This window comes from Eschrichtius robustus, chromosome 17, assembly GCF_028021215.1.
Source record: "Eschrichtius robustus isolate mEscRob2 chromosome 17, mEscRob2.pri, whole genome shotgun sequence".
In the NCBI taxonomy this organism is placed as follows: domain Eukaryota; kingdom Metazoa; phylum Chordata; class Mammalia; order Artiodactyla; family Eschrichtiidae; genus Eschrichtius; species Eschrichtius robustus.
The window spans coordinates 15,894,295-16,038,473 of record NC_090840.1 but is presented as its reverse complement, the minus strand read 5'-3'; the positions used below and the strand labels follow the sequence as shown (position 1 = coordinate 16,038,473).

General features: G+C 36.6%; 2 protein-coding genes across 2 annotated transcripts; one reads left to right on the top strand and one right to left on the bottom strand.

Moving 5' to 3' along the window:
- Window positions 1–83,897: 83,897 nt before the first annotated feature.
- On the bottom strand, window positions 83,898–102,462 carry XKR9 (XK related 9). Its single transcript, XM_068526234.1, has 3 exons — window positions 102,191–102,462; window positions 90,797–91,017; window positions 83,898–84,526 (listed from the first exon to the last, which is right to left on the bottom strand). The coding sequence occupies exons 1-3, from the start codon at window positions 102,460–102,462 to the stop codon at window positions 83,898–83,900; spliced, it is 1,122 nt and encodes a 373-aa protein (XP_068382335.1).
- Window positions 102,463–110,877: 8,415 nt separating this feature from the next.
- On the top strand, window positions 110,878–143,050 carry LACTB2 (lactamase beta 2). Its single transcript, XM_068525556.1, has 7 exons — window positions 110,878–111,097; window positions 117,268–117,431; window positions 122,280–122,406; window positions 135,810–135,988; window positions 137,930–138,078; window positions 141,705–141,786; window positions 142,446–143,050. The coding sequence occupies exons 1-7, from the start codon at window positions 110,976–110,978 to the stop codon at window positions 142,487–142,489; spliced, it is 867 nt and encodes a 288-aa protein (XP_068381657.1). The 5' UTR covers window positions 110,878–110,975; the 3' UTR covers window positions 142,490–143,050.
- Window positions 143,051–144,179: the final 1,129 nt, after the last annotated feature.

Here is a 144,179-nt window from a genome sequence, read left to right as displayed (position 1 = left end):
TATACCCTGCTGGTGGTGGTAGTTCTACAAATTACACATTTGTCAAGGCTCATAGACCTGTGCACCAAAAAAAGTGACTTTTACTGTATGTAAATTTTAAAATAAAAAAATGCTGCCTATTATTTACATGTAAATGTAATTATCATGGAAAAATGTTTCATTCATTCATTGGAGGAAAGACATATCACTTACATTGACATCAATGTGAAAAAGAATTTCCATTAAAAGGAACACATTTATTCTCCGCATATCTCTTAAGGCAACGAACACAGAAAGAACAGAGAAAGGATAGAAAACCCATTTCTATTTCTTTCCTCAATTCACTATTCAAGCTCAGTGGCAGATCATTTATGCAGATAAGTGTTTACCTTCTAAGCCAATGGCTTGTGTGGCCGGTATTCACTATAGCCATCAAGTAGATGCAGAAATCCCCTCAGGTCAGCAAATGAAGCAGAACAACTTGGCCTTGAGAATACATCCCACCAGTGCCCTTTCTTGTAGCCCTTCAGCCAAAAGGGCCACATACATGGACAGAAGCTAATGTGTTGTATATTTTTCTCTCCACTTTGTCAGCCTTCATAGGCTACCCTTAGTTTAACAATATTCAAAACTCAAGTCTGGAAATCAAAGAATCAAGTTCTTTCAATTACAAAATTTGACTTAGACCTGTAAGACATATATGAAAAATCTACCTAAGGGTACATGAGCCAACTTTGCTAAATGTTGGAGTTTCTTTTTAATTCACCATTTTGCATTGACTGCCAGTGGTAAAGAATGTAGACTGAATAAAATCATAAAGAAACCAGTGGAAGATTTGGTTGAATTTATTTAAAATCTGAGTGGGGTGGTGGTGGGTTTGTATTTCTAACTAAATACAAACCTTAAGCAATTATCAGAAAAAGGAACACAACGGTCAATAAGTTATGAAAAAATGCTCAGCCGTCCTTGACCACTATAGAAAGAAATGTAAATCAAAACAAGACGCCTTTTTCACTTATCAGACTGCAAACATTTTTAGGTTTCTAGTCAAGCATGGGTGTAGAGAAATGGGCATTCTTAGGCACTGTTTGTGGAGGTGTGTGTACATATCCTTTGAACTATTATTCCCTAGTTAGAAATTTACCTTACAGATACACATACAAAAAAATGCCAAGATATATGCATAAAACTTTGTCTCAGCTTTGTTTATAGCAAAAAAATATACATACAACTTATTGAGTAAACTATGATACATCCATAAAATGGAGTGCTCTGTCACTTTAAAAGGAACAAAGCAAATCTGCATGTGTTGATATGGAAGCATGTGCATGACGTATTATTTTTTTTAAAAAAATCAGAGATGATACTTTCAGACTTGCCATGTGCTCCAGTAGGAGCAAGCCTACTACCGCCCCTCTCTCCCACTGTTGCAGCTAAAAACTCTCAGCAAATTAAAAAGCAATTAGAAGGGAATCATGAAGAATTAATAATTGGAGCCAAATTGCACAAGGGATCCAAAGCTTAAAGAACGATCTATAATAAAAGTGAGTTTTGCTGTTTTATTGTCTCCAATATCATCCAGCTTGGACCCAAGTGTGACCCCAATGCAAAACTGAGCAGTGGATACAGGAAGCAAAACCTCTGAAAAACCCCTGGCTTTCTGGGGAGAGGACTGAGGAAAGAGATCCCAGTGAGCTAAAGAGAATGAAAGACACCCACTTTTTCTTGTTTGTTTCTCCTGTTGTTTTTTGTCATTGAAATCCCTGAAGGGTAGAAGAAAGACTGATGCAGAAAGAAATATTTGAAGAAATTTGTCATAAATTCAGAGATTCATGAAGCTCAGCAAACTCCAAACAGGATAAACTCAAAGAAAAGCATGCACAGGGCTTCCCCGGTGGCACAGTGGTTGAGAATCTGCCTGCCAATGCAGGGAACATGGGTTCGAGCCCTGGTCTGGGAAGATCCCACATGCCGCGGAGCAACTGGGCCCGTGAGCCACAACTACTGAGCCTGCGCATCTGGAGCCTGTGCTCCACAACGAGAGGCCGCGACAGTGAGAGGCCTGCGCACCGCAATGAAGAGTGGCCCCCGCTCACCGCAACTGGAGAAAGCCCTCGCACAGAAATGAAGACCCAACACAGCCAAAAATAAATAAATTAATTAATTAATTTAAAAAAAAAAAAAGAAAAGCATGCACAGACATATAACAACCAAATTGCTGTTCAACAAAGATAAATTTTTAAAATCTTGAAAGCAGCCACAGAAAAATAACATATTACATATAGGAGAACAAAATTTTGACTGCAGAATTCTCATTAGAAAACATGGAATCCAGCAGACTGGGACCTCTTTAAAGTGTTGAAAGAAAAGTACTGTTGAGTTCTACATCCAGTGAAAATATCCTTCATATATATATATATCTGGAAAATCCATCAAATATTTGAAATGTAGGCAACACACTTCTAAATGGGTCAAAGAGGAAGTCACAGGGAAAAGTAGAAAATATTTTGACTGAATGAAAATGAAAATACAAGATATCAAAATTTGCAGAATGCAGCTAAAAGAGTTCTTAAAGGGTAAATCATAGCAGTTAATGCTTATGTTCGAAAAGAAAGAAATAAGGAAAGAAAGTAGAAGAGGAAGAGCAAAGTACACCCAAACCAAACAGAAGAAAGGAAAAGACAAATCTAAGAAAAGAAATCAATAAAATTTTTAAAGAAATTTGGTGAAAGCAAAAGCTGGTTTTTTGAAAAGATCAATAATATTTCTAAACCTCTAGACAGACCGATCAAGAAAAAAGAGAAGATATAAATTACCTCTAGCAGGAATGAGAGATTACAGATGCTAAAAGGATTATAAGTAACTACTACAAATAATTATATGCCCATAAATTGAACAACTGAGATCAAATGGGCCAGTACTTTGAAAGACAGAAATTAACAAAATGTCTATGAAAGAAGTTGAAAACCTTCCCACAAAGAAAACTCCAGGCCCAGATGGTTCCACTAGAGATTTCTACCAAATATTTTAGGAAGAAATAATATCAATTCTACACCATCTCTTCCAGAAAATGAGTTGAAATAACACTTCTCAACTCATATTATGAGTTAGGATAACACTGATACCAAAAATAGAAATAAGACATTATAAGGAAACTACAAACCAGTGCTCTTATGACCACAGATGCATAAATCCTCAACAAAATATTAGCAACTTGTATCCAGCAACATAGAAGACAACACTATGAGCAAACTGGGGCTTATCCAAGGAATGTAAAGCTGGTTCAATATTTGAGAATAAATCAAATATTTGTATAATTTGCCATTAAGAAATTTTTTTAAATCATAGATTATGTCAATTGATGAAGGAAAAATGCCTTTGATAAATCTCAACATTCATGATAAAAATATCTCTGCAAAGTAAGAATAGAAGAGTACTTCCTTAACCTGATAAAGGGCATCTACAAAAAATCTGTAGCTAACATCAAAATGGTTAAATTACCTAAACCTTAGTCATCTAATCTGTAAAATGAGGATAGAACTATTCGCCTCTTGGACTTGCTATGAAAGATAAAGCTGTTAGCATTATGCCTAGCACATTAAAATGGTGAAAATGGTAACTCATTATATATGCAATAATAATAAAATTTGTGTTCATCACACATCAGTACTGCATTATTAGTTGGAATGTTGCATAATCCAGATCTCAAAATGCCTCCAGTATTTATTACAAAAAAAAAAGCACAAGTTGTAAAAAACATAAAGTGATTAAAAAAAAATCAAACAGAAAGGAAATGAAAATGGAAAAGGAAAATAATATCCTATAGTAACAAGTATTAGCAGTCACTTCCTAAAATCGACTCAAATGAAAAACAAAATGGAAACCATTGCAAAGGATTTGAGAAGAAACCTGCTCACACAGTTGTCCTTGTAAGAGAATCCAATGCACAACTCACAGTTAAGACTCAAAAAATCAGAATTTCCTAGTGAAGGTGTTACTCTTGTGGTTTTTCTCAAATCAGAGTTCTCATTCATGAAAGTTTCAACCAGTCTTCTGGAATTTGTGTCATTTATGGATTTATTTCCTTTAGGGAGTTTATGTAGTAAGATTGTCCAGATTTTTTCAAAGCAAGGATTTTTACTGATATAAACTAGGGACCATTTTTCATGCTGGAGAGATTAAACCAAGAGCCAAATCTATGTGAGAGTCGAGGAAGAAAAGGGGTGCTTGCCCACACACCCACTTGCTAAGAATAAATCTTCTGATAAATAAAAGTAAACTTTCTGAGGTTCCTACTCCTTTCATCCAAGACTTAATAGACTTCTCAGTGATTCTAAAAGTCCAGATAGCATGAACACTTCTGATACTTTATGCTTTATTTCAGAGTATGGAATTCATACAGCTCTAAGAGTATTATCTTTATACTGTGTTGTAATTATTTGTGTTGAATATTTTCGGGTATTTGTGTGCCTGTTTTGTTCTACTTAAGACCTTCTGAGTTTTTCTTCCCTTACATTTATGGTTTACTGATATACTAGAAATCTAGCTCAGTTTCGATCACCCCCCCAATAAGAGTTTTTAAGTTAAAATTAAATAATGAATTTTTTATCTTAATTATCTCAAACTATGACAAGGGCTAGTTTAGCCAAAGAGTTTTAGTCTTTGGGAATGCAGAATCTCATACAGAAATAAATTACTGAAGGGTGGGCAGCAATACAATGAAACTTTACTAAATAACCCCATAGATGTTTTTAATGGAGTATACTGATCTTGCATCCTCATGGAAAGTTATATTTAAAAGTTTCATACTTTTTCCGATTGTTATGATGTACTGATTCCCTTATGGGTTCATCGGCAGATGTTAACTGTTTTTGAATACTCAGAAATCCGTTAGATTAAGTATAACTATCCAGTTGGATGCAAAGTTTAATTTTCAAAGGAAAAAGGATTTCTAATATAATTTATGTAAATTCACGCTCCTTTTTCTTTGAGGAGACATGCAGTATTAAAAACTCCTATGAAGAGGACACAAAATACATATCCTGCTCTATAAAATTTGATTTTATTGTAATATCAAGAGATTTGATGACATAAGAATACGTGTCTTCACACCAAGGCAGGCCATATGGTCAAACAGCACAGAGCAATTCTTCTGCTATAAATGGAAACATTCTCCACTTAAGGATTTCACCGTCCTAAAAATTCCTGGTTGTGAACTGTGCGCTCATAAAGAGACTAATGAGCAAAACTAAATGTGTGAGATAGGGGAAAATATGTGTACTCTGGGGTAAGAGAGAGGAGGTCGAAATGGAGCCCTCCACTATGATATAAGCCAGAGGACAGACAGGACCTTTCTAGATATTAGATGTTGCTAAAAGTAATGTAATGGACAGCTGTATTCACACTCTCTCTTTCTAATAGAAGCCTGATCTTCCTCATTCCCAGTGCATGTGGTTTGGGTGAGACTGGCACCAGCACAGCTCCGAGACTGAGTATGTGATCCAAGGCACACCAACCAGAGTCAATGAAACTCAATTTTATATTTTGGTTGGAACTATTGGGAAAAAGGCATGCTCTTCCACTTGAATTCTTGGCAAAATAGGACATAATTTTAGAACTACTAACAGTCATTTTATCACCACGAGGTAAGAGCCTGCTCAAAAACTGGAGCCAATACAGAGAAAAGCAGAGCCAAGAGAGAGACTTAACCTTATTGATATAATTTGAGTCCCTGGATTAGACAATGCCTGAAGCCCTAGGCTTTTCAGATATGGAATCAATACATTCCTTTTTTTTTTTTCTTTCCTTAGGCCAGTTATCAAATAAAAGAAAATACTCTCTAAAGGATTAGTCTAAGATACACTCATGGTTCACACTTTTAAATATTTGAGAAGAGTCAGTACTACAGTCACATAGCTTCTGTTTCAATCTTAAAAATTCTTCTGTTTGCAATAGGGAGAGTCTCCTGCAAGCACCATGCTTTGTGTTAATATCTTATGTTTATTTCTTAATGTGTATATAGTTCTACTAGTTATAGATATATTAGAGTATTCAAGGCCTTCCCCATTCATAGAGATTTCTGGTAGAGAATAAACTTCTTCATAAATAAAGAGAAATGTACTTATTAATAGAAATATCAGAATAACCCATTATAAACCCTCCTAAGTTATTTACTGAAGTAAAGTTATAAATATTAATAAGGAAGAAATTAAATTTTAAAACATGAGACTAGTTATCTTTTTATCCTCATCACCCAGCTCAGTACCTGGAACTTAATAATATTGGTTGAATGAATAAGGAGATGAATAAATGAATAAAAAAAAATTAATGTAAACCATTACCCAACATCTGACTCTTGGATTTTTCCCATATAACACTATTTCTTTGTTGATTCAGTTCTCTATAAGTAAAGTGTAAGGTATAAATTGCTATTTGGAATCCCTATGTGTAATTAGTACGAATCTGGGACATATACTAACACTTTTTCAGATAGCCCCTTTTATGGCTGAAGAAAATATCATGATTTTGGGAGATTTTGCAAATGATACACTTCTCACTGCCAGTAAATAAACAGACTGTCTCCCCCTTATTTTCCTTGTCTTTTCTTTTGTTAGTAAGTCTTTTAGCAAAGGAAGGTGAGTGACAAAATCACAGGGCCCAAGTTCCACTTGGAATATTTTAGTAAATATGAGCTTCTAAATTATTTCGATCTTTTCACAGACTTGGAAAATAGGTAATATCCACATAGTTGTCATAGAAATAAAACTTTCTCAGATTATTCTACAGCCATTCATTATGAATCCACAATAAACTGATGGTGTAAATGCTACTATCAACTTTTCAGAAGTGGATTAACCGAGAACCAAGATGGATGATTAACCCACTCATGGCCTGGAGCACAAAGCAACTGGCTTCCATATTTTTTGAGACCACAAAATGGTGGCTACCATTCCAAACCACAAAGATAAAAAGCAGTGCAAAAGCCCCACTAATAGAACAGGCTTTTAGAGAACTCTCTACCCTCTGGCCATGTCTGGGCTCATGACAGTCTGATTCTTTCCTGTGCTACGATATCTGTGACCAGACTCTCTCAGACATTGGCATGCAGTCATTTCTAAGCTCAGTGACTAATACTAGCGCCTTGAAATGGTATTCAGATTATGAACTTGCTAAGAAGGTTCTATTTTCTCTATGGTACCTGACATAATTGTGGCATTTGATCAATGCAAAATATTTTTCTTATTTCTTTGCAAAATATGAATAAAAAGTGTAACTATTTGAAAGGAAAGAAGATGTGGTCTTGTTATCTTTTTCTGTAGGACCTGCATATCTTGGAAAATGTCATATTAGTTAATTCTCATGATAGCCTTGCCAGAGATATTGGCATGATTTTCCTCATTGAAAGAATAAAGAAACCAAAATTACTATGCCTGAATCACAGAATTTAGAACTGAAAAGAAATTCTAAAAATTAGAACTCTAAATTCTAATTCTAAAAATTAGCAATCCGAGCTTCCTCATTTATATCATATATCATTTTTATTCCTATTATCGGCCAAGCACTGCACTAGCACCTGAGGATAAAACAAGAAAAACATGAAAATTGGAGGCCAGTGAGGTTACATGACTCGTCTGAAACCACACAGCTACTTTGAGGCTATTTTATAAATAAAGTAAATCAACAATAGGATCTTGTTTTTTGAACAAGACAACCTCAACACTTTCTTTGACTTGACCGTACATGTAAAAAATACCCTAACTAGCATCACTGACTTCACAGAACTTCAACTGCAGCCAACATTTTCTCACGGTCAGTCTCAAGTGCTTACTTTCAGACTCTCATTTTTAGAAACAAATGGATGCACGTTGGGTAAAAGTTTACAGACAGCTCACTTTCAGAAGCATAGGCCAGGTTTCAAGATGAAGAATGCAAAGTGAATTTTTCTTCAGTTATCCTTTTTGACTGACACCATGAAATATTCCAACCACTACAGATAGGACATTAGATTTATCAACCACCACACGCTGCTCCACCACTTTAAACTCATTCAAATCGGATGAAGATTTTCCACATAAACTGCAGTGAACCACCTGTGCTCACCTTCTCACCCCATTACAATCACAACTGCTAATTTATTTCATTTTTCTACTTTTTAGTTTTGAGACAGTGAAATTCATAGCCTTACACTGAACTGTAAGCTCTAGCCTTATAGTACTAAGAAGTAATTTATTATTAACAATTTATTATTATTAATTTATTATTAGATTTATTAATCTAATTAAAATTAGATTTTAAAAGAACAAGCTTTATTAGGATGTAGACATCTTGAGTGGGACAGAATTTCAGGGTTGATCCCAGTTTGGGAGGGCATTTGACTTCCCTATTTCCTACAAACACACACACGTACACACACACTCACACACACACACAACAGATACACACACACACAAACACAGAAGGACTTTGATCAATACAAATGAAACATTCTTTCTGCTGTCAGCCCAAAAGACAAATTCTTCCTTGGGGAAAATTCTTCACTCCTTTAAGCAAACTCTTTCTACCAGCAAATAAACTAACAAAAGCACTCCTCCCTTTATTCCAGGTAATCAGTTTCAAAACCTAAACAAATACGAGGAGGGAGACACTTTGATACGTAACAGCTGTCTTGGGAAAAAACTACAGAAGAAGATGTCAGGATGTCCCGCTTTCTAATTAGAATTATTCACAGCGTTAAGTTTTCTTGACTGGATGAAGCCCACTTCAGACCAGAAGAGTTGAAATAAGTCTACTTGGATAGTTTTCAATGAATTTCTGTTGAATATCATTCTGTTGATAAAACATGGTGCTGGGGTTAAAGCTTTAAGATCTGGAAAGGTTATTCTGGAGATCATCCACCCTGGGTAATGTGGTATCTGGAGACCCGATAAGGTTAATCCAAATTATCCGGGAGATTACCCCTGAGACAGCAAATGGTTCCATAAACATCACCATTGCTATCCCAAGCAGAGGAATGATATGCTTCACTTTTGTTAGCATTTTCAAGGAGACTAAACCTGAAAATGTCGGTGAAATGAAGACTGGAGTTTATAGGCAAAGCTGTCACTGGACCTCTGAATTATGAGGCTAGACTTTCAGTAGCCGCCAAGTTATAGGTCAAGGCTTCTAGGTCAACTTTCACCTCTTTCACAAAACCCGTGATGAAATTTCAAAGGCTTTTATGTGAAGTTTTATTAACTTAGGTTAGTTGGAAAGAAAAGGTAGGCAAAGCAAAATGTGAAATTTCATTACCTTTGTCCATTGTTTTCTGCCTTTTTTGCTGCAATGCTTGTAGGATCACTCATGGATAATCAATTATTCTGGGCACACAGTGGGAAAGCGGGGTGAAAAGGCTACGAGGATTCTTAAAACAGGGCATTTTCCACACAATATTCAAGAACTAAAGAACTTAACTTCTTTTTCCTTTTACATTTTCATACTATTAACCTCCAAGCTATTTAAAACTAAGTTGAAATAGTTTAAAATTTTTTCGTAATTATCAAAATGTCATAAGAGTGTAGGGGAAAAATACAAATTTGCAGATCATAAACTAAAATCCTTTATTACCTGAAACATAGTAGGTGCTCAATAAGTGTTGGTTGGCAATTTCTGCATTAAAAACAAAGCCAAAGTGTAAGTATTAACATGGGCAAATTGTGTTATTTCCATACCCAAGTGACTGTTTATAGATGCAAATAGCTGTTTGGAAAGTGAAAAGTTTAAAGTACATCTAGATACGTGAACATGAAAAGACATTATTATGTGAAAAAAAAGAATCACTGTATTGGTGTAATTTAGACATTTCTGCTTAACTTTTACTCGTTACCTAATTCTAGCACCAATATGGGCACATTATTCTATAAAGTCCAAAATTATGGTTGTTCCATACATTTCAAACTAAACAAAGACTAAAACAATCCTTTTTTTTTTTTTCCAGCTCCACAGCTATCACCCTAGTACCTGCCTCTAGTATCTCCTGTCAGGACTCCTGCAGTAGTCTCCTAACTGATCTTTCCAAATTCTCACTGTCCCCTTTAAAATCTGCTCAGTTTACACTGAGTGTTGTTGTTTTTTTTTTCCAGTATGCAGGTCTGACTACATCACTTTCCCCTGCTTGCAACATTTCAATAGTTCCTTATTCAGACCATGTCTGAATAAAGGCAGGCCGCGCAGCCTCGTATTCATGAAAAGCCACGAACTTCAAGTTTGACCCTACCTCCAAATGAGGACATATGTATATACAGTCCAGAGACACACTGCCAGGGTTGGGAGAAGGTGCTCATCACACCACTTCAAAGTGGTGTCCCATTACCACCCTCTACCACCTACAGTATGCTTTCAACTGATCTTTTGTAAGTTCTGTAATTATCTTGCGAACAACCTACTTATACTAAATTGTATTTTCATATACTGAGAGTATTAAAATGAGATCCCTAATTATTAGCTTTTTTTTGCATTTCTTCTTTTTTTCATATACCATAAGCCCTGGCTTAAGCTTCTCTCAACAGCTGAGAGGTCCTTTCCAACAAACTTGGGATAACACAAGTGCTTAACATGGCCCATGAGACCCAACCACACTCCTCCTTGCCTCTGAATTCGGGCAACTCTGACCTTCCTTATGCTCTTCAGACAATCCATTCTCCCTCCTGCCACCTGCCTTTGCATCCTCTATGCCCCTGACTGGAATATTCACCTTCCTTCACTCCCCAATGCCCCTGCAGTGTTATCTCCTGCTCATCCTTCAGATCACAGCTCAAGTGCCACTGCCTCCAGGAAGGCTTCTGTGGCTTCTATTAGTAGATAGATTTCTCCTAATACACATTCTCTCAAGACCATGTTCTTACATCAGTTACAGTTATTCTTTTATTTACATGATTCTTAGATTAATATCTGTTTCCCCACCAGATGGAAGTTGTAAGAGAAGAAATATCTTTTCATCTGGTGAGTGGGGGAGGCAATGTGTGTGTGTACACATATTTTCTCTTCACCCAGCACAGCTGGCTGCCTTTATTTTTTTTTAACATATTTAATTTTACAGTTTTATTACTTCTTACACTGAACTTATTTGCTTTATCCTATAACATACACAAAACAGTTTCACAATACCAGTTAGTAGTTGACTGCATTTATTAGATGCTTAATGGATATTTGTTTAATGAATGAATGTCCTTTTTATCATATGCTGCCTTTAAGAAAAATCTAAACAGATATTAATCATAATCTATGTTTTAAAGAACAATCATATTCAAAGCCTAATCTGTACTGGTCCAATTTATGTGAAACAAATAAACCCAAAAAAAAAAAAACTTTTCAAAAAACAGGTATTATACCAAAATATTGCAATACCCCTTCAAAAAAAAAATCTCTTTTGCTAGTGACTTCAAGTCTAAAATACAAAACTTTAACCTCAGGTGCACTAATCAGCTAGGCAGGAAAAAAAGCACCAGGCATTTAAGAGATTTTATGGGGTTTTATGCCACAAACAAGATGGACTGAGCCAAAACATTCAGCTGACTCGGTTCTCCACGGCTCTTTAAGCAACTGAGTCTCATGGAAGAAAGGACAGGCATCCATCACTGCTTCTCAGCCATCCAGACATCCTCCAGTGAATCACATCACTGACGTGCTTTGCCTCCCTTCTCACTCCCGTCTCACTTGGTCATGTGGATAGGGGCTAAAGAGAAAATATCTCTCCCACACCACAATCAATCCATCATATCGTATCAGTAGAATGGATAAGTAAGAAAACTAAATTATATACCTAATATAGTTGTAATCTGTATGTAATTGTAATATATATGTACTATGATTACTACAAAAATTCAACTTCCTACATACAAAGGAAAACAACATCTAAACAATGGGAAATAAGAATGATTTGGTTTTGGTCCCAGGAAACCACCCATGCTCCTGGAAAGGCCATTACAGATCAGTAGTTGAATGGCTTACGTGTTTACAATGCTTACTAAGTGCTAGACACCAGTCTAAGTACTTTCATATATTTTCACTTGGCAAATTCTCACAACAGTCTTATGAATAAGTATTTTATTATCAACCCCGCTTTACAGGTGAAGAAACTGATGCACAGGGAAGTTAAGTAACTTGCCCAAGATGACCCAACTAGCGAGTGGAAGAACTCGGATTGAAACCCAGCACCTGGCTCCAGAGTCTATGCCCTTAAAATCATTATACTGGCTCTCAGTAGTTGTTCATCTTGGAGTCCACAATCCTAAATTCATCACATCACTCTAAAACATCCAAAATTTCAGGTTTTTTCAGACACAACTCACCAACAACTGTTTGAAGCTGCATATATCCATTTTTCTCAGCATTACAGCAAATATTTAAGATGTGGAAGAAAGGCATCCAAGAAAAGAGAAGAAAGCCAAAGTGGAGAAGGCCAGAATTAACTCCTCCAATTTAGTATCATAATCATAATCATAGCTAACATTTTTTGAGCACTGTGCTAAGTGCTTTATCAAATTGTTGCATTTAAACCACAGTAACACACATAGATCAATAGAACAGAATATTCAGCACAGAAATAAACTCACATACATATCGTCAATTAATTTATGACAAAGGAGCCAAGAATATATAATGGGGATATACCCCTGGTCCCTGGGGTAAGGACTAACTTAGCACAAGGTAATACGTGCCAATGTTATTTGTGAAATGTATGGTCTTTCTAAATGACTAATGGATTTGTTTGAGTTGTTGCTTAAGTTTTGAATCAAATCCTAGAGCCTACCCTAATAATCTGGCGGACAGAATAATGGCGTATCAATAAATGGAGGTTCCTCCTTATGACGTATGCTAGATTATGAAAGATGTAAAAACATTTGACATCCCCCCTCCCCTTTTTATGACTTTGTACTTTGCTGCATGTTTCATTCATTTCTAATCAATAAAGAATAATTTGTCAAAAAAAACAGGAATGTATATCTCTTCAATAAATGGCGTTGGGAAAACTAGACAGCCACATGCAAAAGAATGGAACTGGACGCTTATCTTACACCATACACAAAAAGTAACTCAAAATGGATTAAAGACTTGAATGTAAGATGTGAAACCATAAAATTCCTGGAAGAAAACATAGGCAGTAAGCTCCCTGACATTAGACTTAGCAATGATTTTTTGGATTTGACACCAAAAGTAAAGGCAACAAAAAACAAAAATTAATAAGTGAGACTACATCAAACTAAAAAGCTTATGCACAGCAAAGGAAACAATCAACAAATGAAAAGGCAACCTACTGAATGGGAGAAAATATGTGTAAATCATATATCTGATAAGTGGATAATATTCAAAGTATATAGAGAACTCATACAACTCAATAGCCAAAAGAAAAAATCCAATTAAAAAATGGGCAGAGAATCTGAGTAGACATTTTTGCAAAGAAGACATACAGATGGCCAACACGAAAAGTATTCAACAGCACTAATCATCAGAGAAGTGCAAATCAAAACCACAATGAGATATCACTTCACACCTGTTAGAATGGCTATTATCAAAAAGTCAAGAAATAGCAAGTGTTGGGAGAAAATCGAACCCTATGCACTGTTGGTGGGAATGTAAACTGTTGCAGCCACTACAGAAAACAGTACAGAGGTTCCTCAAAAAATTAAAAGTAGAACTACCATACAATCCAGCAGTTCCACTCCTGGTTACTTATCCAAAGAAAATGAAACACTAATTTGCAGCATTATTTATAATGTCCAAGATATGGAGCCAACCTAAATGTCCATTGATGGATGAATGCATAAAGCAAATGTGGTATATATTTTCATGGGATATTATTCAGCCATAAAAAAGAATGAAATATTACTATTGCAACAACATGGTTAGAAATGGAGGGCACTATGCCAAGTGAAATGAGTCAGACAGAGAAAGACAAATACCATATGATCTCTCTTACATGGAATCGAAAAACAAACAAACAAACAGAAACAGAACTCATGGACATAGAGAAAAGATAGCCAGAGGTGGGGATGGGGGGTGGGTGAAATAGGTGAAGGGGGTCAAAAGGTACAAACTTTCAGTTATAAAATAAATAAGTCACGGAGATGTAATGTACAGCATGGTGACTACAGTTAATAATACTGTATTGCACCTTTGAAAGTTGCTAAGAGAATAAGTCTTGAAAGTTTTTAACACAAGAAAAATCTTTGTAACAATGTATGGTGTGGATGTTAACTAGACTTATTGTAGTGATCATTTCACAGTATATACAATTATTGAACCATTATGTTTTATACCTGAAACTAATATAATGTTATATATCAATTGGATCTAATTTTTTAAATCAATCAATCAACCAACCAACCAACCATACAGTAGCCCAATGAGGCAAAACTGTGTAGTTTCATTTTATAGTTGAAGAAACCTGGAGCTCAGGATAGTTGAGCAACTTTCACAAGGTCACACAGCCAAGTCCAGGACCCACAACGGAAGAAAAATTTGATCTTCTAAAGTTCTGCAAAGCCCTCAGAACTTGGGTAAGGCATTTATTCACAAGCAGGAGGGAAAAAAAAGGTGAAAACAAAGCAGAGTTATAGAGGTGAGGAGGCTAGATTGAGTAACTGCCAAGAGAATGCCTATGCAGGAAGAGGAAAAGGAGGAGAAAATTTTGATCACCAGCTCATATGAAAAGGGAAATATTGTAAATAAAGTCTACAAAAGGTTAGTTAGGGCAACTTTTAAAGAAGTTAGAGATATGATAGTAAACACTCAAAGGACAAATATTTGTGGAAAAAAAGGGATATAGCAATACAAATAATGATAATAAAATAATAGCAGCGATGATTATGATACTGTTTACTAAGTATAAGATACTATTCTAAGGACTTTACATTTATCAACTCATTTAATCCTCAAAATCATTCTGAAAGATAAGTACTATTATGAGTCACATTTTACAGGTGAGGAAACTAAGGAACAAAATGTTTAAGTAACTTAACCAAAGTCATATATGAAGCAACTCAGGCAATTTAAGCCAGAACCCATGCTATACTTACTATAATTCCACTATATTCATAGTGGAAGCCTGAATTAATCTGTTGTATTAGGTGTGTGTATGACTTGTATTTGTGACACCATATGCCAAATTCAGGTTATATGCAATCATTTTCACTGTGCTTTTTTTAATAGTATTTTAAATCTGTATATTTCTTTTTGAAGAAGGGATTATGCTAATTTTCTGTTAAAGTACATTTTAACATGAAACTTTAAAAAACTACTGAAGAATAAATAGCAAACCATGGGCATAGATCCTAACTCTAATGATAGTTCAAATCCCTGTTATTTATTTTAACTCATAATTTCTTAGCTCTCCATTCTTCTTTCTTTCTTCCTTCCTTTTTGCTCTCCTTCTTCAGTCCAAAACTCATGGGGCAGACCCCATGAGGACAGTAATAGTGGCCTGTAGAAGGATGATATCAGAGCTGGGGAGAAAAGGCAGCCTGAGCAGCTCAGAAAAGGTACCCCTTGAAGACGGTGTTAGAACCAGGTGGCAGGGGCAGTCTGGCTACACTTGGCAATGACAGCCCATGTGAAGATGGTATTGGGGAAGAGAAGCAGGGATAGCCTTACAAGGTCAGTAGCTGGCTACATACAAAAGACTGAGCAAATGAGTAAATATATTCATGACAATGGGAGCCATTTTTCTCAATGATTGAGAAGAACCCTATGGTATTGGATTGGAATTGGTGTTATCAGTGTGAAAATATAGTTTCAGAATACATAAATATAGATGTAAAGGAATGCGTGTACTTGTGCATAATTTTTAGCTCTGGCCTAGGATCAGCAGTATCCCAATAGCAATGAGCACACCTAGCACCCAGTTCTTGGTTTCTAAATTCTACTGTATACGAAAAGGAGCTAGAGCTTCTTGAAGTAATGGCTGAATCCAGGGCTGGGCAAGGAAAGTACAAGATGGGCCTGAAACATATTTTGGCACCAAGAGATAAGGAAATGCTAAAACAGCAAAAAAGACACTTCAAAAAGACACAGAAGTTAGCTTGAAGGGACACCTTAGGCCAAATCTGGGCAATTTGAACATCAAAATAATTACAGGGACCTCTCTGGCAGTCTAGTGGTTAAGACTCCACGCTTACACTGCAGGGCGTGTGGGTTCCATCCCTGGTTGGGGAACTAAGATCCCACATGCCACGTGGTGTGGCCAAAAATAATAATAATAATAATAATGACAATAACAGATTATAAACCATTGAATAAAATAGGAATCAACGAGTCTACACTGACATAAGTAAATGAATAAATAAATGGGGAGAAAGGAAGCTCTGCTTATAGCATAACACTGACTAATAAATGTAGAAAAATGACGGAATAAGAAAAAACATCACTTAGAAACCATCATAGTAATAATTATATCAAGTATGATACATCAGTGCATGCTAAAACTAGTGAGTGAAGGTGAGGTGAGGAATGCGTATTTATATAGTTTCTTTTTTATTTATGTTTTATTGAAGCATAGTTGATTTACAATGTTGTGTTAGTTTCAGTTGTACAGCAGAGTGATCCAGTTATATACACATATATATCTCTTTTTTTTTCAGATTCTTTTCCCTTATAGGTTATTACAAAATATTGAGTATAGTTCCCTGTGCTATACAGCAGGTCCTGGTATTTATATAGTTTTGAAGTATTTTCACATAAAACACTTAATTGCAAAGATAACAAAACAACTTTACAGTGGAGATACTATGACAATCAAGTGATCAGAGTTTACACCACCAGCAAGGGGGCAAATCAGCATTGTGTGCCGTCCAATTGGAATGCAGTGATAAAACACATCATCACTTCTGTAACATTATTGCCAAAACTGCATAATCTGACCATGAGGAAACTTTTGAAAAACTGAAATTCAGGGACAGTCTAAGAAGTGACTGATCTGTGACCATAAAATAGTCAAGGATATGAAACTCAAAGGAAGACTGAGGAACTGTTCCAGACTGACAGAATCTAGAGAGAGGTGACCACTGGTTGCAGGGAGTGATCCTGGATCCTTATGCTATAAAGGACGTCAAGGGGACAGTTGGTGATACTTGAATGGGGTCTCTAGGTGAAGAGTATACAGGAGATTTTTGTGCTTTTCTTGCAATTTTTCTTTAAGCTTGAAATTATTACCAAATAAATTGTTTCTTAAAAATCTCAAATAGATGAAGAAATAATGTTGAATATGATACAGCGTAAAACCATATTGTGATTTGTACTTTAACCAGGAAGTTCATGGAAATCTGATGAAGTATTTCTTTATTAAAGTAAATGCTTAATAACCTATAATGGAAAAGAATCTGAAAAAGAATATACATATATTGAAATATTGCAAATCAACTATACTTCATTTTTTAAAAAAGTAAATGCTTCAATAAGCAAAAATATTTATTTTTAATTATATCCTTATTAAAAGTTGAAAAATTGAGGGAGTGAACTGATGAGGATGATTATAATTTTTGTGACTTTCTGTTTGAATAAAAAAAAATGTGATGTAAATTTATGTAAAAAGAACTTAATATAAAACAATGCCACTCTTCTCACATAAATAAATAAATAAATAAAAATTTGAAAAATCACCCAGTCCTTCCTTACACAGTTGGAAACTAAGGCCCAGAAAATAAAGATTGAATGATATGATTTTATCAGGCTTACAGATTATACATAGATAACATTTCCTTTTTAAAAAATCTGAGGTTGTTCTTTTATATCTTAAGATTATTAAAGTAAAAGCCTGCTTTTCACAGATCAAATAATACCTTGAGTAATTTTTGTAAAGGATAGACATAATGATACACATTTTTCAGTTACTGACCTGCCCAAAACTCTGTGAATTTACTCAAATTTTTTTTCTCATATAAAAGTCTTTAATTAATCTTTCATTAGAAATGACTGTTCTTTTAAGACTTTGTTCCTCAAATTTCACAGAGACTGAAAGAGCTTATAGATGAACTTAAAAACAGATTTGAGGTACAAATGGGTTCCATAGATACTGCAGTAAACATTGGGAATTTCTCCTTAACCTTCATTCCAGTCTAAATGATTCCAGTCAAGCATACTGATTCCTATCCCCTTGCCTGTAGTTGGGTCAAAGATGCATATAGGCCTCTCAGGGTTTGGGGTATAAAAGTGAGTCTTTTTTCAGTTTCATTAGGTCCCATTTGTTTATTTTTGTTTTTACTTCCATTTCTCTAGGAGGTGGGTCAAAAAAGATCTTGCTGTGATTTAGGTCAAAGAGCGTTTTTCCTATATTTTCCTCTAAGAGTTTTATAGTGTCCGGCCTTACATTTAGGTCTTTAATCCATTTTGAGTTTCTTTTTGTGTATGGTGTTAGGGTGTGTTCTAATTTCATTCTTTTACATGTAGCTGTCCAGTTTTCCCAGCACCACTTGTTGAAGAGGCTGTCTTTTCTTCATTGTATATCCTTGCCTCCTTTGTCATAGATGATACAGACACTATGGAGAACAGTATGGAGGTTCCTTAAAAAACTAAAAATAGAATTACCATATGATCCAGTAATCCCACTACTGGGCATATACCCAGACAAAACCACAACTCAAAAAGACACTTGCACCCCAATGTTCATTGCAGCACTGTTTACAATAGCCAGGTCATGGAAGCAACCTAAATGTCCATCAACAGATGAATGGATAAAGAAGATGTAGTACATATATAAAATGGAATATTACTCAGCCATAAAAAGGAATGAAATTGGGTCATTTTTGTAGAGATGTGGATGGACCTAGAGACTGTCATACAGAGTGAAATAACTCAGAAAGAGAAAAACAAATATCATATATTAGCACATATACGTGGAATCTAGAAAAATGGTACAGATGAATTGGTTTGCAAGGCAGAAATAGAGACACACATGTAGAGAACAAACTATAGATACCAAGAGGGGGAAGGAGGGGTGGGATGAATTGGGAGATTGGGATTGACATATATACACTAATACGTATAAAATAGGAAACTAATGAGAACCTGCTGTATAGCACAGGGAACTCTACATCACTGTACATTAGAAACTAACACAACATTGTAAAACAACTATACCCCAACAAAAAATAAAAATTTTAAAAAAAAGTGAGTCTTTTTCTCCTGGATGATGCTGAACTGCTAGAAACCATATTATGTTCATAAGAAGGAGCCTAAGGATGGAGCCAAAGCTAAGAATGACCAAGTGGAGATATAGAAGAATCTCGGTGTCCAATAACATTGTTTATCCACTGAATTAACCAACCCTGCAGACCGCTTTATCTCAGGATTTTCTATTATAGAAAATAACAAATATCCTTAATATTTAAACCAATTTAAGATGCGTTTTCTGTTGCAGCCAAAAACGTCTTCTTACATATACATCAATGAAAAGGTATAAGATCAGAGAAAATTTCCTGCAAATAGAATAAATCTTAAAATATGCATAAAAATAAAATAAAGTATCAGCCATAGGCTTCAAATTTCTTAAGAGTTTCCAGATCTCAACCAGTTTCTGGAAGGTTACAGTATGGTGCAGGTGGATTTTTGTAAGCAAAAGAGTGGGAAATTATTGTAGAAGCCCACCACCAGACCCAATCCACAGAGGAATGGAGGGGCATAGAAAGAGCTAAACCAACCAATCAAATTCAAAATCACAGCTTTTCTTGGGGGGAGCTGGGGGGGGGGGGAAGCTCCACATTTCTTATTTAAATAAAACGTAAACAACATTCTCTGCCTCAGGGTTTTTGCTCATAAGTTCCTGTATTTCAATGCTTAGCAACCCCAAACATGGGTTAGCCAAGCCCAGGAGATCACAGAAGTGAGTACAGCAAATAGCCCCATCAAGGTCGCAGTGGAGAGCACTCAACGTAACATGCCTATTAAAAATGTCTGCTCCAAGTATGAAACCCAGGGACCACGTTCAAAGCACCCATCCTAGTAGCCATGCTTGACCTTTGGGATGGTATACACAAAGTGCTGAGTCGGAGAACTGTCAGAAGGAAGGAAGAGATGAGATAATAGCTGAGAGAAAATTTTAAATGGCATGTGACTTCACTGGAGTATCAAATTACTTAGGTACTTGCCATTTGTCTGGAAGGAGATTCCATGTAGGGGGATTGCCATCTGCTGGTGGCTCTCTTCTTAGGGACAGAGACCCTTGAAATTTAGGGACTGTGCTTTACCCCCCACCCACACACAATTATTCAGCAAGTGGTAGTTTCTTTTTCATGATTAAAAATAGACTGTCTTCTCTGTTGATTAGACAGATATAAGATTCTCCAGAGGAAGCTGAACAGGGTATCTCAAAAAACAAATAGAAAGGAAACAAAATAGATGACAAACACATTTTGCAGGAATATCAGTTTTTGTCCAAGAGGTTACACTAAAATCCTACAGATAAAATAGTCTTCATGTTTAAGCAAGTACTAACACAATTTTATTAAAGGGATGATGACTCCTATCCCTGGGAAAAGCAGACATAAATATAGTACATTGGTTTATCTGAGCACATATTTAAAGCCTAAGTCCTAAAATCTCCTGAGAGTCCTAATCTCTCAGGGAATATATTTTCCATGTGGTATATAAAAAGAAAAGAGAAAGAAACACTAGCATCCAAGCACAAAGCTGTAAATTTAGCCTTCAAAACAGAGGTTAAAATTCCCTTTTTTAGTGAAATTCCTTGGAAGCATACTTCTTCATATTGTAGGTAGAGCTGTGCAGGTAAAATTTAGTCCTTCAGGACATAGAATATGGGTTTTAGACTATGAAATTTATCTCACTATCTGCCCAGTATATCTTCAAGTCATAGGATTTAATGCATATGGAATTAGGTCATATTTTTTCACCCACATTTCATTCTTCAGAGCAACACTCTTCCCTTTGAGAATATTGCAGGACCTCTATATCAGGAAATAGCCTTTCAGAATATACCAGTTTGTGCTTTTTTCTTTAATGTACAGTAACAGGAGGTGAAAAAATTAAATAATAAGCAGCCTTTAAAAGGGAGGAACTCCTGACACATGCTACAACGTGGATAAACCTTAAGGGCATTATGCTAAGTGAAATAAGCCAGTTATAACAATGCAAATACTGTATGATTCCACTTATATGAGGTTTCTAATGTATAGTCAAATTCATAGAAACAGAAAGTAGAAAGGTGGTGGCCAAGAGCTTGGGGGCAGGGGGAATTAGAATTTAATGGGTATAGACTTTCAGTTTTGCAAGATGAAAAAGTTCTGGAGATCTTTTTCACAACAATGTGAATATACTTAATATTACTGAACTGTACACTTAAAATGGTTAAGCTGGTAAATTTTATGTCATACGTTTTATTTTATTGCAACAAAAAAGGATAAGCAAAAATATTAGAGGCTGAAAATATGATCTATAAAGTGAAGGTTAAAGGATTTGCTGTCACAGTATTTAGTCTAGCAGCAAGGAGTATACAAGGTCGCTTAATCACATGGATTTGAAAATGTCTCATAAAGAGCAAACCCTTCAGCTGTTTTCTCTACCTTTGCAGAGGACACAATGAAGAGACAAACTAAAACCACACAGCGGCAGCAGCAGGATGTAGCAGAAAGAACAGCCAAACTTAGAGTCAGAAACTTTACTCTACCTCTAACTATGTGACCTGGACAAATTAATATCAGAGAGAGAACACCATATCTTTGAGGTCACATGGGCTTCAAGGGAAGATGTGACTGCTTTTGACTCCTGGTTGTGTTTTGGTTTTGTTCACTGAATGTATGAATTTGAACCAATTACTTAAAGTCCCTGAACCCCAGTGTTCTCATTTGTAATGTAGGGATAATCATAACTATCTGGCAGGTTGTCACGAGGCTGTGAAATGGAACAACGATGGGAATACCTTTAACAGAATGACTGATACAAGGTATCCAGTAAGTGTTTGTTTCCTGAATAAAAAATACTGGCACAAAAAAAGTTTATAGCAACTCTATTTGTAATAACTAAGGGCTGGAAAAAACCAAGTATCCATCAATAGGAGAATGCATTAAAAAAAAAAAAAACCTGTAGTGTATTCATACAATGGAATACTGGTCAGAAATAAAAGGAAAAAACTACCGATACAGGCAACAAGACTGATGAATCTCAAAATAGTATGCTGAGTAAAAGAAACCAGTCGCAAAAAAGTACATAGTGTACTTCCATTTATATGAAATTCTACAACAGGAAAACTTATCTTTAAAAGAAAGAAACAGTGGTTACCTCTTGGTGAGGAACAGGGATTCACTGGGAAGGGACAGGACAGAAACTTCTAGAGTGATGGTAATGCTCTATCTGAGGGGAGTTTAGGTTACACAGGTGTATTCACTTGTCAAAATTCAGCAAATGTTCAATTAAGATTTCTGCCTTTTTTGGTGAAAATTTTACCTAAAACAATGAAACAAATATTGAACTCTACTTGTAAATTATACATGCTGAAGTGGTTAAGGAGAAGTATACTGATGTCGACAATTTACTTTGAAATGTACGAAAAAATAAGATGGATAAAGAAATGAATAGATACAGGACAACTGTAGCAAAATGTTAATGGTAGAATCTGCGTGTTAAGTACATGGGTATTCACTGTAAAATTCTTTCTACTTTTCTGTATGTTTAAATTATCCATAATAAAATGTTTTCTTTAAATTAAAGAATAAAATAGAATGAAATAAAATAAACTAAAATATTAGAAGTGAAAAGAATCTTTGAGGTCAGCTATTCTAAAGTTACATCTAATGCAAGAATCTCCTCTACAAGCTCCCAAAACAAGTAGATTGTGCCAGCCCCCATTTGTACATGCACAATGGCTGGAAGACCACTATATCCCAAGGCAGACTACTGCATCTTTGAACATGGCTAAAAATAGTTTGTTAACTTACGTTTAGACTATACTTAAGCAGGGAACGCAGAAGGAATAGCATGATTTTGTATATGAAGTATAATCCAAGGAATTAGAAACCTGGGATTTGGTGTGATATCTCTCCTCTTCCTAAATCCTTATCCCGTTGGCTGACTACTACTTGTTTGCCCATGGTCAACTTAATTAACCTACCTGGCCTACATTAATGAATGGTCATTCATTCATTCAATAAACGATTATTGAGCCCGTATTATATTTCTTAAAACCTTAATACCTGAATGCCTGAAAGCAAAGAATTGAACCAGGTGACGCTGAGATCCCTGTCCACTCTAAAGCCTATGGTTCTGGGTGAAGAATCAAAGAATGAGCCAATTGATCTGTTGCATATATCTAACCAATTGAAAAAGAAAAGAAAACACTTATTTCTTAGTGGAAGGGGCTTTATTTTAATCATATATAATTGTCTTGTTTCTTTTCCTTTTGAAAATAAAGACTAGATTACACATTTAAATTTTCTTGTATAAACGTCATTTTTGATAAAGATAATTTTCCAAGCTATGGCCTCTTTTCTGAAAAATCATCTTTTGAGCTGCCCTTCCCAACCTGAAGAAGCAAGCCTCTTCCTTATTAGACCATAGCTCCTCCTTGTGGTTGACAGACGTAAGAGCCTTAAATTCAAACCACAGAAACAGTTAAAGAAAAAACAAAATGATGTGATCATATTAGGATGAGCTCTTAGGTGAAAAACAACAGCATGACTTTGTTTAACTCCATTTCCCTGTATTCTCACTCATTCATCTGATCAATTAATCCAACTCAATGATCATACTTGGGAGAGAATCCAGAGTACAATATTCAGTCTCAGGATCTTTCTTGAATCTGTGGTAGTTTAAAGTAGCATATGTTTTACTTCCTCAAATTGAGTCCTAAAAAATAAATTCACCAGTTTTGCTTTGCTTTGATCTGTGCTAAATCCAGACAATAGCATGGTAAGTTATAGACTCTGCTTCATTTTGTAACAGTTCCTATCCTACTCAACATAATTCTTATCAATGGCTTGAATAAATACATAGAAGAATTTCTTATCAAATTTGTGAATAACATTCAGATGGAAGGAGAGTTAAAATAACTAGGTGATCAAACCACAATCCCCCAAAAATTAACAAGCTGAAAAATTATGTGAAGCTAACAAGATCGATTTTTAAATGAAAAATTTACCTCAAAAATTTAAATGTGAAATATAATTGGGGCAAAATACAAGGTCTTGCATTAAAATTTTTCAGAAAATGAACTGAAACAAGATAGGAAAGTCATAGGTTAGCGACAGCACATATAAAAATTAACAGTATGAGTTGGTTATTCAAAAGCTAATATGAATTTGGACTACATTAAAATAAATGGAAGCAACCTAAATGTCCACCAGCAGAGAAATGATAAACAGAGTTATAGTTATTATAATAGAATACAATGTAGCAGTGAAAATGAATGAACTAAAGTGTCATATATCAACCTAGTTGAATCTCACAAACATAACAGTGAGTTGCAGAACAATATATACATATGAACATTTTTATAAAAGTTCAAAATTTTTAATGCAAAATGATATATATCGCTTAGAGTATATAATTTTTAAAGTATATAAATTTTTAAATTTAAAATATAATTTTTAAAAAGAGACAGAAATACATGATTACTTTGGGGAAGTGAGCTCATTTGGGGGAACTAGGCAGAGAGTTTCAACTGTAATTTGGTGATATGCCATATTTTTAATCTGGTGGGGAGTCTGTGGATACCCATTGCATTATTCTTTAAATCGTTTGTATGTCTTAAGTATTCTATGATTTTTTTCTTATATTTAGATTGCACTTTGAGAAGCAGTGAAAAGATAAACATTGGCGTCCCCTCTTGGGGCTTACATTCTAGTGGAGGAGATGGACAGAAAGCACGTAAATAAATACAGAGCATGGTAAGTGCTACTAAGGGTTTGTTTAGCAGTTCCACAACTTACCAGTTCTGTGACCTTGAGCAAGTTATTAACCTCTCTAAATCTCATTTATAAAGCAGAGATAAAAGTATACCTTACAAGATTATTTTGAGGATTGAACAAGTTAACTGTCTAGCACACAGGAACACTGTATGGGGGTTATCTGGTAATATTAATATGAATAATCCAGTGATTACACAGCATTCCAAGTTTATATATATATATAAATATGTACGTTTTACATTAAACACGCTGCTACAACTAAACTTCCTCAGCAGTCCTTTTTCATGTCAACCATGTAAGTAAAGACTTCCCCCCTCAATCATCTTTTGTCTGTGTTGTGGGAATTCAGCCCTTTTCATCTTTTTCTATAAATCTTTTCTTCCACTCCAAGATCAATTTGTGGCTATTTTTGCCAAGTACTTTCCATTTCTCTTTTCTTTTACTTTTCTCCAAAAGAGAAAAAAATTCAATGTCTGGGTCCCAGGAATGTCCAGGCCCAGTTGTTTGTGGAAATTTGAAGACCAAGAGGGTTTGAGAACTGTAGGTCTGTATGCCCTCATCTAGTCTGGAACAATAATGCAAATGTGATACTCTATAAGAATGAGCTCACAGAAGAGTGGGGCAATGTATTCATTTATAGAAAGGAAATTGCACTCAGGATACCTGCTTTCTAGATCAGTGAATAGATGGCTATCAAGCTAAAGTAAACCTCTTAAAAGTTAACTTTTATGTGTAAGTCAAGCTGTGCAGAATGACCCTGAGATGGAATTAGGTTTATGGGATGGGAACCAAGAAGTGCATTTACAGCTGCTCAGACACATAAGAAAAACTACTTCTAGGATCATAACAGGTGAAAAGAATTTCAGTCATCCCTGCCAGGGAGGTGGTAGGATGCAGCAGGGAAATACCTGGGTTTCAAGCACGGATATTTCCTAGGTGTGAGGCCTTGGGCAAGTTAGGTAATCTGTCTAAGTTTGTTCGTTACCAGTAAAGTGGAAAACTTAATAATAATATCAACCTTATACACTATTTTGAAAATTAAAGGAGATAATGATTATGTAAAGCATCCTGTGACTAAACATTTATGAGAGCCAAAAATCAGTTTCATCTTTGGAAAGAAAGGGGAAGAAGTCTGATTAATTTGGCAAAAATGAGCACTAATTGCTACAGAAGTAAAAATGCAGAGCCTAACCGAAAGATGATTTAAAAGAAAAAAAAAGACAGTTTCTAACATGGAAATGAGATTAATGAAAAGAAGTCTTTACTAATAGGAAATTATATAGTTCCTGCCAAAGGGAATATTAAAACAAATTAAAGGTTACTTTAATCAAGGTAGAGGCTCAAATGTAAATATTTTAAATATAAATATTAGCTTAACAAATGTTTCCTTTCCTCTTCTCTAGCAAGGTATCTGGAACAGCAAGAATTTGGAATTTTAAAATCCAAAAAAGTTAAGTCCTTAAAAAGTTACTTGGTGTATTAGTCAAGTCCAAACTCTGACATTTATTAGTTGCATAACCTTAGAAAAGCCAACCATTTCTGAGATATGGAAATATAATAATGTAATAATACCCATCTTATTCTATTTCATAAAGTTGTCATGAAGAGTGAAATAAAATTACAAAATGCATGTTAGAAGTGTTTTGTAAACTATAATGTGCTATATCAACATAAACTGGGTATCTAATTGGTTTATGTAAATATAAATTTATATGTAGTAGGAAATGTTTGCTATGATGACTGATGATAAGTTTTCATTACAGTAAGAGTAAGTGACTTCCTAAGCTCACACAAATAAATGACTCCAAGTCCTTGAAACTCATGAGCAAACAATTCTCTACACTACTCTAATCAGGACTTAGTCTGAGCCAGCAGGTTTCATAAATCTTAAGAATGGTAGATTTTCAGTGGAAGAAATCACAAAGGAAAAAGATCAACAGATTTCACAATATAAGCACAAAATTTCCATATACATGAAATATAAAATTAAAAGGAAGAAATATTTACAACAAATAAGACAAAGGGCTAATATCCTTAAACAAAGGCCTCATAAACATAGATGAGCAAAACAATCAGACTGCAAAGAAAAACAGAACAACGACCTTTTACAAATAAATAAACTCATTTTAAATTCAACCTATTTAATCATCAAGGAAATGAAAATTAAAGCCATAATGTGGTATCATGTTTGAGCATTACTTAGCAAAGATTCAAAATTACATATAATAGTGTGTTGGTACAGGTGAAATGGAAACTTGCACAGGTACTTTGGGAACATAAATTAGTAGAATCTTTTTAGAAAAACAGTTCAATAATACCTAGGAAGAGGCTTAAAAATAGTTAACTCCTTGGTCCAAAAGTTCTACTTCCTAACCCAGAGATCGGTCCTAAGGACCCCCAGAAATTCCTGGAAATTAAAGTATGCAATGACAAACAACAACAACAATAATAGTTGTAGCCAGCACTTAACTAGTTCTCATTGTTTGAAGTGACTTACTTGTATTTTCTTGTTTAATCTATACAGAAGCCCTATTATTTTCTTATCCCAAATAAGATATTGAGGCAGAGAAAGATTAAGTAATTTATGAAAGGTCACACATTTGGTAAGTAGAAGAGCTAGGATTTAGTTCACACTTGGACAATAAATTCGGCTCTTTTTATTTAAAAGGTAAACCACAACTCAAGAATTTGTGACAATAAATGCCAAAGAAATATCATATGTGCCATTTATTTTGTTGGTAAAAGTTATGGTGGTCTTCAATAGGAGAATTTCTCCTTCTTGGATAGAAACAGATTGAATTTCATTGGCAATGAAAACAGTTTATTTCTTCTAAAAGGTGATAACTGAAAATTATCCTTCCTTGGGGAAGTAACAGGTAGAGATGGAAAAATTAATGCATGTAAAGATCTTAAAATAGGAACTTGGACTTTACACTCAGGACTCTTTAGTGACCCAATGGGTAATATAATTAAGGATAATTTAACCATGATGGTTGTTATATACTCTATTCTCCTAACCACTATCCCCAGCCGCCACCCGTCCTCCCTACACGTTAAATCAAATGCTTACGTAGTCAACCCAAAGGCCCCACCCAAACCTTGAAAGCTCTTGTCCCAATCTCCATATAGTGTCCCCACTACTACCTTCTTCCTTATATATACATAAGCTACAGAAGGGAGACAATTCATGTGTTCGTATAATTGTGACCTAAGGGATATACAAATTGCTGATTTCACAGTAAAATGCATCTAAAAATGCAAGTTTTCTTGGAATTTACTTTTTTATTCTCAGAAAACTTTTCATTAATCTTCATCTTCTTTGAAGATGGAAGACTCCAGCACAAAACAAACAGTGTGCTGTTTGCAATCCTTAAATAGGAGCAAACTTGGTCAATTCTTTCAAAAATTGCCACACAACTAAGGATAAATGCCAAATGGCCAAGTTGAAACAAAATCCTAACTTTGTTCAGCCAATTGCTCCCATCTCACATATTATAAAGTGTCTTTCATGATGTCTGCACTCATGTTTTATAACATGGTTAATAACAAAATTCTTGTGCAAAAAGCCTTATAAAAGCATAAAGTGATTTTTATTTATAAATAAGGTATCCACTGGATTTATAAAAAATATTAAAATGGGATCACAGAATGACATTTTAATAGATAATCTACTGTGATAAAAAGGAAGTTTCAGTTTAAACTCCAGATTAACTATGAATTAAGCAATTTTATTTTACTTCCTTAAAACCTTCCCCTCTTGGTATATTTTCATACATATTAACAATTTGAAAATGAACTCCTTTTTTTCCAATAAATACATTAATAAGCAGTGCTGACATTTCTGTGGACTTTGCTTAAACTGTTGGAGGTTTTTGGCATTTTGCAAAAGGTCTAATTGCAGTGTATGTGGAGGCCAAGGAATGAACTTCTTTGCTTTAAAAGAAGTATCCGTGACTGCTAAAGTGACATGTGAAAATATGCTACAAACTAGATAGATGGCCTGAGGAATATTTCCAAGGTCTCACAATATAGCTAACAGATTTTTTTCAACATCACAGGATTTCCAAATGTCCTTCTTACTCTTCTAATTAAATGAGTTACCATATGTAAAATGCCTACACACAACTGTCTCTCAGATATTAGTTCTCTTCTCTCTACATACGTCTGGAGAAGGGCAGGATGGAAGTTAAAAAGAGTACTGGATAATCTGGATAATCTTGGGTCTTAATTTTTGGTAACCACATTCACATCCAGACTTGACTGATGTTTGTTTGTGTCATACTATTTTTCTTTTCTGCCTATCAGTTTCTAAGAACTAAATTTTATAACTATTTATGCAAATAAACAATACAAATCATATATATGCACACATATACGTATTTATGTGTATATGTATGTATAAACATAGTTTTTAATCATGGAATAAATATTCCATCAAAGAGACTTTTATGTTCCACAGAGGCAGTTCTCAAATGACTTTCATGGTATCATGTTAAAAACCAGAACACGGTCCATTTTTACAGTAGATTTACTCAATCACAGTTACTAATCAGATTAGCACCGCTTTTATGTCCAACAAATTTTAAAAGTTGAGGGATCATTAGAGAAGCTACATATTACGAGCCTGCAGCCTGCATTGTGTTTTACTTGTTAACCTCTTTTTTCTTAATGGTCTCAAAAAACAGCTTCAAGGAATTATTTTTCTTCTTAAACTACACTTAGAATAGGATACAAATGTATCACTACAAACTTATTCATTTTAATGTTACAACATGAGCACTTTTATTTTAAAAGAAGCTAATAATCTTTTACTTATATCAACATATTAAACAGCTAAGTTCCATTTCTACTTATAAAATATTTGAGACTAGAACAGCAACGTTACCTGAAGAGTTTATCAAATTAGCTGTAACAGAAAAAGATCTTCTCTATATGTATGGGCAATGGAAAGCCTGCAAAATCAACCAGCCTGACCTATCATAATTCTTAAAGGAAATAATATAAATCAATATAAACGACTTTATATGGGTAGAAGAAAGCAAGTTTCCATGCCTCTAAATTTCTCATAACTTAAATATAAGAACCATTTAAGCCATTTTGTCTGACTTAAATTAGGCTAAACTGATGTCTTCTATCCAAAAAAAAAAAGGCAAAATTTTTGTTATCTAATTATGTCGTTGGATGAAGAATGCTCAACAATGAAAAAAAAATAGTAGACAAACCAAAAGAAGTCAGCGTTTGATTCTGCTAATAATAGAAGACAAATAGACCTTTTACAAAGCTCTGATACAACACAAAACTGATGAGTTCAAATTTCATCTGATTTCTGCAGTCCACACTCAGTTTTGACTCAAGACCCAGTCAAAACTTGGGAAATGAGAATAAAATTTAACATCTGAGCATTTATTATACAAATGCCTGAGCCCAACACACAGCTAATTGTCTTCCCTTAGAAAACAAAGACCAAAACAAGCTGTAATAGAAACTCACTTTTATCAACATACATTTATCTACCATTCTGAGGTCAATTTTTTCCTGAAGAATTATTTATTCTACTACATCCCCTAATTTAAAAGTCAATTACAAGATAAATTATATATATATATATATATATATCTCCAAAAGAACAAACTGGACCTTTCTGAAGGAAGTATAATTCATTTTTAAATCTCTTTGCAGCAAATTCCATTTTCTAGCATGGTCATTGCAGGAGAGGAGGAAAGAGGAAGGAAGTGGATAGTTAATAGAGCGTGTCCATAGATCCCACAAATGAATGATCAATTTTCAAAGGATCCTTAACTTTCCAGGTGTCTAGTAGATTTCCCCATGGCTTATCTATTAAAATTCTAGAGGACAGCAATGACATTCACAGACATGGCTGTGCAATTTCTTTGGGAGACACATAAGTGACTGAATCTTCAACAAAAGAAGCTCTTCAGGATGGTCCCATGAAAGAACTATAGAAACTTGGTATTTTCAGGAGTTGAAGACAGAACCAGTAAGTCAGTCTTCAAGGAAGTGTCCTTTTTACTAGAACCTGAAGATAATTTTTTCAAGGTAAGATATCTTGTCAGGATTCTGTGAGAGAATTGTATGAGTTTAAAACATTCTATTCCAGGAAAACTTTGAGGGAAGGCATAAAAGGAGGAAATAAATCTCCCAGGCAAGGGACTCAGAGAAGAATGCTGGCTAACAAATTTTCAAGATATCTGAGCAGGCCACTCAATGAGGTAAGGATAAGATAGTCGACCAAGTCCAGCTGAGAACTCCAGCAGGAAAAAGCTGAGGTTATGATCAGTAATGGAGTGGGCCAAGGTGGGAGGGGTACACGGGAAGAACTATAGATTAACAATTTATCATTCGCCAAATAACTCAAACAGAGGAAAGAGAACGTCTTAGAAAAACTTCAAAGATCAGAACTCCATGTTTCAGAGAGCCACAAAAAGAAGAACCCAGAGAATCATGATGAATGTGGAACTTGATTCAACTCAAAATTAAATCCTCTTGCCACTGAAACCATGCATACTGAACATTTTAATCTTCCTTTGAGGGTTGACAAAGCACTGATATCTTGCATCTCTATTAATACTAGTTAGTATTTGTTGCCCTAATGAGTCCTTGTACCTAAGAGTTACATCTCTCAAGAAGTGCTTCTTTCATTTAAATCAAGCCCACCAAAATCTAAGACCACATACCACAATTCAAGACTGTAAAATAGCTTTCTTCATGTAATCATAGATATTCACCAGACACCATTTTTTGTCCTTCCTAATATTCTAAGGTATAAATGTCTGCCCATGGCTACTATATAGAATGAGAGAGAGAATGAGAATATATAACTTTATTTAGACTTGGTGCTCAATTTCTTTTGGTTCTTGGTATGTAGTTGGCAATAGGATATGATCATCTTAACAGAAGATTTTCAAATCTACATAGTCCTCATCTTGGTCTTTTACATAGGCCGATTGTGGGGGGGGTCTATCTGAACTCCTGAAGCACTAAAAGGCATTGCTCAAGATGGTTGTTATGGACCAAATTATGTCCTCCCAAAATTCATATGTTAAAGTCCTCATCCCAAATACCCCAAACTGTATTGGGCCTTTAAAGAGGTAGCTAAGGTAAAATGAGATCATAGGAGTGGGCACTAATCCAATACGACTGGTGTCCTTATAAGAAGGAAAGATTAGGATACAAACAACATACATGCACACCAAGGGAGGACCATGTGAGGACACAGCCAGAAGGCGGCCATCTGCAAGGCAAGGAGACAAGCTTCAGAAGAACCAAATACACCGACACCTGAATCGTGGATTTCTAGCCTCCAGAGCTGTGAGAAAATAAATTTCTGTTGTTTAAACCACTCAGTTTGTGGTATTTTGTTATGGCAGCCTTAACAAACTAATACAATGCTGATGAAAAAACTTGAGAATAAAATTATTAAGCTAGGAAACAGAGAGCTAAATAAGAAGGGTTAGCCCTAAATAAAGGACAGAGCTATAAAACCTAATGAAAAAAAGAGAAAAGCAGACATAGGCCTTAACTTCTCTAGATTCTAGACTGAAAACAATAATCTTGTCCTTATAGTTGTGCTAAAAACAACATATAAGTGTTGTGTACTTCCTATGTGCCAGACACCATGCTGACATTTAAAACAGGAAAAAAATAGGGGATAAAGTTAACCAAGTATTCAGATATTCCTTCTCTAAAATACGCCATGGCTGAAAATGGTCTGTTTTTTCCTAAATGAAAATGATCTTTTGTATTTCCTTAGTCACTATCTCAGAGCCATAGTGTGTACAAGCTCATTTTTTCCAGTATTCTCTGCAGTATTATATTTAATCCAATCTACCTCTAAAAATATTGTGCTTTAACTTTTTTCATTAAAAAAATTTTCAAACGACTACAAATTATTTTGATAATATATTCTAGTAATTCACAAATCCACGGCAAGAAATTCTTGCTATAGAAACTGGATTTCAAGTTCTTGGAGAATGAAGACTTTATTTCTACTTTAGGCAAAGTAGTGAGATGGGCAAAGTTGATCTTCAGCATTGCTAGTGCCCTTCCTTCAGCATCACCCCAAGTCCTTCATATAAACCCCTGTCCACTTGGCCAAGGACTCAACCTTTCTTCCCATCGCCGTCCAAAACTTCTTTCAAGGGACAATCTCATAAACCTACCTCACTGAGCTAGGAAAATATTTTTAAATACTAAATAAAAATATCTTCACCCAAGCACAAGAATCTTTTCCCAGCAGCAATCTTCTCTTACAAGAAATTCTAGTCTCCTGTATACATTTTATTAGCAACCATTTTTTAGAATTGGATTTCCCGAATACTTAGATTATAAATCATTCCTATTACCGATAAGTAGAAAAAGAAGGAACTAGTGATTAGGAATAGAAAAGATAGAGTGGATGGCAGAGCAGATATAGAACTTTTTGCATTGACCCCTCTCCAGAGATAAAGGCAGCTGAGGAAAAGTACCCTTGAGCTTTGAAACTACACTCTACTGTAAGGAGGGAGGAATTTGAGTTACACATAAGAGCCAGTGGTGTGTTTTCATGCAAATTGCAGTGATTAGAGCCAAGGTATAGAATCTTTAATTTGATCCATAATTTAGGAAATATCTATTTAGTTAGGTCAAATATGTAAAATAAAGGCTACCCAAAGCTTGATAAATGTCAAGTCTCTATGTTATCCTGCATTTCTGGGACCACTGTCTGGGAAACTGGAGTCAACAATTCTGGATCCAGACAGGGCATCAGACACAAAAGAAATAGCCCTTTAGTATATGTGTTATCTCCTATAAGGCAAATTGAATATTTTTTTACCTCTCATTGAAACTCTAGCAGATAGAGATCCTGAAAATGTTCCAGCAGCAAGCAGTGATTGATGGAATTAATTGTAAAGTATCCATTATTATTCATATCAAAGGGTTGAAACGCTACTGACTCTTCTCTTTATTTCATGTACTAAAAACTTCAGTCTTTCTAATTCAATTTATCTGGTAATGTCTTATGTTCTTTAAGTGTGAATTTTCCCGTCACAGAGATTTTCAGGAACTTGGCCCTCTCAGTGTGTGTGTGTGTTTGGGGGCTGTGGGGTGGATGAGGGGTCCGCTCTCTTTGCATTCTAAGAGTAGGTAAAATCTGAAGTCTGGGGTGGGGAGCAGGGATGGATGGAAACAAGCCACGTTTGCTGCTAAAGCTAAACTTCCTACTCAGAACCAACCACTAAGTACTGAAAGTGTTCATTTCACTGTCCTGGGCGGTCATTAAGTTAACGTGATTATCTAACCTATATTCCTGCTGCCAGAAGTTTAATCTATTCCTCTTTTCTTTTCTTAATATAAATTATTATATTATATATTACTAAATTAATTATTACAAAAATATAATCACTAAATTATGTTCCTAAGTTTTGAGGCAAATTTAAATAGTGTAATAGCTTGGGGGAAACTAGCAGATTCAAATATAAAGAAAAGAGTCCTTCATCTCCTACTTGTATTACTCATGGCCACAAGTATTCCTGTTCGTCCCAAACTACAAGAAATAATTTTGACAAGATCTTCTATGACAGTTATGATAAAGGGACAAGACTTATAATTAAACCATTAAAACTGTCCTGATGAAATTTAGAGAAGAAAAATAAGATTGCTTTTAATCAAAATACTGTTGCTTGGGGAAAAAAAACATTAAAATGTTACACAATACAGTGAATTAAAGTGATTTTTAATCAGGTTGTTATATGTTTTCCTTTACAATGAAGTCATGGGTTAAGTCAATTAAATTAATGCATTTATAATTCCCCTTTAATAAATACATACTAACGATATTCTTCCAAGTGTATGGTTTCTATTGGAATTTGTATTTCCTTAGGGGCCTCAGTAGAAGAGACATGACAAGGAAAAGGGTTTTATACGAACCAGCCTTCCTTTCTTTGAAGGCTGGAAGGTCACTTAAAAGACTCTAGGGTTTCTTCTCTACTTTCCTCCAAATCTCATCATAGAGCCTGACACCTGTTCTGTCTGCAAAAAAGTAGGGCCCTAGAGGAATGATTAACTAATGGTTGGAGAATGTCAACATTTTCTTTAATGAACAGAGAGAAAAAAAGCCTTGGCAAGGACAATGGTACTTTACATTTGCAAAGAGCTTTACAGGATACAAAGTACCTTCACATCCATTATTTTGATTCTTAAAACAACTCTATGAGCTAGGTAGAGCAGCTGTTATTTCTATTTTACCTAAAGGAAATTAAGGCTCAGAGATGTTAAGAGACTTTCCTAAAGTCCTCAAATTGTTAAGTGACAGAGTCATAATTTGAACCCTTCTTTAAATTCCAGGAACAACACGCTTTTCATCACCACTCAGAAAAGACTGAATACTAGAACACCAGTGGACGGCTTCCTGGAAACATAGTCCAGTTTCTCAAAAAAAGAATGGCAACTTTTTATATATTAGTAACATACTGAAGACTTCTAAGAGGTATGATTCTTTTTCTCAATTTTCCTAAGATATCACTAAATATTTTCTTTCAAGGAGGCAACAGAGAAACAAGAGTGTTATCTCAACTTTCAATCTCAAGGTAGAAAACTCTTAGACATCTACAGGCATCTTATCAATAAGTCAGACAGGGAGGGAAGCTGGAGGTGTAATAGACAAACCAGGAAATCTGTTTCCATGCAGTGCTAAACAAACCGCTCAAGGGGTGAGAGAACAGACCCAGGCTGCTGTTGATTGGGCAGTCAGCTCTCTTTCTTCACAGCTTCCTGGTGTATGTCTTTGCCTGTGAGCAGTGTTATGAAATAGTGTGATTTTAATCAGTTTTGACTGTACCTTGCTCTAAAGGTTTACTCAGTGCAGTCCTTAGAGGCACATTACCATTCGGCCCCATGCCAGGGAAGAAGTCTGTTCTTCATCAGCTTCAGAAAGACAGGAGTGTTTTTGTCTCACCATTCCAGAGCTAAAGAAGGACCTAAGACACAGATGGCCGGCCATGGACTTGGCCTTGCCAAACTGCAACCGCACTGTCAATACACCAGTGTGTAACCCAATTCTCTCTTAATGACTTAGCAGAGGTATGTCAAAATGGCACAGTCTCTAAGACCATTCAAGCCCCAGTTACATTTCCCTATAGCAATTTAGTGCACACAGAAGTCCCAGACCATCAAATGTATTCTGCACGACCCAGCACAAATGTTGTCTAATGCTACCAATACATATGGCCATTTGCCCCCAGATTTCATAGATTTCTCCAGAATCTCTGAGGATCTTCAGATAGATTCGTTCATTCATTTAACAAACAGTGCCAGACACTAGTTATACTGTGGTAAACAGTCATAGTTTGTGTTGGTTTATCTCAATAAATAAAAGTCATAATCTCTACATTCATGAAGGTTGTGGTCTAGGTAAGAGATAGTCAATAAACAGGTACATTGTTAAATTCAAAGAATGTAATTATAAGGTAAGAAAAGTGCTCCAAAAGATAAATAAATAAATAAGGCACTGTAACAAGAAGTAACAGTGCCTGGATGGGGGATGATTTTTAGGTTGACCAGGGAAGGACTTTCTGAGGATTTCAGCTGAACAAGAGATAATCATGTAAAAATTACATTAAAAACATTCCAAGCAGATGACCTGAATAAAAGTGCTAAAGCATAAAAGAGAATGGTATCTAAAGACCTGAGAGGAGACTGCTGTGGATGGAGTATAATAAGCAAAGAGAAGAACATTGAGATTAGAAAGGTAAGCAGAACATGTTAGACCTCATAATCCACAACACAATGTTTTGATTTTATTTATAAACCCAGTGGGAAATCAGTCAAGTATTTTAAGCTGAAGCCTATCATAAATCTATTTACATTTTTTTAAAAGACCACTTGCTCTCCTCATTGGTATGTGGAAATGGATTGGAAGGAATGAGACAAGAAGAAAAACACCAGTCTGATGCCACTGTTGTAGTTTGACTCCAGAGCCACACTCCTAACCATTGTGCACACTGCCTTTCAAGAGTTTCAGGGGTCCTCTAAAGGAGGGTATAGGGAAGATATGTTTCAATACGGTTTGAGGATGATGGGTATTACAGACTCTACTAGTTGCCCAGCCCTTCTCTTTTTCCTCAGTAATAGAAAGCCATTATTAACTGAGCCTATTTCTGCCCAGATGTAAAACACAGAACAAAATTAAAAATCCTTACCTTGAAGCTAGATGTGGCCATGCTGACTAACTTCTAAGCCAAATAAATACAAGTGGAAGTCTTGTATGAGACTTGTGAGAAGAGTCATTAAAAGGGAGGGGGTATGCTCTTAGTGTCTTTCTCCCTTTCCTCTTACTGCTCTCTTGAAATACATGAGATAGCTGGAGCTCCAGAAGATATCTTGCACTATGAGGTGACCCTGAAAATAGAAGGAATGTGTTAAGGAGCCAAACTACATGGTTTTAAACTTTCTGTATGTCTTTGGGCAAGTGGATTAACCTACATGTGCTTTAGTTTCTTCTGAAAATAAGGACAACAATAATAGCTATCTCATAGGATTGAAGTGAAGATTAAATAAATTAATACTTCTTAAGCATATTCTAAAGAGTTAGAATGGTGCATTATACAAAGGAAGCACTCAGTAAATATTGGTCATTATTATTCTCTTAGAAATTCTTCGTGTTTTTTAAGACCAACTGGTTTCTAGAGTGGATATCTATTAACCCTCTACCTTTCTATCACAAACACCTCTCCTCTACCCAAATATCTGGCCTGGGATTTGAATGTACAGAAGATATCCTTGCATAGATCCAGACTTGTATCCACCCTTTGAGAGAAACAAAGGCCTCTGAATCTACTGATATCTTGAGAAAGATCTGTCCCATCCACACACCTCCTTCCTTCCTCTCAACACCCAGCCTCCCTCACCACTGTGATCACCTGGTACAGACCTCCCAGTCACATTTTCAATTCCATTTCAAGGGTGTCCCAATAGACTTTGCTCCTATACTTTTCCTTCACCAAACGTTTTCAAAGGAGTATCTCTCTCACTATTCTCTAGTTGCTCAAATTGAAATAACTAATGCCTGTTATTTGACTAACCAATGGACTTAGCTTCTATACCGGTATAATTTGCTACGCAATTACATGTTAGGTTCAGCTACTATATAAAAACTCTCATTTTATTGATTTTTTATGTTTCCAATTTATTTATTGTTATTTTTAATTTTTATTTTATAATGGAGTATAGTTGATTAACAATGTTGTGTTAGTTTCAGGTGTACAGCAAAGTGATTCAGTTATACATATACAAGTATCTATTCTTTTTCAAATTCCTTTCCCATTTAGGGTAAGACTCTCATTTTTAGAGAAAAAGGTATGTTTTGTAATTCCTTGGCCCTGTTTGTTATCCACGGAAAACGTATCTACCACCAGCCTTTACTATACCTTATATTTCCAAGTTACTTCCCAGTTTTTATCTAATGATATCAGCAATATACCAGGTGTATGCTATGCCAGGTGTAGGCTAAGACCTTACATGCACAATATCATTTAATTTCTTTTAATGATTACCCTATTTTGCACATGTGTAAACTGAGGCATAGAAAGGTAGTAAACTTGCCTTTGGCCATGTAATTACTAACCTATGAAGCTGAGAACCTCAGGAGACCAAAATTTATTTTCTCCCAAAAGTTTAAACCTGAATAAAAAAATAATACAAAATGAAAACATATAGTGCAATCCCACATATTTTATTTTTAAGAAAGTAAACCCTACGATAATAATGAAAAAAGTTTGGATGCATATATACTAATGGGTTAGTTGCAATTATCTCAGAAGGTAGGACTATAAATGATTTTCTTTTCCTTTTTGAGAATTGTTTACGTTTTCCATCAGTAACAGGCATCACTTTTATAATCAGAAAAAAATGTTATTTTCTGTATTAATTGGAAGTAGGAAAGCACACTAGGGCGATTGTATTTGATTTTGAATGCCTAAAACCACAGGCTAGAATAAAGGTTTTCAGCTGGGGTTCCCCAAGGAGTATAAAATGCTTACAAATTTCCATTTTCTCTCTCCCACCTTTCACACACACACACACAGACACACACACACACACACAGACACACACAACCCTCTCTACAACTGTAGCTGTCCTACAGTGTTAGATGTTATTATGTATGAGGTTGAACCTTTTGACATTTCTGATATTCAACCATTTCTCACTTACAAAGATGACAACTTCATAGGATCCTCTACAACTGAAACAGCAAAACCTGTAACCAGTGGGGATAGGGTTGGGCAAAAAAAATTATTTAAAAAATAATAAACAGCAATAACAACAAAATGCTACTATGATTGCTACTACTATACTACTAATAAATAACAGTATGTAACTATGAGTATATAAACATATCTTACATATATTAATTCATTTAATCATCATACAACCTTATGAAGTTAGTACTATTATTTATCCTTAGTTTCAGATGAGGAAACCAAGACATGAAGAAGTTAAGTAACTTGCCCGTACATATACACCTAGAAAGTGATGAGGCAGATATCTGAACCCAGTCACTCAGGCTTCAGAGTCTTGTACTCTTAACCATCATGCTACATATACTATAAATCACAGTCTGTTTGTCTATTGTTATATACAAAGCATTCATTCATTAAAGTTAAGGATTTTTGTGTGCTTATTTTAAAATCAAAATAAGAAATAGTCTAACTCATATTTTTTGGCTAGCAATCTAGAGTTTCTCTTCTGTAGTTTAAAAGCTGTTCACAGTCATCATGTGCTCAAATAATACACATGAAAGTAGTTAAAGGCTAAAAGCTCTTTACAAATGTAAACTATTATTATTATAAAACTGTTTTTATTCGCAAGCCTCAAAGGACTTTACTGACACTTAGACTCATTACCACCCTGTGAATTTAAAGATTGTGCTGACACAATAAAACGTTTTTGCAGTTATTGCCACTTGCTATATATATTTCATTTTTACTTACCCTTATACAGTAAGAAAGTTTTAGGCATACTCATCCCTCAGTATTAAGACTATTAGTTAAATTATGTATACATGAGTTTCTTATCACAGCATTCGAAAGCTGACCTTTACATCGTACTCTGCCAGAAAGTGTTCTAAGCAATTTATATATATTAACTCATATTAATCCTATGAATAAGTACTATCGTCCCCCTTCCTGTTTTATAAATGGTAAGCTGAAGCAAAGTGGGGTCAGTGAGTTCCCCAAGATCACACAGCTAGTAAGTCGTGAAGCTAGAATGAAAAAGCAGGCAACCTGGCCTAAGAGTCAAGAGCTCGTATGCTCCCACTTAGCACTGTAGTAGGTGCAGTCCTTAAATTCCAAGGCCCTGGGATTAGAAACAATATATTTATGAGAGAATCAAAGAAGACCTAAATAAATGAAGAGATATGCCTTGTTCATAGTTCCAAAAGCCCAATATTGTTAAGATGTCAATTCTTCCCAATCAAAATCTCAGCAAGACTTTCTTGTAGAAATTGACAAGCTAATTCTAAATTATGTATAAAAATGTTAAAGACCTATAATAGCCAAACAATTCTGAAAAAACTGATAATAAAGTTGGAGAACTTACACTCCTTGATTTCAAGAATTAATATAAATCTATAGTAATCAAAACAGCATGGTATTGGCATAAAGACAAGACAAATAGATTAATGGAAAAGAGTAAAATTCCAGAAGTAAACCCACACATGTACAGACAACTGATTTTTGACAAATGTGCAAAGGCAAAGTAGTGGAGAAAAGCAGCCTTTACAACAAATTGTGATAGAATGATTGCATATCAATATAGGAAAACATGTATTGGGATCCATACTTTGCAGTGTATACAAAAATTAACTCAAAATGGATCATAGACCTAAATTTAAAACATAAAACTATAAAATTCTCAAAGAAACATAGGAGAAAATAAAATCTCTGTACCTTGGATTAGACCAGAGGTCAGCAAAATTTTTCTGTAAAGGGTCAGAGAGTAAATATTTTAAGCTTTGGACCAAGAAGAAAAAATGAGGATAGTCTATAGGTACATACATAATAAGGAAGAAAAATATTTCCACAAATTTAGTGGAACTAAATAACGAAGTGCAACTTATTTGTAATACAGGTCCACAATATTGATAAGAATGCGAATAATGGAATTCTTTGAGGAGGATAATATTTCACTTAATTGGATGTCAAAGTTAGTGTTTCCTAACAACAAAATTAATTGCAGAGCAACATCAGGAAAACTGGCAGAGTAAGGACCTCCAAAAGTTTGCCCCTCCAGAAAAGCAGCAAAAAAGTAGCAGAAAATGTCAAAATAAACTTTTTCTTAACTCTGGAAATTAACCAAAGGCTTTCAGCAATCCAGGAAGCATTTAATCAAGAAAAATATCTAAATCTCAGTAAGAAATTAAGCTTTGTCTTGATTTGCACACATCCCATACCCAGCCCAGCAGCAGTCTTGAAAAACCACAGCTCACATTCCCAGTACCAGAGGGAGCAGAACAGATTACATTCTCAAAGAATTATTATTTGACGTCTGGTAGCTCCCCATTCAAAATGCTTGTATTTATAGTTGACCCTCAAACATGGCTTTGAACTGCACAAGTCCACTTATACGTGGATATATTTATTTATTTATATAAATTTATTTATTTTATTTATTTATTTTTGGCTGAGTTGGGTCTTCGTTGCCACGCGCAGGCTTTCTCTAGTTGCGGTGAGCGGGGGCTACTCTTCAATGCAGTGCACAAGCTTCTCATTGCGGTGGCTTCTCTTGTTGCAGAGCATGGGCTCTAGGCGTGTGGGCTTCAATATTTGCAGCACACAGGTTCAGTAGTTGTGGCACATGGGCTTAGTTGCTCCACAGCATGTGGGATCTTCCCGCAGGGTTCAAACCCGTGTCCCCTGCATTGGCAGGAGGATTCTCAACCACTGTGCCACCAGGGAAGCCCCCGTGGATATATTTTAATACATATACTAACATGTTTACAATCCCCAGTTGGTTGAATCCACAGATACAGAATTCACAGATATAGAGGACCAACTATGGGACTTGAGCATCCATGGATTTTGGTATCTGCAGCAGCTCCTGGAACCAACCCCTGCGTATACGAAAGGACAGCTGTGTTTAATCTCACTTGAACTGACCCAGTACTAAATGCCTCACCCTGAGGAGTATCTGTCAAATGTTTAACATCATAGATGCCTGAGGCAATGGATAAGAGTCAGGGCAAACAATAGACTAACAAAAAGGTTTAAAAGGAAAACCTGGAGGAAAGCTTGATTAAGTTGTCCATATATGCTTTGAAAAAAAGATCTGGCATATTCCTGAGAATACAGAAGGCCATATGAATACCCAGGGCTGTAAATATGCTAAGAAAAGAAGCGAAGTATAAAGTAGAGTTGTAAACTTCTTGGCTGAGTATTGAAGGCATTCCTCAAAAAGCACCCATCGTCTCTTGAAAAATACTGGGAGACTTAATGATTCCAGACATTTAAGGAATCTCTGTTTAATTACTAGCTGACCACTAAGCTAACCAATGCAGAGTTCAGTGGCCACACACAAAAGAAAAGATAGAAACTTTACAAAATTAGGTCTCAGAAAAGCCATGAAACAAACAAACAAAAAACTACTACAACAAGTAGCAGTTATATCAAATCCTGAATATGTGACAGAATCTAATTTCCAGAGTGTCACATGTAGTATTTGAAATGTCCAGTTTCCAACAAAAAAATTACAAGACAGGCAAATAACAAGAAAGATTTATACAAACTCAGGAATAAAGTAATCAATATATTCTGTCCCTGAGGAAGTCAGACATTGGACAAACTAGAAAAAGACTTTAAATCAGTTATTCTGAAAATGTTCAAAGAGTAAAGAAATCATGCCTAAAGAAATAAAGGAAAGTATTAAAATGATGTTTCATTAAATAGAGGATTATCAATAAAGAAATACGAATTATAAAAAGGAATCAAATAGAGATTCTAGAGTTGAAAAGGAAAGTTGGTTCTTTGAAAAGGTAAACAATATTGACAGAACTTTAACAAAGGAAAAAAGAGAGAAGATTCAAATACTAAAATCATGAATGAAAGGGGAAACATTACTACTAACCATACACAAATATAAAGGATTATAAGGGAATACAATGAACAACTGTATGTTAACAAATTAGATAAATAAAGTAGAAATTTTCCTAAAAAGACACAAATTACCAAAACTAATTCAAGAAGAAATTCAAAAGCTGTATAGACCTATAACAAGTAAAGAGATAGAGTTAGTAATCAAAAAACTTCCCACAAAGGAATACCCAGATCAAATGGCTTCACTGGTAAATTCTATTAAACATTTAATGAAGAATTAATACGAATTCTTTATAAACTCTTCTAAAAAACAAAAAAGAAGGGTACACTTCCTAATTCATTCTATGAGGCCAGTATTACCCTGATTGATACCAAAATCAGATAAAACATTGCAAAAAAATAAGGAAAGAGAAAGAAAACTACAGACCACTATCTCTTATGACTATATACACAAAAACATTTAACAGAAGTAGATTAGACACCACAACCAAGAGGGATTTATCCTGGGAATGAGGGTTGGTTCAATATACAAAAATCAATCAATATAATACACCATATAATAGAATACAGGTTTTTAAAAGACAGTACAAAAAGAAAAAGCATTTAACAAAATTCATCACCTCTCATGATAAAAACATTCAACAATCTAGGAAGAGAAGGGAACTTATTCAACTTAATCAAGGGTATCTGTGAAAAATCCACAGCTAACATAATAATTAATGGTGAAAGACTGAAAGCTTCCCCCCTAAGATGAAGAACAAGACAATAGAACACTTCTATTCAAAATGTACTGGAAGTTCTAGCCAAAGCAATCAGACAGAAAAAAAGAAATAAAAGGCATCAGATAGGAAGGGAAAGAGTAAAACTATCTCTATTTGCAAATGGCATTATCTTGTATATAGAAAATCCTAAGGTACCACTAAAAAACTATTAGAACTAATAAATGAGTTCAGCATGGTGGCAAGATACAAGATCAATATGCAAAAATTAGTTATACCCTGGCAATGAACAATCTGAAAATGAAATTTATAAAGCAAATTAATCTAAAAAAAGCATCAAAAAAAATAAAATACTTAGGTATTATTTAACATAAGAAGTATAAGAATTGTACACTGAAAACTACAAAGTCTCATTGAAAGAAATTAAATATATCAATGGTGGATACAGATATTGTATGCTCATTGATTGGAAGACAATATTATTAAGATAGCAATACTCCCCAAATTGATCCAGAGATTCAACAAAATCCCTTTTAAAATTCCAACTGCCTTATTTCACAGAAATGGAAAGCTTATCCTAAAGTTAATATGGAATTACAAGGGATCCAGAAAAGACAAGACAATCTAGAAAAAGAAGAGCAAAGTTTGGGGATTCACACTTCCTGATTTCAAATTCTACTACAAAGCTACAATAATGTAGTCCTGGCATAAAGATAGACATATAGATCAATGAAATAGAAGTGAGATTCAAGAAGTAAACCCTATCATATTATGTGAAGTAAGTCAGACAGAGAAAGACAAATATCAATGATATCACTTATATGTGGAATCTAAAAAAATGATACAAATGAGCTTAATTACAAAACAGAAACAGACTCACAAATATAGAAAACAAACTTATGGTTACCAAAGGGGAAATTGGGGTGGGGGGTTAAATGAGGAATTTGCGATTAACAGATATACACTACTATAAATAAAATAGATAAACAACAAGGACCTACTGTATAGCACAGAGAACTATATTCAATATCTTGTAATTACCTATAATGGAGAAGAAGCTGAAAAAGAATAGATAGATAGATAGATAGATAGATAGATAGATAGATAGATAGGGAGATAGAGAGATAGATATGTATAACTGAATCACTTTGCTGTACACCTGAAAACTAACACAACATTGTAAATCAACTATATTTCAATTAAAAAAAAAAGTAAACCTGTACGTCTATCGTCAACTGGTTTTAGATGAGGATGTCAAGACCATTCAAAGGGGAAAAAATAATTTTTCAACAAATGGTGCTGAGACAGCTGCATACCCACAGGCAGAAGAATGAATTTGGATCCATACCTCACACCATACACAAAAATTAGCTAAAAAAGGAATCAAAGACCTAAACATAAGAGCTGAAACTATAAAACTCTTAGGAAAAAACATAGGTGTAAGTCATCACGACCTTGCATTAGGCATGGTTTTCTCAGATATGACAACAGAAGGAAAAGCAATCACACAAAAAATTGTTACATTGACTTCATCAAAACCTGACACTTTCGTACATCAGAGGACACTATCAAGAAAGTGAAGAGACAATATGCAGAATGGGAGAAAATATTGCAAATTATATATCTGATTAGGATCTAATATCCAGATTATATAAAGAACACTTACACCTCAACAATAAAAAGACAAATAACCCAATTTAAAATGGGCAAAGAATTTCAATAGATGTTTTTCCAAAGAAGATATGCAAGTGGCCAACAAGCACATAAAAAGATGCTCAACATCGTTGGTCATTAGGAAAATGCAAATCAAAACCACAAGCTACCACTTCACACCCACTGGGATGGCTTCAATTAAAAAAAAAAAAAATTGTTGTTGAGAATGTGGAGAAACTGGAGTCCTCATATCCTGCTGGTAAGATTGTAAAATGGCACAGCTGCTGTTGAATCAGTTTGACATTTCCTAAAAAAGTTAAACAGAATTATCATATGATCCAGCATATTAGTTTTCTAGGGCTTCCATAACAAATTAACATAAACGGAATAACTTAAAACAATAGAAATTTATTCTCTCACAGTTCTGGAAGCTATAAATCCAAAATCAGGCTGTGACTTCAGGCCATGCTCCCTCTGAAGATTTTAGGGAAGAATTCTTCCTTGGTTCTTCTAGCTTCTGGTGGTTACCAGCATCCTTAGCATTCCTTGGCTTGTCACTGTATCACTCCAATTTCTGCTTCTGTTTTCCCTCTGTATACATCTGTCTCCATGTGGCCTAATTCCCCTCTTCTTATAAGGCCATCCATCACAGGATTAGCGTCCACCTTAACTCAGTATGATCTCATCTTAATTTTATTACATCTGCAAAAATCATATTTCCAAATAAGACCATAGCAAAGGCACCAAACATTAGAACTACAACATGTCCTTTGGGGGGATACAATTCAACCCATGACAACCAGCAATTCCACTACTAGGTATATACCCAGGAGAATTGAAAATAGGTGTACAAACAAAATTTTGTACATGAATGCTCATAGGAGCATTATTCATAATAGCAAAAAGAGTAGAAATAGCCCAAGTTTCTATCAATTAATAAGTGGATAAACAAATGTGGTATATCTATATAATAGAATGTTATTTAGCCATAAAATGAATGAAGTCCTGAAATATGCTACAACTGGAAGAACCTTGAAAACATATACAAAGGGAAAGAAGCCAGACAAATGGCCACATAAACAATTTCATTTATATTAAATGTTCAGAATAAGCAAATCCATAGAGAGAGAAAGTAAATAGCAGTTAGAGGAAGGGGGAATTAGTAACTGCTGATGGGTATGGGGTTTCTTTTGGGGCCGAGGTAAATGTTCTGGAACAGACAGTAATTGTACAACCTTGTGAAAATACTAAAAACTACTAAAATATACACTTTAAAATGATGAATTTTATGATATGTGAATTCTATCGCAATATAAAAAATAAATTTTAAAAATTAATTGCAATAGTACATTTTTAATGCTAATCTGTAATGAGATTTTACACATTTTTATCTTTGAAAGTGTCTTTCACAATGATAGGTACTACCAAATACTGATAGCAATCCAAAATCATGTGATTTTAATTGAGTATATTCATCACTTGAAAGGCATTTACAGAATTCTGTTAGATTCTTTTCTTGGTATTTTCCTTTCAGCATGTCATTACATTGCAGACTAATTACTTCCAAATGAAGGTTAGGTGGAAGCTCCTCAGTTGCACAGTTAAATGGATTTTGAAACATGGAATTTCTCTTGCATTTGCATTATAGTCTTAAAATGCTTCTGGAAAAGATACCTGCTACAAATCTGTGTAGGAATGAAGGTCTCATTTCTTGGTTTAACATTGGACAGTACAGGAAGTGGATAAAGCAGTTTGACATTACTTGAGATTTAAACAACAAAAATCAAAATGACTTTGCGTCATTATAAGTTACTCATGTAAGCACTGTTTTCCTTGTAATTTTGAATTAAATTCATTAATAAACTTCGTTAAGTTGCAGCAAAAGCTAATTTCCAAAGCCATTCAGTGTTTGATAATAACAATTCAAAGAGGTTCTTTGCTCCCAGAAAAATTGCAATCTTAGCCCTGAACTCAGAAAAATCACAATAGAACTCTACCACTGCTAAATTATTGAACCATCATGTGGAAGGCCAAGCTAGGATATTCTGCTTCTGTTTCTGACAAAAATTCACAGAACTCACAACCATTAAGCCCATGAGAGTGAATGAAGTTCACTGTTAACACTACTGTTTCAAAAACAAATAACAGGTTCAAATATTTTCTGCAAAGTACCGCTGAATAACCAAAGGCTTTAAACAACTTTTATTTCCAAAAGCTTTGTTAATTTGTTCAACCAAACCTTTCCTCCTTCACTCATGTTCTTACCACCATCAGATGTAACACATTTTAGCTAATACCACCCTTCAGGTTGTACTAAATTAGTGTTTTCATAATTTATTTGAAAATATTCTCACCTGCAGTTGTTCCATGCAGACTCTCCATAGGGCTAATACTTTATCACTTCAAACTTGGTATTGATTCTTTGAAAAAACAATAACAATTAAGGAATATCAGTAACATTTTTCAACTCGTCAAGAGCCAAGGGAACCTGCTTGGAATCATTTGCCTTCTTTTTTAACTACTGATGTTCCTCCTAATGTCCTCAACACTTTGAGCAACCAATTTTGCCAAACAACTAATTATTTTAAACAAATGTTTTCTCTGGACACATTTCTTCTTCAGCTGCTACAAATAAGATTTAATTAACTCACCATCAGAAATCTCTGCTTGGCTAACAGATGGACCACTTGAAAACTTACTTTGGTTGCAGCCTGATTTTTTTATCTTTGGAAAGAAATTTTGCCATGATGAGATATTTCATAACAAAATTTCTAATTTTTCCTGACTATTCTTTCCTATGAGTTGGGAATATTGTGATGAATAGTCTGGTAATGTATAATCAATGTATATTGCATTCTTTCAGCACAGCTATTGACTCATTCCACAATAAATAAATGCGTGGAGACCTTCAAGGTGGCAGAGGAGTAAGATGTGGAGATCACCTTCCTCCCCACAAATACATCAAAAATACATCTACATGTGGAACAACTCCTACAGAACACCTACTGAACGCTGGCAGAAGACCTCAGACTTCCCGAAAGGCAAGAAACTCCCCACGTACTGGGTAGGGCAAAAGAAAAAAGAAAAAACAGAGACAAAAGAATAGGGACAGGACGTGCACCTCTGGGACGGAGCTGTGAAGGAGGAAAAGTTCCACACACTAGGAAGTGCCTTCACCGGCAGAGGCGGGGGGTGGCGGGGTGGGGAGAGCTTCGGAGCCACGGAGGAAAGCACAGCAACAGGGGTGCAGAGGGTAAAGCAGAGAGATTCCCGCACAGAGGATTGGTGCCAACCAGCACTCACCAGCCCGAGAGGCTTGTCTGCTCACCCGCCGGGAGTGGTGGGGGCTGGGAGCTGAGGCTCAGGCTTCGGAGGTCAGACCCCAGGGAGAGGATTGGGGTTGGCTGCGTGAACACAGCCTGAAGGGGGCTAGTGTGCCACAGCTAGCCGGGAGGGAGTCCGGGAAAGTCTGGAACTGCCTAAGGGGCAAGAGACCATTGTTTTAGGGTGCACAAGGAAAGGGGATTCGGAGCACCACCTAAACGAGCTCCAGAGATGGGCACGAACCATGGCTATCAGCGCAGACCCAAGAGATGGGCATGAGACGCTAAGGCTGCTGCTACAGACACCAGGAAGCCTGTGTGCAAGCACAGGTCACTATCCACACCTCCCCTCCTGGGAGCATGTGCAGCCCGCCAATGCCAGGGTCACATGATTCAGGGACAACTTCCCCAGGAGAACTCACTGTGTGCCTCAGGCTGCTGCAACGTCACATTGGCCTCTGCCGCTGCAGGCTCACCCCACATCCATACCCCTTCCTCCCCCCGGCCTGAGTGAGCCAGAGCCCCTGAAGCAGCTTATTCTTTAACCCCCTCCTGTCTGAGCAAAGAACAGAGGTCCTCAGGTGACCTACATGCAAAGGTGGAGCCAAATCCAAAGCTGAACCCCAGGAGCTGTGCAAACAAAGAAGAGAAAGGGAAATCTCTCCCAGGGCCCTCAGGAGCAGCAGATTAAACCTCCACAATCAACTTGATGTACCTGCATCTCTGGAATACCTGAATAGACAACGAATAATCACAAAATTGAGGCAGTGGACTTTGGGAGGAACTGTAGACTTGGGGTTTGCTTTCTGCATCTAATTTGTTTCTGGTTTTATGTTTATCTTAGTTTAGTATTTAGAGTTTATTATAACTGGTAGATTTGTTTATTGATTTGGTTGCTCTCTTCCTTTTTTTTTATATACAGATATATATATATATTTGTTCCTTTTTCTCTTTTTGTGTGTATGTGTATGCTTCTTTGTGTGATTTTGTCTGTATAGCTTTGCTTTTACCATTTGTCTTAGGGTTCGATCTGTGCATTTTATTTTGTTGTTTTTTTTTTTTTTTGTATAGTTTTTAGCACTTGTTAGCATTGGTGGAATTGTTTTTTGGTTTGGTTGCTCTCTTCTTTCTTTCTTTTTTTTTTATTACTTTTAAAATTTCTTATTTTTTATTTTAATAACTTTTTTATTTTATTTTATTTTATTTTATTTTTCTTTCTTTCTTTTTCTCCCTTTTCTTCTGAGCCGTGTGGATGACAGGGTCTTTGTGCTCCGGCCGGTTGTCAGGCCTGTGCCTCTGAGGTGAGAGAGCCGAGTTCAGGACATTGGTCCACCAGAGACCTCAGGGCTCCATGTAATGTCAAATGGTGAAAGCTGTCCCAGAGATCTCCATCTCAATGCTAAGACCCAGCTCCACTCAATGACCAGCAAGCAACAGTGCTGGACACCCTACGCCAAACAACTAGCAAGACAGGAACATAACCCCACCCATTAGCAGAGAGGCTGCCTAAAATCATAATAAGGTCACAGACACCCCAAAACACACCACCGGACGCAGTCCTGCCCACCAGAAAGACAAGATCCAGCCTTATCCACCAGAACACAGGCACTAGTCCCCTCCACCAGGAGGCTACACAACAAACTGAACCAACTTTAGCCACTGGGGACAGACACCAAAAACAACGGGAACTACAAACCTGCAGCCTACAAAAAGGAGACCCCAAACACAGTGAGGTAAGCAAAATGAGAAGACAGAGAGATAACCAGCAGATGAAGGAGCAAGGTAAAAACCCATCAGACCAAACAAATGAAGAGGAAATAGGCAGTCTACCTGGAAAAGAATTCAGAGTAATGATAGTAAAGATGATCCAAAATCTTGGAAACAGAATGGAGAAAATACAAGAAACGTTTAACAAGGACCTGCAAGAACAAAAGAGCAAACAAACAGTGATGAACAACACAATAAATGAAATTAAAAATTCTCTAGAAGGGATTAATAGCAGAATAACGGAGGCAGAAGAACGGATAAGTGACCTGGAAGATAAAATAGTGGAAATAACTACTGTGGAGCAGGATAAAGAAAAAAGAATGAAAATAATTGAGGACTCTCAGAGACCTGTGGGACAACATTAAATGCATCAACATTCGAATTATAGGGATCCCAGAAGAAGAAGAGAAAAAGAAAGGGACTGAGAAAATATTTGAAGAGATTATAGTTGAAAACTTCCCTAATATGGGAAAGGATATAGTCAATCAAGTCCAGGAAGCGCAGAGAGTCCCATACAGGATAAATCCAAGGAGAAACACGCCAAGACACATATTAATCAAACTATCAAAAATTAAATACAAAGAAAAAATATTAAAAGCAGCAAGGGAAAAAAAAAAAAATAACATACAAGGGAATCCCCATAAGGTTAACAGCTGGTCTTTCAGCAGAAACTCTGCAAGCCAGAAGGGAGTGGCAGGACATAATTAAAGTGATGAAAAGGGAAAACCTAAAACCAAGATTACTCTACACAGCAAGGATCTCATTCAGATTTGATGGAGAATTTAAAACCTTTACAGACAAGCAAAAGCTAAGACAATTCAACACCACCAAACCAGCTTTACAACAAATGCTAAGGGAACTTCTCTAGGCAAGAAACACAAGAGAAGGAGAAGACCTACAATAACAAACCCAAAATAATTAAGAAAATGGTAATAGGAACATACATATCGATAACTCCCTTAAATGTAAATGGATTAAATGCTCCAACCAAAAGACATAAACCAGCTGAATGGAAACAAAAAGAAGACCTGTATATATGCTGTCTATGAGAGATGCACTTCAGACCGAGGGACACATACAGGCTGAAAGTGAGGGGATGGAAAAAGATATTCCATGCAAATGGAAATCAAAAGAAAGCTGAAGTAGCAATTCTCATATCAGACCAAAGAGACTTTAAAATTAAGACTATTTCAAGAGACAAAGAAGGACACTATATAATGATAAAGAAATCAATCCAAGAAGAAGATATAACAATTGTAAATATTTATGCACCCAACACAGGAGCACCTCAATACATAAGGCAAGTGCTAACAGCCATAAAAGGGGAAATCGACAGTAACACAATAATAGTAGGGGACTTTCACCAATGGAAAGATCATCCAAAATGAAAATAAATAAGGAAACACAAGTTTAAAAGACGCATTAAACAAGATGGACTTAATTGATATTTATAGGACATTCAATCCAAAAACAACAGAATACACTTTCTTCTCAAGTGCTCATGGAACATTCTCCAGGATAGATCATATCTTGGGTCACAAATCAAGCCTTGGTAAATTTAAGAACATTGAAACCGTATCAAGTATCTTTTCTGACCACAACACTATGAGACTACATATCAATTACAGGAAAAAATCTGCAAAAAATACAAACACATGGAAGCTAAACAATACACTATTAAATAACCAAGAGATCACTGAAGAAATCAAAGAGGAAACAAAAAAATACCTAGAAACAAATGATAATGAAAACATGACAACCCAAAACCTATGGGATGCAGCAAGAAGCAGTTCTAAGAAGGAAGTTTATAGCAATACAATCCTACCTCAGGAAACAAGAAACACCTCAAATAAACAACCTAACCTTACACCTAAAGCAATTAGAGAAAGAAGAACAAAAAAACCCCAAAGTTAGCAGAAGGAAAGAAATCATAAAGACCAGATCAGAAATAAATGAAAAAGAAATGAAGGAAACAATAGCAAAGATCAATAAAACTAAAAGCTGATTCTTTGAGAAGATGAAAAAATTGATAAACCATTAGCCAGATTCATCAAGAAAAAAAGGCAGAAGACTCAAATCAACAGAATTAGAAATGAAAAAGAAGTAACAACTGCCACTGCAAAAATACAAAGGATCATGAGAGATTACTACAAGCAACTATATGCCAATAAAATGGACAACCTGGAAGAAATGGACAAATTCTTAGAAAAGCACAACCTTCCGAGACTGAACCAGGAAGAAATAGAAAATATGAACAGACCAATCACAAGCACTGAAATTGAGACTGTGATTAAAAATCTTCCAACAAACAAAAGCTGAAGACCAGATGGCTTCACAGGCTAATTGTATCAAACATTTAGAGAAGAGCTAACATCTATCCTTCTCAAGCTCTTCCAAAATATAGCAGAGGGAGGAACACTCCCCAACTCATTCTATGAGGCCACCGTCATCCTGATACCAAAACCAGACAAAGATGTCAAAAAGAAAGAAAACTACGGGCCAATATCACTGACGAACACAGATGCAAAAATTCTCAACAAAATACTAGCAAACAGAATCCAACAGCACAATAAAAGGATCATACGACATGATCAAGTGGGGTTTATCCCAGGAATGCAAGGATTCCTCAAAACACACAAATAATCAATGTGATATACCATATTAACAAACTGAAGGAGAAAAACCATATGATCATCTCAACAGATGCAGAAAAAGCTTTAGACAAAATTAACACACATTTAGGAAAAAACCCTCCAGAAAGTAGGCATAGAGGGAACTTATCTCAACATAATAAAGGCCATATATGACAAACCCACAGCCAACATCGTTCTCGGTGGTGAAAAACTGAAACCATTTCCTCTAATATCAGGAAAAAGACAAGGTTGTCCACTCTCACCACTATTATTCAACATAGTTTTGGAAGATTTAGCCACAGCAATCAGAGAAGAAAAAGAAATAACAGGAATCTAAATTGGAAAAGAAGAAGTAAAACTGTCACTATTTGCAGATGACATGATACTATACATAGAGAATCCTACAGATGCTACCAGAAAACTTCTAGAGCTAATCAATGAATTTGGTAAAGTAGCAGGACACAAAATTAATGCACAGAATTCTCTTCCATTCCTATACACTAATGATGAAAATCTGAAAGAGAAATTAAGGAAACACTCCCATTTACCATTGCAACAAAAAAAATAAAATACCTAGGAATAAGCCTACCTAAGGACACAAAAGACCTGTATGCAGAAAACTATAAGATACTGATGAAAGAAATTAAAGACGATACAAACAGATGGAGAGATATACCATGTTCTTGGATTGGAAGAACCAACATTGTGAAAATGACTATACTACCCAAAGCAATCTACAGATTCTATGCAATCCCTATCAAACTACCAATGGCATTTTTCACAGAACTAGAACAAAAAATTTTCACAATTTGTATGGAAACACAAGATACCCCGAATAGCCAAAGCAATCTTGAGAAAGAAAAACGGCTGGGGGAATCAGGCTCCCTGACTTCAGACTATACTACAAAGCTACAGTAATCAAGACAGTATGGTACTGGCACAAAAACAGAAATATAGATCAATGGAACAGGATAGAAAGCCCAGAGATAAACCCACACACATATGGTCACCTTATCTTTGATAAAGGAGGCAAGAATATACAATGGAGAAAAGACAGCCTCTTCAACAAGTGGTACTGGGAAAACTGGACACGTAAAAGCTACACATAAAAGAATGAAATTACAACACTCCCTAACACCATACACAAAAACAAACTCAAAATGGATTAAAAACCTAAATGTAAGGCCAGACACTATAAAACTCTTAGAGAAAACATAGGCAGAACACTCCATGACATAAATCACAGCAGGATCCTTTTTGACCCACTTCCTAGAGAAATAAATAAAAATAAAAATAAACAAATGGGACCTAATGAAACTTAAAAACTTTTGCACAGCAAAGGAAACCATAAACAAGATGAAAAGACAACCCTCAGAATGGGAGAAAATATTTGCAAACGAAGCAACTGACAAAGATTAATCTCCAAAATATACAAGCAGCTCATGCAGCTCAATATCAAAAAACAACCCAATCCAAAAATGGGCAGAGGACCTAAATAGACATTTCTCCAAAGAAGATATACAGATTGCCAACAAACACATGAATGGATGCTTAACATCACTAATCATTAAAGAAATGCAAATCCAAACTACTATGAGGTATCACCTCACACCAGTCAGAATGGCCATCATCAAAAAATCTATAAACAATAAATGCTGGAGAGGGTGTGGAGAAAAGGGAAGCCTCTTGCACTGTTGGTGGGAATGTAAATTGATACAGCCACTATGGAGAACAGTATGGAGGTTCCTCAAAAAACTAAAAATAGAACTACCATATGACCCAGCAATCCCACTAATGGGCATATACCCTGAGAAAACCATAATTCAAAAGAAGTTATGTACCACTACGTTCATTGCAGCACTATCTACAATAGCCAGGACATGGAAGCAACCTTAGTGTCTGTCAACAGATGAATGGATAAAGAAGATGTGGCACATATATACAATGGAATATTACTCAGCCATAAAAAGAAACGAAACTGAGTTATCTGTAGTGAGGTGGATGGAATTAGAGACTGTCATACAGAGTGAAGTAAGTCAGAAAGAGTAAAACAAATACTGTATGGTAACACATATATATGGAATCTAAAAAAAAAATGGTTCCAATAAACCTAAGGGCAGGACAGGAATAAAGACGTAGACATAGAGAATGGACTTGAGGACACAGGGAGAGGGAAGGGTAAGCTGGGACGAAGTGAGAGAGTGGCATGTACCTATATACACTACCAAATGTAAAGTAGATAGCTAGTGGGAAGCAGCCACATAGCACAGGGAGATAAGCTTGGTGCTTTGTGACCACCTAGAGGGGTGCGATCGGGAGGGCGGGAGGGAGATGCAAGAGGGAGGAGATATGGGGATATATGTATATGTATAGCTGATTCACTTGTTATAAAGCAGAAACTAACACACCATTTTAAAGCAATTATACTCCAATAAAGATGTTAAAAAAATTTTTTTAATAAATAAATAAATGCTTCACCACCTAATTTGTTAACAATTTATTAATTTAAATTGTTGAACTCCACTGTGCCTTAAAAGCATGATATTCAAATTCTACTTTTCTCTTCTTTTCTTGTTCTGACATGATGGGAATGCCCTGGTAATTAAAAAGTAAATATAATGTCATGGGACAGGGATATGTGTTACACAAAATGATGTCAAGCTATAGCTGTATCACCGCAATTTATAGTGCACTGAGCAGCAGTGGAAGGCAATGGGATCACCACATATGGTTTCTGTCACAACTACTCCATTCTGCTATCATAGAGTCACAGATAATACAAAAATGAATAAATGTAGCCATGCTCCAATGAAACTTTAGTTATGGACACTGACATGTGAATTTCATATAATACTCAGACATCAAGAAATATTATTCTTTTGATTTTTTCAACCATTTACAAGTGTAAAAAACATATTTACCCCCACAAACGTGTAAAAGTAAGACTGGAAATCTGAATAAGGTTTGTGGATTGTATTGATAGCTTGGTTGTGATATTAAACTGTACAGTTTTGCAAACTTCTACCATTGGGAGAAATTAGAGAAAGTTTACATGGATGCCTCCCTATTGTTTGTTATAACTTCACATAAACCTATAGTTATCTCAATAAAAATTTCTATTAAAAAATTCTTAGGGGTTTCCCTGGTGGCGCAGTGGTTGAGAATCCGCCTGCCAATGCAGGGGCATGGGTTTGAGTCCTGATCCAGGACAATCCCACATGCCGCGGAGCAGCTAAGCCTGTGCACCACAACTGCTAAGCCTGTGCTCTAGAGCCCGTGAGGCACAACTACCGAGCCCGTGAGCCACAACTACTGAAGCCCACATGCCTAGAGCCCATGCTCCACAACAAGAGAGGCCACTGCAATGAGAAGCCCGCGCACCTCAGCGAAGAGTAGCCCCTGCTCACCGCAACCAGAGAAAGTCCACGTGCAGCAACGAAGACCCAATGCAGCCAAAAATAAATAAACAAAATAAACAAATTTTTAAAAAAATTCTTAGCCCACAGACCATGTAAAACAATCAGCAGGGCAGATTTGGACTACAGGTCATAGTTTGCTGACCTCTGGATTAGGCTAAGATTTCTTAGATATGAAACAAAAAGAATAATCCATAAAAGAATAAATTGATTAATTGGACTTCAACAAAATTAAAAACTTCTACTCTTCAAATGAGCCTGTTAAGAGAATAACAAAACAAGACATAGACTGGAAAAAAAAACCTTTACAAAGCACATATCTGATAAGGAACTTGTATCCAGAATACATAAAGGACTCTCAAAATTCAACATAAAAAAAAACAATCTATATTTTAAATGGACAGAAGATTTGAACAAGCACATCAACAGAGAAGATATATAGATGGCAAATAAGCATATAAAAAGTGGCTTATCATCATTCATCACTAGTAAAACCCAAATTTAAATCACACTTAGAGATCACTGTACATCAATTAGAATGTCTAATATTAACAAAATGAACATACCAAGTGTTGGCAAAGATATGGAACAACTGAAAATCTTATGCAATGCTGTTAGAAATATAAAATGATACAATCATGTTGGAAAACAGTTTGTCAGTTTCTTAAAATTTTAAACATATAACCAGCCATTTCACTCATAGGTATTTACTCAAGAGAAAGGAAATATATGTTTTTACAAAGACTTGTACACAAATGTTCAAAACAGCTTTATTTGAAAAGCCAAAAACTGGACACAACTCAAATGTCCATCAGTGCACAAATGGATAAGCATAGTGTGGTATATCCATGCAATAAAATACTACTCAGCATTAAAAATAATAAATTACTGATACATGGATAAGACTCAAATGATTATGATGAGTGAAAGAAGACAGCTTTTTGAAATATAGTTGACTTGCTACACTATATTAGTTTCAGGTGGACAACATAGTGATTCAATATGCTTACAGATTACACACCATACAGTTATTATAAAATGTTGACTGTATTCCTTGTGCTGTACATTACATTCCCTGTGACTTATTTATTTTATAACTGGTAGTTTGTACCTCTTAATCCCCTTCCATTTCCCCCTCCCCTTACTCCTCCCTATGTGGTAACCATTAGTTTGTTCTTAATATATGAATCTGTTTCTGATTTGTTATATTTATTCATTTCTTTTGTTTTCAGATTGCACATATAAGTGAAAACATACTGTATTTGTCTTTCTCTGTCTGACATATTTCACTAAGCTTAATACCCTCCAGGTCCATCCATGTTGTCACAAATGGCCAAGATTTCATTCTTTTTTAGAATATTATATATAATATTATATAGTATTATATTATAATGTCTTTTAAAATATATATATTATGATATAATCTTTTAAGTAATATTCCATTGTACATATGTATACTACATCTTCTTTATCCATTCATTTGTCGATAGGCACTTATTTTGCTTCCATATCTTGGCTATTGTAAATAATGCTGCTATGAACATTGGGGTGCATATATCATTTCAAATTACTGTCTTCATTTTCTTCAGATGAATACCCAGGAGTGGAATTGCTGGACTGAATGGTAGTTCTATTTTTAATTTTTTGAGGAACCTCTATACTGTTTTTCATAGTGGCTGCACCAATTTACATTCTTACCAAAGGTGTATTAAGGTTCCCTTTTCTCCACATCCTCGCCAACTGTTTTTATTTGTTGTCTTTTGACAATAGCCATTCTGAAAGGTGTGAGGTGATATCTCACTGTGGTTTTGATTTGCATTTCCCTGATGATTAGTGATGTTGAGTATCTTTACATATGCCTGTTGGCCATCTGTATGTCTTCTTTGGGAAAATGCCTATCCACGTCCTAAGCTCATTTTTTAATTGGGCTGTTTATTTTTTTGATTTTGAGTTGTATGAGTTCTTCATATATTTTGGAATTAAACCCTTCTCAGTCATATCATTTGCGAATAGTTTCTCCCATTCAGTAGGTTCCTTTTTCATTTTGTTGATAGTTTCCTTCACTGTGCAAAAGCTTTTTAGTTTGAATAGGTCCAATTTGCTTATTTTCACTTTTGTTGCCTTGCCTGAGAATACAGATCCAAAAAAACATTGCTAAGACCAATGTCAAAGACCATACTACCTATGTTTTCTTCTAGGACGTTTTTCTTTTTGAGATTCCCTTTTATTTATTTTTTAAAATATTTTATACAATTTTTAAAGGTTACACTCCATTTACAGTTATTACAAAATAGTGGCTATATCCCCATGTTGTACAATACATCCTTGTAGCCTATCTTACACCCAATAGTTTGTATCTCCCACTCCCCAACACCTATGTTACACCTTCCCCCTCCCCACTGGTTTGTTCTCTATATCTGTGGCTCAAACTCTTTTGAAATGTCAGTATCATGGTGGGGCAGGGGTGGGGGAAAGCAGAAGTTCTCTTCTGATTTAAATAGGCTAGAGAGACATAAGAAAATGCAATGCATAAACCTTGATTGGATCCTGCATCAATTACATGACATTTTTTAAAAGGAACAGAAAAATATCAATAGTTGCCAAGGGTTCTGGGGGAACGAAGAAAGGGGTGAATGGGTGAAATGTAGGGTATTTTTAGGGTAATAAAACTATTATACATGAAACTGTAATAATAATACATTTCATTATGCATTTGTTAAAACCCACAGAACTATACAACGCAAAAAATAAACCTTAATGTAAACTATAAACTATTGTTCATAATAATATTGGCTCATTAATTGTAACAAATGTTCCACACTAATATAAGATGTTAATAATAAGGGAAACTGTGGGGACAGAGGTAGTGAGTATATGGAACGCTATGTATGAGTTCAATTATTCTGTAAATTTAAAACTGTACTAAAACAATAAACTTTATTATTTATGAATAAATAAACAATAAAGGAACAAAGAACAGATAGAACAATTAGAAAGCAAACCATATTGTTAGAATTAAGCCCAAATATATTGATAAATACATTAAATGTAAATGGTCTAAGCACTCCAATTAAAAGGCAGGGATTGTCAGACTGAATAAATACCAAGACCCAACTATATGTTGTCTACAATAAATTCACATCAAATTAAAAACACTGATAGCTTCAAATTTAAAACATGTAAAAAGATATACCATATTAAAGATAAGAGTGAAACACAATAAAACAGAAGACAAACAAAAGAGAAAAATCAATGAAATATAAGCCAGTTATTTGAAAAGTCTGATAAAATTGAAAAGAATCTCTAGTTTAAAAAAAAAAAGAAAACTCAGTTACTAATGCTAGGATTAAAAGAAGGAAAATCACTAAGATCCTACAGACACTTAAAAGAAGAGACTATTGTAAAATAATTTTAGCAAAATATTTTTGATCAATTAGATGAAATAGACAAATTCCTTAAAGACACAAATTACAAAAACTGATTCTAGAATAAACAGAAAATCTGAAGAGCCCTCATATCAATTAGAGACACTGAATTAGAATAAACTCTTCTCATAAATAAAATTCCAGGCCCAGATGACTTCACTGGTGAATTATTTTAAATACTTGAGAAAGAAATATTACTTCTTTAAAAAGAATTCTTAGAAAATAGAAGAGGAAGGACATTTTCTCAGCTGATTTTATGACACAAGTCTTTCCCGAATAACAGTAAGAGGCATAAACATCATTCTCAATGGTGAAAAACTGAAACCATTTCCTCTAAGATCAGGAAAAAGACAAGGTTGTCCAGTCTCACCACTATTATTCAACATAGTTTTGGAAGATTTAGCCACAGCAATCAGAGAAGAAAAAGAAATAACAGGAATCTAAATTGGAAAAGAAGAAGTAAAACTGTCACTGTTTGCAGATGACATGATACTATACATAGAGAATCCTACAGATGCTACCAGAAAACTTCTAGAGCTAATCAATGAATTTGGTAAAGTAGCAGGATACAAAATTAATGCACAGAAATCTCTTGCATTTCTATACACTAATGATGAAAAATCTGAAAGAGAAATTAAGGAAACACTCCCATTTACCACTGCAACAAAAAGAATAAAATACCTAGGAATAAACCTACCTAAGGAGACAAAAGACCTGTATGCAGAAAACTATAAGATACTGATGAAAGAAATTAAAGATGATACAAACAGATGGAGAGATATACCATGTTCTTGGATTGGAGGAATCAACATTGTGAAAATGACTATAACACCCAAAGCAATCTACAGATTCTATGCAATCCCTATCAAACTACCAATGGCATTTCTCACAGAACTAGAACAGAAAATTTCACAATTGGTATGGAAACACAAAAGACCCTGAATAGCCAAAGTAATATTGAGAAAGAAAAACGGAGCTGGGGGAATCAGGCTCCCTGACTTCAGACTATACTACAAAGCTACAGTAATCAAGACAGTATGGTACTGGCACAAAAACAGAAATATAGATCAATGGAACAGGATAGAAAGCCCAGAGATAAACCCACACACATATGGTCACCTTATCTTTGATAAAGGAGGCAAGAATATACAATGGAGAAAAGACAGCCTCTTCAACAAGTGGTACTGGGAAAACTGGACACGTAAAAGCTACACATAAAAGAATGAAATTACAACACTCCCTAACACCATACACAAAAGCAAACTCAAAATGGATTAAAAACCTAAATGTAAGGCCAGACACTATAAAACTCTTAGAGAAAACATAGGCAGAACACTCCATGACATAAATCACAGCAGGATCCTTTTTGACCCACCTCCTAGAGAAATGGAAATAAAAACAAAAATAAACAAATGGGACCTAATGAAACTTAAAAGCTTTTGCACAGCAAAGGAAACCATAAACAAGATGAAAAGACAACCCTCAGAATGGGAGAAAATATTTGCAAACGAAGCAACTGACAAAGGATTAATCTCCAAAATATACAAGCAGCTCATGCAGCTCAATATCAAAAAAAAACCCAATCCAAAAATGGGCAGAAGACCTAAATAGACATTTCTCCAAAGAAGATATACAGATTGCCAACAAACACATGAAAGGCTGCTCAACATCACTAATCATTAGAGAAATGCAAATCCAAACTACTATGAGGTATCACCTCACACCAGTCAGAATGGCCATCATCAAAAAATCTATAAACAATAAATGCTGGAGAGGGTGTGGAGAAAAGGGAAGCCTCTTGCACTGTTGGTGGGAATGTAAATTGATACAGCCACTATGGAGAACAGTATGGAGGTTCCTCAAAAAACTAAAAATAGAACTACCATATGACCCAGCAATCCCACTAATGGGCATAAACCCTGAGAAAACCATAATTCAATAAGAGTCATGTACCACAGTGTTCACTGCAGCACTATTTACAATAGCCAGGACATGGAAGCAACCTAAGTGCCCATCGACAGATGAATGGATAAAGAAGATGTGGCACATATGTACAATGGAATATTACTCAGCCATAAAAAGAAACGAAATTGAGTTATTTGTAGTGAGGTGGATGGACCTAGAGTCTGTCATACTGAGTGAAGTAAGTCAGAAAGAGAAAAACAAATATCATATGCTAACACATGTATATGGAATCTAAAAAAATTAAAATGGCTCTGATAAACCTAAGGGCAGGACAGGAATAAAGATGCAGACATAGAGAATGGACTTGAGGACATGGGGAGGGGCAAGGGTAAGCTGGGACAAAGTGAAAGAGTGGCATGGACATATATACACTACCAAATATAAAATAGATAGCTAGTGGGAAGCAGCCGCATAGCACAGGGAGATCAGCTTGGTGCTTTGTGACCACCTAGAGGGGTGGGATGGGGAGGGTAGGAGGGGGATGCAAGAGGGAGGGGATATGGGGATGTATGTATATGTATAGCTGATTCACTTTGTTATACAGCAGAAACTAACACACCATTGTAAAAAATTATACTCCAATAAAGATCTTAAAAAAAAAAATCTTTAAAGTGGAAGAAAATACTGAGGCCTGGGACTTCCCTGGTGGCACAGTGGTTGGGAATCCACCTGCCAGTGCAGGGGACACAGGTCCAAGCCCTGGTCCTGGAAGGTCCCACATGCTGCGGAGCAACTAAGCCCGTGTGCCGCAACTACTGACCCTGCACTCTAGAGCCTGGGAGCCACAACTACTGAGCCCACATGCCACAAATACTGAAGCCCACGTGCCTAGAGCCCGTGTTCCACAACAAGAGAAGCCATCACAATAAGAAGCCCGCGCACCGCTATGAAGAGTAGCCCCTGCTCACCTCAACTAGCGAAAGCCCGCGTGCAGCAACAAAGACCCAAAGCAGCCAAAAAAAAATTTTTTTTTAATTAAAAAAAAAGAAAAAATTTAAAAACAAATAGAAAATATTGAGGCTTTCAACAATTGTACTAAAGTTGAGTATACCTTACATAGTCCATAGAGCAGGCTGATCAAATCCTATTTGAGTGGTAAGTCTGAGTCATTGTATATACTTTGAACACTACACAATGTCTATTGAAATGTCTATTTCATACAAGTAAAGTTTTTTGAATGTCTATTGTAAAAGAAAAAAAACAATTCGAGGCAAAGACATTACAAGAAAAGAAAATTTAAGACTAATATGTCTCATATACACAGAAGCAAAAATCTGAACAAAATATAAACAAATTAAATCCAGTAATACATAAAAAGTCTAATACATTATGACCAAGTGGGTTTTTCCCAAGAATACAAGATTGGTATAACATTTGAAAATAAATCAATGTAATTCACCATATTAGCAGAATGAAGGAGAAAAGACATCTGAGCAGCTCAATAAATGCATAAAAAACATTTGACAAACTTCAATACCCATCCTTAACTTTTAAATCTCAGAAACCTGGGACTAGAAGAAAACTTCCTCACCTTAATAAAAAGCATCTACTAAAAACCTACAGCTACTAAAAACCTACAGCTAACATCACGCTTAACAGTGAAGACAATATCTTTCCCCCAAAGATCAGAAACAAGGCAAAGATATCTGCTCTAACAACTTCTGTTCAACATTGTGCTTGAGGTCCTACTAGTGAAATAATGCAAGAAAAGAAGTAAAAGGCATACTATTTGAAAAAGAAGAGGTAAATTATCTTACCATGCAAAAGAAATTATTATATACATAGAAGATACTGAGAAATCTGCCCCCAAAACTACTAGAATTTAATAAGTGAATTTAGCAAGTTTATGGGATGCAAGGCCAATATACACAAATCAGTTGTATTTATATATCCTAGCATGAAAATTAGAGATGAAATTTAGAAAATAATTCCATTTGCATTAGTATGAAAAATGAAATACTTAGGGATAAATTTAATAGAATATATACACTGAAAATTATAAAATATTGTTGAGAAAAAATTAAAGACCTAGATAGATAAGGACATATTGGAAAACTCAACTGGGTTAAGATATAAATCTTCCCTCCCTAAATTGGCCCAAAGATTCAAAGCAATCCTAATCAAAATTTCAGGAGGCTTCTTTGCAAAGGCTGACAAGTTAATTACAATATTTATATGGAACTGTGAAAGACCGAGAACAGTGAAAACAATTTTGAAAAAGAACAAAGTTATAGGAATTACACTACTCATTTCAAACTTAGAGCTACAGTAATCAGAACAGTATGCACTGGCCTAAGGATAGACATATACAGCAATGGACCAGGACAGACAGCCCAGTAATGGATATATAAAGATGATAGATAGATAGATAGACAGACAGACAGATAGATAGTTAATTTGCTATTTACAAATGTGCTAAGATAATTATATGGGGAAAGGACAATCTTTTCAACAAATTATTCTGGAACAACTGGAAATCCATATGGGAAGAAATGAAATTCAATCCTTACCTCATATCACACACAAAAATTACCCAAAATGGCTCACAAAACTAAATGTAAAAATTACAGAGCTTCTAGAAGAAAACATAGGAGAAAAATCTTTGAGACTTTGGGGTAGGCAAATACTGATTTGCTTTGGCCAATAAAATGTGAATGGATATGAGGAGGAAGCTTTAAGAGCCAGGATATGATTTAACATGCTCCCTTTTCCATGTAATCATGAAAGCATCTGTCCAAATGGAACCTCTGTCAGAGATCCTGCCAATCATTTGTGGACATGTAGCACGAGTGAGGGTTAAACCTTTGTTTTGTTAAGCCACTGAGATTTGAGCATTCTTTGTTACTAAAGCATATTCTAGCCTGATCAGTAATAAATGGATTGGTTACACAATTCAAATGCTATTTTTCTTAGAAATGTAAAGACTTACTGACACTTCTCATATAGAAAGCTGGCATATCATCAGTTGAGAACTTCCATCAAGCATGAAATTAGAAGTATAACCTCAATGAAGAAATGTGCTATTAAAGGTGACATGTGTTCATCTTCTGGGCAGTGCAAAGAAAAATTGAAAAGTGCCATTAAAGAGTCCAAAAGAATGGCATGTAGTCATTTCTAATGAACCACTGCCCTAAATTTTAAAACTCCGTATTTTTATTCTGCATAAAGGCAACCCCGTACTAACAGCCATGCTCTGCCTTCTTACTAAGTCTAACAAAAATTACAAAGAAATGAAAAGTCCCTTGCAACCAACTAGCTCAAGGACTAACTAAATGGCTTGACTTTATGCTGGGCTTTAATTCCAAATATTACAATGACACACTCATTTTTGTCCATTCACTATCTTTGTAGGTAGCAAATAAATCACTGTTTTTGACCCCGAACACTTCCCGTTTTAGCTGACAAATGGAAGTTAGAAATTGTATGCCAACATTTCACCATGAAGCTATCAATTTCCTTTCCAGAGTCTGATCCACACACATTCCAAAAGATTAACACACAAAATTTAATCCAAGTATTTCTTCCCTTTCCCCAAACGCACACGTTGAGGGCACTTTACGACAACCAGGATCATCCAGTTTTGCATTTGGAGCTTGTTAAGTGCTGAGCCAAAAGTCAGCCTGATGGGAAGAAGAAAAAAAGCTGAGCTGCTCTATGACCACGCCAGTAGACTGCATTCAGTTAACTTCTTTCAGGCGTAATCCATCATTGACAGAGCCAATTTGTTAATGCACGTTCTCTGGCTGAATTAGGCCACAGACCTGCTGCCCAGCATACCATTATATCCATAGACATGCCAAATAATACTCCTTTTTCGGTTGAGCAACCCAAACTAAAAATCCCTCAAAGACAGTTACGAACTGCTTACCTCACCATATCTATTGGTCAGATCTGTTTATAACCACTCAAGGAACATTTCTGAGCACTCAGTAATCATAATATTCGGGCTTTTTACAAAGTAACAAGACTTCTGTTATAGCACAATGACTATGTGACAGGTTTATCACAAAAATATGTTCCCCTTACATGCACAAATAACCTTTTTATATAAAACAATAATAATAACAATTCTCAAAACACTTATTCAATTGGAACTAACAATGCTTTATTCTTGCCATTAAAATTCTTTAAACTTTCAATACCAAAATATTCCCCTTAGAAATGGGGAAATTTGAAACGTTTTCAAGTCCTAAAAAGCAAAGACTTGCAACCCATAAATTAAAAATCAAAGGACTGATTTTGCTGTTCATCTCACAAGGTTTTTTTAATTTTATTTTTTTAACATTTGTATAAATATTTTTTTTAAGTTGCCATGGTACTTCAGTATGATGTTATGACCAGGAGATATCACAATCCAGAGTACTTGTAGTACATCAAATGAAACCTTATACATTTTTACACTCCTATCAGTATCATAAATGTTATAGAACTCCTGGCTTTGTTAGCTTGTGAAGACTGTGGTAACCAAGGCATTTCATGCTGTTATAAACTAGATTAGATTGCCAAGAAATCTGTTTTTCACCAAAGCCCTGCCTATTATTAAGTTGGGCCATTCAAATTCATTTTGGGGTCAACACAAGTTAAAACTCAAATTATTAGGTTCCTTTGTCATGGAGTATTGTCCCAAGCATACAACATTAAAAAGAGATATACATCATTTCCTTTTGGTTCTCTTTCACAAGCCTTTTGTTCAGAGATCAGCAAAGATCTAAATAGACAGCAAATACGTGTTAATATTTACAATGTTCCAGTTATCACCTTAGAGTCTGGGATTACAAAAGTGAATAAGACACAGTCTTGGTCTCAAGTTGCTTATAGTCTGGTAGAGAAAACATACTGTAATGATGCAAAGAAAGAGGTATTCTCATGATACTATGGCATTAACTTGCCATGTATAATATAAGTTTGGTGCTTGGCTGGACCATCTTAAATAAAGTTTAACTATAAAAGTGTTCAACATTGGTGTCCATACGTTTGTTCTCTACATCTGTGTCTCTATTTCTGCCCTGCAAACCGGTTCATCTGTACCATTTTTCTAGGTTCCACATATATGCGTTAATATACGATATTTGTTTTTCTCTTTCTGACTTACTTCACTCTGTATGACAGTCTCTAGATCCAAGGGGGGAAAGTGGTGGAGGGGTGGGTAAAGAAAGGCAGAAAAGGATAGTAAGCCCATTTAGCAGAGTAAACCCAAAGATTTAGCAGAGTAAACCCAAAGATTTCCACATGCGCCTGAGGAAAGAAGAAGTTAACAGTATAGCAGTTATGATGGGGCTTTCTATGCTGAGGAGCCAAGAGACCCACAGAAGCAGCTCAAGGAGGCAGTCAGTGTTCTCTGCAGTTCATGGCAAGAGACTTGAGACAAATGCAGCACCAGTGAGAGCTGAGGTAAAGCCATGACCGATAGGATGAACCAACGGGTCCTGACAAAGCTGAGTCTAAATTTACAGGAGTTGTATCCACTGCAGACTTCGGAAGCAAATGCCAATATATTACCCAGAAATGGAGTCCACTAAATCCAGCTCATCAGTTAGCAGCCAGTGTATACTCAAGATAACACAAGACTAGGGCATAAGTTCCCCTCCCCCAACACACCTGAAGACTAATTTGAACCGAAGCAACACCACTGTTTGCATTTGTGCTTCAAATAGGAGATGGAGACAGCTCACTGGCCTTATACCTATTGATACTATAAGATGGCAGGAGAAAAAGAATTTCTTTTTATTTTTTTTCAATAAGTTCTAGATCTGCTTTTTCCGAATTTCTAATCTGAAATTTCCATGTAGGCTAAAAAGTTCAAGCACCTATAAACTGAATGCATGCACTGTTTATGAAAATTATTTATCATAAATAGAAGGAAAACATTACTGGGACCTCCCAAGGGCCAGAGCAGCCAACCATGAATTCTTAAATTCTATTTCAGGAGAAGCCTACAGGGGGATTCTGACCTCAAACCAAAATCTCTAGAAATGCTGAAAAGCAGCAGAGCACAAACTGACAGGATACCCATAGGTTCGTAAAGAACTTCAGCTGAATGATCCCTGCTCTATCCTACAAAGGCCCAGAAGGTCCCATGACCAAGTATAAGTAAGCAAGACCACTGCCTCGGGACATTTTTCAAAATTAATCACCATTCTTCAGAAGCAGTGGTGAACCATGTTCCACCCCTACATGTATTAAGCTTTCCCCCAAATTATAGGTAGAGCATATACCAGTGGGAATCCCTTAATTTACCTTACATCCCACAATTTTCCCTCTCTAATCTTTTTCTCACAGACCCCAAGCTGAGATTCCTTCATGTAAATCCCTTTTTACATCCTCCAATCACAAAATTATTCTGGATCTGATCACAAGATTATTCAGGATCAACCTTTCTTTACCCAAAATCCACCACATATGGTTCATAATTTCAGTAGTGCCTCTATATTTTTTCTTAAAAGGATAACAAGAGCATGAAAAACTTATTTCTGGTTCATAACTCAAATAAATAAAGTACAGAAGACTTGAGAATATTACTAGTGACTGAATTCCCTAAGACTCGGGGACTATAAGGATCCCTTAAGATCAGGGACTTTATCTTATTTATTTTTGTGACCTCAATGGCTAGAACTCTACTTGGAACATGATCAATGTTCTTTAAATACTTATTGATGTGAACAGCTGAACTTAACCTGTTTATAAGTTAACTTTTTCAAATAATATCATGACTTAGGATGACTCCAATACTTAGCATAAGGAATGACACTTTTAATAAATTTTTAAAGGGGATAGTGAGGTTCCTCAAAAAGTTAAACATAGAATTATCATATGATCCAGGAATTCCACTCCAAAAAAGTTGAAGGCAGGGACTCTAACAGATATTTGTACATGAATGTTCATAGTAGCATTACTCACAATAGCCAAAAAGTGGAAACAACCCAAGTGTCCACTGACAGATGAATGGATAAACAAAATGTGGTATATACATATGATGGGATATTATTCAGCCATAAAAAGAAATAAAATTCTCATGTATGCTACAATATGGATGAACCTTGAAAACATTACAAGTGAAGCCAGATATAAGAGAACAAATATTGTATGATTCAACTACATGAGATACCTAGAATGGTCAAATTCATAAAGAAAATAGAATAGAGGTTACCAGGGCAGGGTGAGGGAGGAATGAAGAATTACTGTTTAATGGGTACAGAGTTTCTGTTTGAGATGATGAGAAAGTTCTGGAAATAGGTAGTTATGATGGTTGCACAACATTGTAAAGTATTTAATGCCACTGAATTGTATACTCAAAACTGGTTACAATGGTAAATTTTATGTTATGTATACCATAACAAAAAAGAGGATAATGACTTTTAAATACTAGAATAATGCTTCATAAGGTGCTTTATAATAATGTACAAAGTGAAGGCTCCAAGGCATACATGCTGTGTAAATAACATATCTTACCTATTGATGTGAAACTCCAACAGGAACAAAGACTAATCTGTTAAAGAGTAAACAAGTAAAATTTAAAATAAAGATCAATGATGATTCCCTTATCAGAAGCCTTAGCAATTTACAAACTAGTATGAGGGCAGTGTATGTTTTGCTCTTACTTAGAAGTAAATTGAATAAGAATGGATATATATTGTCATAACAGAATTTGAAGTAGCTATGATACCTGCTAAAGATTCATAACTGAATAAGTATTTTTAAGTCACTAGATTCATTTTGTAACAAGTACCTTAACAAGTGAATACTAAAATCTACTTTATTTGAACTTGAAAATATGAAGGAATATGGTGAAAACAAGCAAGTTAGAACACTAAGTCCTCTAAAGAGTTAAAATAAGCTGTAGTCTTTGAGCAGTCACCCTCTAGAATCGTGTCTTCATAAATCTGATTCCTTTATAGAGTGTTTTTGATGATAGGCAATTCTTTGTTGAAAGTTAAGTGCTCTTTTATATGAATAAATAAAGAAGGCTTTGGTTTGAACTAATACATTATTTTGACAACTGTTTATTGGAAACCCAATTATGGGTTCATAAATCAGGGTTCTTTGTGGTCCATCAGGTAAGCTCACCAATGCCACCAGATGTCACAGTACATACCGATAGGGTAATTAAAACAACTCCTTGGAATGCTGTCCCGCTCCTACACAATGACAGAAGGAAAAATAGCTTCTTATCTTTAATTTAACTTACTAAAAATGTAAGTTGCAAGATGTCATGATCATACCTTCCAGGGGAAAAAAAAACATTTGTTTTCTATTTACTGTTGGATTAAAAGGACAAGGTTAAGAATGATGTACGATCTGTCAGACAGATGATTTTCAAACATTCCTCACAATAAAAAGGGGAAAAAAATCTCATCTGCGTATATCCCATGACTGAACTATGTCCTTAGAAAAGTGATTCCTTTTTCTCTTTTTCCTTCCCTTCCTTGTACTCCACTCCCCTTTTAAAATAGCTGTTATTTCCTGAAGAAGTGAGTCCTGTTAACAACACTTAGTGTACCTGGGCCAATACACATTCAGTTGTATATTGCATGGACCTGAGCTGGATGAAAAATTCTGTGATAAAAGCTTATATTCTTCATTACCAAAAAGAAAACAGTTGGCAAGACAATTCTGGCAGAACAACAAACCCATTTCAACTGAAAATTGAAAAGACTTTTAACTCTAAACACTTTTGGAAGTCCATATATAGCCCAAATGTACTAATCATGAAAAGGGAGGGGATGAAGTATTTAATGAAAGCAGGCATTTGCAAATTATAACCAAGAGTGGGAAATTTTCTTGACGTTAGATTTTCTAATCCCAGTGAAAGATGCAGAAAAATCAGATCTGAGTGATTAGCATAAACCTAAGAATTCTGTCTCTTACCAATATTGCCAAATTTGTTAAAACTATCTCTAACTATTTAAAATCTTTCCTTGTTATATAAGTCCTTAACTGACTCAGTTTTGCTTTCTAGGTAGGCAAAGTATCTTTTCCTTTATAGAGAGAATGATACATATGATTTAAGATATTTGAGTATATTCCGTGATGGAAATAGAAATTTTATGTTTCCCTATACAATACAGTTAAAAAGGGCTTCTGCCCTTTTTGTTTACACATCACTATTTAGCAGTGGAAACTCAGAGATCTCTGCCTGTCACAAACTGCTAGACAGACCTCTACATAATTCATCCCTAACAATCACAAGTAACACAGACCAGAACATCAGGGATTTGCCTCTTGACTAGCCAGGCAGCTCCATGTGAAGTGCCAGTAGGGTAAGGCCACACATGCAGTGCTCTGCTATTACTCTAACTGCACTGCCCAAGCCTGCTGGCTTGGCTGTTGCTGATAATATAAACAAGAGGGTGAGCGACAACTTAAAATGCTAACTGTTGAACTACTCTAATCTCAAGCCCAAGAAATTATGTCATCAAGACTGACTGACTTAAAAAGGACACTGTCTAAATACAGCTGTTATTTGTGAAAGACAAAAAATGTTACCACTGTATCATAGAAAAGTGTTTAGAAAGGTAGAAAGAACTAAGTGGGAGCTGGGTCTCCTAGAGCATCCTGGATTCAAATTATCTGAGCAGCTCCATATGAAGAAGAGTTATGTTTAAATGGGTGCCTGAAGGGCCCTGAATTCCCACAATGAATCAAGGGACTCTCTTATTGGCTTGAGTTGTATGAATCTTCGTAACGTCAGGCTAGTGGACAGTTGTCAAGAAAAACACACTGCTGTGAATAGTGGCATGTCAGCATGAAGAGCTCCACCGAATCACTCCCTAGTGAAACTGTGAGAATTATTAAAAAGCAAGCAATTAAAGCCTCTGGAAGTGGTCCTAAGTGTAAACAGCAAATGAAGAAACACCTATTCAAGAAAACCTAAGAAAGTTTCTAGAAGAAAGGTGAGAATCTGTGGTATTTGAATCAAGACCACTCTCCCCACTCCACACGCGGCACAACGAGGCAGACACTCCACTCAAGACTCCTGCAGCCAGGAACACAGGGCTCCCTCTTAGCGCTTTCTTCCTGAGAGTTAGCAAGACTTCAGTGTTCCTCATCTTGCACCCAGCTGCCTGTTGCTGGGGATAAGTCTCAGGCAAGCGCAGTCAAGAGGTGGGGTCTCCCTACTTTCACCCCACTCCCACTTATGGAACTGAGGCAGTGGGGATATCACACAGAGAGAGGCTTGCCATTGTCCCTCCCGCCTCAGCTCCAGGGCCCTGGCTCAGAGATTTTACCTGGGGGAGAAGCAGTCATCAACAGATAGCTCCTGATCTCTTCCCATAGAAACTGACTTCATTTGCAACAGAGCTTGGAGAAATTAACCTAAGAGCACTCTCAAGAACAGTGGAGGCCGTGGTGAAAGGCACCTGGGAGGAGATTTCTGTGTGAAATAAAGAAAAAGCTTAAAGTGTAGGCTGGCTAAATTGCAGAAGAGAGAGCTGGGGAATAAGACAGCTAGGAGGAGTCTTTCTGGGGTCAGAACAAATATCAAACGCTGATCTCAGAAATAATTCTGTCCAAAAAGCCATAATTTGATTGGATTCATTTGTAGAGCAATTTATGCTCCAGGGCATTTTTGTAAAAAGTAGAGCAACCAGCCAACACTTAGTAGAGTTTTAACAGCTGAGTGTGGTCAGGGACAGAGTGGAAAAGACCCCTACGAGAGCTGCAGTCATCCCAAGGTGACTGTGGGCAAACCTAAAGCTGTGCCTAACAGCATCAGAGGCTTAATACTGCGGGTGGAGGGTGGGGAAGGATAGACTTCACTAAAATAATCCAGCCAATCACTAAACAAATAAGCAAGCAAATAACAATTACAAGCCCCAGAATGAAGGGACCAGTGCCCAAAGTTGCTACAACATATTATCTAAAATGTCTAGTTACCAATAAAAATTATGAGGCATGCAAAGAAACAAGAAATTATAACCCCCTACTCCAAAAAAGATAAAAGTAGGCAACAGAAACTTCCTATGAGAGCAAACAGATGCCTGATTCAACGTAAAAACTTTTCAAAGTAACTATTATAAATGTGTTCACAGAACTAAAGGAAACCATATTTAAAGAAATAAAGGAAAGAATACTGACAGTGTTGTACCAAATGGAGAATACCAATAAAGAGAGAGAAATTTTTTTAAAAAGAACCAAATGGAATTCTGAAGTTAAAAGTACAATAACTGAAATAAAAAATTTGCTAGAAGGGATCAACAATAGATTTGAACTACCAGAAGAAAAAAATGGTAAACTTGAAGACAGATTGATAGAGATTATGTAAGCTAAAGAACAGAGAGGAAAAAGAAGGAAGAAAAATAAACAGAGCTTCAGAGAAATGTGAGAAACCCCTAAGCACACCAACATACAGATACAGGCAGTACCAGAAGGAGAGGAGAAAGAAGATCCATGACCAAGTAGGATTTATTCCAAGGATTCAAGGTTGGTTTAGCATTTGAAATCAATTAAGGTAGTACATCATATCAATAGAACAAAAAACAAAAATCACATAATCACCTCAACCACATAATCATCTCAAAAGAATCTGAAAAAAATACGTCACCCCTTCATGATAAAAACATTAAACAAACCAGGCATAGAAGGGAACTTCTCCAACCTAATAAAGAGCATCTATGAAAAACCCACAGCTAATATCACAATTAATGGTGAAAGACTGAACTCTTACCCCCTAAAATGAGGAGCAAGACAAGAATGTCTGCTCTTACCACTTCTATTCAACACTGTACTGGAAGTTCTAGCCAATGGAATTAAGCATGAAAAAGAAAAGGCATCCAAACTTGAAGGGAAGGAGTAAAACTATCTCTATTTGTAGCTGACATGCTCTTGTATATAGAAAATCCTAAAAAATCCTACCACTAAAAGCTATTAGAACTAATAAATAAGTTTAACAAGGTTGCAGGATTCTAGATCAATACACAAAAATCAGTTGTATTTCCATACATTGGCAATGAACAATCTGAAAATGAAATGAAGAAAACAATTCCATTCACAATAGCATCAAAAAGAATAAAATACTTAGGAGTAAATTTAACAAATGCATAAAATTTACACTCTGAAAACTGTAAAAAAATTGTTCAAAGAAATTAAAGATCTAAATAAGTAGAAAAACATCCTACATTCAAGGACTGGAAGATTTAACATTGTTAAGATGGCAATACTTCCCAAACTAATCTATAGATTCAACACAATCCCTATCAGAATCCCATCTGACTTTGACAAGCTGATTCTAAAATTCATATGGAATTGCAAAGGACCCAGAATAGCCAAAACAACCCTGAAAAAGAAGAAATAACTAGAAAGACTCATACTTCCCAATTTTAAAATTTACTACAAAGCAACAGCAATCACAACAGTGTGGTACTAGCACAAGGACAGACATACAGACCAATAGAATAGAATTGAGAGTCCAGAAATAATCCGATACCTCTTTGGCCAACTAATTTTCAGCAAGGGTGCCAAGACCAGTCAATGGGGAAAGACTAGTCTTCTCAATAAATGGTGCTGAGACAAGTGGATAGTCACATGCAAAAGAATGGCATTGGATTCTTACTTCACACCATATACAAAAAATAACTCAAATGGATTGAAGACATAAAGGTAAGAACAAAAACTATAAAACTCTTAGGAGAAAACATAATGGCAAATATTCACGACCTTGGATTTGGCAAAGGATTCTTAGGTATGACACCAAAAATATGAGTAGCAAAAGGAAACATTGATGAATTGCACATTATCAAAATTCAAAACTTTTGTGCTTCAAAAGACACCATCAAGGAATGGGAGCAAATATTTTCAAATCATATATTTGATAAGAGACTTGAATCTAGAATATATAAAGAAACCTCACACATCAATAATAAAAGGACAAATAACCCAGTTAAAGACTGAGCAAAGATCTGAACAGACGTTTCCCCAAAGAAGATATACAAATGGCCAATAATACCTGTATGAAAAGATGCCTGACATTACTCATCATCAGGGAAATACAAATCAAAACCTCAATGAGGGCTTCCCTGGTGGCACAGTGGTTGAGAATCTGCCTGCCAACGCAGGGGACGCGGGTTCGAGCCCTGGTCTGGGAAGATCCCACATGCCGCGGAGCAACTCGGCCCGTGAGCCACAATTACTGAGCCTGCGCGTCTGGAGCCTGTGCTCGGCAACGAGAGGCCGCGATAGGGAGAGGCCCGCGCACCGCAATGAAGAGTGGCCCCCGCACCGCGATGAAGAGTGGCCCCCGCTTGCCACAACTAGAGAAAGCCCTTGCACAGAAACGAAGACCCAACACAGCCATACATACATACATGCATACATAAAAAGAATGTAGGCAGACAAGAATAGCATTAAAAAAATAATAAAAAATAAAAATTAAACATTAAAAAAAAAAAAAAAAAAAAACCTCGATGAGATACCATTTCTACCCACTAGGACAGCTAAAATCAAAACGTCAGATAACAATTGTTGGCAAAGACGTGGAGGGACTGGAACCCTCATACACTCCTGACAGGAGTGTAAAATGGTGCAGCTGCTTTGAAAAACAGCCTGGCAGCTCTTCAAAGAATTAAACATATGACCCAGCAATTCCACTCCTAGGTATATACCCAAGAGAAATGAAAACATACATCTACACAGAAACTTGTACCAAATGTTTATAGAAGCATTATTCATAATAGCCAAATAGTGGAAACAATCCAAACATCTATTAACGGACAACCAGATAAACAAAATGTGGTATATTCATACAATGGAATATTATTATACATAGAAAGGAATGAAGCACTGACACATGCTACAACATAAATGACCCTGGAAAGTGTTATGTTAAATGAAAGAAGCCAATCACAAAAGACCACATATGATTCCATTCACATGGAATTCCAGAATAGGAAAATCTATAGAAAGATTAGTGGTTGCCTAGGGCTGGGAGCAGTGGAAGGGAAGATGGGGAGGCCGGGATTGGGGAAGGTGGGTTATTAGTTAGTGTTCTCCAGAGAAATGAAACCAATAGGATGTGTATATATAGAAAAAGATTTAAGGGATTTACTCATGCAATTATAGAAGCTGATAAGTCCAAAATCTGAAGGGTGGTCAACAGGCTGGAGAAGCAAGATGAGCTCATGCTGTAGTTCAAGTTCAAAGGCCAGAATTCCCTTTTGCTCCGGAAGAGGTCAGTCTTTTGCTCTATTCTGGCCTTCAGCTGGTTGGACGAGGCCCACCCATGTTATGGAGAACAATCTGCTTTACTCAAAGTCTACCTATTTAAATGTTAATCTTATCTAAAAACATCTTCATGGAAAACCCAAAATAATGTTTGACCACATATCAGGGTACTCTGGCCCAGCCAAATCTACACACCAATTAACCATCACAGGTGTGATAAAGGTACTGAAGTTTTTTTTGAGGTGATGAAAGTGTTCTAAAATTGACTGTGGTAATGGTTGAACATGTCTGTAAATATACTAAAAAACACTGAATTGTACACTTTAAGTAGGTGAGTTGTATGTGACATATCTCAATAAAGCTGGTAAAAAAAAAAAAAAAGAACAGACTACCACAGTAATTTTCCCACAATTTTTTAAAAAGTGCTTTTTATCCATAGACCACCAAAACACACAAATGACTCTCCGGAGTGGTGATCAATCAATTAAGAAACAGGGATTTACTAAGCCTTATCCTACCACCGTGCTGAATACATAGACAGTGCTCAGAAGTACAAACTGCTGGATTGATTAATTGCTCCAAAGAGGAATCAGATGACTTTCCTGGTAGTCTATGGAATGAGATATATTCACTTTTCCAGGGGTTCACAAAAAGTAACAGTACTTTGTTGCTATTGGAAACTCCTGAAAACTCTATGCAAAGACCTCCAAGGGGGCACAAAAATACAATCCCCGATCTATACAAGTTTATAGTATAGTTAGCAAGCATACTGTTAGACACATAACAAAAACTATAAGTAAAACTAATGTTTAATCTTAAAGCAACCATAACTAAGGGGTTCTGTGGTCCAAAAATAAGAGAAATAATACTTACCAACAAATATTTAATGAAATCCTACCATTCATTAAGTGCATGCACACATCTACACACCACACACACATATTCATGCATACTTCCAAAGGCCAGAAAATGATTTGCAATTTAAGCTTCATCCTGATTTCAGTACTAACTAGTTTTATTTAGCAGTCCCTGTAGATTATATTTTCTACATATGAGGAACAATACTTACCACACAAGAAAAAACTAATGAAAAACTAAGATGTTACATGCAAAAAAATTAAACTTCTTTGCCATATAATTCCAAACTTTTTATATGAGTATTGCTATTTTATATGTGTGGAAGTAATTTTACAAAGGTATAATAATGGCATCAAAACCAAGTTCAAAATATACTGCATGCTGGTGGAAGCATGTCAAAAATAGAAAATTTCAGAGATGGTTACAATCTATAAAATACTATCATATATAGTATCTCACTGATTTTTCACAGCAGCCCAGAGAGATAGTTGTATTATATAATTCTCGCTCTACATATATAGAGACTGAGACTTAGAGAGATTAAATCATCAAGATCATCCAGGTAATAATGTCAAGGCACGGAATCAAACTCAGGTCTTTGGGCTTTCAAAGCAAAAAGGAAAAAGAAAACATAACAACAACGTGCAAACTACATCTTTTGATTTTTCTCTAGTCCTTTTGTACCATCAAACAATATATCTAGGAGAAAAGAATTACAAATTCCCTATACTCTGTGAATCTTTATGTTCTGTGAGTTGAGGTTAGTGTATACTAGGTTCAATATTTTTTAAAAAGTACTTAGGTCTCATTTTCACACAATAAAAAGTGCATGTCTTAAAACAATAAATACCACTTAAGTATAGAATTATCTCCATAACAAACTAAACCTATTATCAAAATGTAGTCTCTTTGGGAAACCACAAATTGTTCATGTTAACCCCCAAAACTACTAGGTATATATGCAAATGCTCACTTAGAAAAGTCCAACTTTTAATTTATTGTGATCACAAAACAGGCATCAGCCAGAGTTAGAACTGCATTATACTTCTATGACCCCCGCAATCATAAAGACAAGCTTTGATTTATATTACAGTTGAGAATGAGCCTCAAGATATTGTACAGGAAATTAATGTTTGACTTCGGTTTTCTTATGGCTTGTGGCAATACTGTAACTGAGAGCATAAACCAGGGAACCTATTAAGCTGCACATCCAATTTGTCTGTGGTTCCATTGCCCTCTAGTGGCTATTTTAGAACTAGTTATTAACAGTGATATATAACGGTTGCCATCAGAAGTCAGCAACAGTTCTCAAAGCCGGATGGGCAGATCAGCAGCATTAGCAACATCCAGGAACTTCTTAGACATAACAAAGTTCAAGCCCCACCTAAGACCTACTGAAAAGAAACTCTGTGGATGGTGTACAGTAATTTGTTTTAATGGCCCCTCCATGTGATTCTGATGCACACTAACATTTGAGAACCACTAGTCTAAGGGAAGAATTCTATTTGTATTTGAAGTAAATGTGAAAGTATATAGGTGCATGTAATGGTTAATTTTATGGGTTAACTTGACTGGGCTAAGGGATGCCCAGATAGATGGTAAAACATTGTTCCTGGGAGTGTCTGTCGGGGTGTTTCTTGAAGAGATCAGCATTTGATTTGGTGAACTGAGTAAAGCAAATGCATTGCCCAGTGTGGGTGGGTGTCATCCAATCTGTTGAGGGCCTAAATAGAACAAAAAGTCAGAAGAAGGGCAAATTCGCTCTCTCTGCTCAAACTACATCTATCTTCGCTTGTGCTCAGACATTGGTGCTCCTGGTCCTCAAGCTTTTGGACTCAGATCATTATTTACATCATTAGCCCCATGATTCTTAGGCCTTCAGACTTGGACAGAATTACACCACAGGCTTTCATGGTTCTCCAGCTTGCAGGTGGAAGATGGTGGGGCTTTTCAGCCTCCATAACCACATGAGCCACTTCTTATAATAAATCCCCTCTTACAGGTATCCATATATATCCTATTGGTTCTGTTTCTCTGGAGAACCCTGACTAGGACAGTGCATATGAGTGCTCTTTTATGAGATTATTGCTCATAATTATTCCTATGCTTTTCTAAATTTTCAAAGGCCCTTCATATGTGCAGAATAATCTAGAAAAAGCTGACACTTAGTTGGCAGGGGATTTAAAAGTGCTATAAATCTATGACTGAATGATATAGAAAATAGGATAAAATGAATAAAGGTAAATTAATTAGATATTAAAAGTTCATTTTAAGAGCTTGCTAACTAGCCAAAACATCTGACCAGGATCCAGGATCCATCCATTTGTTTCTTTGCTATAAAATCAATGGAAAAATGTTTGTTGAATGGAATGAATATTCAATACAGGTTTGGATGGGGCATTTAATATTCAGACACTTTAGTAGATGTATATTATTTTCTACCCATTTTTCCATTACATAAATTGCTAATTCCCATTACATATATTGTTAGTTGAATTATTCAAACTATCAGTGACACAACCTCAGCCCCATATGCTGAACTAAGGCCAAAAAATATTGGGGCCAGACTTTTAAAAAATTGTTTTGTGGGCAAATAAGTAATTTAATAATAGTTTTAAAATCATGTTTAATTTAGTACAGCTCTAGGTTGCTGATGGTCAGTTCATCTATTTATCAGATAAAGAACAGAATGAAAGTAAACTAGACTTGACGTCAAAAGTATGAGATTTGATCTGTGTGAACTTTGGTGAGTTACTTAAATTCTTTGAGGCTTGCTTTTCCCAGCTAAAGTGTAGTGATAATAATAACTATATTGCTCAGTTTTTTGTGAGGGTCAAATAAGTAAGGATATGAGAGGATTAAATGTTAAACAAAAGGAATTTACACATCATTTTAAGCAAATATCACAGAAAGATTGCTGAAAATGTTACTGATTAATAAAAAAGATGGGTATAACTCCTACTGTTTAAACCCTCTCACAAACAACCACTGTAAACTCTGGACAAAATATGAAAAAAACTACCTGAAAACACTTGACAGCAAAAAAGCAGGCAGACATTGGAAAGCGGTCAACATTGGGGAGAAGGAATGGCACTGAGTGAAGATAGACCCCAGTCAGCACACTGCGTACACAAACCCAGATAGAAAAGCTGCAGTCTTAATGGTTTAAAGTCCCAGAGGACAGAGTATGGAGTGACCACAGCAACTGAAAAGTAATGGTGAAAATCCTAGAAAGGAGACAGCCAACATAGAGATAGCCTCATTCCATATATTAACTCTTCCCCAATCTCTGACTGACTCTGAACTATATATACATCAGGAGTAGACTCCATGTAGTACACTGAAGGTTAAACAAATAAAGGTTGATTAGAGTTCAGAGTTTAAAGTTCAAGTTAAATGCCTGCTAAAAAAAAACAAAACATACTCCTCTAAAAAACAAACAATCAAGAAGATTTAAAGTGCATCACTCATAGCATCCAGGACACAATTCAAAATTAGTGGACATACGAGGGAACAGGAAAATGTAACCCACACTCAAGAGAAAAGGTGATTAATGGAGACCAATCCTGAGATGACCCAGATATTGGAATCAACACACAGGGGTTTTAAGCATCTATTATAAGTATTATCAAAGATATAAAGGAAAACATGCTCTTAATGAGTAAAAATATAAAATCTTAGCAGAGAAATAGAAGCCATAAAAAAGAACCAAATGAAAATTCTAGAACATAAAAATATCTGAATTTTTTTAAAAAAATTCATTGGATGAGCTTAACAGAGTAAATGAATGAATGAAAAAGTCAGTGAACTTGAAGACAAATCTAATATGAAGGACTGAGAAAATAAATTGGATAAAAATGAACAGAGCCTTCAGGGTCTATGGGATAATATCAGTAGGTCTATCACATGTTAGTGAAGTCCAAGAAGAGAGATAAAGTGATAGAATATGTGAAGAATACCAAAAACTTTAAATATGGTAAAATGTACAGCTTCCAGAATCTCAGAGAACCCCAAGTAGGATAAATACAAGCTATACCCATAAACATAGTAGTGAAACTACTGCAAACCAAAACCTAAAGGTAAAATCTCAAAACAGCCAGAGAAAAATAACAAATTACATATCAAGCGACAATGATTTGAATTATTACTAACTTCTCAACAAAAACAATGGATACTAGAAATTAGTTGAATAATCTTTAAAATGCTTAAAGGAAAAGGGGCTTCCCTGGTGGCACAGTAGTTAAGAATCCACCTGCCAACACAGGGGACACAGGTTTGAGCCCTGGTCCGGGAAGATCCCACACGCTGCAGAGCAACTAATCCCGTGCGCCACAACTACTGAGCCTGCGCTCTAGAGCCCGCAAGCCACAACTGCTGAGCCTGCGGGCCACAATTACTGAAGCCTGCGTGCCTAGAGCCCGTGCTCTGCAACAAGAGAAGCCACTGCAATGAGAAGTCCGCACACCACAACAAAGAGTAGCCCCCGCTCACTGCAACCAGAGAAAGCCTGTGTGAAGCAAAGAAGACCCAACACAGCCAAAAATAAATAAAATAAATAAATGTATTAAAAAAAATGCTTAAAGGAGAATAAAACTGTCAACCCAGAACCCTATATCTAGCAAAAATAATCTTGTAAGAATGAAGGAGAAATAAAGACATGTTCAGATAAAGGAAAAAGAAAAAAGAATTCATCATTAACAAACCTAAACAGAAAATGCTAAAAGAATTTCTCGTGGCTGAAGGGAAATAACACATGGACATCTAAATCTTTAGGAAGGAATAAAGAGCACTTTCATTTTATGACTCAAAGTCTTTTGGTCCTTTATGACTCAAAGGTTCTGACTCAAGTGCTGCTAAATGAGCCTAACTTTTCCCATCTTCACTCTCTCAGATATACCTGTATACATATACACTAAAACATGCAGAGAGAGGGAGAAGTACAGTAAGTGGGGTTCACACATACAAGGATCACGTGCCCAAAGTAAACTCTAGATTCTCTAGCTCCTGCAAGAATGGTTCTTCCACATTGCCTAACTTTCTCAAAGAGTAGTGCAGGGGACATCTGATTGAGTTTTATATACTCTATGTAGGTATGTAAATATAACCACTTCTGTTATTCAGTATTTGTTTCATTTACTATAAAATCAAAATTGCAAACAGTAAACATTCAGAAAGTCAGTTTCTGTAAATGCTCAGTACGTAACCTTCTCAAGGAACATAACTCTATTCTACACTTGTTTTGTATCCACAACAGTCCCTAACAGAATGCTAGGCACAGAGTTAATGCTTAACATACATACTTATTATTTTCTAATAACTTTGATAGTTGAATCTTTCTTCCCAAAAGCTATACAGCAATTTTACATTAAGTTACAAGACTAAATATAGAAACAGACATTTTTTTATCTTGGTGATAGAGAAGGCTATTGTTTGGGGACTCACTCATTAAGAGCTGACCCAAGGAAAAGAAAGGGTAAAGAACGGAAAAAGAAAGGATAATTTGATGGAAAATGTGTCATTATTTCCAGGAGTTCAACCTAACCCAACTGTCTTACGTATTACCCCTAGGACCAAAATTTATTTCTTACTAGATGGAATAATGCAGAAAACTATTTAAATATGATTTGGTTATTTCAAGTGGTTTCCCCATTTTTTAGTCAAGTTTCTGGGTGTTTTGTTGTTCAGTTGTAGTTATTTCTATATTCTGGATATTAACCCCTTATCAAATATAGACATTTCCCCAAGGAAGATACACAAACGGCTAACAGGTATATGAAAAGTTGCTCAATATCAATAATAATTAGAGAAATGCAATTCAAAACTACAATGAGATATCACCTCATACCCATTAGGATAGCCACTATCGCCACACACACACAAAAAAAAAAAACAGAAAATAAGTGATGGTGAGGATGTGGAGAAATTGTCATCTTTGTGCACTGTTAGCGGGATTGTAAAATGGTGCAGACATTATACTAAAACTGTATGGAGATTCCTCAAAAGATTAAAAATAGGAAAACCATATGATCCACCAATCCCACTTCTGGGTATATATCCCAAAGAGTTGAATGCAGGTTGTTGGAGAAACATTTGCAAATCCATGTTCATTATAGCATTATTCACAAAAGCCAAGAGGTGGAAGCAACCCAATGATGGATAAATAAAGAAAATGTGGCATATATATATACAATGGAATATTATCCATCCTCTAAAAAGAAGGAAATCCTGTCACACGCTACAACATAGATGACCTGTGAGGACATTATGCTAAGTGAAATAAGCCAGTCACAAAAAGACAAATACTGTATGATTCCACTTATATGCAGTATCTACAGTAGCCAACTTTATAGAAATAGAAAATAGAGTTGTGGCTGCCAGAGGCTGGAGAAAGAAAGGAATGGGGAATTGTTCAATGGGAACAGAGTCTCAGTTTTGCAAGATAAAAATGTTAATACAGCAGCACAACAAAGTGAATATGGTTAACACTACCGAACTGTATACTTATAAATGGTTAAGATGGGTTAAGACGGTCAATTTTCTGTTTTTTCTTGCTCTTCCCTCCTTTCCCTTTTCCTCTACTCAATCTGTCCCCAACTCAAAATGTATTCACTGAATTAATAAAATAGAGGAAAGAAGAATGAGTATCCTGCTCTTCTCTTCCTTTTATTTCCCTACTACGAGTACATCAGTTTTAGCTCAGAAACAATGAGGGAAAAGTTGGAGGGAAGTTCAATTCCAGCCTTCTAATTATGGGAATGAGACCATTTCTTTCAGTTCAGGCTCAAGATGGCAACTCTACCAGGCAATAGGCAAATATATCTAAGTACCCAAGATCTTCAAAACCAAGTGAGAAATTAACTTAGATAATAAAAACATTATTATACTCTCTAACATTCATAATTATCATAATTCAGAACTGCCCTCAAATTAAAGAAGGCAAAAATAAGACACAACACACATATACACAAACTTTTTCTTTACTAACCAATGAAACAAAAAATAAGAAAACATATCTCTTAAGTGAATAGCCTATTCCATTAGGAAATACTTCATTCTACAATCTCTTTGAACTGGTTTTCCATCAACTTCATCCAGTTTTGTTTCTTCACTTCTGTTTGGGTGCAAAGTCCCGTAATAAACAACAAGAAAAATAATTCCAAGGAGAAGAGTAAGAGCTATAGTGATGCTGACAGGTATAAAATAGTCTGAATTAAAAATAGAGAGTGGGTAAAACCAGAACACAATCAACATCCCCAACGTGGCCAATACCCTTACAATATAATAACAAGACATTGGACATTTGGTATTCTGTCCCTTAATATTAAAAAATGTAAAGACAAGAATGAATCCAACAACAATCCTGTATATGAATTCCATACTTATGGAAGCACAAAACTCAGTCTGTTCTTTAAATGCCCACAATATACCTAAAAACCAAAGAAATAACAACAGGAGTAAAGCAATCTTAACATTTAAGAATAAAAGAAGCACAACACTCAACATCCAAGATAATAATGTAAACAACTTGTAAAAGAGATATACGAGTTTAGGACAGGGTCCATTAAGAAGGTTTTTATCAGGTAAGGATTTTCTTAAAGCTACTTGATAATCAACAGTCGACCAAGAAATAGCACAGCAAGAGACCATGATGGCTGCATCTACAAAACAAAAAATTTTTTAAAGATATAGTTATAGGAATAATAATAGCAATATTAAATTACTATATGCCATACATGCTTCATCTGTATATACACATCCATAAACACGTCAGGTACTTTATATACTCATCTCATTTAATCCTTTGAAATAGATATTAATATTCCTGTATTACATATGAGGGAATTAATGCTTAGAGAATATATATACATTTCTTGACCCAAGTCACACAGCCAGCAAGCTTCAGAGAGATGAGATTTGAACTGAAATCTGCCTGATTCCAAAGTTAGTGTGCTTAACCACTACATTAGACTACTTTATAAGACTGTGAATAAATTCACTGGACAAATTTTATTGAGCAACTGGTACAATGGAAACTGCATACTCTGCAAGTTCTCTAAGAGACTACAGTGATAGTCCTAGCTTTTCCAGTCTTTTTGGCTTTGACCTTGGACATATACCTAATTCACTAAGAAATGACATCATGAGAGAGAAGGGGGCAGGAAGAAAGGGAGAGAGGTTAAACAGAAAATTTAACGTAAGTATGAGGTATCAACAGCTCAACTTCCCATATCTTTAAGATGATGGACCAGATGAACAAACACAATCTAAAACTTACAAATTTCTGTAGGCTTGGCATCTTTATCCCATTTTTTCCCCAACAAATAAGAGAAAAGTAAGTTCATTACTACTTTGGAAAGGCATGTCATTAGCCCCACTCTCAAAGCTGGAGACTGAGATTAGCTCAAGATGGTAGAGTAGAAGCACGTGAACTCAAAGCTGGGGACTTATGAAACTGACAGCAAAGATATTAGAGAATTAGAAGGAAATATTTAGAGTAAAATACAGAATACTCATCATTCCCATTTAGCCTCACTGGAGGGCTATATACTAGGATAGGAAGGCAGACTTAAGATAGATCCTCCATTGAAGACGATTATAAATGTCTTTGTCCACTCTCCTGGTTTTAGCATATACCACTCTGAACTGCACAGTTAGTTGCGCTTCTTTTCTTTCTTCTTTAATTTAAAAATATTTGGATTAAAACATCACTTTCCCCTAAATTTCCCTGTGATATCTTTTTTATAATTGGTTTTAATTTCTACCAAACCAGTACATATACATCATTTTTAAAAGTTGATAAGTGCTAAAGAACTTAGAAGAAAATAGCAGTAGATTGCTCTACCCCTTCTCACCTCTTAGCCATGACCCTCAGAAAAAATTACTATCAACTCTTCTAGCTTTACTTCTGACATGTATTGCCATATTTCTAAATAAAACACATACTGTGCTATTTCTTAATTTATCTACTTTAGACACTGATTATTAATTTCTTACGTGGGAAGGGGAAACTTTTGCACATGCACACATATATACACACCCTCCTTCCATTTTCCTCTCCCTCCTTCTACCCAAAAGAGTAACATCACAATTTTTGGTAAAATCAATATTCAGTGTTTACCGTATTATGACTACATAAGTACAGCCTCTTTGACTGCTCAGCCAAATACTACATTCTGAACATATTTCCTTTCTTTTAAAACTTTTCATTGTTACTTAACTTTGCTTAGTTTTTCATGACTCTTATCAGTATTTCTCAGCAAATTCTTCAAATTAATTAATTAAACTCCCCTATATACATCTATCAGGGTTTTTTTGTTTGTTTTTTAAGAATATGATCCTTCTGCTCAAAGGTGGTTGCTGTCAAGCTTTGCTTCCTGTCTTCCCAGAACTTCCCTTCACCTCTCTTCAGTGCTGACTTCCTGTTTCCTGTTGCAATATTTCCTTCTTGCTTCTTTCTCATGGTTTGATCAAGCATTCTCCAGACATTCCTGAGAAAAGTTGTACCTAAGCTAAACTTTTGAGACCATGTATGTCTCAAAATGTCTTTATTCTACCCTCATGTTTGATACACAGTTTCAACAGAAATAGAATTCAAAGTTTAAAAATGTTTTCCATTGAAACTTTGAAGTCATTGATCTATTAAATTCTAATCTCAAGTGTTATGGTCAAGAATTTCTAAGCCATTCAATTTCCCTATCCTTAAATGATCTTTATTTTCTGTCAAATCTTCTAGAATCTTATCTTCATCTTTGCGTCTCTAAAATGTTGTAATGATGGGCTTGGTATGGGCCATTTTTATCAACCTTTCAATTTAGTAATCCACGTCCTTCAGAGATATGCTGTTTTTATTCTTTGATGGCTTCCCTAGAAATCACAACATGCATACTAAACATATCAAAGTTTAAAGTTAATCAGTATTTTTACCTCACAGGTAGACTTATCATGAAGGTAGTGAAGCTTAAATTTCAGGGACCCACACTTGCCCAGACTCCTTCCAAGCCTGGCAAAGCCCTGGCAATGTGTTCACTTTGTCATATCTATTTTATAAAATTTGGAAAAATAAGATATTTTCATTGCAGTTGCTGAAATTCCCTGTCTCCTACTTTTCCTCTCCCACATTTTCCCTAGGTGTATTGAAGCAAGCTGTGGTCATTTTGGGGATCTGGCTAAAGGGAAATTGAGTTGAGAATAGTTTAGGTTTAGGGGGATAGGCTTACAAGATTTGCTTGAATAATTATGATTAGTAAGTAACAGATCTAGGATTCTCAAGCAGTTTGCCTGATCTTAACACTTCACTATCTTGCTGTCAACAGGCCTTTGATTCCTTAATATTAAGGCATGATGGTCTATCCTCATCCAGTTGGCACTACTAGTTTGACATTATTTCCCATTTCCCACTTACCTACCTGTTTCCAATATATTTTTTCTGCTCATTTTGCTCATCTAATCTGTACATTACACTCTATCCAAACGGAATTCCTTGTCTTTGCCAAACCACGCCTTTGCTTATGCATTTCTCCCGGTATGAAATGACCTTGCCCAATCACATCTATACAGATTCTTATTAATTTCTTCTGATTTGACATTATTGACACCAGTAAAGAAAACAAAAGACTCCCACTATTCACTAAAGGAGACACTGACAATAAACAAGTGTTGTCAATTCAAAGAGTATTTAAAATTAGTTACTTCATCAAAAAAAAAAATCTTGATATACTCTGATCTTATACCACATTTTTGAAGACATTGGTAGAGTTTTCCCCAAATGTGACAACAATCAAAAAATATACTTATAATATTATCAATACTTTGTGAAGTTGAAACTTCTCTAAATTAAAAATAAACAAAAAACTAATTTCTATTAACTATGCTAGAAAAAAAGAATGAATTTTTCTTTTCTATGGAAATTATATCATAAAATCTTATCAAATCAAAAGCCAATCAGAGTGCACAGCCAAAAAAATTAGATAAAAGAGTATTAAAATAATAAAAATATATTACTTTTCTTTCTCTTGTGAAATTTGTGGTATTGGTCAGCTTTCTTATCCCTGTAATTTACTGTTCTTTATTTTATTTTAAAAAATGCTTAGGGCTTCCCTGGTGGCGCAGTGGTTGAGAGTCTGCCTGCCAATGCAGGGGACACGGGTTCGAGCCCTGGTCTGGGAGGATCCCACATGCCGCGGAGCAACTGGGCCCGTGAGCCACAACTGCTGAGCCTGCGCGTCTGGAGCCTGTGCTCCGCAACAAGAGAGGCTGCGACAGTGAGAGGCCCGCGCACTGCGATGAGGAGTGGCCCCTGCTCGCTGCAACTAGAGAAAGCCCTTGCACAGAAACGAAGACCCAACACAGCCAAAAATAAATAAATAAATTTTTTAAAAAATGCTTACTTTCATATCTTTTATGAATTAAATTGTATTCTTCCAAAATTCATATGTTAAAGCCCTAATCCCCAATGTGACTATACTTTGAGATAGGGCCTTTAGGGAGATAGTTAAGGTTAAGCAAGTTCGTAAGGTTAAGCAAGTTCATAAGGTTAAGCATTTAACCCAAATCTAATAGGACCGGTATCCTTGTAAGAATAGAAAGAGATACCAGAGATCTCTCTTTCTCTCCACACACAGAGGAAAGACATGTGAGGACACAGCAAGAAGGTGGCCATCTGCAACCCAAAGAGAGTCCTCAGCAGAAACCAACCCTACTGGCACCTTGATTTTGGATTTCCAGTCTCCAGAACTGTAAGAAAATAGATTTCTGTTGGTTAAGCTGCCCAGTCTATAGCATTCTGTTACAGCAGCCCAAGCAGACTAACATAATTCTGTTTTCCTAATATTACATTCTTCTTCTCAAAAATTGGGTCTCTCTAATTGTTTTTGTCTTACACCTCAAAAACCGCAGATCCACTTCTGCTTTACCTTTCTCCTGAACTATACAAGGAATTTAAAACAGTTTAACTCCATCCATCTTCCACCTGACTTGCATGTTACTGCTTGTCTTCATTCTATCTTTTTCTTAGCCACATAGTATTATTTTTGTTTATGCAGTCAAGTTTCACTTAGAGGTAGGTAACTTCACTTTTACCCTGAGGAGGGTGACTTTTGGAGTGCCAGTTTTACGGATTAGGATTTTCTACCAGATGTCCCTCCCTTGTGAGGACCCTGAGTTTTGTCTCCAGTCCTCCATACCCTAGGAAGCCATCAAAACTGAATCTGCTTGTTTATAAGGTTCAGTAAAAACCCTCAGTGTATAAATGCCTTCACAGTCCTACTCAACCCTGCTGCATTCCCACTTTCACGCATATTTTGGCCTGTTGTAGCAGATTGTTTTAAGCTTTTATGAAGACTTTTGAAAATACTTAACCAATTGTTTTAGATAATTTCAGGGGGAGAGTTGATTCAAATAATCTAGCCTTTTAGTGGTGGTGGAACTGATTTGAATAACCCAAGTTTTCTATCTGCTTTCCATCTTCTAAATATTTGTTGACATTTCTAATCTGCTGTTCTACTCTGCATTCTCTTCGTCCTTATGGGTTTATACTGTTTTTACCTGTTACTCTCCTCTTTAGCATGATTTCAGAAGGAACAAAGATAAAAGAATTTGTTCAGTCTTCTGAAGTAGTTCTATATATAAACTGATTTTTTTTTTACATTTTGAATTATTCTTCCTGATTATCAAAACAATACAGGGTTACTGTAGAAAATTTGGAAATTCAGAAAAGTATAAGGAAGATGAAATAGATAAAATCACTCACAATCCCATCACACAGAAGCAGCCACAGTTAACATCAGCAGATCTACCATAATACAGGTTGTAAGCTCTATATGCTGAACTTTAGCTTCAGGGACTAATAAGTCCCAACCCACAAATTCTTTGCATCACAAGGAAAAAGAGGTCTCATACACAATAGGTTCATTTCAGTGGTGCACTAACAATCAAAGTAAAGGTAAAAATATTAGAAGGGACTACAATCTAGAGGTTTATGGGAAACTGGGAACAAGAAGACTGGGGAAATGAAGTGTTCTCACAGGTGAGTCTAGCATAGAGGGAACTCCAGGGGAGAGGACAATCTGCTACTCTGAGGTGAATCCAAGTCTGCATGGAATCCTAGTCACTAATGAAAACTGGGACTATTTTTAGCAAATAAATAGTTTTTTTAACATCTCAAATTAAACACCTATTAAAAGATTTTCTTAATGGAAATACCAAATTGTCCTTTAGAAATGTACATTTAACCCTAATGAGGAAATCTGCTATAAAAGAGCAACATTTCGGCCAATTTGCAAAACTTTCATTAGTTTTGTAGCACTTGCACTTTCACCCAATGATTGTGATTCTGGGAATTTACCCTATGGCTAAACTTCACACATGCAAAAGAATGCATGCATAAGACTACTCACTGCAGCTTTCTTGCAACAGTAAAATATTAGAAACAACCTAAATTAACATAAAGAAGGAGCCTGTTAAATAATTCATGATACATCCATAATTTGTAATACTATGCAGATAAGAAAAATAAATGAGGGCGCTCTTTCTGTACTGATATGTTTAGATATCCAAGATATGTTAAGTGCAAAAAACAAAGATGGTTTTTATGTTACCATTTCTATAAAAAAAAAAAAGAGAGAGAGGGAAAGAGAAAGATAGGCTTTTGAATTTTTTTTTCTGAAAGAATCATCAAAAAGCTGACAATAATACTTTGTTTTCTGCGCAGACAAAGGAAGGGAGAGGAAGAAGGGGGAGGGAGACAGTATACCTTTATATACCTTTATATACCTCAAAGTACCTTTGAACCATGTACTTCTTTTCAAAAAAAATAAATAATTCTAAAAAGAAAAACAATAAAAATAATTCTAAAACCTGCCAAAGAGTTACACAGTTGACATAAAGTATCAGTGGCATCCATCTAACACAGGGTATTAAGAAAGACCTACACTGAGTGAAATTTTCTTGACCATGTTCTAGAAGGATGTAGAGCTGAAGAGCAAGTTGTGGGCAGCCTTCCAGGTAGGTCTCAAATAGCCTGAGCATGCTCAAATCTGTCACCCTATCTATAACTTCTTTATGAGGATCAACTTGTTCTTCCACGAAGTTATCCATTTTGCTGGTGTACTTGAAAGCCACATGATAACCCTTTTTCAAGGCAAACCAATACCTGTAAAGTAAACATGAATATTTATCTTCAGTAATAGATTCTTTATAACATGTGTGTTAATTTACATAATAATTTTGAAAAAAAAGCAACATGTGTTTAAGAATAGAATTTTCCCACAAACTTTCTCTACTACAAATTTCTCTCAACTTTGTAAATATTTCATGGTAGCTTTATTGAGGTTCAAGACTCCACAATTTTTATTGCATGTCTGATGTGCCAGTGTGTGCTAGCACTGTTAAGCATACATGATCTTCTTTCATCTTCACAGTAGGTATTATTCCCAAATCACAGATAGGAAAAGTTAGGCTGAGAACAGTAGAGTGATTTGCTGAAAGTTACGCAGAGAGTAAGGGGCAGACCTAGAGTCCAAACCTATATCTTATCATTCCTAGTCTTAACCACTATTTTCTGAAAGACAAACTGCAATTTCCACTTCATGAAACTTATCTTCACTAAAAGACAAATACATGCCCTTATGATAATGTCAAGGTTGAAGATGAGATTGAATCTTCTTTCAATTTAATCTAGCAAATAATTACTGTTGACCCTTGAACACGTGGAGTTAGGGATGCCAACCCTCTGTGCAGTCAAAAAATCCACACATAATTGATAGCTGGCCCTTTGTATCCTCAGTTCCACATCCGTGGGTTCAACCAACCTCAGATCGTGTAGTACTGTAGTCTTTACTACTGAAAAAAATCTGCATATAAGTGGACCCACACAGCTCAAACCCATGTTGTTCAAGGTCAACTGTACTCCATAATCTACAAGGTGCTAGGCTCTGTGACCATTACCACCCTGGAAAACATAAAATTTCTAAGACTCCTAAAACATCCTTGCTCAGGCTCTTCTTTACAAAGAATTTGTAAATGAACATGACTTATCATCATCCAAGTAAAATTAATAACAAAAATAACTGAAACACTTATTTCAAAAATATCTGAGGCTAGCAATAAGACAACCAGGATTCTAGCCCAAAGCTTATCAAAACTCTTTATCTACACCTCAGTTTCCCCATATATAAAATTAGGGCAGTGATATATATCCTGTTTCAACTTGCTCCTTCTGTCAATGTTTCCCATTTCAGTAAATGGCACTAACATGCACCATGTTGCTCAGACCAAAAATGTGGGAATAATTTCCAACTTCTTTTTCTCATACCCTATAAAAATTCCTCAGCAGGTTCTGTTGGTTCTTAGTTCTAACTTCAAATATATCCAGATCTAAACACATCTTATCACTTCCACTGCCTCCATCCTAGTTTAAGCAGCCAACATCTCTGGCCTGGATTACTTCGATAGCCTCATAATTGGTCTCTCTGATTCTACTCCTGCTCCCTATACATCCTAGTCTCTACACAGCATCTAGATTGAACCTGTTAACCATAATTTAGATGTTATCCCTCCACTCGAAATGTTCCAATGATTTCCATCATACTTAGATAAAACACAAAGTATTTACCCCATCTTACAAGGCCCTCCATAATCTGCCTTTCCCTTTCATTTCTTCCACACTTTCAGTGTACCTTTCTTACTGTTTTTCCCAAGTTAAAGGCCTTTGTCTTTGCTACTCCCTCTTCCTGGAACTCTCCTAAACCCCAGAGATTTTACAAGTTTACTCCTTAACTTCATTCAGGTCTCTATTCAAATACCAGTTCCTCACAGAGGTCTTTCCAGATCACACCATCCATCGCATTCTATCCCTTTATCCTACATCATTTTTCTTTATCATCACTTGACACATTATTTTTGCTTATCTGTACCTTCTCACAAGAATGAAATCTGCATGAAAGCAGGGACTTTGTTTTGTTCATTGCTATATCCTGAGAAACTAAAATAGTACCTGGTACTTAGCCACTCTCAGAAAATATTTACTGAATGAATGAATAAATGAGAGCTCATGACAATCTTTCCATAAAGATAAAGAGACAGTAGATATGAAAGGACTTTGAAAAGTTGAAAGTAAAACACAAATATAAGATATTCTCATTTTAAACAAGATGTACACATATATGGATATGCAAAGATTCTTCACCTAGCAAATAAAAGTATATTTTTACCATCACAGTTTTAGAATAACATGGTCCATTATATTCAATGTGGACTAGATGCCAGGGTAGAATGTCTACAAAAATGGTGAAGACATGACCTCCACCTTCAATGAACTTACAACCTAATAGGAAGGTCAAGCCTATAAACTGCTAGCTGCAATACAAGGCAGAAGAAATAACCACTCAACAGAAATGTAAATATTATGTTGTAAAAGTATAGGAAAAAAATGATTAACACTGTCTAGGATTTATAGGTGAGATTTATAAGTAATTTATGTTTGAGTCTTTTCTGGGTATCTGGCAAAATAGGGAGTTCCCGTATGTATATTATGTAAGACTAATATGTAATACAGTATGTTCTTAAAGGTATCTATCCTTTTAAAGCAAGAGGATAGATACTGCTAATTGAAAAACTTGAAAAATTCACAAATAATAACAAGTACATACCTAGAACAAAATCAGTACAGACAGCATAGAGTGGGAAAGCCAGCAGAGTACAGTGATTAAGTGTACAGACTCTAAAAAAGCCAGGATGCTTGGGTTCAAATCCTTGCTCCATCACTTCCTAGTGATGCCTCAGTTTCCTCAACTGAAAAAGGGGGTAATCATCATATCTACCTCATTGGGTTGATATGAGGATTAAAGGAGTTAATACATGTAAAATGTTTAGACCAATAACTGGCACATGTTAAGTGGTATACCAGTGCCTGTTAAACAAACAACAACAGCAACAAAAAAAAAGATGGAGCTGTTTACAGATGTGCACATTAATATTTCCAGTGACTTTAGAGAGGAATATTTTCCAATTTTGTAGCAATTAATAGCAAACCTATACAAAGTTCTGCTTATCTGAGGATAATTTCATGAGAAGGGGAGTATGAATATAATTTTTTAATCAATAGGATATTGTTTCAGTTTTATGGGAGAAATGGTGAAGAGGCCAAAGAAAAAGAAACAGAAGGAGCTTTCTTAGCATATTTTATCACAATGTATTCTTTTATTTGAGATAAAGAGGCAACAGCTTCCAGTAATGACGGATTCCCTTGTATCAAGCTCACCTTCCTACCGATGACAATGATAAATTACAGACAAAATATTAAAGAAAACAAGGCACTACAGAGCAACCGAAAGTAGGAAGAAGGATGAGGGCACTTAACCCTTGAAAGAAGGGAACCATACTGCATGAGATGCATTCATCTGGCTTTTCCTCTACCAGCATCCCACAGTCCAAATGGCAAAAAGTAGATACAGCTCAAGCAGAAAGTCAAATTATTACTGGCTCAAAGAGTGAGAGGACTGAGGTTGAATCTGCCAGAGTAGTTAGAAATTAAGAGGGATCCTAGAAAAGAGGGAGCCACAGAGTAAAAAAGCTCCCAAATCTGCATATACCCTCCTTAAATCCTTGGCCAACCCCTTACTATGTATATCTAGGGTGAGGCTTTAAGGAACTGAGGAAAAATGGCAAGAATGAGCAGAGATTTTGGCAGCTGTCTACCACAGGGAAGAGTTTGGAGTTTAAGTTCCACCAAACTGGAGAGGCTTGGTAAATACTTCAAGCATCCCACTGAAACGCCAAAAGGGTCATGCTTTAGGAGTAAAGACCATACTTCAGGTCTATAAGACTTCCCCTAGGACTAAGGACAAAAGCAAAATAGACCTTCCCTAGCAAAGCCTAAACCAAGCCTCTGTATCACGTCAAGGTAATCTGCCAATAATTTAACTATCTGCTTTCCCTTCAATGGAAGATAACAGAAACCAGAGTCTCTACAAGGTATCAGTCACAATGTCCACTACACAATAAAAAATTACATGACATGCAAATTAAGAGGAAAATGTAACTTATGCTAAAGAGCATAATCAGTTAATAGAAGCATATCAGTTAACAGGAACATACCCACAGATGACCCAGATATTGAAATTAGCAAACAAAACACAGAGAGAAAAAATTAGGGAAAAAAATTAACAGAACCTCAATAACAAAGGTGTAATTGAAGTCCCAAAAGAAACAGAGAGAGAGAATGGGGCAGAAAAAAAATAAAAAACTTGACAACATACTGGCAAAAAATATTTTCCAAATTTGATCAAAAACAACAACATAAAGCTCAACGAACCCAAACAGAAAAAATAAAAACCAAACAATAGGTAGGCCCAGAAGACAACTATATCAATAATTACAGTAATACATGAAATGTAAATGGATTAAATGTTTCAATAAAAGATTGTCAAACTGGATAAAAAAATCAAGATTCAACTCTATATGATTTGGCAGAGACTCTCTTTAAACATAAAGACACGGATAGTTTGAGGGACTTCCCTGGTGGCGCAGTAGTTAAGAACCCGCCTGCCAATGCAAGGGACACGGGTTCAAGGCCTGGTAGGGGAAGATCTCACATGCCGCGGAGCAACTAAGCCCACATGCCACAACTACTGAGCCTACACTTTAGAGCCCGCGAGCCGCAACTACTGAGCCCACGTGCCACAACTACTGAAGCCCACGCACCTAGAGCTGTGTTCCACAACAAAGACAAGCCACAACAATGAGGAGCCTGTGCACCACAACAAAGAGTAGCCCCCACTCTCCGCAACTAGAGAAAGCCCACAGGCAGCAATGAAGACCCAACGCAGCCAAAAATAAATAATAAAATAAAATTAAAAAAAAAAAAGACACAGATAGTTTGAAAGGAAATCACAAAAAAATAGTATGGCTATATTAGTATCCCAGACAAAATAGATTTCAAATCAAGGAGTATTAACAGAGATAAAGAGAGTCATATCACAATGATATAAGAATCAATTTTTCAAGAAGACATCTGAATGTACCTAATAATAGAGTTTGAAGATACATGAAGCAAAAATCGTCAAAGTACAAGGAGAAAAAGATAAATCCACAATATTAGAGTGTTTTAACACTCATCTCTCAGTAATTGAAAGAAAAGGTAGGCCAAAAGAAAAAAATCAGTAAGAATATAGCAGATTTTAATAACATTATCAACATATTGCCCTAATTTATACATTTACAGAACACTACACTCAACAACAGCAATTTACAAATTCTTTTCAAATGCACATGGAATATTCACCAAGTGAGACTATACGTTGGGCCATAAAACAAGTCAATAAATGTAAGAAGACTATAATCACACAAATTATGTTGTCTGATCAAAACAATATTTAATGAGAAATCAACAACAATAAGATACCTAGGAAAATCCTCAAATATTTAGAGATTTAAGTAAAGGGGCCAGATCCTCAAGAAATATAAATATTTATATTGCACCCTAGGAAATTTGAACATTACCAGATGACCTCTCTCTAAAGCATTTTAAATAGAAGAATAGGTAAGAAAAAATGTTCAACTATTTAATGCCCATTTAAGAAACTCCATAAAGAAGGGCCTAGGGACCTGTGGAAGGAAGGAGACTCATCTCCACTGTACTTTCTTTCACACGATTTGAACTTTTTTTACCAGTTATTTTAAAAGAGCAACAATAACTTCCATATTTTAAATAATACAAATGCCTTTCATATACCCATCAAAGGAAAAGTCTCCTTTGGCAAGGAGAAAGGTTTTATCACAAATAGTACATAAAATAGAAATACAGAAATGTCATCTAATTTATATTATGGAAAATGAAATGTTCTACTCCACAGACCCCTGAGCAGTGAGAACATACTTAGTAGCAACAGGCACTTACACCTAATAAATAACTCATGTTGACATTCCTTTTCTTTCATCTACCAACACAAACTCAATTTATCTACTCTGTAGGGAAATGAATCTGTAGTTCAGTAAATCTCACGTTTTTCCATACTTAGTTTAGACAGACCCTTGGATAATTTGCCCATTTTTATGAACTTATGTTTTAAATTAATTATGTTTTAATTTTTGCTTATTTCTCACTATTCATCTCAGTATTCTGCCACTTCCTGCACTAAGAAAATACAAAGGAAAAGAAAAAGAAAGACAAAAAGAGGGAAGTGTCTGTTTATCAAGTATCTGTTTATCACTAAGAGCAAACCTAATTCAATTTTTCCTTTTCTTCTTTTTTTGTTTGAATAGGCAAAATATTCAAATAATTCAAAAAAATTTTTTAAAGTTATTCGCTGAAAAAACTCCATGCCACTCCTATGACCTAATTACCCAGTTTTCACCCTCCCCTATGACCATAAGAATTCACGGTTACTAATTTCATGTGTACCCTTCTAGAGTTTCTTTATGCATATATAAGCAAGTATAAGTATATATGCCTTTTCACCTTTTTTACACAGACTGTAGCATATCATATCTGCTGTCTGCACCTTGTCTTTTCACTTAAAAGTACATCTTGGAGATCTTTCCATTTCAGTACATAAAGTACTTTATCATTCTTTGTAATAGCTATGTAGTGTGCCATTGCATAGGTATACCATAAACTCTACCAACAGACATTTTAATTGTTTCCAATATTTTGCTGTTACAAAGAATACTACAAATTGAAAAGCTGTGCATATGTCATTTTACATGTCTGCAAGTACGATAAATTCCCAGAAGAGGAACCTCTGGCCTAAAGGTATGTGCATTTGAAATATGGTCAAACTGCCCTCCACAGGGATGGTACCAATCCATACTCCCATCAACAAAGTATGAGAATACCTGTTTTCCCACGCCTTACCAAGAGAGTGTATTATCATTTGGATTTTTGCCAGTCTGGTAGGTGAAGAATATCTCAGTGAAGTTTTAGTTGGCAATTTTTAAATTATGAACGAGGCTTAGCATCCTTCAGACAACTTAAGAGCCATTTGCATTTCCTCTTCTCTGAACTATCCTTACTGTTTTCCCATGTTTCAATTGGGTGGATGACCTTCTTCTTTTTGACTTCAGAAGCTCTTTAAATACTAAAAGACTAGCCCTTTTTCTATTAAAAATTGTAAATATTTTCTCCTGTTAAAGCTGTTTTCCTTTTTGCTTTGCTTTTGTTTGTTTGGGAGATTTTTGCTTTTGTTTATTGGCATGCATTTTTTATTATCAAATCTATAATTTTTACAGCTGAGGGATTTTAAGTTATGGTTAGAAAGGCTTTCCCCATTTCAAGGCTATAAAGGAATTTTCCCATGTTTTCTTATAGTATAAATATTTTTACATTAAATATTTGATTCACTTGAAATTTATCCTGGTGTCTGGTATTTTACCTAGATGTATAGACCATAACATGCGATCTTAAATTATCCCAACTCTAAAGTGAATCAAAACCGTTACTGTTCTTATGCTGCATATACTGGCTATTGCTTCCTTTTACTTCCATTCTGGTCAATTTCTACAATCTGTGGTCTGTCCATTTGAATGGCAAACAGGGGAAAAAACTATTTTCTTGTCCTTGTGGTTTGGGATTTAGTGTTGGGGGTTGGGGAGGGGGTTGCCTAGTGCTACTCCAGAAACAAAACTCTGCCAGTTTATCCTTTCCGATTTTCTTCTGGTTAGGAGGAGTTAGAGCCCATGTTCTGTCATATCAAAGACTGGGAAGCTGAAGACATAAACTACAACATTTTAAAACTCTCCCAATACTGTACCCATCTCTGTGTTTCTATCAATATACTTGTAAAGATTTCAACTTCATCACAGAACAGGCTAAACTCTTTTCAAGATCATGTGCCATGTTAGAGCATGGGCTAACCCTGAACTTTGTGTGACGGTCCAGTTATAATTCACATATTTTTTTTTCCAAATGGCTACCTACTTGTCCCCACATCCCTAACTACTAAGCAAAGAAATCAGTAAGAATGAAGAATCTCTGTATGTACAAGGGAACTCCCATAAGACTATCAGCTGACTTTTCCATAGAAATTTTGCAGGCCAGAAGGGAGTGGCACCATACAGTCAAAGTGATGAAAGAAAAAACCTACAAGCAAGAATACTCGGGCTTCCCAGGTGGCGCAGTGGTTGAGAGTCTGCCTGCCGATACAGGGGACACGGGTTCGAGCACTGGTCTGGGAGGATCCCACATGCCGCGGAGCAACTGGGCCCGTGAGCCACAACTACTGAGCCTGCGCGTCTGGAGCCTGTGCTCCGCAATAAGAGAGGCCGCAATAGTGAGAGACCCGCGCACCGCAATGAAGAGTGGTCCCCGCTCGCCGCAACTAGAGAAAGCCCTCGCACAGAAACGAAGAACCAACACAGCCAAAAATAAATAAATAAATAAATAATAATTTAAAAAAAAAAAAAATGAATACTCTACCCAGCAAGGATATCATTCAGATTTGAAGGAGAAATATAAAGTTTTACAGACAAGCAAAAGCTAAAAGAGTTCAGAACCACTAAACCAGCTTTACAAGAAACGTTAAAGGAACTTCTCTAAGGAAAAGAGACCACAACTAGAAATATGAAAATTATGAAAGGAAAAATCTCATTGGTAAAGGCAAATATACAGTAAAGGTAGTAGATCAACCACTCGTAAAGCTAGTAGGAAGGTTAAAAGATAAAAGTAGTAAAATCATCTATATACACAATAAGTAGTTAAGGGATACACAAAACAGAAAGATGTAAAATATGATGTCAAAACAGTAAACATGGGTGGTAGGAAGCAAAAATGCATGGTTGTTAGAAAGTGTTTGAACTTAAACCAACATCACCTTAAAATAATCACATATCAGTATAATGATCAGATTGTTATACATGAACCTCATGGTAATAACTAACCAAATATCTATAATAGATACACAAAAGAAGAGAAAGAAACCCAAACATAACACTAAAGATAGTCATCAAATCACAAGGGAAGAGAGCAAAAGAAGAAAGAAGCCAAAAAGAACTACAAAACAATTCCAAAACAGTTAACAAAATGGCAATAAGACATATCTAACAATAATTGCTTTAAATGTAAATGGACTGAATGCTCCAGTCAAAAGACGTAGACTGGCTGAAAGGACACAAAAACAAGACCTGTATATATGCTGCCTACATGAGACTCACTTCAGATCTAAAGACATACAGACTGAAAGAGAGAGTATAGGAAAAGGTATTCCATGCAAATGTAAATCATAAGAAAGCTGGGGTAGCAATACTTATATCAGACAAGATAGACTTTAAAACAAAGACTGTAACAAGAGACAAAAAAGGACTTACATAATGATAAGGGGATCAGTCAAAGAAGAAGATATAACAATATGGGTATACATATGTACCCAACATAGGAGCACCTAAATACATAAAGCAAATATTAACAAACATAAAGAGAGAAATTGACAGTAACACAACAATAGTAGGAGACTTTAACAACCCACTTAAATCGGTGGAGAGACGTAAGATCCAGACAGAAAATCAGTAAGGAAACACTGGGCTTAAATGACATTAAACCTGATGGGCTCAACAGATTATATATAGAACATTCCATCCAAAAGTAGCAAGATATACATTCTTTTCAAGTGCACATGGAACATTCTCCAGGATAGATCACATGACAAGCCACAAAACAAGTCTCAATAAATTTAAGAATATTGAAATTATATCAAGCATCTGTTCTGACCACAATGGCATGAGACTAGAAATCAACTACGAGAAAAGAATGCAAAAAACAAAAACAATATGCTACTAAACAGTCAATGGGTCACTGACAAAATCAAAGAGGAACAAAAAATACCTGGAGACAAATGAACATGAAAACACAATGATACTAAATCTGTGGAACACAGCAAAAGCAGTTCTATGAGGGAAGTTTATAGTGATACAAGCTTATCTCAGGAAATAAGAAAAATCTCAAATAAACAATCTAACATGTAACAGTCATGTTAGATACAGCAAGAAGGTCTACCTTAAATTTGTTTGGCGTCCCAGAAGGAAAAGAGACAGAAATATGGTAAAGAAAATGTTAGAAAAGATAATGGCTGAGGATTGTGCAGAATTCATGGAAGATAATAATCTACAGTATCAAGAGAACCAGCAAATCCCAAGCAGAAGAAATAAAAGTAAATATATACCTGGATATATCATAAACTGTAGAAACCCAAAGATCAAGAGAAAAATCATAAGAGCAGCCAGAGGGGAAAAAAGAAGACAAAATACTTTTAAAGAGCAACAGTAAGATTGACATCTAACTCTTCAATAGTGACAATGGAAACAAAAAGATGAGAGAGTATAATATACAGAGAGAAAATAACTACTCATCTAGAATTCTATTGCCACTAAAATCTTTCTCAGGAAAGATGGCTATTAAAATAGCCCAACTTCAAAACCTAACTGTAGCAAAATAGTACATTATCCTCTTAATATTTGTCTTTATTTTTTTTTTACACCAGTGTTTAAACTTTTATTTCACACCATGCAAGGTCAATTATAACACATTAAAAAGTGACAACAGCTATAAGCTGCAATTTTACATTTATACATTGGAAATGTCCATTTTCAAAAGCTGAACATAATTACCATGTTGTCATAGCAGCTAGGCTTCAAGTCAACTGTTTATACAGATAAAATTTAATATGAAAAACAATGATTTTATATCTGTCCTTAATTCTTCTCTTTACCTTTAATATATATATTGCTTTGAACAGAATTAAATTCCTTAAGATAATGAAGAAAAGGTCATGTGAAATTAGGTATATGGAGAATCACAGAATTCTCAGGACTTATTTAGATTCTATTTTCTTTAACCAGAAAACAGGCTCTAAACAACATGATTCTTAAGGTTGTTTTTAGTTCTGTGGATGATTCTGTACCAAGATAACCACACGGTTACTGCATTATTGCAGTAAAAATTTCACTTCATTAAATGAATGGTACAAGTAACTTAAAAAATTAAGTGCTCTATCAGAGTTGCAAGTGATAGGCTATATTTACATAATCAGTCTTAAAATATAAAATAGATGAGAAAAGATTCACAAGACATAGAAATGAGTCCTTTTCCTTCTCATAAAAAAAGTGATAACATATTAGAAAAAGTAACTTAATTAGGTAAATTAAAACATTCTATTAATGAACCTGGAAAATTCTGAAAGTTCAATGACTCACACAAGCACTGCTAGTGAGGAGCAAGTAACCCTTGTGCTACATGCAAATAGGGGACCTTCATACAGTTGACTACCCAGTACAGAAAGGTAGCTTCCGTCTGAAAAAAAGAATAATAGTGTTAATGATCAAAAGTATATGCTCACCTTGTAAAAACTCCTCCTTGCAAGCAATGAAGTAGAAGAAAACAATGCTGACTTTCTTGGCCTGATTCCTTTAAATCGTTCTTGAACCAAGAATAACTAAAACACTGGACCACAAGTGTTCCAAAGAGCATAAAGCTTACTGTTAAAATACCGAAAACATACTGTCCCTCATGGAAAAACCTGACAGACACCCAGATATCCACAATTAAATCAATTACATAGATTACAATGCCAAGAACCGACATCATAAAATTTAACTTAGTATATTTCATTATGAATCACTATATCTCTTGGTTATCTACCTCCTTCTCTAATACAAAAAGAAAAAAAAAAGGAACAAATATTAGTGTATCCTTTGGTGTAGCACTGAATTTTAATTTCTACTCCCTAAATCTATTTAAAAGAAAGAATAAATATTATGAAATTGGAACACTAAAACCAAAGTGACTAATTTTAACTTTTTCTAAACCTCTAATCCAGTTGTTATAAGGCTTTATTCAATCTTCTGTCTCACAGTGTTCTTCATTACAGCTGACAACACCTAAAATGAAACATCATAAAAGATTCTAAAAATCTTGAGTATAATATTAAAAACCCTAGGCCATGACTTTATCAAAGCCCTACTTATTCTAAAAATAATATATTATCACTAAATATACTTTTTATAATATATAGCTTTGGGAAAGTAAAGTGTCAGAGATATTCTTAATAGTTGATAACTTCCTCTCAGACTACTTACCTTTTAAAACACATAACCTGCTCACAAAGACATTTACCACAGGACCATTTATAATGGCAAAAAACTGGAAATCATCTAAATGTGTCAACAAAAGGAATTAATAAATAATGGTAGAATCATAAAATGGAATATTACAAAGCTACTAAAAATATATTTAACAAAGGTACAGTAGCTGTGAAAATTCTTAATATGCTTTTCTTAAAGCATTTTTTTAAATTTATTTATTTATTTATTTAGTTTTGGCTGCGTTGGGTCTTTGTTGCTGCGCGTGGGCTTTCTCTAGTTGCAGCGAGCGGGGGCTACTGTTCGTTGCAGTGCGTGGGCTTCTCATTGCGGTGGCTTCTCTTGTTGCGGAGCACGGGCGCTAGGTGCGCGGGCTTCAGTAGTTGTGGTTTGTGGGCTCTAGGGCACAGGCTCAGTAGTTGTGGCACACGGGCTTAGTTGCTCCGTGGCATGTGGGATCTTCCCGGACCAGGGCTCGAACCCGTGTCCCCTGCATTGGCAGGCGGATTCTTAACCACTGCGCCACCAGGGAAGTCCCAAAAATTCTTAATATGCTTTGATACAGCAATTCCATCTAAGAATCAAGCATAGGGAAATACTTACAAATGTGCACAAAGATATATGCTCTTTGCAGAACCTTTTTTAAAATAGCAAAAAATTGAAAACAACCCAAATGACAATTGAGAAGCCTAATTCAATAAATTATGGTACATCCATACTAAAGAATACACCATGCAACCTTTAAAAAGAATGAAGTAGCTTTATATAACCTGACTTCGGAAGATCTCAAGACACATTAAGTGAAAAAAGCAAGTACCAAAAGGATAAATATAGCATATTGCAATATATGCTTCCTAATTATGCATGGAGAGGGGAAAGGAGTTGGGAGTAGGAAGCAAATGCAATTTTAATCCTTTAAATATTCTTTCATATTGTTTGAGTTTTTTACAACACACATGTACTAATGTATTATATAATTTCTTAAAATAAAAACAATAGTAAATGATATTTATAAAGAATTTTGATGACTGGAGAAAGTAGTTATTCTACTAATAATAGCTAACATTTACTTACCACTACGTGCCAGGCATTGAGCTAAATGTTGTACATAAAATGTCCTCATTTAACTCTTACATCAAACTTAGGAGGTAGATAATTACTATTATGAACCCAATTTTATAAACATAAGCTGAAAGCAATCTTTAGATGAGATCTGTCTGACTCAACAGTGGTTTCTTTAACTGTCCTAATTTTTTTTTTTTTTTGGCCATGTTGTGCAGCCAGGGATCGAACCCGTGCCCCCTGCAGTGGAATCGCAGAGTCCTAACCACTGGACCGCCAGGGAAGTCCCTAATTAATTGCCAACATTTCATATAAAAATCTAGGTTTTCCCCTGCTACTGAAAAACTCAAAGATCTGCTACAGTAGACTGTCATTCCCTCATGAGCAGTGGGCACGCACCTAACGGCACAGGCTCTCTCAAGTTCACCACAGTAGCCAGCCACCCCACTTCAGTCATTTCAACAGCTGGGTCTCAATGCCAATTCACCTACCTAATAGCTCTGTGTCCTTAAATATGCTCCTTTACCTCCCTTTGTCTTATTTTCTTCCTCTGAAATATGGAGATAATAATGGTATATACGACAGAGGGTTACTGTGAAGGTTAAGAAAGATAATATATATAATACATACAAACCTCTAGAAAAATACCTAGCATTGTCAGGGCTTAATAAATGTTAGTTATCATTATTATCTTGCCTGTCTGCCTGATATCTGTAAGCATCTGCATTTGCAATCTTTGACTTCATTTTAAAGAATGTTAAGTGAAAAACTACTACGTTATAATCTCAAAGCTTTGAAAATGCAAAGGAAATATGACTGGAGAAATACAAAACATGTTAACAGTGATTTTATCTGGGGTATTAATGGTATTATAGATGATTTTTTTCTTCTTCATTCTTTTCTATATTTATGGGCTGAATAGTTTCCCCCCAAAACTCGTATGTTGAAGTACTAACCCTCAATGTGACTATATCTAGAGATAGGTCTTTACGGAGATAATAAGGTTAAAAGAAGTCACAAGGATGGGTCCCTAATCCAATAGGGCTGGTGTCCTTATAAGAAAGGACACAGCAAGAAAGGAGCCATCTGCAACCCAAAGAAAGAGGCCTCACCAGAAACCAAGCTTGCTGGCACCTCGATGTTGGACTTCCAGTCTCCAGAACTGTAAGAAAAATTAATTTCTGTCATTTAAGCCACCCAGTCTGTTGTATTCTGTTAAGGCAGCCTGAGTAGACTAACACCATATGTGTTCTATAAAGAACATTTATTACTTTAAAAACTAGGAGGAGAAAGTGTTACTTAAAAAAACACACAACCTAATACTTAACAGTGTTCTTGTCATTTTAGCACTTTTAAGTATTTTGTTTAAAAGTCTTCAGAATAATATTAAAAGATATTTCACTCTTCTTACAGAAAAAAACGAAAGCTCATTATCACTACTTTTCCTGTCAAGAATGTTGTGGCCAAACAGGATGGAAAAATAATTTTAAAATCTGAGCATTTCTAATCTAGCAGGCCACGAATTTCCCTGCAATAAGTTTCTAATCTTAAAATGAAAGACATCATGCCCAGTATAAGCATGGAGCTTAGGAGGATGAGATTTAATCACAAGGTTCTGTTTAATTGAATACTTAATTAAACCTACCATGTGCTATTTTAAGTTCTTGAGATAGATCATGTGACAAAAGAGACAAAAATCCCTGCCATTACGGAACTTACATCCTAGCAGAGAAAGATAGTCAATCAACGATAAAAATAATAAGTAAATTAGGTATCATATTAGAAGGTGATAAGCACTACAGAAAGAACAGAGCAATGTTAAGGGAAATCAGGAGTTGGAGTAGAGGCAGGTGCACCACAGGTTGCAATTTTAATTAGAATGGTCAGAGCAGGCCTCACTAAGAAGGTGGCATTTGAGTAATGAACTTAGCCATGTGGCTGTCATATGAAAAAGATTGCCAGGTGGAAGGAATAGTGAGTTCAGAAGTCTAATGTACTAGATTTTGAACATGTAGAACAAAATTCCACAGAATATTGGCAGATGCCATAACATGGTTATACTGGATGTGTTTAATGTGTACCCAAGTCCTGTTTTAACGTCATTTAACAAAACGTACCTTCCTAAGCTTTACTATCTAGGAAAAAAAATATTGCCATATATAGTGGAAGAATAGATAGTAAGAATAGTAGCTACCACTGCTGAGTATTTACTATGTGTGAAGTGTTTTACAAACTTTATTTAATTCTCACAAATTTCTATAAGAAGGGTATCATTGGTCCCATTTTACAGATCATGGAACTGAGGCTTAGAGATGTTGGTATTTAGGTGAGTTATCTCTAATGAGTAAACTGATTTTAATATACAGGCACACCTCGGAGATATTGAGGGTTTGATTCCAGACCACCACAATATAGCAAATATCGCAAGAAGTGAGTCACACATATTTTTTGACTGCATATAAAAGTTATGTTTACACTATACTGTAGTCTATTAAGTGTGCAATTCTGTCTAAAAGCCTGTGCATTAAGTGTGCACTGTGTCTAAAAACTGTATGTACCTTAATTAAAAAATACTTTATTGCTAAAAAGTGCTAACCATGATCTGAGCCTTCAGCGAGTCAAAATCTTTTTGCAAGAGTAAAAGATCACTGGGACTTCCCTGGTGGTCCAGTGGGTGAAACCCCATGGTCCCAATGCAGGGGTCTGGGTTCGATCCCTGGTCGGGGAACTGGATCCCACATGCCGCAACTAAGAGTTCGCATGCCACGACTAAAAGATCCCACGTGCCGCAACTAAGACCCAGCGCAGCCAAATAAATAAATAAATAAATGGGGTTTTTTTTTTTTTAAAAAGTAAAAGATCACTAATCACAGATCACTATAACAATATATAACAAATATAACAATTATGAAAAAGTTTGAAATATTGTGGGAATTACCAAAATGTGACAGTGACACAAAGGGAGCAAATGCTGTTGGAAAAATGGTGCTGGTCGACTTGCTCAATGCAGGGTTGCCAAAATCTCCAATTTGTAAAAACCACAATATCTGAGAAGCACAATAAAGCAAAGTGCAATAAAACGAGGTAGACCTCCATGTGCGCATTTCTTAATCACTCTCCCCACAAAGAGAGCTTCCTTTACCTGGCATAGATAAGGAAAACACTAGCCATTTTGAGACAAGATTTACAAGATGGGAAAAAATAATTTCTAAGAAACTTAGAAATTGCATTACTGGCAGAACATCAGACTCAATAAACTAATCTGATCTGGCAACTTCTAAATTCCTAATTTAGTGAAACAGAACATAACGCCAACTAGAAAGAAAACTACACAGCAAAGTACATAATAAACATAGCAGCTGTCATAAAAAAGGGCCTGCAGCTCCTTCAGTAACCACATAGTAGTATAAGTTGTATGAAGGATAGTTCATCTTTATCCCTACACTTGATCACTGTTCCAATACCACCTTAGCAGAAATAATGCCACCTACAAAATTTGACTTCACTTAGAGAATTCAGGACACTTACTGACGTAATAGGACAGTTTCAATACAATTTAATTCAGAGGTCAACCCAGCTGTGTGGCTACCTGGCTGCCAGCCAAAATACATAACCTTTGCCCACTGTAGATGATCTCTCCGCAATAAAGAAGATACCTGAAAGAAATACAAACGAGCAAACTTTCATTTATCAATCAAACTTAACACGTAAAATACGGGCTTACTTGTTACATATAAGAAGTCTTCTTTAACTCAAAGTCCCTTCTGGAAAATCTTCATCCTGGGAATCTTTTATTTCTTCTTCACTGAAAATAAGCATAATTAAGGGGTGTGTAAACCTTGAACATCGAAACTAAAATGAAACTGAAATCACTTGTTAGTCATATGTGGGATTTTCTAATCCAGTGAAAACAGTCTGTATCATTGTGACCACAGTACACTCCTTTTTAACCATCACATTGGGGGAAGGAATTACATGGCTCCTTTTACAGGTTGACTAGGTTACAAGCCTTTACTGTATTATCAATTAAGTTTTAAGAAAATACAATTTGCCTCACAGTATATCTAAGTGGACAATTCATGTTTGAAAGGGAGAGAGAGAGAGATTCTTGAATCTGAAATACTCTAATAAAGAATTTATCATTAACAGAGCCTACCTGTTTTTTCAAACTGTATATACCTTCTCAAACCCTATGCCCCAAGAACATATGATTGTTGGTTTCTATTTTGAAAATAAACACTACAGTTCTTCTATTTCCAAGCCTTTGCTCAAGGTTATTTACTATTTACTTCTACCTCCATCTTCCTGAAGTTCTATGTCTTGAGAATCAGCTCAAAACCCACCCCCTCTAAGTTTTCCCAGATCTTTCCAGTCAATTTGATTCTCTCCTTCCTCCTTGCAATCCCATCACTTTAGCTATACTTCTCTAGGATTTACCCACATATGCTTTAAAATAAGATCATATACATCTCCTTCCTGGTTAATACACCTCTAGAAAGCTAACTATCTTATTCATTTTAACACACATCCACACATCTACAACAATACTTTACATGTTATAGGTAGAGGATAAATTATTGTAAATGTAACTGAACAGAATGTAAGAATCATTGGTCTTATTTCTTGGGGAGGAACTTAAACTTCAAGTCTCATTGCTAAACACATTCACAAAGACTCAATTTTCTCTCTGTAGCCTGTATCTTTCTTCTGAGCTCAACCCATTATCTCTGTCTGTAGATTTCTTGACGGGGATATCCCACAATCACCTCAATTTAGACTAGCCTAAACCAAGTTCATTACCTACCCTCTGTTCCTCCTCTTCTGCTAGTGTCTAATGTCTCCTTCTATGACTCTACTCGAGTCACTTAACTTTTAAATTATTTGTTGGGCCCCTTTCTTCATCTACCCAGTGAAGAGCTTGACAATGAATTCAATAAAATCTTGATGGAAGGCACAAGGGAAATTTTAATTAAAAAAAAAAAAAAGCTAAGGGACAAGAGAATGGAGCTGCCCATGTAATTAGTTCCACCCTCTTCTCAAAGGTTTGCTGACTTTCCAGCAGAGATTTTTTAGAAAGGGAAAATAGCTTCTTGCCTGAAGAGCTATTAACTGATAGCAGACAAATATATAAATATTGCTGAGCTGAAAATACCTGATGTAGGGAATTCTGATGGTTATTCCAAGCAATTTTTAAAGGACTTACTGCTTGCCTTCCCATTGCAAAGGGGATAATTTACGTGATTATTTCAATGAAGGTTTTTGAAACACATGAAGAATAGACCTTTGAGACACAGGCAAAGAAATCTGTCACACATAATCCAGGTGTGTTTTCAAGAAATTTGGAGTATTAAACTGATGATTTGTAAAATAAATACTGTATAAATAGCAAGAGTCCTTTCTTCAGGAATTCCTGACCAAAAAAAAGGATGTTAAAAATGCATGTCCATGTTTATTGCTAATAAATAAAAATAAAATTAATCTTTGTATATTAAAAAAATACGCATGTCCAAATTGTAGAACCACAGGCATCTCATGTGTCAAGTTCTCACTTGTTTTGAAAAAGGGGTCTGGGGTGCCGGTTACATAATTGGCGTCACTAAATACAAGTGATCGTGGGATCCGTGCATTTCCTTTTAAGTACACTGTAACTCGATTTTTTTTTTTTTAATGGGGAGGGTTAGTTAACACTGGGGTAGTTAACGCTCAGCAGATTAGAAAAGGACTCCTTACAAAGATAAGTCCTTCACGTCCTGGACCCAAGCCCCCAACACGCAGGCCGCCCCGCTCCTCTGGGTAGGCGAGCGGCGCGAGGCGGGAGAGGAGCTCCCTGAACCCGCGGGCGCGGGGCCGGTGCGGGCGCACGGCAGGGAGACGAACAGGGCTTCAGACGCAGCGCTGGGCTCCCAGAACGCTCACCTGGGCAAGTCCCCAAGTCTCCGTCTTGCGTTCGTAAAACGGACATTAAAATAGTGCCTTCCTCTTCACGTTGGGAAGCTTAAATGAGAGAGTGGCACTCAGCACAGCGGTAAGCGCTAAATAAACCTTCGTTACTGCTGTTTATTGTAAAAGGACACACACACACACACAGGACACACACACAGGACACAGGACACACACAGGACACAGAGGACACAGGACACACACACAGGACACACACAGGACACACACACACACACACAGGACACACACACAGGACACGGGACACACACACGACACACACGACACACAGGACACACACAGGACACACGACACACACACACGACACACACACACACAGGACACACACACACAGGACACACGACACACACACACACACGACACACACACACACACACAGGACACACGACACACACACACACGACACACACACACAGGACACACAGGACACACCACACACACACACACACACACCCCTCACCCTCGCCTGAGAACCCTACGAGCGATCCTTCCCGGGATTTTGTCCTCAGTAACTAACCCCAAACCCCTCGCTCCATCACAAGACTTCCCCGGTTAAAAGGTCTCTCGTGCACTTGAATGAACTCGCCTGCCTGAACACAAACTCCTGCGAAGGCACCAGTTTCTATGACAGGCGGCAGCGCCCTCAGGCCGGGAACCCAGCCTGGCCTCGGGCCGCCTCACACCACACGCCCGCGAACTCCCTCGCCCTGCGGCCCGCCAAACCCGGGCAGCGTCACGTGGCCGCTGGCCCCGCCCCTCGCGCAGCAACCGACTCCCCCTCCCTTCCTGCGCCGCTCGCGCGTCGTCACGTGCTCCCGGGCCCCGCCCGCGGCACAGCGGCTGATTTCCCCTGCCCTCCCCCGCGCCTCACGTGACCTCTGCCCCTGGCCCAGCAGCAGAGCCCCACCCCGCTCCGCAAGCGCAGCGTCACGTGACCGCTGGCCCCGGGACCTAGGGCCTGGTTGCTTGTTCCGCGCTCCGGCGGCTGTTCTCGCTCCGCGCGGGCGAGCGGCAGAGGTGGAGATGGCAGCCGCCCTGCAGCGCGTCGAACGGCTGTCCAGTCGGGTGATTCGCGTCCTGGGCTGTAACCCGGGCCCCATGACCTTGCAGGGCACCAACACCTACCTGGTGGGGACCGGCCCCAGGTAAACGTTTCACCCCCCACCCCGCATCCTACACACCGACCCGCGGGACGCATGGAGCTGGGGCTGCGAGGGCTGCTTGCCGCGGGCGGAGAGACTGTGCGCCCGCAGCCGGCACCGCGGCGTCCTGCCCCAACCGGGCGGGACCACCCGCAGACGCCCAGGTGCAGGACCTCCCCCACATCACGACCACCCTGGGTGGTCAACTGTCTAGCTTACAGCTGGCCAATGAAAAAAATCACTTCGTGGTTTTGAGACCTAATTTACTTTGCATGATATGGAATGCCAGGATGAGCGTGATTAAGCTGTTGAGAAACTAGAATCGCCTGGAGTTAATCCAGGAAAGCGTTTACTTTCCACACGTGACTTTCACTGGTGTTTGGCCCGGAGTTTAACTTCGGTTCGCAAAAGCGATTCGTTGTGCTGAGGCCTTTTTCTTAACTCAGCAGCAGAGGGCAGGATTTTCTTGCTTCAAATTGCTCGAGTCTGTTGAAGAGCCCCCTAGCTCTCGGGAAAGAGAAGCTAACTTTGTTTTTGTTGCTGTTGTGTGGCCTTATTTAAATTGCTCTGCGGAGGGAATAACCTGTCTGTATTTCTAAGATTTTTCTCTTGTTCAGATGCATTCTGTTTTAGTGGAATTATGCAGAAATGGGAACATGTGATTTACTGCACAATAAGTGCATTGAGCAATTTTTGTATAGTACTTAGTCTTTAGTATACTCTAGATAATAGAAAATTAAAATAAGATATAGTTCCGCTTGAGCCCAGAATTTAATTGTTCAGTCCGGACGTGTTACAATTAGTAAAATATAGTTGATTACTAAAAACGGTTTAATAAGTATAGTTTATTGGGCTTTCATTTGAAGTATCCACTGTATTTGGCTTTTTCCAGTAAATCACAATTTTAGAAACAGCAGGATGGAGGGTCTGGAAGTACTGCACATCAAGCAGAAAGCAACAAGTTGAGTCCAGGGTAAACAAGGCAGGGTCAGAGCTTTGAGCTGCCTCCGGAATCGAGGAGAACAGAAAATTAAGCAGAAAAAACACCTGATATCTCGCATAGAGTCTGGGTTAGCTGAGACTCCCTCACCCTAGGAAGTCCATAGGTATGCTTTTCACTTTTCAGTGTGTCATCTTAAACGAGCTCTAAAAGACAGTACCTAACATGAAAATTGCATGTAGTCAAAATTATCCTAGAAAGTCTCTCAGGAAAACACCATGTTGGAGATCAGTGTACTCTCTCAGTAAGTTCAACACAGCCTGCTTTTCTTCCAGTGGTGAAACAGATGACTGGTTCTGTTTGAAAACCAGATGAAGAAGTTGGCTTAGGTTTAGGGGCCATGTTGTATGAAAAATCCATACTGTGTCTTTAAACACTAGAATCACACTCCGCGTGGCAAGGTGCTGGTGCTAAAAGACATGAGGAACCTGAAACTGATCGAGGGAAGAGCAGATTCACGGCCTTCCATCTTACACTGCTTAGACTACTACCCACAAAAACGTAGGGAGTGGAACGGCCAGTGGAATCACTCATAGATGAGAGAGAGGTGATGATGAACCCATGTAGTTGAACTAGAATAAGTTAATGTACAGGTGCTGCTGCTCTGCTGTATAAAGTAGATGTTAGGTGGCTAGAAATGAATATTAATTGGGTCCAAGTAAGTGGTTCTGATAATGGTATCCATCTGCTCCACTAAGATCACAGGTGCCTCCTGGATCACTAAACCCAATGGCATTTTTCCATTCCCATCTTATTTGAACTTCAGTATCTTTTGATGCTATTGACCACTCCCTCCTTGATTTGCTTAACACCGCATTCTCCTGGTTTCCTCTCACCTCTCTAGCTACTCTTATACAATTTCCTTAATAGAATCATCCTCTATACCAGGTATTTTAAGTGTTTGAGCCCTTCACAAGGCAATCCTACTCTTTCTTCTGTTCTCATTGTTATGTTCTTTACCTAGGGGATCTTGTCTACTTCCTTGGCTTCACCTGTTTTATTCATTAATAACTCCCAAATTTATAGCTCCAATGTAGACAAATCCAAGCTTCATCTTCAGACTAGGATAGCCAACTGGTTTCTTAAATCTCTAGTTGGATGCCTCACAGCCACTTGAAGCTCATTGTTTCCTACTGGTCTTCTTCCAGTCATCCAAATCTTGGTAAAGAGAACCATCCCCACATTTGATCAAGGCAAATACTTAAGTACCCTCCTTGACATTTTTCTTTGCTTCCTGCACACACATATCCAAGCCATTAAGAAGATCTCAGCATTTTCACTGCTGTCACCCAGTCCAAGCCAGTACAGCTCTTGCTTAGGCTTTTAAAATAGTCTGGCTTCTCTGCATCTACTTCTGTCCCTCTTCAATCCATTCTCCCCCACGTAGCCAAAGGAGTATTGTGGGGTTCTTGTTTTTTGTGTTCTGGTCTCTTATCCTGCAGCAGGGTAGCCTAGCTTATTCACTGGCTAGTTTCAGGGTTCCAGTGGAGTGAGAGGAAGCACGGAAAGACCTGGAGGCTGAGGCTTACGAATGGCAAGCCATCACTTTCATGTCAGTCTGTTTTCAGTAGGAAAACCCAGTGTAAGTCCATACCCAAAGGATGAGGAAACAGACTGCCATCCTTGATGGGAGGAGCTTCAAAGTGACATTTCAAGGGACATTATTATACGTAGGTGAAACTTGAAACTTTTTTTTCCTTGCAGTATGCTTAAAATGAGGTCTGTTTGTAAAGTAGTAATACAACTTGGTCTTGATTAAGTTGCCCTTTAATAAAACACCTCTGGTATTTTTTTAAAGTTTTTGGAGACATAATATTCCTTACTGACTGTTTTAAATGTGATTTGATAAAAAAGAAAGCCTTCATTCATAGTAGAAAACTTTCTAAGTGCCTACTGTGTCTCAGGCAATATACTAGGAGTCTCCTATGGACTTAGGAGAAAAAATACACACATAACAATAGTTTTGCTTTCACTTGGCTTGGCGAATTGTAGATACCATAAATCAAATAGCCCCCAGGGAATTCCCTGGTGGTCCAGTGGTTAGGACTCCATGCTCTCACTGCCGAGGGTCTGGGTTCAATCCCTGGTTGGGGAACTAAGATCCCACTAGCCTCAGTGTGGCCAAAAAAACCCAAAACAACAAAAAACATATAGCCCCCAAAATGGATATATAATTTACCATTTGACGAGGCCAATGAAGAGTAAGTCTAGAGTTCTGGAACCATATAATTAAAGATTTTAATCTAGTCACTGTCAAGAGAGGTTTTGTAAGGGTGTGGCAATTCAGTTGACATCAGAAGTCACAGAAGAGATGTGTCTGGCTGCATTTAAAACTTTGTGACTCACCAACATAACAGAGTTGGATTTTTTGGAAAATGGAAACTAGAAGGCCTTGTGATATTCTGATCTCCGATCTATCTCATCACCCTGAGTCAAGCTTCTCTCCCATCCCGGCCACATGGGCTCTATCCACTCCGCCTCAGAGCTTTCATGCCTGCTTTCCTCTCTGTCTCCCACTTATCCTTCTCTTCACCCAGCCACCCTCACTCATCCTTTAGAGCTCTGTTAAAATATCATTTCCTCAATAAAGCCTTCCCTGACGCCTTACACTGTGTTAGGTTAATGTAACACACTGCCTTAGCATTCCATACTTGGCATGGCCCTTATGTCAATAATAAAATGATTTTTTGTGTGTAGGAAGAAGCTTAATGTCTTTCCCCAACTCCACTCCCCACTAGAATATAAATTCAATGAAGGCTTATTTATTACTATATCTCTGGCACCTAGCACAGAGCCTTGTACATAGTACAGTAAATATTTGCTGAATGAATGAGCATTCTCTTTTTCCCTTCATTTGCTCTGTTAGGATTCTATTACTGCTGGATAACTGCAGTTTTAACCAGTCTTCCTTCCCGTTTCTGATCAGCCCATAGATGCCTAATGAATTTCCCTAAAGCACTCAGACTTACTGTGATGCCTAGTACAGAGGTATTCAGTAAACATTTGAATGGACCAATAATAGCCAGATCTTCCAAAGAGTATTTCCACATTCCTCCTCTGCCTAAGAACCTCTAAAAGATGGATTTTTAATCTTTACTATCAAAATTGTAAATACCTTGAGGGTGAGTATACTATTTCTTCTTAATAGGAAAAGGCAGTCTAGGGGACTAGTTGGGGTTAAGACGCTGGGCTCTGATTATCAGGTCCCAGTACCTGGCTCATGGCTGTGGACAAGACAGTTGATTCGCTAAGCATCAGATTCCTTCTCTATACAGTGAGGGTTGTATCGTACTCACCTCAGACGGATGTTATGAGGATTCAGTGAAAATTCATATCTAAAGTACTTAAATTCTAGCACGGGGAAAGCACGTCAGCTATTACTTTCTCACTTTTTCCTCCCTTATAGCATCCAGATAATACTGGGTTTATAGTAGGTGCTCAGAAAGTACTTAATGATTTCGTAAGAGGGACAGCAAATTGACAGAGGCCATTTAATAGCTATCTCAATGTTGATAGAAAATACCTAAATGAGGAAGTTGATGCCACTAACTCCCGTTAGTTGAAGAATTTTTTTCTCCGTTCACGTAGCAGATTGTTACTGCGTGCCAGGCCCTGTGCTCTGGTGAATAAATTGGTCACAGACCTGTACAGATGCTTCTGCACTCTTCTCTTGTCCCCTGGATTAGCATAACTCGCATTTGCAAAATGACATCCTAAGATGGGGTATTGTCTGGGGCTGTGAAGGACACAGCCCACCTAGAGATGACAGTGTCTGATCCTCTGCACCAACTCTTCACAGACGTCATTGATAGACTTGCTGTTTGTTAAGGAGGGAACAAGCTTTTTTTCCAGTTTACAGCTGAGCTTGTACTTAGGCCAGATGAAGAATGATTCTAGGTGTTTCCCATGGAGTCCACTTCCTCCAGAGACGCACAGTGTGTCTTGAATGGACAAGTGACTGTGAAACCGAGTCCCCCTAAAGCCACGCTTCCTTACCGAGTTTATGACTAATCTCTCTATCGAAAACTTTATTCCCTTTCTTGTCTCCTCTGCCCTCAGTCCTGTGCTACCTAAATATTCATCCACCAGAGTCAGATGACTGAAATTGCTGTTAACAACATCGTTCATGTACTAAAATTGCTGTTACAGATATCATCATTAACGTACAAAGTCAGGTTGTTTCTCCAGAGCAAGATGGGTTTTTGTCTTGCAAGAAAGGCATGGCACGTAGCAGATCATTCGTAAACAGTTATTGATGAATTAATACACAAATTGAATGACTGAAACTTTGCATCAAGGTGAATCATCTCTCCCCCAGCCTGAATTCAGGAGGGATTCCTGTGAAACAGCGTGAATTTAAGAAGTCAGTGAATTGGTGCTGGAGGAGGAAAATGTCACCCTGATTTCTTCCAGAAAACTTCAGAGAGAAAGACCATGATCCCATAAAATAGTGAGGAAAGGCAAACAAAGTAGAAGGTGGGTTCAGAGCCACAAGCAGAAAAAGATAACTAATGAGGTGGTCTGAGTAGAGAAAGGAAGCAGCTCAGACACTCCCCGACACTTCCCTGCTGCCTGCACTTTCACATAAGGCAGCCTGTGTAAAACTTCGGTGATCCGTTTTGTGTATAGTGCAGAAGACTAGGTTTCCTTAGGGATACCATCGAATCAGATTCTTTCATATCTCCGAGACATTTGAGGATGTTGTAAAAGATCTCAAAGGCAGCATGGATAAAAGCGTGTATTCTGGCGCCAGAATACCTGGGTGCAAATGCTGCTTCTGCCCTATCTTTGCAGAGTAACCTTGGGCAAGTTACTTAATTTCTGGATATAATAATGAAAAGCCTACTTCAAAACGGTGTTACGAGAAATACAATTGTTAAAATATGTCAGGTGCTTGGAACAGTGCCTTATTTCTTTTAAGTGCTATGTAAGTGTTCAATACCATTGCTGTTATTCCTTGTTCAGACTCACATTTGTAAGGTTTTTTCAAAGAACTTTCTGAAGGTGAGATGATTATAGTTAAGCTGAAATAACATACAGCTGGTTTTCAAGCACGTTGGAAGCGAGGCAATCTGTGCAGTTTCTTAAATGTAATGTAAATTATCTGTGTGAGAAATATGCTGATACAAACTCTGTGTTCCGACTGTATGATTATCTTCCATTTAATTTTCAGGAGAATCCTCATTGACACTGGAGAACCAGCAATTCCAGAATATATCATCTGTTTAAAGCAGGCTCTGACAGAATTTAACACAGCAATCCAGGAAATCATAGTGACCCACTGGCACCGTGATCATACCGGAGGCATAGGAGATATTTGTAAAAACATCAATAATGGTAAACAGAAAACATTCATTAAGCTCATTGAAGAAAACTGTGTCTTCGGAATAATTTACTTCAGTTAACAGAGCTAAGTAAGCTAGTAAACCATTTACTAGCTTACTTACATATTTAAATGGTACTTTCAGAAATTACTGTAACTTGAACACTATCCCCAGTTTTAACAGAGGAGGAAAGGAAAGGTCCTATTTTCTGTTTCAGATCTCTTTTCCCTCTTATTTTTCCCCTTTGGCCAGTGATGAAGATCAGTTTTAATTTAGTTTGTATGACAATTACTCTTTCAGATTTAATAATAACTAACTACTGTTGAGCATTTACTGTGTGCCAGGCACTGTGCTGAACATTTGGCCTGAGTACTGTGAGGTGGATATGTTCTTGTCCACATTCTAAATGTGACCTCACGTCTTCCATAACATAAGGCAATTACCACAATGAACTGAAATACTAGGGAAAGATCATTGTATTGATAATTCTCTGTCCCTGAAACCTATTCAGTACTGACACCTTACCATCTCCCTTATTCCCTCATCCCACCGTCACACACATAGATTCATCCATCCATCCATCCATTCATCCACTCATTCATCCATCCATCCATCCATTCTTTCTTTTAGTAAATACTGGAGTCACTGCTAAATCGGTGTCATTCTTGGCACACGGGACCTAGCAGTGAGCAAAACAAAGACCGCCTTCATGGAGCTTTGTTCTAGTTGGGAAGGTAAATGGTAAATGAATCTTAGGTCAGATGGTGACAGGTGCTATGAAGAAAAATGAAGCGACATGAAGGCAAGGGGAGAGAGAGTAAAGCGGAGGAGGGCGGTAGCAGTGGTGTCTGGGGTGGAGGGAGAGGGGGTGAGCTGTACAGTGTCTGAGAGGAGGGCACACCCAGCAGAGGGCATTGCCGGGGCAGAGACACTGGAGTGGGACTTTGTGTGTGTCCAAGGCACAGGAGAGACAAGGAGGTCAAGAACGTTCATTCACAAAAGGGATGCATGTAGGCATTTGACTAGTATTTTTTAATGTTTGTAACTATCTTTTTAGGCCTTGAGACTGTAATTGGGACACCAAGATATTCTCAGGCACAGCCCCCAATATCACCAGGCGGCCCATTGTAAAGACCTGTCTCCCCTCACTCTCTTACCCTCTAACCTCCTTTCTTCTAATCCGAAGGGACTGCCCTCCGCAGGAAATCATTCTCTCTTAGTCTGACCTGTCCTCACCTTTCTTTCTCTTGTCCATCATTAAATTTTGTGAATTAAAAAACTATGCTGAGGATCCTTAATTAGCTTTGGCCAGCTCTTTTAGCATGCGGGTCAGCTTGAAAAATTGAAATGTTTATGGCCCCCTTTCTCTCCTTCATAAATCAGCTTTATTGAGCTTGAATTTACATACATGAAATGTACCCATAAAATGTATAGCTTGGCAAACACCTATGTGACACCTCCAATCAAGATAAAGAACGCTCCCACTACCCCAAAAAGAGGTCCCCTCATGCCCCTCTGCAGTGATTCCCCCTCCAGCTCCAGCAACCACTCATCTGCTTTATACCACCATAGATTAGTTTTGCCTGTGTTCTAAAGTTTCCTAGAATGGAAGGATACGGCATCACTCTTTGTCTGGCTTCTTGCACATTAGCACCTTGTTTTTGAGATTCACCCATTTCATGCATCAGTAGTTTGTTCCTTTCTTATTGCCAAGTAGTAATCCATGGTAGAAATATACCACCATTTGTGTATCCATTCACCTGTTACTGGACATCTGACCCACTTCCTTTAAATTAAAAATTAAAATAGTTTGGGGTTCCCTACAAATAATGAATACTTATATGATAGATTACCTATTATGTTGATTTAAAGAAAATCAAAAAGAAATTTGACAATGCTTTATAGCCACGAAAACTTTAATACTTGTTTGAGAAGTGGCTTGTTGTGTTTCGTTCTGAACTTTATTGAAGCTAGACCAGCTACGTGCAGACCTTGAGTCCCTCAGCACTGAAATTGTTCAGGGTTACCTTTCAGGATCTCCCCCCAAAAGTTCCATGTATTTCTTCATTCTCTAAATCCTTAATCACTAGCATTCTTGTTCCATTTTGCTTTATGATTTCTTTTTATTCCATATTTTAATTATTAGTTTAAATTTTTTATAATTTTGTTTAACTATTAGTGTGGCAGAATTTTTCAAGTACTTTACAATGCTAACATCCTGTGTTTTTACAGCCCACACCAAAATTATGAATGCCATTTGTAAGATTTCTATGGGAAGTTACAGTAACTCTGAAGCAGTCTGCCTACAAAAATTTAAACTATGATCAGTGTATGATTTGGGAACTCCTAGTGGCTTACAGGGAGCCAGAATTTTACCAGACATGAGAACTGTATAGCCCCAGGCTGCTCAAGTTTTTTGTTTGGGCTTGGTTTTGGGCAAATCTTGTAAAATATATTTTGTTATCTAATAATTATTATTTTGCAGCTGAAGTTGGGCCTTTGCCATGTATTTAACCTCCGAGTCCTAGGAGTCAAATGTTTGCTTCTTGCTATTCAATTAGAATGTGTTTTTATTAGAAAGTATTATACATGAGCAATATCACATGTTTGTATCAGCTTAAATAATTAGCATTGGCAATGATATTATAATCCATAAACCTTAACAAATGACTGAGGGTTTCCTCCTGTTAAAATAATTACATGATAGAGACAGAAAGTAGATAAGTGGTTGCCAAGGGCTGTGAGAAGGAGAGAACAGGGAATGAGTACCATTGGGTATAGGGTTTCGGAATGTTCTAAAATTTTATAGTGGTTATGGTTGTACAATTCTTTGAATACACTAAAAAAAAAAACCAGCAACAACAGTGAATTGTACATTTCAAAAGGGTGAATTTTATAGTATGTGAATTACATCTCAATAAGCTTTTATTTAAAATAATAATTACTATTATATGATTGATTTCAGCATGCCCTTCTCCATCTTGCCTGTGTAGATTGCTACTGTGAATAGGATATGTGTTTTCAAATTTGCACATAATTTTAAAAACTGGCACGGAGTTATTTTATAGTGTGACATTTGTTTTGTAATTTTGAGATAGTTGTGAGTTTTCTGGAAGGATCATCTGCCTCACAACTAGAGATGTAGTATCTCCACTTCTTTACTCAAAAACAAAATTATGCAGATTACAAATAAAAACAAACAAAAAAACCTTGCTATCTCACTCTAGAATGAAGACAGCCTTACTGTGTAATGTCAGTTCCCAGAATAGCATATTATTTTTTGCTTCAGCCTCTCAAGATACAAAGTAATGGAATTTGGCACTGGAGAGGGAAGGTCTAGTTGCTGTTGTTTTATTTTTATTATATTTGAGATATTTCTATCCTTTATCCTTCCTACTAGCCAGATTTCTATGCCTTGTCAGTTTTCCTTTGCATGTCTTTTTCTCCCTCCGCATTTCCATTGATACCACCGTAGCCCTGATGCTCATTACCCTCCAGCTGGGTTATTGCAGTCACCCCGTCATGGTCTTTCTGATCCCTCCCTCTCCAGTCTCCCCACCTACAGCTGCCATACTAATCCACCTATTAACACTATTTCAGTTTCTTACTAAAGAGTGTATGGTAGCCACATACTGTAAAGTTTAAATCCCCCTGTTCTCTGAAAGGCACTTTAAGGCCCTCCATGATCTGAGCTCACCTTACTTGTCCCACTCTTTCCAGCCAGGGTTTTGCTTTAGACAAGTTGGTAGCATTGTTTGGCACATATGCCACGCTCATCCTCCTTTCTGTGCCTTTACTAATGCTGTTTCCCTTACCTACAGGTCTTTCTCTGAACCTTTTGCCATCCTACTCATCCTGTAAGTCACACCTCAAGTTCTATCATATCTGTGAATCCCTTTCTAATTGTTTCTCCTTTCTCTAAACACCTGCTGCTTTTATTAGCTGAATTGTCCATTTAGTATCCCTTAAATGGGACTGAGTATAGTTCTCTAATTATTGCCTGTTTGTGTTTTATTCCCCCCAACTATGACAGTTTTTAAGCATTTTGGTGTCATGGTGCTTGTATTCACTGTGCGTAGTATACTGGTTAGATGATTGCCACTCAGCTATTGATTGGTTAAGTAATTGATTTTCTTTGTGTCAGTGAGGGTACTGTGGGTTACATTTATTTTAATGGTTTCATATCTTAGCCCCGGGTTTGGGGCTTCCTTTCAGCTTTCACAGAGAGAACTTTATACTATTATCCTTTTATTATTAAGTACTACTGCCATGATGCCTCTTTTATTCTATGTTAGGCACCTAGATAGGGAAAAGTTCCCAGTTTTGGTATTACTGCCTCTTCAACACCCATCTTTTTTTTTTTTAATCTTTATTTTTTATTGGAGTCTAGTTGATTTACAATGTTGTATTAGTTTCAGGTGTACAGCAAAGTGATTCACTTATAGATACACGTATATCTATCCTTTTTCAGATTCTTTTCCTATATAGGTTATTACAGAATATTGAGTAAAGTTCCCAGTGCTATACAGTATTCAACACCCATCTTGATCTCAAACCTAGCTGAGACTGTGAAGTGCTACTTCCAAATTTTTATATAAAAGAGGAGTGACTAGAAAAACACAAAGGCTTTTATGTAGACCTGGAAGGACATGAGAGAATAAAAAACTCTTTTGTTAAGGTGGAGGAAATAGTTACCATCCCAGAGATATGCTGCTACAATTCATCCCATTTTCTGTTGCCTCTTACCATTAAGATTTTTTGCAGCCAATCTCAAGTGTTCGCTCTATGGAAGTTGATCTCGTAAAAGGCTAAATTATCATTTAAAGTGTGACTTAATATATTTTACATGTTTTGTGACTAGACACTACATACTGCATTAAAAAACTCCCACGGAATCCCGAGAGAAAAGAAACTGTAGGAGATGGAGAGCAACAGTATGTTTATGTGAAAGATGGAGATGTGATTAAGACTGAAGGCGCCACGCTAAGGTACGTGAACGTCCTTGAGCCAGGGAAGGCGGGGCTGGGGGTTGGAGGGGTCTATGTATATGTGTTGTAAAAAGACAAGACATATTTGCTTGTCTGAGTGAAAATACCTCAGGAAAATACCTCAGCAGATCCAGAAGATCTGCTAACATTTGTTTCTCTGGGAAGAGAAATTGGGTTGCTTGAGAAAGAGGGGAAAAGAGAAGGAGTTTTCACTCTATCTGCCTTTTTAAAATTATTTGTTTGAATTAGTTGATTACCTTCTTTTAATAAATAAAATTTAAATTTAAAAAATTAGATTAGCATTTCCTGCTAGGGTGATTTAGGGATTTCTACCCATCAGTTAAATTCAGGGTTCTCTCGTGCTCTCACTTCCAAAAGGTGACCCATCCCTGAAGTAAACACGTTGCAGGCCAGACCCATAATCCCCCGTGACCTATCTGAGGGATTCAAAAGGGTGTTTCAAACTCGTCAACTTTAAAGCTGAACTAATTCTGGTTCTCACTCCCCCACAATTTGTACTTGTTTTTTGAGTTCAGAACATCTACTTTCTCAGTACTTAAGATTTTTTTTTTCCTTCTAAGATAGAAGCTGACTCCTCTTCACCCGTATACCCCCCTGCGTCCCTCCCCGCGGCCCTCCCCATCTAATCAGGTTGGTTCTTAACCTCAGAAATATTTGGCAATGTCGCCTCTCTTTCTGCATGTCCACGACCACTACTTCTTGCTCAGTCTTCCTGTCTGCAGGCTCCCGCCTTTCCAATCTGACCTTCATTCCCCGTGTCAGGTGAAACCTGGAACAACCCTCACTGCACACAAGGTAATGTTTGTTCTCCTGACCGTGTCACAGTCTGGCCCCAGACTTCTCTGGTCTTCGCTCCCATCACTCCCCTCACAGGCACAGTTAGCAAAGACATTCTGTGCGGCCGTGCCTTTGCTCGTGCCTTCCCCTGTACTAGGCATTGCCCCTTCCCCGCAACTCGTCTCCCTGACAGACTCTTATCTGTTCATGCTTCAGACCTAATCCACATGTTACTTACTTCAAGAACCCTTTCCAGGCATAATTCACTATTCCCTCCACTAACTTTCCTATAACCTTTTATTATTTTGTATTAAATTGTATTGTAAGTTTTTTGTATGTAAGTACCTGAAAAGGTAATCAAGTCCTTAGCTTCACAGTATTAGTTAATTCTAGTCACTATGGTCAACCAACCCAGAAATGCATAATGGCTCAAACATGAAAGAAGTTTACTTCTCAGTCACATAAAGTCCAAAACGGGGTGCTGACTAGTGAGTGACCCTCCTGTAAGTGAGGTTTCAGGCTCCGTGCATCTTGTGATTCCATTAACGTCACTCCTTGGCTTCCGAGGTCACCGTGCTAACCTCCATCAACCCAGCGGGTGGAGAAGGAGCATGAAAGGGATCTTACCTGGAAGGTTTTCACAGACCCGGCCATCTCTGCATTGGCTATAAATTCAGTCCTGCGCCACTCCTGACTTTGCAGAGACAGGAAAATAGAGCTTAACTTCGTGCCCAGGAAAAAGAGGGAATAGGTTTGATGACAAGCTAGCCACTCTGACACAGGCAGGTCCCAGATTCATCTTTAGATCCTCAGTCCCTGGCACTTAGGAGGTAATGGGTATTTATCCTACACATAGTAAATTTACTAGCTCCAAAGAGGCGAGTAGATGAACAGAAGAATGAGAAAGAGAAAATGAAGTCATGGGTATCCATGCCACCTTTCAAACCAGCGTTCCCTTTTTTTCAGTATGCAGTGATTGACAGAATTTAATTTATAAACCAACTAATATCTGGGAATGTTCTTTAAATGCTCTTGTTGAAAATATGATAGTATCTCGTATAATTTGCTCATGGTACCAAAGGAAAACAAACATCATATAGCTGCTACTTCCAAAAGTATTCGGTATTCTCGGACAATACAGAATTTCGCCCATCACACACCAGCCCTAGTGAAAATGAAAGGGGTCGAGACAGTAGGTGGTTCCTTGAGTCTTCTGTCTCAAAGGCGTGGGTATCACAGTACCGGTTTATCGGTTATCACAGAATTATGGATCTATACCTAATTGCAGATTAAGAATATTCAGTCCTTGGAAGTTACTGCTACCCATCTGCCATGAACAGACCACATACTTTAAGCTTTTTATTAGAGTATTCAAACAGAAAAGCGTACCTATCATCCGTGTGCAACGGTGAATTGTTACAAACTGAACAAACCCTATGAGCAGCACGCAGATCAAGAAACCACAATATGGTGTAGATACAGAGAACAGAGTAGTGGTTACCAGAGGGGAAGTGGGGGGCTGAAATGGGTAAAGGGGATCAACCGTACCGTGACGATGGAAAATAAATTGGTGGTGGTGAGCATATTGTAGGGTATATTGAAGTAGAAATATAATGTTGTACACATGAAACATATGTAATGTTATAAATCAATATTTCCTCAATTAAAGAAAAAAAAGATTTTTTTTAATCTAAAAAAGAGTAGGAAACAGTATCAGTGCCCCGAAGCCTCCCACATCTTGCTTCCCGTCACCACCCCCTCTCAGTGGAATACTGTCTCAGATTCATGGAGTGAATTGATGCCAAGGAGCTCCATATTATCTGAATTCTATTTAAGTTTTGTTTTACTGCATTCTGATTAAGATAAAGTATGAGAACCTATCTATTTTAAGATTTGGGAGGAAAACTAATACAGAGAATCAAAAAAGTAAACTCACTTTTTTAAGAAGCCTTTGTAAATAATATTTTCCCAAAATATGAATTCTAATTATGCTAAAATCTGAATAAAACATTTAATTTACTGATGACCGTGGCTTCCAATTTCCATTTTTATCAAGTCAGTAAAACCCAATTATTTTAAATATTAACAAGAAGACTCATTGTTAAGCAAAAGTTCTATAAGAAGAAGGTTAAAATTTACTAAATCTCCAAGTATTTGATGACCAGTTGATCTTTTCTGCTTGCCAATTTTGAAAAAAAAAAAAATACAACAGAGAGATAATATCCACCAAGAACCCTTTAGTAAATAGTAGAAAGTTAGCAAGGTTTTTCAGTAAGGATTTGATTCTGGATGTAACTTTCAGGAATTTTCTAGTGAACTAAGTTTAATTTCTCAGAGAAAAATCAGTCCAACAGCTTTTGTTGACTGTTCTAAATTTTCTAAGACAGCCATCGTTATAAAGTCTGTCTGTCACAGAAGTGGCAGAACTAGATCAGTGCTCTACCTGATGCATGGGAAGGCCACCACTGCAGTTCCTCGGATCTTTCCTAAAGCACCTCTGATGTCATTTCCTTTTCCCCTCCTGCCTATGTGAAGAGAATTTTAACACAGTTTTTATGCAAGTTAAAGCATTAGCCACGCAGGTGACTGAAGAATTGGAATTTCTGACCCCCTGATTTAAGAAATCTTATCGCCTTCAGCCTGGAAAATATCAAAGAAAGCCATAACTGAGCTCTGGCATGGAGAGTGGGAGGGGAATAAAGGAGGCGTTGCAGGCACATTGACGGATAAGGCAATTTGCAGACCCTGAAAAAGAGTGGTTCTCCAAATGAGTTTTTGTAGATTAAAAAAAAAGATTGGGTTCTGCCCATAAATGCATTCTGTGTATGATTGTTCATAGGATTAGCTATAAGATAGGATACACACCCACACCTACATATTTTTTTCCATGATGGTTTGATTTACATGTAATATGATTCAGCTACTATCCATCATCTCATATAGATACAATAAAAAGAAAAGAAAGAAAAAAAGAAACAATTTTCTCCTTGTGATGAGAACTCTTAGGATTTATTCTCTTAACTTTTTTACATATCATACAGCAGTGTTAATTATAGTCATCGTGTTGTACATTATATGCCTGGTACTTACATTATAATTGGAAATTTGTACCTTTTGACTACTTTCCTCCAGTTGCTTCTCCCCTCACCAAGAACGTTACTGAACAACCTATTCACCATTTTGTTCCACTACCTTCTGCCACTTTTGAGGCAACTTCGTAATTCCATCTTCCCAAAACTTTTTATTTTTTTGAGCAAAGAACTGTACCAGGTGCCGTTTATAGTCTTCCAGGGAATTGAAATTTTTTCCATTAAGAGAATTTTATAAAGACTGAAATAAATGGAAATCTGAAGGTGCAATGTCTGGTGAATACAGCAGATGAATCAGAACTTCCCAGCCAATCTGTAACAGTTTTTGCCTGGTCATCAAATAAACATGCAGTCTTGCGTTATCCTGATGGAAGATTATGCGTTTTCTGTTGACTAATTCCGGATGCTTTTCATCGAGTGCTGCTATCAGTTGGTCTAATTGGGAGCAGTACTTGTTGGAATTAATCATTTGGCTTTCCAGAAGGAGCTCATAACAGAGGACTCCTTTCCAATCCCACCACATACACAACATCACCTTCTTTGGATGAAGACCTGCCTTTGGTGTGATTGGTGGTGGTTAATTTCACTTGCCCCACAATCTCTTCCGTTCCACATTATTGTACAGTATCCGCTTTTCATCGCCTGTCATAATTTGTTTTAAAAACAGAACGTTTTCGTTACATTTCAGTAGAGAATCGTGTGCAGAAGTACGGTCAAGAAATTTTTTTCGCTTAACATATGTGGAACCCAAACATCGAAGCGATGAACATAACCAAGCTGGTGCAAATGATTTTCAATGATTGATTTGGATATTTTGAGTATGTCAGCCATCTCCTGCGTGGTATAATGTTGATTGTTCTCAATTAATGTCTCGATTTGATCGCTATCAACTTCAACTGGTCTACCCGGCTGTGGAGCATCGTCCAGTGAGAAATCTCCAGCACGAAAATTCGCAAGCCACTTTTGACACGTTCGATCCGTCACAGCACCTTTTCCATACACTGCACAAATCTTTATTTGCATTTCAGTTGCATTTTTACCTTTCTTGAAATGGTAAAGCATAATATGCCGAAAATGTTGCTTTTTTTCTTCCATCTTCAATATTAAAATGGCTACACAAAAATTCACCAATTTTGATAAGTTTTTTCTTAATGCATGCTGATATGACAGCTATCACAATACAGTCTAACAAAATTGTTTTGAATGAAGTTAAAGACAACTAAGTGCTACTAGTGCTATCTTACGGAAAAAACTAACGAACTTTTTGCCCAACCCAGTAATTTGCATTTCCCTGGTGGCTAGTAATGTTGAGCATCTTCTCATGTCCCTGTTGGTCTTTCATGTATCTTCGTCGGAAAAATGTCCGTTCAGGTCTTTGGTCATTTTTTAAATTGGGGGGTTTTTTTGCTATTGAGTTGTATGAGTTCTTTATATATTTTGGACCTTAACTCCTTATCAGATACATGGTTTGCAAAATTTTTTCCCATTCTGTAGATTGTCTTCACATATTTTTATAGTTGCTGGAAATATACTTCCTGGAATCATTTTCATATAACATCGAATACTTTCCTTAACAGGTTGCAGCAGGTTAAATCAGACAAGAGATGATTTCTAACATCTCTTTAATATTTGCCCGTGGAGCAACTATAAAATCGTAATTGTCTGCAGTATATAAAGCATACACTTAGAAACCACAAAAGCATAATAGTTCTTAATGTCAGTTCTTAATGCCTCTCAAGAATAATTGCTCCCATTACACTAGTGTCTTATGTTTTTGTACCTTACAGCTATTACATTTTTGGCAGATTTTTAAAAGACTTTACATTTCAATATTTAATATTAAAGGATTTGATTTCTTTTGGCAAAGGAGAAACTCTTCTAAGTTATAGTCATTTCAATTTTTTTTAATAGATTTATTTATTTTTATTTTATTTTTGGCTGCGTTGGGTCTTCGTTGCTGCACGTGGGCTTTCTCTAGTTGTGGTGAGCAGGGGCTACTCTTCATTGTGGTGTGTGGGCTCCTCATTGCGGTGGCTTCTCTTGCTGTGGAGCACAGGCTGTAGGCGCGCAGACTTCAGTAGTTGTGGCACGTGGGCTCAGTAGTTGTGGCTCGCAGGCTCTAGAGCGCAGGCTCAGTAGTTGTGGCTCACGGGCTTAGTTGATCTGCGGCATGTGGGATCTTCCCGGACCAGGGCTCGAACCTGTGTCCCCTGCATTGGCAAGCGGATTCTTAACCACTGCACCACCAGGGAAGCCCTCAGTTTTCTTACATGCTGTTATTTAAGAGTTGAATTTTGTCAAATGTCTTTGCAGTGTCTAGGGAGATGATCTTACCAGCTTTCTCCATAGCTTTATTATTTTTTTCAGGGATCTTATAATATTGAAACACCCTTGCATTTTTTGAATAAACTTTATTTGGTCATGATGTTATTATTTTTAAATTTGCTTTTGAATTCTATTTGTTAATATTTTAGTTAATATTTTTATAACAATATTCATTAGTGAGATTGGGTGGTAGTTTTTTTGTGCAGCCTTTATCAGGTTTGGGAGTCATAAATTTTCCTTCTTTTTCTATGCTCTGGGGTAGATTGTAGTGATATTATCTGACTTTTAAATGTTTGTTAGAGTTAGCCCGTGAAAATACTGAGCCTTTAGTTGCTAATGATAATTACACATCTTTTTAGTGAAGCTTTATTGTTGCTTACTAGTAATATGGTCCTGTGAGTTAAGCTTAATGCATAAAATTTAAGCTTATTTGTGTACTTTTTATGGATTCTCTTTTTAATACAAGAGTAGGCTTTAAAAAGTTATGTAATCTAACTTACCTTGTTAAAGGTTTACTTATCATTTTGACTTCCAGAATCTAAAAACCAAATTTGAGGGACTTCCCTGGAGGTCCAGCGGTTAACACTCTTCACTGCCAATGCAGGGGACGCAGGTTCAGTCCCTGGTCGGGGAACTAGGATCCCACATGCCGCATGGCACAGCCAAAAAAATTTTTTTAATTTTTTTAAATAAAAACCAAACTTGAAAATACATTTGGATCATTAAGTAGGCTTATCAAGGTCTTGAGGAAGAGAGGCGCACAGAATTACCTTTGATGGTATGGCTTCGTTGGGCAGAAAAATACAGTTGCTCATTGATATCTTCTCTCACCTGTTTTGTTCTGTTTCATTTACTAAAACCCCTATTATTTTGTTAGAACTCTTAGATTCATCCTTTAACTTTTTTTTCTCCTATTTTCTATCTTTTTGCCTGTTTGCTGTACTTTCTGGGAGGTTTTTATCAGCTTTATCTCCTAATCCTATTTTTTCATTCCTCTTCTCACATTTTTAACTTTCAGGAGCTCTTTTTGCCCCCTAAATGCTCCTTTCATACTATCCTTTCTTGTTTCATAGTTGCAACTTCTTGTCTCTCTGAGGACATTACAGTTTTTTGTGGGGCTGTTTTTCTTGGGGCTATCGAGGGGAGGTTTGTGGGTTTTTTTGGAAATTTTCTTCCTCATAATTTGTGGCCTACAAACTAGTTTGTTTTTATTTTCTCTCCTCGGTGTGAAAGGCTTTCTTCAGATGCATAGTGATGTGGTATTTACTGATGTCTTCTAAGGGAGACCTTAGAGCTATTTGGGAGCTCTGAAAATGTGAGGAGGGCTTCTGTAGGTTGTGAGCCTTACTGTAGGGTCATCTAGATGAATTGTTTAGTTGGGGAACCTCCAACATTGTAATCTTAGAGTCTTTCTTCCTGAGCTGGTAAAATTCCCAGAAAAGACTCTTCTAATCTTCATGTTGGATAAAGGCCTGGCTGCCAGCATTACAGGAGCTGAGTGTGGAAAGAAGGCTTGGGGATCTGCGTATATTCACACAGTCTTCCTGTTTTCAGGATGATGTCACTACCTCTATCTGTGCCTGTGTTTTACCCTCTTCAAAGATTAAATCTCCAGTTTTTTCCCTTAGTGGGGTTGGGGTGCTTGTCAAGCTGCTCAAAACGGGAAGAGAATCTAAAGATTCTCCGCTCCCCACTTCACCCTCTGCTTCTGCATTCCTGGTGCCCCACGTCCTGAGACTGGAGAATTCTGCAGTGTAAATCTGGTTGGGTCTCAGCTTTCACCACTGCCAGTGTAGACTTCAGTATTTTCATGTCTGATAAGTCACTTTTCACTCATCTGTCTTCTTTCTAGCTTCTAAAATTTTGTTGATATGGTCCATTCTCCTCACCCCTGTGGATTTATGCCATTTTTCAAATATCCCTTTATGGTAATTTTATTGATGTTTTAGGAGGAAAACAAAAGATGCAGGTGTTCAATCCAGTCTTTAACCAGAAACACACTTTCAATTCCTAAATAGTAAATCCAAACATGCAATTATATTTGCCCTGTCTTCCCCCCAAAAAATCCATCATTGAGAAAATTTATTTAAAGTATTCCAAGCACATAAAAATCCAATACTATTTAGAATAGGCAAAGAGAAGGATAATTAACCTCTCAAGGTAAATAAAATATAATTTAAACCTTATTCCATCAGACATTTATTGCTATCTCCTGTGATTCGATTATCTAGAATGTAAAAAGAATGTGAAATGGAGACATTAATGCTACCCACCCCATACTGGTAGAAGGATTAAGTGTGTAATGCCTGTAAATCCCTGAAGTCAGTGCCTGGCACGTGGAAAGCAATATATTAATATTAGCTACTACTAAGTACTAAGCACTGGGAATATAAAGATGAGAATACGACAGGAGTCCTGCCTTTTAGAAGTTCATAGCCTTATGAGGTAGAATGGTAAACAAACAAGAAAACTCTGTGAAACCTGCAATAATAGAAGTAAAATTCAAAGTATAGGAGTAATAACAGAAAAAAATGACCAGTACAGAGGGTTGTCTGTATGTGGCTGAGAAATCAAGAGCTCTGCAGAACAAATTACTTAGACTTAGTTCTTTTTCTTTTTCTTTTTTTTTTTTTATTTTTTTATTTTTTTGACTGTGTTGGGTCCTCGTTGCTGCACGCAGGCTCTCTTTTAGTTGCGGCGAGCGGGGGCTACTCTTCGTTGTGGTGCATCGGCTTCTCATTGCGGTGGCTTCTCTTGTTTCAGAGTACAGGCTCTAGGCACGAGGGCTTCAGTAGTTGTGGCACGTGGGCTCAGTAGTTGTGGCTTGCGGGCTCTAGGGCACAGGCTCAGTAGTTGTGGCACACGGGCTTAGTTGCTCCACGGCACGTGGAATCTTCCCCGACCAGGGCTCGAACCCGTGTCCCCTGCATTGGCAGGTGGATTCTTAACCACTGTGCCACCAGGGAAACCCCCTAGACTTAGTTCTTTATCTGGCTTATTATTGGTATAGTCATAAACCTTCATGTAGGAAATTCCCTGGCGGTCCAGTAGTTAAGACTCTGGGCTTCCACTGCAGGGGCACAGGTTCGATCCCTGCTTGGGGGACTAAGATCCCACATGCTGCACGGCGTGGGCAAAGAAAAAAAACAAAAAAAAAACCTTCATGTAAATATAAATAGGAATTATCGAAATAAAAATATTTGTCATGCTTTAAAAGTATTTATTATCATAGTTCTATTTATCAACAAAAACCGAAAGTTGGAGGAGAGGACAAAGGAAATAAAAGTATGTTAAATTTTTTATCTTATATAGGGTGAAATCAATGAAAACCGCTTTGTTCTTTTTTTTATATATAAATTTATTTCATTTATTTATGATTGGCTGCGTTGGGTCTTTGTTGCTGTGCGCGGGCTTTCTCTAGTTGCAGTGAGTGGGGTCTACTCTTCGTTGCGATGCTCAGGCTTCTCACTGCGGTGGCTTCTCTTGTTGCGGAGCACGGGCTCTAGGCGCACGGGCTTCAGTAGTTGTGGCTCGCGGGCTCTAGAGCACAGGCTCAGTAGTTGTGGTGCACGGGCTTAGTTGCTCCGCGGCATGTGGGATCTTCCTGGACCAGGGCTCAAACCCATGTCCCCTGCATTGGCAGGCAGATTCTTAACCAGTGTGCCACCAGGGAAGCCCCTGCTTTGTTCTTAAAATTTTTAACAAGAAAGAAAAAATAATGTTTCTTTTAAACTTTTAGATAACCACTACTAAAATAAAATATTTACCATTTATTAAGCATGTAACTTTGTGCCATATACTATGCTAAGCACTTAAATGCTTGTCTTGAATCTCCCAGCAGTCCTTTAAGACACATGCTATTCACATTTCAATGAAAAACTGACATTAAGAGAAGTTAATTTGCCCAGTTTTCTTACATCTACTTAAGTGTATGTATCTTACAAATCACTAGAAAAAAAAAAAAGACGAAAGAAAATGCAGTCCATATAACCTAAAGTAACAGCAAGGAAGTCGAAAAACCAGAAATCATGAATGTTAATGACTGAAGTGAGTAAGACATATTCATTATGGGGGAAGGAGAGAAGGGCAATGTAAATAGGAAAACTACTCTGTTAAAAACTCTGAGACCAAATCAAAAAATAACAAAAGCACCATTTTTAAGGATGCTCATTCAGTGTTACTGATGGAGGAAAACTGCCCACGATAGGAAACTAAATGAATTGTGATTCATGCATATAGTGAAATACCATGCAATCATTAAAAATCATGTTTTAGAAAAATATTTAATGATGTAGGAAAATACAATATAGTAAGCAAAAAATTCAAAAATCAGGTATTAAAGCAACATGACAGTTTTGTTCTTAAGATATAAATATGCAAAGAATCCAAAAATATATATCCTTAAAAGCATATGATCCAGTAACTCCAATTCTGGGTACATATCCAAAGGAAACGAAATCATTACGTTGAAGGGATATCTGTACCCCGTGTTCATCACAGTATTATTTATAATAGCCAAGACATGGAAACAACCTCAGTGTCTATTGACAGATGAATGGTGGTCCAGTGGGTAAGACTCTGTGCTCCCAGTGTAGGGCGCCCGGGTTTGATCCCTGGTCAGGGAACGAGATCCCGCATGCATGCCGCAACTAAGGAGTCCGCATGTCACAACGAAGATTCCGTGTGCTGCAACTAAGACCCCGCACAGCCAAAATAAATAAATATTAAAAAAAAAAAGTTGTGGTGTCTATATATATGTAATATATATGAATATTATTGAGCCATAAAAAAGAAGGAAATCCTGCCATTTGCAACAACATGGGCAGATCTTGACAAGGGCCTTAACGCTAAGTGAAATAAGTCAGACCGAGAAAGACAAATACTGTATGATCTCACACGTGGAATCTGTAAAAACCAAATGCAGAGAGACAAAACAGATGGGTAGTTGTGGGCAGTGGGGACGTACCTAATGTCAGCTTGTCCCACTGCTGATGGTATGAAGTTTGGTCGCTTGGTTGACATGATGACCCCAGCTCTCTTCATGGTTAAGGTTACTTTCCCCTTAAAATTCGTAATCTGATTATTTGAGATTTTGTGAATGTCCTGCTTCCCAACAATCTTTCATCCGGTGGTTTTAGCATCTATTGATGATACTTGCCTTAATCAATTAATACACTGAAGGTGGCAAAACTGTGACTTTTATTCTGTTATTTCTTCCACTTTCTTTTTTTTTTCTCTATTTGCTGACATTCCTCTTAAAGAAGAGTTTCTCCCCTCCCTTCTTATTACTCCAAACTTATACGTATTTTTTAAATTCAGTGCTTCTTTGTCCTTTAGACGTAGCTCCCTTAATCTTTGAGCACTTCCTTACTATCTGACACAGAGTGCCTCGATGTCACATTTTACTTTCCCTGCCTAAGACCTGGAGCCAGCTATGTCTGTAGGAAGCCCTGGTTTCTTAGAGTGGGAAATGGTATTTAGAAACAAAGAACTGAGTGTGAGGTGTGCTCATTACTATTGGAGTATCCTTGCTTCTGGGCCTCATTATAGACAGAGCTAGAAAAAAAAATGAAATGATGAATTCATGATTCCTCAATTCAAATAAAAAACAACCCAAGGGAGGGAGACGCAAGAGGGAAGAGATATGGGGACATATGTATATGTATAACTGATTCACTTTGTTATACAGCAGAAACTAACACACCATTGTAAAGCAATTATACTCCAATAAAGATGTTAAAAAAAAAAAAAACCCAAAACCTTAATTCCATCATTTCATATATATTTTTCCCTTGTCCCACGGTGAAAACCTTGGTTCTCCACATCAATTTATTTACTTGCCTGTACTGTCATACAGTGAACAGATTCATTTCAGAAACACAATAGTCAATAACACTGCCAACAATAAGCCTATTAAGTAAAGTTCAAGATACCTTTGCAACTTTTTTAATCTTAAGATATAGTCTATTAAGGATGTCTTAGTGTTGTGTTTATTTATTTATTATTTTAGTGTTGTATTTAAAACTTATTTGAATTAATTTATTACTATGGCTGTGTTATCTAGTATACAGTAAGATAAACACTTTTTTTTGTATTCAGTGTTAAGGTTTTATTTTTCTTTTTATTTTATGTTTAGAATATAAAAAATTTACATAGCTTAAAAGTTAAAACTTTTTAAAAGTTCTAATCAGAGAAGTCTTGCTTGCATCTCTATTCCCTACACCCCACCTGCCTACCCCGTATAGGCAGCTATATTCATATGTTTTTATTTATCCTCCCTGACTTTCTTCTTCCAAATATAAGGAATTCTATACATACATGTTTTTATTTCCCCATCTTTCTGATACAAAAGAGCATACTATGAACACTCTTTTGTGTTTTGCTTTTTATCACTTGACAGTATATCCTGCAAATTACTTCATCTCAGTCCATAGAGATCTTTTCATTCTCTTTGATGGCTGCATAGTATTCCATTGTGTGGATGTACCATACTTGATCCATAGTGCCCTGTGGGTGGACATCTGGGTTGTTCCTAATATTTTGTCATTACAAATAATGTAATGAATAAGTTGTATGTATTTTTTTGTATTTGTAAAGGTGTATTTTTCAGGGTAAATTTTAGCAGTGGGATTGATAGGTCAAAGGATTAATGCATATGTAATTTTGCTAGAAAATGCCAGATTCCCCTCCATATGGGCTATACCGCCGTTTTTTCACTCCCACCAGCAACATATGAAAGCACTTGCTTCTCATAGTCTTACCATAAAGTGTGTGTGTATGTATATACACATATATACATACATATATAGATTTGAAAAAAATGTGTTCTTAAATGATAAGAGCACTATCTGAGTAGTGGAATGATTGGTGATTTTTATCTCCTTCAAGTACTTTCCTTTTCTGTTTTCCAAATTTGTTGTAATCAGTACTTATTACTTACAAAATAAGAAAGAAGACGTGGCAAAAGTATTAAATTTGCACTTCAGAGTGAGAAATTTGATTTAGCTAAAGGAGAGAATTTTCTGATGATAATTTGCACTGGGCCACAAGAGAAAAAGGAGCTACTTAAAAAACTTACTGACATCATTTATTCGTGTCTTGTCCAGAGATAAAGACAGAAAATAATTTACTTCTCAAAATTTCTTCTAAGCCTAAGAGTTCATAATTGTTACTATTTCTTCTTTCAACCAGAGTTATATACACACCTGGCCACACTGATGATCATATGGCCCTACTTTTAGAAGAGGAAAATGCTCTCTTTTCTGGAGATTGCATCCTAGGGGAAGGAACAACCATATTTGAAGACCTCTATGATTATATGAGCTCCCTAAAAGAGTTATTAAAAATCAAAGCTAAAGTTATATATCCAGGTGGGTAATATTATTAATCTAGCAAACCATTTGTGTCAGATGATGAGGAAGATTCATTTTGGTTTGTCTGTGTGTGTTCTTTGTGGTTTCAGCCTTGAAGAGATACATATAAATTGCTTCTTTCTAAATTACACCCCTAAGTCTTGCCTAGCAATACAATTAAAAAGAAGACTGAGAGTTGTATTAATGACTTTTTTAAAAGATATGAGGGTTATTTTTTAACATCTGCACAGCTATTAACAGAACTATTAAACAAATGAAGTAAACTTACTGGAACAAGAAAATTTTTTTCATTCCATAAGCTATCTTCAGTTTTGTTAACTTGATTTCTGTTGTGGACTACATTTTAGCCATGTAACCAACCTTGGGTAACATTTGATGTCTGAGCTTTAGTTTTTTAACTCACTATATGGAAATATCAGTAGCTTCTATATCAACTGTAAAATTGTGTATTTATTTCCGTTCTCCAGAAAAAGAAACCTGTTGTTAGTATATTAGCTATCACTGCCCTGCTTTACAATACGAATCTCTCCTCCATCCTGAAAGCTAAGAAAGATACGGTACCCAAGAGGCCCCCAGAAGGAAAAAGAGACTCGATTACTTAATTTTTTAAGTCCTTCCAACTTGTTCCTAACCAAAGAGCCATGGAAAGATCTGTAAATACAGTGTCTTCAGTACCTTCATATTCCCTCATGAGTTCTCACTGCTGAGGGGATAGGAAACATACAGTGAGGCTGGGCATTTGGATTAATATTGTGACATAAAAGGAGTGGAGGATGACAGCCATTTTGAAAGAAGACGTAGACATTTGATGCACCCACATTGGAGCAAAGCTAATGAGAGCCTGCCAGGTGCCGGTTCTTGGAGTGTTGGCTTTAGTGAATCCAGTAAACTGGCTTACTGGCACAGCAGGAGCTCATATGTCAATGATGGTCTGTAGCCATAGCTACCATATATTAAAGCCGCTACCCTACCTGCCAGGTACTGTGCAGGGACCTTCACAGAGCTGTCCTCACAAAAACCCAGAGAAGCAGGTAGCTGAAGAAACAAACTCGGGAGATTCATAGACTGTCCCAGCCACACAGCTAGTAAATGATGGTCGGTATCCTAAAGCCCGTGCTCTTCACCTAACAGGTTTGTCTGCTTCTGGTATTTTGTTCGCAACCCTCTTGCAGATTTGTGTAATATATTCATTTTCACTGTCTTAAGGAGCGAGTAAATTCCAATATAACTTTATCCGGGTTATCAACATTTCTGAATTGCTAGCCTATACATAAGATTCTTAAAGTTCTCCTGTGGTTCTTGTGAATTTTTAATAGCTCTTGGTCACTTACATGAAGCTACCTTTTACATTCCCCTTTTCAATCTTTGATAAGCATAGTGGTTAAGAGCACAGCGTGGTTTAAGAGCACAGCGTGGTTAAAAGCTCCTGAATCAGAATCCCAGCTCCACCCCTTCTTAGCTGTGGAACTGTGGGCAGATTATTTACCCTCCCTATGCCTCAGTTTCTGCTGTACGAAGAGGATAATAAAAGTATCAACACCTACTTCATGGGATTCTTGTAAGAATAATGTATATTAAGCATTTAGAGCAATGTCTGGCAAATAATGAACACTCTGTAAATATTACCTATTGATACTGTTGTAGTTACTGTTTTTATGGCTGTATTTTTATTGTTAAATTTTTATTTTCTAACTTTTAATGAACACAATAATATCTTATATAGATTTTGATGTAATTCTCTAATGTTTTTTGGCATTATATGTAATTTTTAAATCTCTTATTACCTGTATAGTTTTCCAGATAATTCTTCTTTGTCGTGTATTTAGTATGCCTTTTCAATATACTATATGAAATATTTTTAAATAGAGTAAATTAACTTCAGTTGTACTTAAAATTTTTTATCTGGTTGAAATCATTTTTGTAATTATTCTGATGCAGGACATGGCCCAGTAATCCATAATGCCGAAGCTAAAATTCTACAATACATTTCTCACAGAAATATCCGAGAACAGCAAATTCTTACATTATTTCATGAGAACTTTGAAAAGTCATTCACAGCAATGGATCTTGTAAAAGTTATTTACAAGGTAATTTTCATTTATCTTATTTGTTCAAAGCCACAGTTTTAATAGAATAATCTATTCAGTAGACTATAGATATGGTAAACTCATCACACCCCAGAGCAGAATGAGTCTGTTAATTTTTTAAGTAATGTCACTCGTATGGATTTGAGACCATCAATCTCAACTTTCTAGAACACAGAAGTTAGACAAACACTGGCCCACAGAACAAAAATAACCATCCTGAGCCATTATTAAGCCTTTTATCCTCCACTCTGTAGGGGAGACCATTGCCAACAGCCTGGCGGTTAATCTTTGTTATGGTTTGTGTATTATTCTAGCCATCTTGATGATCTGGTGTCCTGACCGGCAGCAAGTAAGGGGCGATCTGCTAGAGACAGCTACTGGGATAATAGCAGTGAGAAGTAGTAGCAATGCTAACAATAGATTAAAAGGAGAAAGGCCATGAAGAAGAGCATGAGTAGAGTCACTTCGTATAGAGAGAAAGGGCCCCTCACTCGGTGGCCTCTGAGCACATCACTGTATGACAGCACTGGGTGGCAATCCTTCAGTAGTTTTTCAGCAAATGTTTATTCGATACCTGCTTCGGGGTTAAGAATGGAATAAGATTATCTGGGTTTTAAAACTCCCACTACCATAACCTGTATGGCCATAAGATACGTGAGAGTATAATTAAAGATGAGCTTGAAAAGGAACCTGGGCCAGTTTCAATTAGTAAAGGACTATAATGTCCCATGGGCCTAATTTATCAAAAACCAGGTATCTCCATGTGCTTTGTTTTAAAAGGGAGGAATGAATGATTAAAAGGGCTGACAATAAAAAGTGCCAGGAGCAAAAGGGCAATGTAAATGTTTAAATTCTGCAAAAGAGTTCATTTCCTCATAATACTAAAGTTTAGCCACTCTAGACTATACATTGAAACATGGGTAGTTTTTTCTAACCCAAGTACAGACAGCAGACCTCTCTGATAACCCACACAGATGGGTCATCCAGTGACTATGCAGGCCTCAGAAATGCTGGTTCTGCATTCAGAGATGTGTTCAGAGATGTGTTCACTGCACACATGTGTGAAGCACCTGTCACATATAGAACAGCATTAGGTATTGCAGAGACATTTATTCATTCCACAGATGTTTACTGAACGCCTTCATGTGCCACACTCTGGACTAGGTGCAGAGACACAGAGATGACTACCGATCCACGCCCTCAAAGGACTCATGGTTTAGCAAAGACAGACATGTTAAACAGATTCTTGTAATTCTGGCTGTATCATAATAGCTCCCATTTTTGAGCACATTATTATGTGTTAGACACTGTACTAAATGCTTCACATGTACAATTGTAATTTGAAGTACTTAATTTCAAGTACCTTGAATTTTCACTGCATAAAGATACTGTTATTCCAACTTAACAGATTAAAAATAGACTCAAAAAGTGTGAGCCAAGTAAGTTTTCCAAGGGCACAAAACTAGCAGATGTCACACACTCAAATGTCAGAAGTCAGATACTCAAGTCTTGTGTTGTTCTATCACACCAAGCTTCCCGCAAGGCCATACACAGTACGTCAGGGCATAAAGGAAAGAGGAGTCACTTCTGCCTGGTGAAGATGCAGGGTGATGAGGCTTGTCCAGAAAAGCTTCAGAAACTTAATTATTGAATCGGATCTTGAAGAAGGAGTAAGGCCAGAGTACAGGAGAAGAGAAGTCATTCTAGACAGAAGGAAAGATGTGTTCAAACACTGGGAGTCACAAAAGCATCATGTGTGTTTGAAAACCCACAAAGAAAACGCATCTGACTGGAGCCCAGAATGTATATTGCAGATGGGCAGGGAGGGGGTCCCAGGAAATGAGGCAAAAAAGGCAGGCATGGCAGGTCAGGGGAAGCCCTTGGTTGCCATGCTAAAAAAATTTGGGCTTCAGCCAATAAGCTGGGAATGACCACCCAAGGATCTTAGGCAGGGAGTCACATAATTAGACCTAGAAAATCACACTGGTGGATATAATATATGGTACTGGAGCTTCAGGGAGTTTGGGGTTGGAGGTTTCTGCTTGGGAATCATTAACACATGATGTTGCGGTGACAAGTTGATCGAGTAAAAAGAGAAGAGAGTCAATGGTACAGTTCATCATGAACATCAGTATTGAAGAGAAATCGGGGAAGAATATCCAGGATGAAGACAAAATCATAAGAGGTAGAATAACCAAGGGAAAAGAGAAGAGTTCTTCCAAATGGAGAGACTAGCCAGCTGATTTCAGGTAAAATGAGGACTGAAAAGAATTCTTTGAATTTTGATTAAAATATAATTCAGTGATCTTTGCAAAACATTTTCAGGGAGCTGAGAAATGGAGACAGTAAATTTAGTCAAGAAGCTTGACTTCAGGAAAATTCTTATTTAAAGAATATAAGGAGACAAATACTGTATGTTCCCACTTGTAATGTGGAGTCTAAAAAATACAACAAACTAGTGAATATAACAAAAAAGGAAACAGACTCACAGCTATAGGGAACAAATTAGTGGTTACCGGTGGGGAGAGGGAAGGGGGAGGAGCAATAAAAGGGTAGGGGATTAAGAGGTATAAACTGTTATGTATAAAATAAGCTACGAAGATAAATATATTGTACAACACACGGAATAAAGCCAATATCTATAATAACTAAATGGAGTGTAACCTTTAAGAATTGTGGGGGCTTCCCTGGTGGCGCAGTGGTTGAGAATCCGCCTGCCAATGCAGGGGACACGGGTTCGAGCCCTGGTCCGGGAGGATCCCACATGCCGCGGAGCAGCTGGGCCCGTGAGCCACAATTACTGAGCCTGCGCGTCTGGAGCCTGTGCTCGGCAACAAGAGAGGCCGCGATAGTGAGAGGCCCGCGCACCGCGATGAAGAGTGGTCCCCGCTCGCCGCAACTAGAGAAAGCCCTCGCACAGAAACGAAGACTCAACACAGTCATAAATAAATAAATAAAAGAACGTGAATTTCTTTAAAAAAAAAAAAAAAAAAAAGAATTGTGAAGCACCATATTGTACTGACATTAATATTGTATATCAAGTATACTTCAGTAAAATTAAAACTATATACGTGAGAAAAAAGAATAAAAGGAATATTTATTTTGTTTACCATTCAGATAATAGTCGTCAATATTACATTACTAGCTTGACAAAAATAAAGGAAAAACTGTACGTTTTAAGGTTGAAACATACATACTTTTAATAAAACTGTGCAAAGACGTTATCATGTAACCTAATAAATAGACCATAGGGCCAACCGTCTGTAGAATCATCAAAACTACCTAGAATAATTTTTACGTTTATTTATTCATTCATTTATAAACTATTGAGTTCCCACTATGTGCCATTTTGCTAAGCACTGGGTATTCAGTAGTGAACAGATGCTGCTACTGTGCTGTCTTTGTGGAGCTCACAGTCTGTTTTGCCTAGAAGTATATTTCTAATAATAACAGTGACTCAAAGCAAGACATACGTAAGATGAAACAGTGTTGATTATTACTCTATAAAACCGTATTGGAATTAAGACTGTATTCTTTTCCCTTTTTTCTTTAAAAGTTTCAAAAAGATTAACTCTGTTCTTGTTTAAAAAAGAAGTGCTTTACTTTCACTCTCATTTTTCTTTTAGGATACTCCTGAGCATTTACATAAAATGGCCGAACATAACACCTCGCTTCATTTGAAAAAATTAGAGAAGGAAGGAAAAATATGTAAGTATTCTTCCGAATTTTAGTTCTTTTATTACCAGCACTTAAAATATTTGTTAACAGATGAACTAGTTTCCTTTGAGGAAAAACACCACCCACCAGAGTCCTCCCTTGAATGTCACTCTAAGTTGGAGAGACAGTCCCTAGGAAGGGTCAGTAGCAAAAGGCCAGGGGATCACAAGTTAGAACAAAAGCTTCCACAGGAATAAGAATCTCGCATGGGGGTTCCAGTCCTCACCCACCAGAATGACAGTCACGGGCATGTAGCGGGAAGAGAGCTTCTCCTCTCCCAGACCACACAACCACGAAGAGTTTTACATGTCTCGAGAGAAGCTTTGGGAACAGCCAAAGGTCTAGCAGCAGTAAAGGTAGCAAACTCAAAGATATTGAAGCAGTAATTCTATAATTGTTCCCTAGTGTTAATTTGTCAAATTAATAATCTTAGAAGTTTGATCCTTAAAAAGCAAGAGGTGCAAAGTTGGACTTTGTGTAGAAGCTCCAGCAACATCTTTATATGTACCCCCCCAAGAAAAACCCCAACTTTATATTGAGCAACAAAATTATTTTAGGAATTAATGCTTTTTCTAGTTACAAGATAACTTAAAATCTAGTGATTTGCTCATCTTTTGTTAAATTTTTACTCTATAATTTTCTTTCCACAGTTAGCAACATGGATCCTGAGAAGAAATGGAAAGCTCATCTTTAGTTTCAGCTTAAAGAAAGATGTTGTTGTTTTGTTTTTCGAGAATGGTATGTTTTGTTAACTATTAATTATTTACAGAGAATATAGCGTGTGGAACATTGAAAATAATCCTAGATATACTTTAAAATAACATCATACTTATTCTAAAGTATGTAAATTACATTTTACACCTATAATATTAGCTATTTGTCTCACCTAGGTGTTATAACATTTTACCAAAAATTCCAAATCCAACAGTTTATCCATTTTCAATACATAAAATAAGTTTCGTATAAAATAGTAAAATTTATGTCACTTAAACTGGATATTATTCTTAGAGGTTATTTACCTATTACCAGTGGTCAGTAATACTGTTTTTTCTAGCTGCTTCAATTAACAGCACATTTCATTGTAATCCTTCCTTTTCTGCAACCTTTGTCTATATCTGTAGATTACAGGCTTGTTTTCATGTTTCTATCAATTATATCATGATTATATATCAGTTCTATACTTCTGTGTCATGTATATTTTCTCATAGTGGCATCCCACAAATGATTCATGTAAATCAACTTCTGGTGATAGAAAAATATTAAATTCCCAATTAAAGTCATTGTATATAAATAATTATTTCTGTCATCCATTAGTACAACCAACTTACTTTCCAAATTTTTTAGGTTTTCATATATAGTCATCAACATATATATGAATTATATACCAAAGTTTTTTAAATTAGAATATCATAAGACAGAATTTTTTATAAGTAGTGTTTTTAAATAGTGGTTAGGGGGCCTCCCTGGTGGCGCAGTGGTTAAGAATCCACCTGCCAGTGCAGGGGACCTGAGTTCGAGCTCTGGTCCGGGAAGATCCACGTGCCGTGGAGCAACTAAGCCCGTGCGCCATGACTACTGAGCCTGCGCTCTAGAGCCCATGAGCCACAACTGCTGAGCCCGCGTACCACAGCTACAGAAGCCCACGTGCCTAGAGCCCGTGCTCCGCAACAAGAGAAGCCACGGCAATGAGAAGCCCGCGCATCGCAACGAAGAGCAGCTCCTGCTCGCTGCAACTAGAGAAAACCCACGCGCAGCAACGAAGACCCAACGCAGCCAAAAATAAATAATTTTTTAAAAAATAGATAAGCAACAAGCATACCTATTTAAAATAAATAGTGGTTAGGTTCTAAGGTAGCCCACCAATGCTTATTTAACCCATAAGGTTGCCAAATGACAATACAAAAATGAGCTCAGAATCCTGAAAGTATACTTTCTTTTTTCTAAAGACTTTTTAAAAATTCTTTAAAAACTTTCTTTAACATCCTTACCTCTTCCTGCCCCTTTTCCAAAGGCCCCTAGAATTTTCATACCATTCTAAACTCTGGTGACCTGTTGTGTTCCTGAAACCATTCCATATTACAAAACGACTGTGAACTCAACAACAAAAAACAACCCAATTCAAAAATGGGCAAAGGACTTGATGAGACATTTGTCCCAAGAAGATATGCAAATGGCCAATAAGCACATGAAAAGATGCTCAACATCTCTAATCATGAGGGAAATGCAAATTAAAACCACAACGAATTAGGGCACAGGGATGAGAAGGGCATTCTGAACTGGGGGAATCGCATACACAAAGCTGTGGAATCACTATCTTTCTAAGGTACCATGGCACACTTTAAGCTGCAGGTGGATCTGTTGAAAGAGGGGTGATGAGGGAAGGT

Bases quoted from the DNA above. Each gene is read 5' to 3' on its own strand.
- XKR9 (XM_068526234.1), bottom strand. From the start codon at position 102,462: ATGAAATATACTAAGTTAAATTTTATGATGTCGGTTCTTGGCATTGTA. The intron at 91,018-102,190 runs GTGAGCATATAC...TTTACTTTACAG, and splicing joins CAAGGAGGAGTTTTTACAAG to GTATTGGTTTGCCTTGAAAA. The intron at 84,527-90,796 runs GTAGGTCTTTCT...TTTGTTTTGTAG, and splicing joins TCAAGAAAATTTCACTCAGT to ATGCAGCCATCATGGTCTCT.
- LACTB2 (XM_068525556.1), top strand. From the start codon at position 110,976: ATGGCAGCCGCCCTGCAGCGCGTCGAACGGCTGTCCAGTCGGGTGATT. The intron at 117,432-122,279 runs GTAAACAGAAAA...TTTTGTGACTAG, and splicing joins TTGTAAAAACATCAATAATG to ACACTACATACTGCATTAAA. The intron at 135,989-137,929 runs GTGGGTAATATT...ATTCTGATGCAG, and splicing joins AGCTAAAGTTATATATCCAG to GACATGGCCCAGTAATCCAT.